We start from the raw sequence: 144,179 nt of genomic DNA, 5'->3' as shown, positions 1-144,179 counted from the left end.
TAGCAGACAAGCGTCCGAGTTCCAAGGTGTCCCAGGACCATTTTAGTGGACCAGGCCCAAATCCGAAGAGCCTGCTGCCATTTTGAGAGTCCTGTGGCAGCCGCCTATCGCTGCACCGCAAGAGTGGGCGCAACTCAGCTGAATGGCGGATTTTGGCACAGTGTACCAAAAGCGGGCGGAATGGCAACTGAAACGGTAAAGGGGCGCCCCACTACAGCAGACGAGCCTCCACCTGGGGAGGCCCGTTCACGCCACCTCCCCCCCCCCCTCCCCGGGGCGCCCCACGCTGTTTTTCGGAGCAGCATTGTAGGATACCAAAACCAGTGCGGCAACTTACTGGACATCACCTGGATGCCATCCACATCTCAGCGCGTTCTGCTGCCTTGGGACTATTCGCACAACAGACCGCTACTGACGAGGCCGTCCCCCCCCCCCCCCCCCCCCCCCCTCCCGGGGCGCCCCACGCCGTTTTTTGAGAGCAGCATTGTAGGATACCAAAAACCAGTGCGGCACCCAGGTGACATCACCTGGGTGCCGTCCAGAACTCAGCACGTTGTGCTGCCTTGGGACTATTCACACAAAAGACAGCTACTGACCATTGTTGCTTTTTTTTCAATTTTTTTTTAAATGTGCTTACTGTTTTTGTTGCGTTGTATATATTTATAAGTTATTAAAGTTTTATAATCCCACTACTTTGTTGGAGTGCTATATATTTTTAATGTGACACATAATTGTAAAAACTTTGATGTACAAAGAGGCATCCCTGGAATCTTCCGCTTCAGGCTCGGTCTCACACACCCTCACAGTGAGAATCCCCTCCCCAATCACAATACAGGATGGTTATCAGATAGTAAAAACGCGTGTGCTGTGACGGATCTCATGATGTGGGGGCCTTGATCTACTGTAACTCCTTTGAAGAGGGGTGATTCTTTAAAGTTGGGGCCATAAACTACATCCGCACGGCTAGGTGATAGCCTAGGACTGGCCTGGACAATTAGACACAGAGGAAGAGGAGTGTCAGAGGGTGCGGTAGTGAATAGGGTGAAAGGGAGGTGTCGGGCGGGCACAGGGTGTGATTCTCAGGGAAGAACAGCGCAGATGGGGGAGGTTTATGGCCCATGCATGAGAGAGAGAGCGGGGGTGACCAGTGCGTGGGGGAGATGCTTGCGAGGGTGGGGAGCCATGCTGAGGATCGGCGACGTGCAGAGAGTGGGTCTGGTCAAGGCATCTAAAATGGCTGCCGTGCACGACAAAATTGTGGCATTGGAAAAAAGGCAAGATGGCGCAGACAATGTTTATCAATACGGATTAATTTATAACAATTATTTTTAACAAAATATTTACTCGCAGTGACAAAATGGCGGTCAACACTTCCTGATTTCCTTCGAATCGAACGTTAACAGACGTCACGCAGCAAAAAAAAAAAAACGCTCACGCGCAGCCGCTGGAAGACATGTATCAACATATATGAGTCTCCTCAGCCACCCTCAGAAAACATAAAGAGTCAGGATACGTCTCCTGTACCCCCTTATACCCTGTAATTTAATTAAATCGAAATACAAAATGGCGAATTCCCGTTTCGCTACCTGTTCGCGAACCGGGAAGCGTTTCTACCGTGAAAAATCAATTTTTTTTTTCCCACGGGACCCTTTATTAATCCCAACATCATTCCTAGTGGGTCAAGAGAGGTCTACCTCTTTTCTCTCGATCCTACCGAGAGACAAGATGGCGGCCGCTCCGGACTGTTTAGAATGTTGACAGACACGGAGAGCCAATCAGCTTCACTTCGCAAAGCTCCGTAACGCGACAAGTACGCGAACCGGAGCGCGACCCGGGACGCTGTCACAGATATATAAGTTTTTTTAAAACGTTAATTTCTCAAAATCCACTGGAGCACATATATTGAGACCCAGCAAAGGGATATATATATATATATATATTCCGCTCCACTGTCAAAAAGACCGGACCAGCACTTAGGTTGGATTTGAACCATCCTCAGGTTTATTTGCGCAAAAAACAAGACGCATTTCAGCCTTAGCCTTCGTCAGTGTCTATATATATATTGGGACGGGTATTGGCGAAGGAGTGCCAGTACCTACAGATAATTGACAAACGCCCCATGCAAGCCCTTCTGTATGCAGATGACGCAGTCCAGATGGCACGTACTCCGCTGGGTCTCCAATTGGAAGCGTCAAGCTTTGCCTCGTTTATGCTTGATCTGGGTCCCACTGCTAATACTTCAAAAACTATCATAATTAAATGTGGAGTACGCAGCAATAAGAGCAGAGACTTCTATATTGACGCCAAAAGTATTGAATGCTCAAAAATGTTCTCTTATTTAGGTATTCTGTTTGACTGACTGGGGACTTGGACCCAAGCAGTCAAAGCCAGGAGATTACTGTTTATGAAGGGAATGGCAGCCCTATCCAACTTAATTTTTTTTATTTTTTTATTGGGAAAGGACATATTAACAGCATTACATACAGAAAATAACCAATCCACAATGTCCATGTCCTTACCCACTTTTTAATTACATTCCACCACCCCCCTCCAATTCCCTCCCCCCACACCACTACCGGAGGAAGGAAAACACAATATAGAAAGAAAATACACAGAAAAAAGAAAACTGCACAAACTTAGTCAAAAAGAGAGCATCTTCAGTTTCATCTCAGAATGTATCATTATTACTTCCTCTTGTAAATCTATAAATTCAGCCAATTCATTAAGGGCTCCCACATCAATTCCCCTTCTCTGCGAGTCCTAGGACCTTTCCTCTTAAATATCAGTAGTTCCCACTTTCCTACGTTTAGAAATTTACTAAACCATTCAAAAAAATTCGGGGGGGTAGGATCTAACCATATCGTTGCTATACACAATCTCAATATGGACATAGCAATATATAATAGCTTCTTCTCTGATTCAGACAGATCCATATCGCCTATTCCCAACATTATAACCTGTGGTGACAATTGTATCCTATGGCCAATAATCAGTTCTAGGCGTAGTCCAATTTTATTTAGCAGTAGAGTCAGGCTAGGGCAGGATGCAAACATGTGAATACTATTCACAGCAAACTCCCCACATCTAGGGCAGTTTACTCCATCAACCCCGCCCCATTGTTGAATACGATGTTGAGTAATATACAGATTTAGCCATGTCTTAAAACATTGGACCTGCAGGTTTGCCAATATAGTGGCTGAATAGCGATAGCCCAATTACTTTTTGCACACATCCTGCCCAGCCTGTACTCCAATTTGCCAGAGGTTAAAGTGCTTGTCTAGGTCATCACTTCTAGTTTCGTTTACCAGTTTATACATGATAGAAATGTTTGATTGGCCTCCCTGAATAGCTTTCACTAACGGAATACGAACCCACCTGACACTCTTCCTACAAAAAAAATCCCTGATCTGCATAAATTTGAAAAAAGGCTGATTACTTATACCAAATTTTCGTCCTATACAATCGAAAGTCATAATCCCCGTTTCCGTAACAATATCACCTATTGTCAGGACTCCTTGTGCATTCCATTCTCTAAAATAGCCATCCCTGAAAATGTCCGGTAACAGAGTATTTCCAATAAAAGGAGTGTAAATATGTAACCTCCCCACTTTAAATAATTTCCGGACGGGGGTCCACACCTTAAAAGCCGCCAGCAAAATCTTAACCCTTACCCGCTTAATATAAGCAAAATCAATATGCCTAAAAAGCAAAACCTTAGCCTCTTACTCCTAAATTAAACAATAAATTGACACATCAGAGCCGGTAGGATCCTCCCCATCTACTAGTTCACCTATATGTCTCAGCATTATTGACCAATAATAACACTGAAAATTAGGTAGAGACCAACCCCCCCTCTCTCTCGGTAGCGTCATATATTTCATAGCCCTTCTGGGTCTTTTTCCTGCCCATACAAACCAGGAAATAATGCGTTCCATTTTGTTAAACCAAATCTGATCCACTAATAAAGGAATGGCTCCCAGAATATACAAAATTTTAGGAAAAAAATCATTTTTACAACGTTGCATCTTCCCATCAATGTTAGCTGCAAATTATTAATCCGTTGCGCCTCAGTTTCTATTTTATCTAACAAGGGACTTAAATTAATCTCCACAATCTCCTCAGGTTTGGCACTAATCTCAATTCCTAAATATTTAGCATGGGCAACAACCCGTGCATCCACCAGATTAATTTTATTGTTGCAAGTTATTTGGATTTTGGCCTCGTTTAAAAGAAATCCTGATATCCTGCCGAACTGTAATGTCATACATTGAATTTCTGGTAGTGCACTATGCGGGGAGTCTGTCAATATGGCAAGGTCATCTGCATAGCCCAAAATTTTAGTATCACCACCTTGGGCTCTAACAGGCTGAATCAAAATATTGGAAAGAAATTTTTTAATTAGGGGATCAATGTAAATTGCAAATAATAAAGGGGAGCAGGACCATCCCTGCCGAGTACCTCTGAAAATGTTAATTGAGTCAGTCTGTCTTCCCAAAACCGATACCTTAGCCATTGGATTTTTATACATGCTCTGAATGGCACAAATATAGCGCTCGCCAAGACCATAATGCCTCAGTACGGCCCATAAAAAAGGCCAGGAGACCCTATCAAAGGCTTTCTCCGCATCCAGCAGAATTAAAGCCATAGGGTCTCCTGAAACCTTAGTAAAATCAAATAGAGCAATTGATCGGCGTATATGGTCGGTCGTTTCTCTTCCAGGGACAAAGCCATGTTGATAAGAGGACACAAGTTTCCTAATCACCCCAGAGAGCCGATTCGCTAAAATCTTAGCATAAATTTTGATATCACTATTGATAAGCGTGATTGGTCGGTAAGACCCCATATCAGTGGGGTTCTTACCTTTCTTTAAGAAAGTAACAATTATAGCTCTCTGCCATGATCCAGGCGGTGCCTCCCCCTTTTGCACTCTACGGAACAACTCCAACATAACTGGAGTGAGCTGAGATCGGAAGGTCTTATAAAATTTTCCTGGAATAAAATCTGGGCCAACAGCCTTACCTACAGGCAGAGAATCTATAGCTCTCCAAAGCTCGTGAGCTCTGATTTCAGCCTCCAATATGGCTAATTCACCAGGGGAAAGGGCCTCGACCTGAACCTCTTTTAAATATTCCTGAATTTCCCATTGTAGTACCTCGTTATCGTTAATATCCTCATGATACAATTTTTGATAACATTTTTGAAAAGCTAAATCTATAGCCCCCTCCTCAGATACTAAGCCAACATTCGGATCGCAAATACTCTTAATCTGTGACAAAGTCTCTCTTTCCCTAGTTCTCGCAGCTAACAATTGTCCCGCTCTCTCACTGTTTTCAAACATTTTTGATTGCCACGCTACAAATTTACTAGCAGCTTTAGCCTGCGACAATTCAGTTATAGCTGACTTAGCAATGATGGTCTGTGTTTGAGCCATATCACTATCCTCACCCTGTATAATCACCTGAATCAAGTTTACCTCAGCCTCCTCTAGATCTTTGTACAGTGTCTGTATTTTTACCTTCTCTTTCCTCTGACTCTCCCAACCATATTGGGTTGTTTCCCCCCTTATCCCAGCCTTAAGCGTATCCCAGACATTTTGAATATCTGTGCTATCCAAATTGTCCTCTAAAAAAACAGTAATCCATGGGGATATTTCCTCAATATACTTGCTATCCGTGAACAAACCTCGGTTAAATGTCCAAGCGTCGGGTTTGATCCGACTTGGTTGTACATTAACCTCGAGCACAAGCGGGTTATGGTCTGACATAACTCTTGGGATAAAGCCCTATCCAACTTCAGTAGAAAACTGGGCAGACGCCCACTGGTAGAATTGTACCAAATTTACAAGGCAAAGTGTGTGTCAATCGTCATCTATGGTGCTGGCATTTGGGGTCATGTTGACAATAATTCTCTACAGATTGTTGAGAACACCATTTTTTGATTCTTACTGGCCATTCAAGATAGTATTTCCACTCACATCTGCCATGCAGAATTAGGCATGCCATATATAGCGGACATCATAAAAATTCAGCCAGTTTTACTGTGGCATAGGATTTGGATCACTGAGAAAACACTACTTAATCGCCAAATCTTGAATGACAGCCACAGATTACATGGGCCATGCATTTTGGGTGGCGAAAATCTATAATTAAATTACAATTAATGTTGGTCACCCAGAATATTATAATGACCCCAACACCATGAGCGCAGTTGCCAGGAAAGACCTTAAAAGTAATTGCCTGTTCTTATTGGAAACAAACAGAACTACTGCAGAAATGGTAAAATCAACTGTACAAGCACACCAACTCACGCTGAATACACACAGTATCCAGCCTTACTTAAGGAATATCGTAGGTGGCTATGACAGGTTCTTGTTAACTCGTTTCAGATTAGGCATCATACACAGAACAATTTGTTTTCCTGATTTGAATGATTGGTCTAGACCGATGTCTAAATGTTCCTGTGATGACTTATCTCAACAGTCGACACTGCACGTATTTTTTGGGAAATGTTATTCCGTGCAGAGGAGGTGGATCCTCCTGATTTAAAATCACTTGGCCTTAGAAAATGTCACCCTGCACTATAGGTCTTACAACTTTTACAGAATTAAGTTTCATTACTCCTATAATTGTGTTTTCAAAAAAATATTTTTAAATGTAGGAAAGCTATTTTGATGTGAGTCCGCTTTGATCGTGATTACAAGATTATTTAAAAAATGTATGACCTGATAATCATGTTGTAATTTTTATCTACTTTTATGATCTTCTTAATTAGGAAATCGAATAAAGCTTTATTGACTTGACTATGTACATATGAAAAGAAAGAGAGTTTCCCCCAGGTGAGATGCAGACACAGGTATGTTTGTTTGAGCTCAGAGAACAGCTTCAGCAACCACAATTACATAGGTTATTTGCCGACGTATTTCAGGCCTAACACCCTTCCTCAAAGGCAAACTGTGAATTTGAAGACAAACATCACTTCCAGTATTTTCACAATTTAACTGTTGTCATGCTGAGGTGAGCACGTAAGCTGAAAACACTACATTCTGGGACTGGAAGTCCAAATCCTAACACACATTTTTTCCATCAATGCATTTACGGATGAGGTTGTTCCCCAGTGCTGTGAACCGCCTCCTGTTCTGCATACAGCTGTACCAATAAATCAGCTGCTGACCCGTTCTATCACACGATGGTACAATCTCACGGCCAGGCGGGCTGTAATAATAAAAAGAAAGAGAGTTGCCCCCTGGCAAGATGCACACACAGGTACAGCTTCAGCAAACACAAATCCATCAGTTCTTTGCCGACACGTTTCGGGCCTTACACCCTTCCTCAAAGACGAACTGTGGAGCAGCTAGTGAGTAGCGACATGGGCTTATGTTTGACCAATGTGTACGAGTCCACCAGAATTTAGTATCAGAGCCTTATTTTTAAGTATAATTTAGAAAGTTCTACTCCAACACAAATTGTCTCCTCCCTCCATCCACCGTCCCCCAAATCACCCCCTCCCCCACAGTGGAAAGAATCAAATTCCTCCTTAAGCAAGCAGTTTGCAGGACAGTGGCTATGTGGAACGCCATTTATTCATTCCAGACCAACAGTCACTAAATAAACAGCAGGGGACTCAGGAGATATATCTAGTAAACATGAATACACATCAGCACACACACCCTTATCAGCCCACATAGATTACTTATGTAGAAGAAGCCTGCGTCCATCTTGCCCTCTCGTAGAGCTCTTGAGGTCCCACAATGCCGCGCGGGCAGTAGAAGGAAGCCCCCAGATCAACAGCAGGCGGGGCAGAGGAGACAAATGGACCTAGAAAGGGGACTGAAAGTAGGCTCCCAAAAAGGAAGATGAGTTATCCATTAAAAATAATGTATTGCAGCACTGAGTGCCGGTAAACTCTGCCACATGGCGTAGGCAGAGTTTTTGCCAAACTACCCGCTCCTAGCAGAGCGCAGAGTTGGCAAAACTCTGTGAACTCCACCCACGGAGCAGAGTTTACCACCCAGTGTTAACCATAATCTGAAAATCAATTGGGTACACAGCACTGTAACCTTGGACTTACCATTCTGCACTACTACCTGATAACAAGAGGTTCCAGAGGTGGGGATACCTCTGCACTGCGCCTTGGTCCAAGGAACAGAAAACCTTAAACTCCCCAAAGAATACCAGAAGTTTTTGACCGGAGGAAAGGCGCCTAACTGCCCCCACACAGAGCCTTTGATTGCAGCATAGAGCTCCTCCTAGGAACAACACTGCCCTGCAGTAAAGTTTACACAGTGACATCTACGCAAATAACTGGATGAACTGCTAAAGATAGGTTTTATATGCCACTCCACATCGTATGTGTCTTCCCAACTCTTGTTTATACCCAAAAAGAAATGGGAGTTGAGGGCTTGTGTGGATTACAGGGGGGTCAATAACGTGGCTATTAAGAACAACTATCCTCTCCTGTTAATTCCGATACAACTTGTTCAGATCAGAAATTCCACCATTTAACCCAAAAAAAAGATTTACGGAGAGCATATCACTTAATCCATGTACAAAGACTAAGAGTTCAGGCTATTTGAGGATACTGTTATGCTCTTTGGGCTATGTAATGCTCCGGCAGCTTTTCAATATTTCATTAATGAGGTCTTGAGGGAGTTTTTGGATGTTTGTGCAATTTTCTACATAAACGACATTATTGTTATTTCATCCCACACTTTTCAGAGATAGTGGCGCCCATAACACAGCTGCTAAAAAATGGGCAATCATTTGCATAGTCTCTTGAAGCAATATGCGGGAGGATATACAAGAATATGTATCTGGTTGCCCAACTTGTGCATAAAACTCACACTACGCCTGCAGGCTTATTATAGCCTCTGCCTATACCTCAAGTTCCTTGGCACACCATGGGTCTGGATTTTATTACCAACTTTCCGGCAAGCAATACTTTCACTACAATTTTAGGAGTTGTTGACATGTTATCAAAAATGCCACATTTTATCCCCCTCAAAAAGATACCCACTGCCACAGACTTAGTAAAATATTAATTGATCATATCGTAAGACTGCATGGTCTACTGACTGAATTCATCTTAGATTGCGGTGTTCAGTTCACATCTAAATTTTGGACAAGTTAGAAATAGAGATGTCCTTGTCATCTGCCTTCCAGCCACACACCAACGGGAAAACTGCATGGGTCAAACGATCCCTAGAAACTACACTAAGATGCTTACATTCCACGTACACAGGACAATGGGATCAGGCCTTACTCGTAGCTGAATTCACTTATAATACCAGCACCCACTCAGCCACAAACTACATACCCTACTTCTTCATGTCAGGACAACATCCCCAGGCCTCTCCTATTGATATATCAGGAGTTTTTACTACGCAACTTCAGTCACAGAAAGATTAGAATAACTGCATACGATTCAAAAACACGCTAGGGCATGTTTAGCAAAAGCCAAATTGGTCATAAAGGCATACACTAACAAGCTTTGAACCCCAGCACCTATATACAAGGAAGGAAACAGGGTATGGTTATCAACATGACACCTACAACTAGAAGGCCAAAGGAAACTACGACCACAGTGGCTAGGTCCTCATGACATTATCAAGATCATTTATCCAGTCACCGTCAAGCTACATCTTCCCCCTGAATACACTATCCACCCAGAGCTTCACATTTCACTGACCAGTACATGCCATCTTGCCACACGAAAAGATACTCCACCCCACCCCACCCGTTCTGATTAATTGCCATTAAGAGTATGAGGTTCACTGTATCTTGGATACTAAACAATCCCAGGGAAACCTATATTACCTTATAGATTGGAAGGGTTATGACACTTCAGGGCGTTCATGGGAACCGGCCTCCTCCGTTTATGCCCCCATCTAGTGAGACAATTTCATGCCCTCTATCCCACCAAACCATGACCTGTAAGACTGCCTTTGGGAGGGGCGAGTGTCCTGCCACATCTCACCGATCTTGACTATTACAATATACAGGCATGACTCATATTATTCCTCCCAAAACTTCTGAATGAAAAAACATCTTGTACACTGACTTTTGACCATATTACATGCTGTTGGTATTAATTAGTGTTCCCCAGTTTGTTTGAACAGGCGTAATAGCTTTGACAAATGTTTACAGGTGCCACAGAAACATCCAGAAAATCCACCAGAATAACCATCAAGCAACCTCAACATGAACCTTCCAGAAGACAACCCTCATCAAATTAATCACCTTCACCTGTTCCTTGCTATAAGCAATTAGAATGCAACCTTTGTGAACATTCTAAAACATTTTCTAGAAGACATCCTCATCAAGCTAATCATCTGTACCTGTTCCTTATTATAAACATATAGAATGCGACCTTTGTGAACATTCTAAAGCACCTTCTAGAAGACAGCCTCATCAAATTAATCACCTGCACCTGTTCCTTGCTATAAACAATTAGAGCACTACCTTTGTGAACATTCTAAAGCACCTTCTAGAAGGCAGCCTCATCATGTTAATAATCTGCTCATTTTCCTTGTTACAAACAATTAGAATGTAACCTTTATGAACTTTCTAAAACGGTCCTATTTAAAGACTGTCCACGCTCTTCCCCTTCACTTAGCATCTTCACCTGCCACTTACCTGTTTCCCGGCTTCCAGGACTCTGTCTTGACAGCTCCTTTGTTCCTTCCACTTCAACCTCACTGCAAAGGATGTCCTGCATCAGTCTCGCACCTGGATGGAAAAACAAGAAGAAAAGGAGAGACACATTAACAGACTTGATTTTGCCACACGCTGAACTCAGTCGCAGCATCATGCTTGCAGACAAGGTAACCAGTATTTTTGTTCAACTTGTACTTTCCTGTGGCAGGGCTCTGCTAGAGAGGACTTGGGTGAAGCTAACCCAGTCCAAATTTGCTTGTGGATTTGATGCTGAAATCATAGCCACTACAGTTTTTAAACTTTGATGAAGGGGCCTCTACAGACTGTCTAAAAAACAAACAGCAACAAAACTAAAGGTTGGTTGAGATTTGAAAAGCTTTCAGGTGGTGATACCATAAGAGATATAGTTAATACTAGACTTAAACCTTATTTTTTGTTGGACCATAGGTACCATATCTGCTAGCACCATTCATCAAACTGGTGTGACTGCCTGCTGCAGTGTTGCTGTTCAATAGATGAGCCACAGCATCTCTTGACTCCACATGAGCTCTCCATCCCACCCTCTTTCCCCTGGGATTTGCCACCAGTGCAGTGTCTCTTCCTGTGAACCGAGGGCAAGTCTTGGGAGGATTTGGGAACTAGCGTCACCGCCCCATTGGAATCACCTGAGATTGAGGTAGGCAGCTTATAACTAGAAATTCCTGCTCCTGCAGGAGGTGGAGAGATATCGGGGACTGCAGGGGCCCTGAGGCTCCCCTCATGGTCCCTTTTGTACACACTGGGTACCCTGGCTGTGACCACCCAGAGACACATGGTCATGCCCTGGGGGATGACGTCCCTGTGGCAAAAATCGGTCTGGGGAGGACCCCTCCCCTATTTGTTTTTTGCTGGGTCCTTGGGATGGGGGCCCTGGGGCCCAAATTGGCTTGGGTAGGGGGTCTGCAGGGTCCCCCTCCCCCACAAAATATATATAATTTAAGGGTGTGCCCTGCCTAATGGGGTCCCAGGGCCTAAATCAGCCCATTGAGTGAGGCTCATAGACCCCCTCCCTTATTGAATTATGGCCAGGCCCTGGGGGATGGGGACCCAGGGGCTAAAATAAGCCTGGAGAGGGGGCAGCACAGCCCCCTCCCACATTCAGTTACGGCCAGGCCAAGGGGATGGACTCCCCTGTGGCCAAAATTGGCCTAGGAAGGGGGCGTATGGATGCCCTACCCCATTCAATTATGGTTAACCCCAATGGATGGGGTTCCTGGGGCCCAAATCAGCCCGGGAATGGGGCTGTGCAGCCCCAACGAATATGACCTGGCCATGCACATACCACTCACAGACCCACTAACTGACTCACAGACCCACAGTCACTCACACACCCACTCACAGACCCATTCAGACACTCACACACCCTCTTAGAACCACTCACACACTCAGGCACCCACTCACACACCCATTAAGAGACTCATACACCCACTCACAGACCCACTCAGATACTCATGCAGTCACTCACAGACCCACTTAGACACTCAAACATCCACTCACACCCCCACTTAGTGACTCATGTACTTCTTCATAGACCCACTGTGAAACTCATGCACTCAGTCACAGACCCACTCAGAGACCCATCCACATTCTTACAGACTGACTCACACACTCATGGGAGCACTCACAAAATGACTTAGGCACTCTCATACCTACTCACAGACCCACTGGAACACTCACTCAGACACTCATGCACCCACTCAGACACCCAATCAGATACTCATACACCCACTCACAGAGCCAATCAGACACTCATGCACTCACTCACAGACTGGCAAACACACATTAAGGCACTCGCAAACCCACTCAGACACTCTCACATCCACTAACAGACCAACTCAGACACTCATGCATCCACTCTGACACTTACACACCCACTCACAGACCCACTCAAACACTTACACATCCATTCACACACCAAGTGAGACATGTATGCAGCCATTGCCAGGGCCACTCAGATACTCACACGCCCACTCATACACCCATTGAGACACTCATGCACTCACTCACGCACCCACTGAGACACTCCTGCACTCACTCACACACTTACACTCAAAGGTTACAGTTAAGAATTACATTTAAAAAAAATGAAAATTCATTGAAAATACAAAGATGCCTTAGAAATTTCTTGAAAAAAAAAACAAAGGTTGCAGGGACGGTTGTAGTTAGGATCAGGTTTCACCCATACAAAACCAGTGAAATTCAGCAGTTATAGTTACCTGAGCTAACTATAACTTATGCCCCACAATGCACTGCTTATGACCTCACATATTACATCACTCATTAAATGGTCAGTGGCATCAGTAATTTCATCACTGACGACATCTCAAATGAGATCACTGATTACATCATTGACAGAACCACCCAAACACACCCACTCACACCCCCATAGAACCTCTCAAACACCTACTCCAACTCTCACACAACCCCTCACCAATGTTCCCTCTCATTTTTTTCCTCTGTGTGCGGCAGTGTAAGGTCTATGTGCGCTGCTTCCAAGGCTGTGTGTGCCAGTAACCAGGTGCGCGTGTCGGTGCAGCACTCAATATCACTCCAAACATTTGCTTAAAAAAGTGAAATACAGTGCATTTCCTCACATACAGATCTACGTGAACGGTGTTAAGGCAGGTTTGAAACTGTCCCACATAGCAATTTGAAACCTTAGCAGCAATGTTGCTGCATTTCTTTTCTTAATAGAGCTGGGCTGCGGGGTGATTGTGTGCATTTGTTCAAGTTTTCATGTTGATTTCAGCTCATTGTGGGCGCTGCAATTAACATGAAAACTTTAACAAATGCTCTCTTTTAGCAGGAAAAATAAAATTATAATAACGTTATTATAATTTTACTTTTCGCAGTTTCAGGGCTGGATTACGGTAGGGCCGCATCAGGCTTTTGACTAACACATTTTTAATGCTGGTGTCCGCATCTCCGCATTAAAATGCATTAGTCACGTATTCTAGCGCCCCTCTAACAATACTGCAATTGAGGCTCACTGCCAATGAGGCAGCACCAGCATGCTAAAATTGTCTGAAATATGAGAGCATGCAACTGTGACTTCAGATTTAAAATGCTATGCGTCAGAGATATAATATTCACGAACAGCGCTGAGCAGGCAGGCCAGAATTTAACACATCAATTAGCCGTGCCCCAACCAGCCTTCCTGTGAGTCTACTTCTTTAATTTGATAGCTTCCATTCCTCTGCTTTTTTATTTTAAACAGGTGTCCCAGGATGGCCGAAATAGCCACAGCCCACAGATAAGGCTCAGCGTTCGTGGCAGTTTGGGGCAGAGCGGATAGAGAAGGAAAAGGACTTGGTCTCTTCCTCCTTGCCCAGAGAAGACAAGGACCGTGTCCACTTCTGCTCTGCCGCTGGCAAAAGCACTCATTGATCTCTAAATAATTAATGTAAAAGCGAAAAGGTAACCATGTTGTTCCTGCTTACATTTCACATGCTTTACGTAAACTTGCATTCCCTACGAGTGTTTGGTTTCTCCATGATTTTGTACATTTTTTTTAGGCAGCATATTACTCTTGTCTAATGCGTAATTTGAATTGTGTCGCATCCAGTTTATAGCGGGCCACAATTGGGTTGTAGCTGAAGGCAGTGCAAGTTTCTATCAACGGAGCAGTATGGTGTTCAGTGGAGGAGAGGATGTGGCACTATGGTCAGAGCTGGCGAGTTTGGAACTGGGGAACCAGGTTCAGCCTTCATGACCAGTCCACCAGACCACTCTCCTGAGGGAGCACATTCCCTTGCTATACTTTAGACGCCCTGGTGTCTTTGCACCATCATGCGTTCACTAACAGTGGCAACTTTGGGTTAATGGTAAAGGCCTGTCAACCACAATCCATACCGAAGTTCACCTCCAGTCTTGCAGGCAGGCCTATGAAGCAGCACACCCTAGCGCGACAGTCACTGAGGTCACAGGTCCCTGGAGCAAGGTGGCTCTAGGGCAGTGCGATCGCACCGGGCGCTGACTATTATTAAACAAAACTGTCAACTATGCTGGTTCTTTTTTTATCGCCTCAGAGTTTGTGCTTCTCCACACCAAGCACTCCTAAACTATATGGCCTACCAGTATGGATGACATATCTGACTCCTACACTTTTAGTTCTTTGGCTTATGTAGCATTTCCTATACGCTGATTTACACACGTATGTTTGATTGTCTATGTGTAATGTGTGTGTGAAGCAAAGTGCCTCTGACATCCTTTAATGGTATGAGTGGCGCTATACAACTAATTCAATGTATCTGAGAGAGAGTGGTTAAAAGGACTTGGTCACTGTTAAAGGGTGCTCCTGAGAGAATCCATGGTGGAGGTGGTCATGGGAGGGGGGCACCAACTAACATTCTCGCACTGGGAGCCATCAGCGCTAAAGCCGGCCCTGGTCTTGCTGTATTGTTTTATTAGTAAAGCGAGGCTGCGGGGGAGATTGTGCACTTTTTTAAAGTATTTTTGTTAAGCGCAGCTCGTGAAGGGGCTGCAATTAACATGAATACTTAAATAAAAGCACACAATCTCCCCCGCAGCCTCGCTTTACTAACAAAACAATACAGCACATTTAAAAATACCATGTATTTGTAGATTAATCTGCCTTGTTTGCCGATTTGCTGTATTGCTTTGGTAGTAAAGCAAGGCTTCGGGGGTGATTGTGTGCTTTTATTTAAGTATCCATGTTAATTGCAGCCCCTTCACGAGCGGCGATTAACATGGATAACACATGGGTGTATAAAAGGAGATAGGACAATGGGGGTTGAGGTTAGAGGAAGCTTCACAAATCATTGCTCTGCCAAAGAGTGCTTCCCTTTTTAGGCATACATGGTGCAGTGTGCACAGATGTAAATATGGTGCATTGATCCATTTTATTCAATTGAGGTTGGCAGCCTATTGGCGTCCTATTCCTTGCAATTTGCATGAAGTGCCACCCATTGCCTCCCAATCCTTTCACCAGCCCTTTGCTACACCCACGCCCTGATATGAGCTGCCACAGCAGGCTAACAAATGAAGCCCTTGCCAGCAGGTAGATTGGACTTTAGATACCCCTATGTCTGTGAAAAGGTTCCCTCAGACTACCAAGCTTTATTATCAGTGGGCCAGACGCACCAGTAAGAAATGCTAGTACACTTCAGAGTCAGCTCCTGCTTGTCATATGCAAGCGGCCTGCCTAATCTAATTCTTTTGGGGACCCGCAACCCTCAATCATGCCAGGCGTCAGCCTTGCAGAGGGCGGGGTCTGAGTTGGTTTGTGGAGGCCGGTCAGCACCAGTCTGGCTCTCGACACAGAAAGTGCCCAATGTAGCCCCTGAGGTACCTTTATTTTAATATCCCAATGACTTGATGTGCTTCCACGCACAGCCTGTGCGGTTATACATTCCTCTTTAATTATGGCCACGTTTCACAGCTGTAGTAAACATGATCAGTATTGTCAAACATAGGCTATTAGTTTGTAATATATCGTATGGGGAACAAATATAAACTGTGTCTGATGGGATGCAGAGCCCGTTTTAGTAATGTTAAGATGGCCGCCACGGTTTCAGAGGCGAGAAAGCGACCTGCCGTTTAAACCACAGGTGAAACCAATAGAACGTCAATTGAGTAATTAAGAGGTATATAAAAGTCCTAAACGGAGTTCAGTATGGTCACTACAGCCCGGAAGGACGGTCCAGGAAAACGCCCGTACGACACTGAGAAGACACCCTACAAGTAAGTACAAATTCGGCTCCAGCCAAAACCGGAACTCTAGAAATCTTAATTACTCGAAGTACTGCTTAACAGCGGTATAGAGGGTAACAATATGTACCATTTCCCCTTTTTCCTAGACTAAATAGGAATCACTGCCTTTAAAGAAAAATCACTGCCAAATAATAAAGAGCGGCACCTAAAAGGCATTGTCTCAGGTAAGAGCGGCATAGATTCAGTTATGGTGCATAACAGAGAGAGTAATGAACCAGTAACTTTAATGAAACCCTTTCTCTCCCCCAATAGAAGTAAAAACTCGAAATTAAAAGTGGGCAAAGAAAGGACAGACCGCCCTTCACAGGATTCATTCATAATGGAATCCAGGTAATTAATAGCCATAATTATCAGCAAAAACTAGACAAACACCCTGAGTGATAGAGGAATAAGAAACCAGCCAGCAAATTTTTTTTTTTCGAATAGGATGGAAGGGGAAGATGCTAATAAATGACTGCATTTTCCTCGTAGGAATATTTATATCTAACCCAGAGGGCTTGGTAATGGATGGAAATTACAAAAACTCACTCCTATTAAGAGGAACATCCGTAGAACAAAGGTAAAATTTGAGAAATATAACATGACCAGGAAATGTAAATACACAGCGCGAGGTGATCTGATGACGCCCCCTTTTGTAAATTTTAGAAATCAAGATACTTATCGTACCAGTTGAGAATCGCCTATTGATTAAAGCGACCAGCCTACAGCTCACTTTAGGTATGTATAATGCCCTGTATAATCTGTAGTGAAACAGAAGTTTAATTGGTCCAACAATGGGGTAAAATAACAAGAAAACCCAATATGATCTATCGCTAAGCGATGAGACAACAAAAGAGAGGGAGGTGTAAAATAAACAACTCAACCCCCATCAGTATAAAAATGGTTCACGGGGATGCAATGATTGGGTGTGACCACAATAAGGTTGCGGGATTTACAAATACAGTATAGGCCTGTTTTTTTAAAAAAAGAACCTTTTTAATTCTTCTGACTTTTTTAGTTTGATTAATTGTATATAAACGCTGAAAACCGAAAAATCAATGAGGATGTACTGATTTGAAAATATGATGTCAAATACAGACAAAAATGTGGAGACTAAAGTGCAAGTAGATGGCTACTGTCAAGTTCTGTTCTGTATACATCTACCATGACAATGTTGAAGTAATTGCAATATTTTGTTTTTGTTTTTAAATTCAGAGTGATTTTAAACCAAATATTGTCCTGAAGAAGGTGACGACTCAAATCACCGAAACGCCGCGTCGACATATTTTGTGTGATAATTTGTTGTATCAAGAATTTTTAATGTAGACATATTTTGTGTGATAAATTGTTGTATCAAGAATTTTTTAATGTATTTTATGAATAAATGTAAAAAAAATGTAACACTCAAAGTTGGTATGAACAGATAATAATAATAAAAATAAAAACATTTTTGCAAGAAGAATCCCATTTGGTGTATACATCCTCATCCTTTACTAATGTATCGGTATTTAAGATCATAGTAACTAAGGCAAGTTGTAATTAATTGTAAATTTGTCAATCTTTATGCAACCTTAGATACTACGTTTGGCTCACCTTGTGTTCTTTATTTGAACCCCTAGAGACTTAAGTCTCTTTTATTTAAATACATGAAAAGGGAATCCTTATTTTTGTTTTCACGTTTCACAGCTGACCATTATATAGGCACACATGGCGCACCTGCTTGTTTGCAAAGAATGCAGTTGATTAAGAGTACAGTAAATTGCAGTTTCTTGTGTCCATTTTGCACTTCTGTGTTTTGCTGTTGTGTGTTTTGTTAATGTGACGCTTTGGAGAAGGCACAGTCAGGCACTGCTGCCGTGACTCACAGAAAGGGCCAGGTACCACACTGCGTTGAAGTTAGCCGACTGTACTATGTAGGCCGGAAGCGTGCCGCTCTTGTTCGGAGCCCAGCTAACTCCGCATCTGCAGCCTGGCTCTAAAAAGAATGGGCGGTGCCGAGGATAGTTAGGACCAAGCAGGGGCTGGCAGCAGCTCGCCAGCCCAACTGGAACACATTTAACCTGCATTGCCTAGTTTCTAGAGGGCAGGCTGTTGGACCCTTCTAGCAGCTTTGAGGCAGCCTGGACTGTAAACAAATACAGGAGGCAGGGTGCCAGCTTCTGCCTAATGGGCCTCTCTCTCTTCACATTGCCTGATAGGAGTCTGGGTAAAAGGTCTACAGGCCTCATTCAAGGGCTCTAAGCTGGAAAAGCGTTGTATTTTAGGCAAAACATGGGGTTTCTAACACCCTGGATTTATTTCTTTGACAAAGAGAAACGTACAAACTATAGCCTTTCACAGTATCGGTCAACTGACATGACCCACGCATGTTCGAAAAACTGCATTTATTTCATGAGGATTAGCTGTATCTGTTTTTAATAGTTTAGTGCCCTTACATTTCTGTTGCTTTACAACAGTTTAAAAATATTAGAGTTTCTCATTCCTCAAACAAGTTTCTGATTTTTAAATGTTTCCTTCATCTTCATTCTTTGATATTGTTGGTATAAAAATGCCACTCATATTTGTTGAAATGTCACGACTCATTGGATTGAGAGGCAAGATGGCCGCTACAGTGCAGTAGAGGGAAGTCGCACACTACTCCCTCTCCGGACCAAGGAATTACAGATGGCTCCATGAGGCAGTATGTGGTTGATCTATCGCTGGTCAAGGAGCAACAAGGTTCAAATATCAGCGGAAGCAGTAAGATACAGCTGCAGCTCCAGCGGGGTGTTTGCACTGTGTTAAGGAACCTGAGAAAGTTTGCGAGGGACCTGTATGTCATTTTGACACCCAAAGTAATGGCGCAGCGAGGGAGACAAGAGAAGGAAAAACTTCAGCCGGCACCAATCAGCACGACTAAGGAGCGGACGTGCTCGGCGCTGGAGCCATTCCGAAGGTGTCGAAGATGCCATCATCGACCAAGCGTTCCACTCCGGCAGTCCCCGCGCCTTCAAAAGCTCAGCAGCGCAAGATGGAGAAGGAGAAAAAGTTGACCATGTATGCGGCAGCCCTTAGTGAGTCGATTCAAGACATGCACGGGGGAAATAAAGACATTTCGGCATCTATGCGAAACACACAGATAGCGAAAAAGGATGGCAAAGATCCTAACTTCAGGCAGCCCACTCTGACAGAGGTATTCGTTACAAAGGTAGTAACTGGTGCAGCAGGAAGATCCCCGGCGAGCCACCCTCCTCAGCAGGACGCTGCGATAGGAAACGCCGTCCTCGAGGACGCAAGCGGCGAAGTTGCCAAGCAGTTTAAGAACACACGCTTCCCGCGGAAGCGCTGGTAGCGGCTGTTGCGGAGCAGGAGAGACTGGAAGGAAGCTCTGAACAATTGGTGAGAGAGGGGGCCAGTGAGGGGGCCGCGGGGGAGACAGAAAGCCACAATAATGCCCAAATGTTGAATGCACTGTCACAGCTGGAAGCTGAAATGAGCTCTGAGAATGCACAGTTACAGGGAGCAAAGTGGGGGAGCCTGGCAAGCCTTGAGTCACAAAAGGAGCACACGGAGCCCGAGGGAGACAGCTTTTTTTCTGTTAATGAAGGCTCTGAATCCACCACGGCAAGTAGTGGAGACGATAAAGATACTACGGATTTAAGCTCTGAATCAGAGGGTAGTAGTGGCTCTAAGGGGAAAAGTACACAGAAAAGGTGCAAGTCAGCAGCAAGACCAGGAGGGGGAGGATCCCCTTCTAGTACTCACAAGAAGCTACTATGGGACTACTCCGCCACTTCTAGTATGTATCGGGACGACGCGCAAAGGGCAGGAGCAGTAGGGGGTCATGATAAGAGCTCTCCCCAGCAAACAACATTGGATTTGATGTTTACCACTTTAAAACAAATGCAGGTGGAAGCCAGAGCTGAAAGTCGGAGAGCTAGGCATGATACCAAAAAAATACAAGCCACAATCAGGAACGTTAATAAGAAATACGAAGAGGTTGAGGAGAGAGTGGTAGTGGTGGAAGAAAGAACAGGCAGGCTGGAGGATGAAGTTACGGACTGGCAAGCATTCAAAATGGAGCAAACAAAGGTTGTGGAGGATTTGCGATGGAAAATCGAAGATTTTGAAAATCGCCAGAGGCGCAACAATGTGAAACTTCTTGGACTAGATGAAGGGCTGGAAGGGCAGGATCCATGAGGATATGTTATCAAACTATTAAAAGGGGCCTTTCCGGAAGCACAATGGCAATTGGAGCTGGAAGATCAGAGGGCGCACAGGTTTCCATTAACAATGAGGGGGGAAGCGTGAGGGTGTTGGTGATGGGTGTACGGGACATACAGCACAGAAACTCAAAATACATAGAGTGGAGGAATGTTGGCTAGACATACACATAGAAGGAAGTAGAAAGAGAGTTAAGTGGGTGACTAGTAGGGAAAATTCCAGCAAGTACATATGGTGGTAAGGATAGCTTCACTGAATTTCTGCGGTCTCAATAATGGTGAGAAGAGGCAGAAGGTAGCCGCCATGCTATGATTGTGGAGACTGGATGTAATATGCCTACAGGAAACGCATGTTGTGGGAAAGGATAAGTTCATGCTAGATCAGATGGGGTTTGAGGTGCTTGCCTATACAGGACAAGAAACCAGAACTAAAGGGGTTTCTATACTAGCTAAAAGAGACACTGTTAAACTCAAAAAGAAGAAGGAGGATCAAGATGGGAGGTGGATATTGATGGAAGTGGAAACAGCTGCTGGGAGATTTACGTTTGTTTCTTTGTATGGATCTACAGATGATGAACCTGAATTGCTGGGATTTCTTGATTTAGAACTATCACTCTGGCCGGAGCCTGTAATATGCTGTGGGGATTTCAATATTAACGGGCTGGATGGATTGGGTGCAAGGGTTGGGGCTGGGGGAGGATATGGTGGTCGGAAGAGGAAGACATATAAAGCATTACAGAACCTAATTCGGCATAACGCTCTGGTGGATGTGTGGGCTGCGAATAATCCAATAGGGACAGGGAGCACTTATTATTCAGCACCCCATAGGATGGTTGCCAGGCTGGATTACTTCTTCATTTCTAGTTCTTTGGTAGGCGGGGCCCAAATAGAGCGACTTCCGTGGATAGTATCGGACCATAATCCGCTGGTGTTAAGTATCCCACTGGTTAACAGAAGGGAAAGGGAAACTAGTACATGGACATTTGAGCGAGGGCTGTTGAAGGAAGAGAGATACGTCACTCAGATGCAGGAATGGATAACGCAGTTCTGGGACATTAACAGGGATTCAGCCCCAGCGGACATGGTGTGGGATGCGTTCAAGGCCGGAGTTAGGGGGGAGACTTTGAGCTATACGCTACAGAGGAGTAAGAAGGAAAGATCGGGATGGAGGAGAGGGTGAGAAAGTTGGAGATGCTGGAAGAAGGTTTAGCTGTGGCCATAAGTAGGCAAGATCATATAGAGCAGATTTTGCTGGAAATAGAGTTAAATAAAGCAGAGGCAGGCGAAAGCCTGGCACGGAAGGCAGCAGGGAATTTTCTAGCAAAAAAAGAAAAGTATTATGAATACAACGAAAGGGTGGGTCACCTACTGGCAATTCGGACTAGGTAAACCTTAGCAGCAGGGGAAATAAAAGAGATTAAAAATGGTACAGGGAATATAGTAAACAAGGTGGAAGAGGTGCACTCAATAAAAATGCACCACAAGATGATTGTGGACAGCAAACCATGTAAATATTGCTGTTTCAATATCCATATGGGTATTTAAATAGAGGAGTTTATTCACGCAAACGAAACCTTACCAAGCATTGTGTGCGTATGTATGTTTGTATGTATTATTTACATTTTGCTATTAAAAAAAGAGAAAAAATCCCTTACATCCTTCCCATCCCTCCTCCCTCTGTCTCAACCTAAACCTTTTTTACTTCAATGAACTCCAAAACATCCTTCTGAAACTTTCACCCCTCCTTTATTTTCTATGCCAACCAACTAACAAGCACACATGACCACTACTCCCACAAAAGTACTACTTCCCCTTTTCAATGCCATTCCTTTAATGTTATCCCTACTCCAAATTCTCCCTTTTGAAATCCATTCCTAGCATTCTATCTCTACTCCAAAATCTATTAAACATGCATTAAATGAAAAGCAGAATCCTAACACAACTAATGTGAAAAAAAAACAAAAAAACAACAAAAAAAAACTTTTTTTACTAACCTACTAACTAGAGTAGCATGCTACTCACCAATAAAGGGCTTTAATGTTTGTGAGGTGTTGTTAATACTATATAAATACATTTACAATTACAAATAGGACCGACAAGTGATGGTACTCAAGAGCACTTACCCAGCAGAAGATAGCCCTTCCACTGCAACCTTCAAATTAAACAACAAAGATGTTCAGCACTCACATAAGCATTTACTATACTAGCACCACTGAGTACATTTCTTTACAGTCCAACCTACAAGGCATTTGACGCCCTACCACCATGACTCGGTGAAATCCAGATTTTTTTTTTTACAATTTTCCTTTGTATATAAAGTGCTACAACACCATACCAATGGTGCGATTCTCCTCACAAATGCTGAATACATAGCATAACTTAACAAAAATTCAATGGCACATTGCTGGCGCTACTCACATTCCCGAACTAAAAGAATATTGGGACAAGATAAGTGAATTTCTGGAAAATGTTCTTTCTATGCCCATCACAATCCTTACCCCCACTATACTATCAGGGCTTATTTCGGGTTATAAAGTGAACGATCTCCCCACTAAATGTGTTTTTTATGTTATCTTACTTGCAAGGCGTTAGATCTGTAGATCCTGGAAGGACCCATTTCCACCCACCTTCTCAAGCTGTTTACGGCAAATCATGTTAACTAGTAAGTCAGACATGGCTTGTGATCCTGCGAGTCAGGTTAATGTTTGGGCGGCCCTGGAGGCATGGCAACTTCGATGATTGGTTTTCCCATGATTTATCTGGAGCCCTGCTGGTTCCCTGGACTCCAAAGTAGCATGGGCGCCCACAGGTTGGTGAAAAGGAGTTTGGATGGGAAGGTAGTGGCTACTTGAGGGTGCAGGCTTACCACCTTGCTTTTGGCCGATTACAACAAGGGCCGGATCAGGACGACCAAAGTGCATTGAGGCGCCAGTTTCCCATCAAGAGTTCCAATCATGGTATATGAGGATTACACACAAAAAAAACAACAAAAAAAACATTTTTTTACTAACCTACTAACTAGAGTAGCATGCTACTCACCAATAAAGGGCTTTAATGCTTTGTGAGGTGTTGTTAATACTGTATACATACATTTGCAATTACAAATACGACCGACAAGTGATGGCGCTCCAGAGCACTTGCCCAGCAGAAGATAGCCCTTCCACTGCAACCTTCAAATTAAACAACAAAGAAGTTCAGCACTCACACAAGCATTTACTATACTAGCACCACTGAGTACATTTCTTTACAGTCCAACCTACAAGGCATTTGACGCCCTACCGCCATGACTCGGTGAAATCCAGATTATTTTTTTACATTTTTCCTTTGCATATAAAGTGCTACAACACCATACAAATGGTGCGATTCTCCTCACAAATGCTGAATACATAGCATAACATAACAAAAATTCAATGGCACATTGCTGGCACTACTCACATTCCTTTCCACTTGCTATAAGGTCCAGGTCCTACACCCCTGCTTACTATGGGAAGAACACATCCAGGACCTCCCACTATATAAGCCTCCTGTGTGTGCCAGCAAGTCTTGTTTCGAGGATAAGAGTTATGTTGTGCATGGCGCTGTTTTGGAGTTCGCCCCTGCACCGGAATTGTATTTAATTGCTTGTTGTATAGCCCGTTTTTTAAGGGTATACCTGGAACATACCTTTATTCTTTAGTATTTACATAGCAGGAAAGCCGAATACTCTTCAAGTAATTGGTATTTTGAGAAAGGTAGGTTACATTTTTTATGCATACCTACCGAGTTGTGTCAATTCCAAACCTTTTTGCTGCCCAAACTGACACAGGATCAGACTGATTGGCATATGGCCATGTCTGAACTGGGGTGGCAGAGTGGGCTAGAGAACGGTGATGGATTAAACCCAGATCTGTTGACTGGGTGTGAGTGTTTGATTGGTTCAGATGCTCCGTCCATCACCACCCCCTTTTGTACCGCTTTGTTCGCCATAAATTGGCAGGGTATGCTCAGACGTGATTCCCTTGCTCACTTTGCCACTGGATTCATGCAAGCTGGGCTGAAGACGGCTGTAATGCCAGAAACTGGTTCTAGGAGGCTTGAATCCGGTCCAGGGAAGGCATGGCTTGGCAGTTCGGGCTGGACTGTTCCCATGAGTCACAGGGTCAGACTGATTTGCATATGGCCATGTCTGAACTGGGGTGGCAGAGTGGGCTAAAGAACAGTGATGGATTAAACCAAGATCTGTTGACTGGGTGTGAGTGTTTGATTGGTTCAAATGCTCCGTCCTTCACCACCCCCTTTTGTGCCGCCCAAACTGACACTGCATAACCTTTGACCCTTGAATTAGGCTTCTCTAACGAGTAGCTCATGAGCTACTATTGCTCGCAGGTTACCTGTAAGTATCTCCCATGTTTACAGCCCTGCATAATAAATCAGAATCTTTTTCTTGGTTGAATATTTTATGTATTCCAAAATTGAAGTGTGTATTTGAGATGAAAATGGGTATATTTTCATAACTCATGAGCTGGTGTTTGGGGAGACTTATCGCTAATAACTTGGAGGCAGGGGCATTGCAGCTAAGGCTGTTATGGATTACCCATGTAGAGGCATTCCAAACTGGCAAGGCATTTTTACATTACTGCTGGGAGCCGTGCCTCAAGCACTGTGGTGAATTTTACAAATGGTGGGCACTAATGTCATTTTCTCTGATGTGGTCAGTATTAAGAGTCTAAAAATAATATTAGCTCTTGGTGACTTTCACCGATCATGACTAGTAGCTCTTACTTTAAAAAAGGTCGGAGAAACCTGCTTTAAATCCACAAGAAATGTATTTGCAAGCAATTCAGAAAATATAAAATAAACGTTGACTCTACACGGATAGGCACCTTAAAGAAGATACACAAAACCTAAAATTCCATAGAATCAAATGATTTAACGTCAGATATCCCCGATATAATTATTGTTATACCAAGCACCCAGAGGCGGTTAAATGGGCACGCTGCGCTTTAAAGGCGTGCTTGCATTCTTTATTCTTATAGAAATTGTTCCTATTAAGGGGGTCCCATTAAAAGCGCCTGCTGGAAGCGTAAAGCAGAAGGCATACTGAGACTAGATAAGGATAGCAGGGTCCCATGTGGGGAATTAGGCAATATAAATGCGTAACCCGATAGGTTACTGAACCAGAAGTCAGGCAGGTTACGAGATTAACTGTGACAGCAGGAAAGCAGGTGGAAAAGATGGAAATATACATAGTTGTGTGAAAAATATGTGCCGGCTGAACAGGTTATTTGTGGAAAATGCAAGTTCATAACTAGATTATTTGAGGAAAGTGTATGCAGGTGCTCATGTTGAATGAGAAAACTATGTGCAGGTAACAGGAGTTATTGTCACAGCTAGATGAGCGCGTGAATTGTGGAAATTGTATGCAGAATCGACCATAACATTTGCAGAAAGCCTATGCAGGTGAGAAGATTCATAACGAGAGACGTATGCGGGTGAACAGGTGTTTTGTTTAAAAGAGATGTAAGTGATCTTATTAGCAACTATGATAACATGTGCGTCCCCGTGAGATGTTTGAACCTCCCAACATACTGGTGTTTATCGTGACGGAACTGGAAAAATATTGACGCAAGACAGTTTAAACTGTAACAAAGACTGCCCTGCTTGTATGGAGGACCTGACAGTGGCGGTAAAGGCTGAAAATTGAGTACAACGATTTGTGGCCCACAGGGCTTTAGGTGGGGTGAAAAAAGTGAGTGGTCTCTAAAAAGTGCGTGGCCTAAGTAATTAGGGGCGTGGCTTAAAGAGTAAGCTACATTTCTGTGCGTTTGATAGTGTGCCACCCGACCCATGCTTTATCTAAGAGGGGGGTTATACCCAATGTATCCACATGGGACCTGGGTGCTATATGGTGTATGAAAGAAGGGTCCCTGTGGAACTATGTAAGTTTGCTTGAATTTAATATAGAAAAATCACAGCATCACGCTATCCCACTCCCATTTCCTTTCTTGGGGCACTTTTATTTACCAAGTGATATGGTTCATTCATTGTGATTAAATGACATTGTTTGTGCTTATATACCACTTTGATTTTTCTATATTAAATTCAAGCAAACTTACATAGTTCCACAGGGACCCTTCTTTCATACACCACCCGACCCATGCTGGCATGAATCTAAAGCCAACCAGGACTATTGGCTTTGTCAGTGGTTGATGGCTTGCCAGGGTTAAGTTGGCAAGCAAGGAAGATCTTATTCCAGACCATCTCCCGGTGAGATTTCTCAACGCTGGCGGTCGTGGGTGACCAATAACGCTCGCGTTGAGAAACCTTCTGTTCGTAATGAAGAAGCTACATCTCACGGAGAACATCTACTCGAGCGTCAGAAAGAAGCAGTGCCCTCTTGTGCTGCGCATGGTGGCGTTTGTGCTGATTTTCCAGCACAGGACAAACATCCGGCGTTAAAAATCAGCTTGAACGGCATGACCTAATGCACTCCGCCGCTTGCAGAACTCCACGTAGCACAGCAGATGTTTTTGGTCTCTTCGCTGTGAACTCTGCCCAGGCCTATTTAAGATACATGAGTAACAACAATGAGTAGTTGTGATTAATTAATATTGAAAATTATTTGATTCTGAAATTGGGAGAAATTGAATTAAACATCACTTAGGTCTGTGGAAGGGGTACTTTTTAAATAGTGTCTCCTCTTATGTTCACTCTGTATTAGACATATGTGCCCCTTTTCTCACCACATCTCATCTATCTGCATGTTTTACACCTCATCTTTTTCCTCTTCAGCACCCTCCTCACTTTTCCCTGAATGTACTTGCTCGCATCTCGTTCACTTCACCACCCTCCAAACATGGAACATATTCATTCACCTCTAAGCACTGAATTTTCTTTTATTTTCCCTTGTCAATATGTTGACAGCTGTATACCTCCTTCGCATGCATTTTCAAGAAATCACAATTGCAACTGGATAACGTGACCGTTCCTCTGAGCCCGCTGCAGAAAGGTCCATTATTGGTGAGCATGTATTCTGAACACTTTTCTGACTCCATGACAGGCACTGAGAAGAACTCGCACTGCCTTCAGTCCCAGTACCGGAGCTCTCAATCATGGCCTACTATAAACACATGGAGGCGACTCAGTTGAAAGTATGCACTATAACAGTGGGAGGGACGCCCTACTGGAGCTCCCAGACGCCGAGATGACCTCTTATGAACATATGAAAGCCGCCCTCCTTACTCGCTATGGACTCACCCCCGAGATGTACCGGCAGCGATTCCGAGACTGTAAGAAAATCCCCGGTATTACCTGGGTGGAGTATGTGAACTTCTATAGTAGAGCCCTAGAGGGGTGGATCAAAGGCAGCCAAGTCACCACCTATGAGCAGCTGTTCAACCTCATTGTATGGGAGCACCTTTTCAACAACTGTTTTGTCGAACTCAGGCAGCATCTCCTTGACAGCAAGCTGACCGAGCCACGTAAACTCGCCGTCGAGGCCGATCGGTGGGAGAGCACCCGGGTCCCCGGAACTCGATGGGAGACCACGGCCGAACTCCCCAGGGGCCCCACCGTCTGCGAGGCGGCGGAGGAGGCCAGAACAGGAACCGAGACTCCCCCGTGGTACCTCCCCGACCAACACTTTGCCCTCCCTGGCCAGAAGAGGGGCCCCCCCAGCACGGCCGGGGCCCCGCTCAAACATTATCTGCCACAAATGCCAGCGACCCAGTCACTATGCCAATGACCCCAACTGCCCAATGAACCAGCGATCCGGCGCCTCCGGTCCGCCAAACCGCTAGATCGCCGCCGCCTCCCTGGGAGAGGAAAGGGGTGAAGAAGAGAACTATGACCAAGACCAGACCGAGTGGGATCCCCCCGCCATGTCCCTGGTATGTCTGGGCGAAAGAGACATGGTCCCCTGGGCCCCGATACCGGGCAACACTCAAAAGTACCGCCAGTGGGTCACCATTAATGGGCACCGGGCAGAAGCCCTCCGCGACACCGGAGCCAGCGTGACGGCCGTCCGCTGCCACTTGGTGACCCCTGACCAGATCCTGCCCAATGTGCTGTGCCCAGTACGGTCGGCGGACAATTCAGAGAGCATGTGCCAGATGGCCCGCATCCCCTTCGAGTGGGGGGGAGTGTCGGGCATGCTGAAAGTGACCATCTGGGACGATGCCCCCGTAGACTGCCTCCTCGGGAACGACCTGGAAAGTTCCCCCTGGGCCGACGTCGAGCGGAGAGAGCATCTGGGGATGCTAGGCCTTCCCGAGTGAGTCTGTGCGACCACCCGATCCATGACCGCCCGGGCCACCACCCCAACCAAAGAACCGGAGTGGCCCGAGCCGCCGCCGCCCGCCGTCTCCGAAGACTCCAACCCTGAGCCCGGTCCACTGGGGCCTAACCATGAAGAAATTGCCCCGCTCAGCGACCTCCCGGAACTAGCCCAATGGCGCCAAGAAGGTGGCCCCACACGAGAACAGTTCCGTCAAGAACAGAAAACGTGTCCCTCCCTTGAGGGGATCCGACAGCAAGCCGCCGCTCAAAACGCTGGAGACCCCTCGGGGTCCCACTGGGTCTATTGGGACAACGATCTCCTCTACAGCGAACAAAAGATGGCAGAGCTGGGGGCCAGCCGGGTGCTGGTGGTCCCCCTCCGGTTCAGAGACTTCCTCCTGAATCTGGCACACGATGTGCCCCTCGCCGGGCACCTGGGGCAGGACAAGACATACAGCCCGCCTGTGCGACACCGGGCCTACCGAGTTCCCGATCGAGTTCGGACCTGCATTCAATCGGAAGTCTCCAAGATGCTGGCTCTGGGGGTGGTCGAACCCTCAGCCCTGTCGTCCTTGTCCCCAAAGCCGCCACCCCTGGCGCTTCTCCCGAACTAAGGTTTTGTGTAGACTACCGGGGATTGAACGCCGTCACCCGGACCGATGCCCACCCCATTCCCCGGGCTGATGAACTGATCGACCACCTGGGGGCGGCCCGCTACCTGAGCACATTCGACCTAACCTCCGGCTACTGACAGAATGGACTCACACTAGGCGCCCAAGAGCGCGCCGCTTTCTCAACCCCCGATGGCCACTACCACTTCAGGGTGATGCCCTTCAGGATGAAAAACGCCCCCGCAACGTTCCAGAGACTGGTAAATAAGGTGCTGGCGGGGCTAGAAGAGTTCAGCCTCGCCTATCTGGACGATATCGCGGTATACAGCCTCCACTGGGCCGAACACCTCCAGCACGTCCGAGAGGTCTTGGCGGCCCTTCGCCGGGCCGGATTGACCATAAAAGCAAGCAAATGCCAGATCGGCAAAGGGTCCGTGACCTATCTGGGACACCAAGTGGGGAGCCGCCAGGTGGCCCCCCTCCAACCCAAGATCGACGCCATCTTGGCTTGGGGGCCCCGGTCACCCAGACAGCGGTCCGGGCCTTCCGGGGCTCACTGGGTATTACCAGCGCTTTGTGAAGAATTATGGCTGCATTGTGGGCCCCCTCACTGAACTCACTTCCAAGAAGCAGCCACAGAAAGTACACTGGACACCGGAGTGTCAGGCCGCCTTTGAGACCCTAAAGACAGCGATGTGTACCGCCCCCGTGATCCAAGCCCCCGACTACAGCCGGGAATTCGAGTCCAAACAGATGCCTCCGAGCACGGTGTTGGGCGGTCCTGTCCCAAATCAACACCGAAGTAGTTGATCAGCCGGTGGCCTTCATCAGCCGACGTCTGCCGGCCCGAGAGCAACGCTGGAGCACCATTGAACGAGAGGCCTTCGCTGTGGTGTGGGCCCTCAAGAAACTCCGACCCTATCTCTTTGGCACCCACTTCCGGGTGCAAACTGACCACCGACCCCTACGGTGGTTGATGCAGATGCGAGGGGAGAACCCAAAGTTGCTATGTTGGTCCATCTTCCTACAAGGGATGGACTTCACTGTGGAGCATTGCCCCGGCAGCGACCACGCCAACTCTGACGGCCTGTCCCGCTTCTTCCGCCTCGGCGAGGAGAATCCCCAAGAAGATGGGTGACTCTCCCTGCCTTCAGCTGGGGGGGACGTGTGTTGGACCCGGCCTCGTGGCGTGGTCCCACTCCTCCCGCATGGCGGACCCTGGATGACATCGACCCATGTCCTCCGGCCTGAAGCTACCCCATCCAACCTTCACGAGGGCCGCCCCTCATGGCGACCCCTACTCGCCCCACGCTGCTGATCCGACCCCTATCCCGGGCCACCCTCTCAGGCTCGACTCCATCTTGGGCCTTCCACGTCCGGGCCCCGTGGCCTCGGCCCGACCTTGGCTGCGGCCCCAGCGAAGCCCCGACATCAAGGCACCAAGATCCGACCAGGTGGTAAAATGGTCACTTGACAGATCAAGGAGGAGGAGAGTTTCGATGGCCCTCCAGCCGTCCCCGGACGCCTGGTTTCGATCGCTCTCCGGCCTCCCTGGGCTCTGGCTCCACCCCCCTGCTGGGTGTCTGGACACTCTCATCCCGGCCCTTCTGACCCCTAGGTGCAAGGGTCCGGACATCAAAGGACTCCAGACCTATATATATGGGGCAGCTCTGAAATGGGTCGGGAGTTGTATCCTGGAGTCGAGAGCCCTGCAGGTTGAACCGCGGCTGACCCTGAGACGAACTCACTACAGAACCCTAAACCATCTTCGGAGCCCTGCTGGTCCTGCCGCGGCCCAACCTCGCTGAACCATCTTCGGAGCCCTGCTGGCCCTGCCGCGGCCCGACCTCGCTGAACCATCTTCGGAGCCCTGCTGGCACTGCCGCGGCCCGACCTCGCTGAACCATCTTCGGAGCCCTGCTCGCTCTGCCGCGGCCCGACCTCGCTGAACCATCTTCGGAGCCCTGCTGGCACTGCCGCGGCCCGACCTCGCTGAACCATCTTCGGAGCCCTACTGGCACTGCCGCGGCCCGACCTCGCTGAACCATCTTCGGAGCCCTGCTGGCGCTGCAGCGGCCCGACCCCGAGGAACCCCCAGCTCGAGGATTGAGAGCTGAGTGCAGGGTATCCCTGTACCAGGCTGGTACCAAGACTGCCCCGCTACCCCCTTCCCACAGTTACCGAAGCCTTAAGGATCCCTCGATCCAGTTGTACATATATTGCTGAGATAACCTGCCTTGATTGCTGATAAAGACGTTAAGATTCTATCCTTGTGTGGTGTCCCTTTGTAGTGGTGTGATTGCTCACCTGTATGATTCTAGGAGAGGAACCTCGCCAGGAGGCCTCTCGACGGCGCTCGGCCAACTCCAGAAGGAAAGGTGGGTCTCGGGGTGGTCGGCCAGACAACCTCGGCCTCCCCCCCATGATCGCCTTTCTAACAGGTGGGTATCTGTTTTCGGGTAGATGGGAATAGTAATCATTACCCCTACACTATCCAACACTTTCCGTACTGTTGAACTCATTGGATTGGGAATAGTAATTTTTAGCCTGACACTATACAACACTTACCCTACTGTTGCACTCACTGGAGTGGGAATAGTATTTCTTACCCCTACACTATCCAACACCTACCCTACTGTTGCCCTAAAAGTATTATGTATTTTAATGGTATGCGTTGTAATGGTATGCGTTGTAATGGTAGTTTTTATAAATGCATTGTAATGGCATGCATTTTAAAATCATGCGATGTAATGGTAGTTGCAATCTAAAAACCACATTGTAAAAGCATGCGTTGTCATTGTTTTCGTAGTAAAGTCATTTATTCACGGACGAACATCTTTGAATGGCAGTGCCAGCTATCCCATCACAACTATCTTCCCTTTATCCCTGAGGTTCTTTTTGTATTTGTCCCGACTGGATTTTGGTAATGCCCTATACCTAGGTTCTCCCGAATCCACCTTGAAAAAACTGCAGGTTATCCAAAACTGTGCTGCCCGCACTCTCCTGCGCATTCCCCGCCGGCAATCAGTGAAAAATGAATTAAGAACACTTCACTGGCTGCCAGTAAAAGATAGAGTCAACTTTAAAAGCCTGTGCATCGCTCACCGTGCCTACTGGAGGAAAGGAGCAATCCTCAACCACACACTGATCACCCCCTACCTTCCCAATAGGCAGCTAAGGTCGACCCTTGCCTTCCAAGTCGTTATGCCCAGATACAAAAAAGAAAGAAGTGGAGGCAGAATGTTCTCTACTAACGCGGCAAGGCTGTGGAACTCTCTCCCACTTTCGATCCGTTCAGAACCAAACATCCTGCCCTTCCGAAGAAAATTAAAGACCTTTTTCTTCAGCAGATAATCCCGACCTGCCCCACACACCTGTATTCGGTTACTTAGCGCTAGGACGCCTGCGGGTAGCTATCGCGCTCTACAAAAACCTACTCCATTCCATTTGTTCTTTAAAGCATCCGTTTGAGAGACCCATTTTCCAGGGGATCTACCAAACAGCAAATCTAGTGCTCCTTGGGGAAACCCTTTCAAAACTGTATGGCAGAAGAGGCCGTAAACCAATTTCCTTACCCTGTAGTTACCAAGTCCTGGCTGGTGGCAGCATATTTGTACTTTTTTTAGGTGCAACATTTACACCCAGAGTGAATCCTACTGGCTTCCCCTAAACATTAGGTCCATTGACCACAGCTTGTTTTCAATAATTGCCACTTAGCATCTGAGCGATTATAAAGGGAATACAGATCCTGAATACCTTTGGCACCCTTGCTGTTAGGGTTAGGTTTAGGTGACTGTGAACTTCTTTAGGTATGACAGAAAAAAAGAGGGAGAGTGGTTGTTTCAGAAAATTAACAGTGTTAACTATCACCCCTTCTTCTCGCTTGCTCCTTTTTTAATGGAACCATTTGAAGACAATACACAAGCTTTCCTGCCACAGCTGATCCCGGGAAACGCCTGGTAAAAAACAGCTTTCTCAATGCATTCTCGGAGCAGTACAATCCTGCTTTACCCAGCACCCTCTCTGCAGAGGCAAAGTATCCTATTTCCTGATGGGTTGGATTTTCAAATTGTAAGCATGTACTTGAACTGACTGGCAGTGGTCTTTTGCCAAACTGCCATACACTGAGAATAAATACTGGATCCCCACTTAAGCAATTGGAAGAGCTCCATCACACAGCTCTCCTTCCACTCTGCTGTGGTGCTTCCTGAACATGATGCTCCTAATTCCGCAAGACTAGAACTAAGCCAGATGTCTTGTTGAAACTATTCTGTCCTGCTCTACTGATAAGTTTGACTTTACTAAGCTTGAGGGCTGAGAGATGCATACAAAGAGGACCAAAAAGCCTTCTCTAACCCTCATGAGAGCCCAGACAAGCATCACCTACAAACAATTGCAGTTGAACTCAGTGGTGATTCTGCTTAGTGAAAACACCCTACTTGTACTGAAATCTGGATTGCTTTCCCTTCTAAAATCCCTGCTCCTAGCTTGTCCTATGCCACAAATTTGACCACAGATTTGCCATTCCAACTTGATCTGAACAAAACGTCCGTTTGTTAAAATCACAGTTACAGCATACAATAAAAACATTTATGAAAAATACCAAACTAATATCTGTGGAACGAGACAGAAACATATATACCTACTCCTCCGTAAGTGGTTTGATGAAGGTATATTTGGCAAAGAGGAATATAGATACTTATATTTCAAGATCCCGGTTATTCGTTGTGTTTACTTTTTGCCTATGATTCACCAAGGAAGTAGAAATTTGCCTGCAGACCCATTATATCAGGAATTGTATCCTGCACAGAAAGAGTATCAGAATACATTAACATATTTTCTCACCTTTTGTGAGTAGTCTGTCATCTTATGTCAAAGACTCCAATGATTTTTCTTTTACACTTGTGTGACAATCCTTAGATGAAATACTTTTGACTAGTGCCTATGGATGTCAAGAGCCATTAAATTATTATCATACATGAGGATTGTTTTGAGTTATTTGGATTCTTTTGTGACTTTTAATCTGACAGTTTGTCAGCCATATTAACATGATTTTTTTGCAAAGTTTATCCAAGGTTACACTTGTCTTGACATCCAGTGCGAGAACACCACTCGGCTCTTCGATACTCGCACTGGATGTCAAGACAAGTGTAACCTTGGATGTATCAAGATTCAAGAGAATACACGTATAATAGAATGGATCTGAACACTTACTCTGAGTGGTGACATTGGAAGAGGATAGGCTCGAATGCTGTAGGGGCAACAACTACCATCTTTCGCTATTATCTGTTGGGGGATTATAGCCTTACATCTGAGAAGGGTGAATAAATAGCCTTGAAAAAGCCCTGCGGGCGAAACGCGCGTCGGCTGCTGTTTTTCCTCATATGAACTTTGGATATTAAATACCAGATCTCAACCTAAGAAGATTTGTTTGGATACTCTTTTGAGAAGTTTTGGGTTTTAGAAACTTACTGGATGCTGAGACTTCATGGACTGTGCTAGAAAAATATTTACATCACTTGATTTGTTATAACAGTATGGTGTGCTCGGGTGTTGTGCATATATATGTTTGACCTAGGTTCATTTGAATACTAGGACGGATTGACACTTTGGTGGGTAGGTGTTATACACCTTAGGAGCACCCTAGCCACAGTTGCTTTTTTCAATCTACTTTTGCCCATATTACAATTGGCTTAACTCTGTGATGTGCGGTTTAAAATAGCAAACCCATTTGCCATTTTTTTGTCATATATCGCACCATCTAGACACGGTACACTGGCTCCCCTTGGCAAAACGAATTAGATTTAAATCACTGTGTTTAACATATAAGGCGCTCCAAGGTTCGGGATCTCTGTTCCTTAGAACCCACCTCAAGCAATACGTCCCCACAAGAGACCTACGGTCCAGCCAGGCAAAACTGATACAAGTTCCTAGGTTCAAACAAACTAGATGGGGGCAGAAGCTTCCTACTACATGCTGCCAAAGACAGGAATCGACTCCCCCTCGCGATTAAAAACAGTACCTCTCTAATGTCATTTAGGAAAGCGGTTAAAACATGGCTGTTCAAGTCCCGATAAACCAACTCTCACCAAGTTTCAGGACACCATGTCTTTTCTACAGCGCCAAGACGCCCAAGGGCATATGAGCGCTTTACAAAACCACAAATCAAATCAAAATCAAATTCACTGTATTATGGCTTTGGGCACCCTAAGAAACTAAAGAATAATATTCCCTATATGGGGGTATGAATGCCTATAAGAAACTGTAGTGAAGGACAAGAAAAAGTAAGAGAAACATTGGAAACCATCATCAGATTGTCATAAAGAAGATATCTGTCAAACATTTTAGCAAAATCTGCTAAAGAATATGCAAAGTAGCTAGCAGCATTATGTTTATCTTGAAGTTTTGTGTGAAAAATTAAAAGAACTGTGACATTTTGGGAAAACAATGACCTATTCTGAAAACAGATATGGATCTAACAACAATTCTAACACAGCACTTGTTGGTCACATTTAGGAAAGCAGGAACTCTTAGTGAACACTGTGTACTTTAGTTTGGAGTTTACTTGGCCTGCAAACACTGTAAAAATGACCTAATTTCTTGCACTTATTGGATAGTTTACCTACTGTTGGGCATTGCATAGAATTGCCTAAATGGGATTTAGATCCACACATGAAATAAAAGTGTTAGTACAATGCTGAACATTCTTAATGACTTTGCATCTAATTTGTACAGCATCAACATGTTCAGAATTCCCCACAGCATCAATAGTTGAAAAAGGTGTCTGAGTAGATTCCTAAGCCATCTTGTGACTGGGTTTATTGAACACTCAGGGGTCTATTACAATCTTGGTTGTTAAGTCTCCGACCTTAGGTCGGAGGCTTTATGACTGGCATCGCTTGTTTCAATTATGACCGGCTGATTACAATACAGCGGGTCGGAATTGAAACCGGCCGGTCATTCCGGCTAGGTTCCGATGTGCTCCAGGAGCCCGTCGGCTAGTCGGAAACCGGCCCGTAATCCCATAGGAAGGCGTTTCAACCTTCAGGAATACGATGCTGGGTTTTCCACAAGCTGTCCATGCCAGGTTTTCTGACATGGAAAGCCTGTCAGTAAGCGAGTTTGGGGGCCCCTAGTAGGGCCCCCTTTTCCTTGTGGCCTCTGGTTGGTGGCCGTTAATCCCTGCACCTTACGCAGGCACCTAGAGGTGCCTGCTACGGGGTGCAGGGATTAACTCAATCTCCTATTTCTCCATGGAAGCTTGTGATATGGCCAACGTACGGCCGTAACTCAAGCTCACATTGAGAAATGGGAGAATAAGACTGCACCATGTGCGGTTGCATCGTAATTGCGGTGTCGGGACCGCTGACCGGAGGTTTGTCAGTCCCGAGACCATAACGGTGTCCGGTTGACATTGTAATTTAGGCCCTCTATGTTTTTGGCCAGAACAAAAACCTCTGACAATGGAGGGTCTCTGCAACTGAGTAGCTTTTCTTGGATCTTTTCTTAAAAGCAGCTAAAACAAACTGGTTTTAAATGTATATGTCAATGGATGCTTCAAATGTCAAGTAGCAGCCTAGGCCTTAATGCTGATCTGAATTCTTCAACAGTTTCATCATTTGTTTGTTTCTTCTTGAAAAAATGTAGTCTCTCCAATAGACCGCTAGGTTGTTCTGAGAATTTGATTCTAATTTTTTTATTTTATTTTATATCATTTATAAAGCGCCTGAATCACCACAAATGGGGTATCTCCACGCTGAAGACAACTGTTAGTATGAGGAGCAGAGTTAGAAAAGTAAAGTTTGAGTTTTTTTCTAAAGCCTAAGTAGTTGGTAGTGAGTCTTGTCTTCGCTTCTGAATACTCAGGATCTCCGGATTGTCCAGATGTTGCAGCAGCTGAGGTCAAATTATCCAAAACGAGCAGCACTTAATTTCCCTAATGACTAAACAAAATAGCAGCCTTTTGTTTAGGTTTGAAAGCCACCTGTTCCCACTGCGATTAAATATTTCTCAAAAGATCTTAATCGAGCATTCCACTGGGGAAAGGCAGGGCACGAGAGGAGAATCTAATCCAGGAGTTGCTGCTACATTCAAATTAACCTATGGGGGATGAAATATGGCAAATAAAGTGTCTGCCAAGAGCTGAAGAGGGCAGTTGTCTCACCTCAATGACCAAAGCACCATCAGTTGAGGGTGTCTGTTAAAGGCACCTAGGAGCCTTTAACAACAAGGACAGTCTGCCTTCAACGAGTCCAATGGTGAGACTGCAAGAAGGACCAAAATATTCTGGTCACTCCTTATCTTGGGATTCAGCATCCTAAGGTAAGGAGTGACCAGAATATTTTTGGGGTACCACAAGGTAATTGTAGCCCAGGCACTGTGGAGCAGACTGTTGGTTAGTTTACTTAGGAGCAAGGTAAGCCTGAACACAGTAATCAGACAGCCCTCCCTGTCATAAAGATGAAGACTGAGAATGAGTGACTACTCTAAGAAGCTTGCTTTGGTTGGTGGTGTTTGAAATGTTACACACACTATGGCCTTCATAACCCAAAAACTGTTTCAGTGGATTACATTACTTTATGAAGAGGAATGAGGGGTTTTAGTGCAAGAGTTAACACAATATCTCTGATTACAAGTCGGGGGTAATTCTCTCCCCTATGTAAATCCTTGTTTACTCATCGTACGTAATTAAGAGGTTTATTTTAATAAATATTCGATGCAATAAATAATCCAACATTCATTACATTTCAGCAGGTTTGTTAAGAGGGGAAATATATATATGTACAATATTTACCGTACCATGTAGATTTTGGTCTGTTAAAAAACAAAATCCTCATGGTATTCCCCAATAACTCATAAAAGGTGATATTTATCGCACCTGACATTTAACGAACCCCAGGGTACCGTGATTTTACCAGACGTGATAAATAGCACATTTACTTGTAATCAGGCCCATTGTGTTCATGTGTGGGCCCCCTCACTTTGCTTTCACTTTTCTGCTGGCTCCAAAGCAGGTCCAGGCCACAGAAAGGAGACCGCCATCCAAAGAAATCTTGACTTTCATTCATGTTGAGCTCATCCTTAAAAGCTTGTGAGTTAGGAGTCATTGAGCTTTCAGTCAAAGCACAACGTTTACTCAGTCTTTCAATCTGTTATTTGTTAATCCCAACTCATGTTTGCTTTCCAGGTAGGATGGAAAACAAACAAAATGGAAACTGAAGACTTTAATGTTTTGACACGTGGTTGATGAGGTAAACCTCAAGAACGAAAGTTCAAATCGCTTCAGTTAAATACAAAACTGTTTGCTTGTTTAGGAATTAAGCAACTCCTTGCTGTTGCCTCACAAATCTTGTGCTCAGTTGGGAAACGCTTTACAGCTTCAGTGGAGTTGCCCGCTTTAGATAACTTTTAAAGTGGTTAATTCTCTTGCTTGCAATATGGCCCGTGCTGAGCTTGCTGTGCCACTGTCTAAAAGCCAATGTACCAAGTTGACCGCCAGAAAGAGCCTCACACACAAAAGGCAAGAAATATACAGAAACTAAGGGACGAATTAAACATACTCAAACTAACTTATTGTATCTTCATGAGTTTATAACTATAGAACAGTAGAATATGAGTAGTGACACAAAGCCATTATGCCTACGTAACCCAACCTGTGACATGGATGACACCTCTCAGAACTGAGCATCATGTTGGTTAATGCCTATGCACTCCATCCCATCTTCACTTCAGTATGGATTACTAAGGTCTCCTTCTGGACTGAAGCATCATGTACACTGGGGAGATGGGTGAGGGCTCCGACCGGATTCTTGGAAGATAAGTCCAGAACTTAAAGGAGTCAAGTGGGTGAGAGGTGCAGCCATCGAAAAAAGAGAAACACAGACACTGGACCAGATAAGGTTCTCTAAGATAGGCTGCTGAAATACTTGAGGTGAGCAGAAATCACAGAGATGATGGCAATCATGCAAATAAGTTATAAGACACCCATCACTATGCCAAGGTCACCTCCTATGAAGAGGATGGAGCTGAAAAAGAAAAGTAGTACATTAAGCACAGACGAGAAGCCACACTGTCAATCTCATCTGCACCATAATTATCACCAGAGGAAGGAGTCATGTGCCACCACCTTCCCACCTTACCCCACCCAGTTCAATCACATCTGCAGTTTTGCAATAGCACTGCACTCTACTTCTGTGAGAAAGGGATGTGATATGGGAAAACATGAAACTATTGTGGGACCATAATAATGTACCCGAAAACCAAGACCCGCAATTTGCCTCAAACAGTGCTCCGACATATAAGTGGATTGGAGATGGTGTTAAATCTCGATTTCATGAGGCAATGTGTCCCAATGCTATGGCACCTCCCAGAACATCAAATTCAGGAGAAATAAAAGTAATTAATTGATTCCAGTTTAAAATCAATTTGGGTAAATTGAGTGAGCCCAATCAACAACTGAGTTCTAGATCAATGAATAGTTAAATGCCATTAGTACCCAATTAAAAAAAATAAAGTTGTAGGGAGTCAATGCCATAAAGTTTCTAAAATGCAGAGTTATACAGAGTATAAAAAAATCAAATGGACAGCAAAATCAATAGAAAATTGGACAGCATTCCTAACAGCATCTAAGTCTCCCGCAAATCTTCTGGCCCATCTCCAAAATCAAGTTTTTTTATACATTATTCTTGCATACTACATCCGAATTTCTGCAGATTAATCTTGGTATGAACAAATGTATAATTTCTTTAGCAAATCAGAGCATATAAATATAACAGTCACAATGCCTTAATACATGAATAGTTATTCAGCACCCTCTATGCTAATGTCTTCCTGAGATGCTGTAATAGAATATGATTCACCAACAATAAAGTCTTATATGAATGAATAGGACTGGGTGAACCACCGGAAAGAAAATGAAACATTTAACAAGTTACAGCTTAACGGAGACAGATTCATCTGGAACAAATCTATAACAACTGTTGAAAATAACTAAATCTATTACAGCTTGACTGTTCTCTTTAGAGCTTGTGGGGAGAGGATTTGCGCCGAAGATAAACTCTGAATGAGTGACAGAAATGCTTTCCATCTTGGACAAGGTGGCATTTTACACAGAAATGTGGAATAGTTAACAATTATTAGAAAAACACACCATTTCATAGGAGAATAGTTTCAAAACTTGTCACTTTATATCAGTTTGCGCATGTGAATTTGTGTGCTTAAATGAATACTTCACACAGTTAATGTTGCACAAAAAAGCAAACCATACAAATCTCTAACAAATCCCCCTCTGATTATTCTATATTCACTAAGGACACACAATAATTAAAAAAAGACTTAAGAAGTCATAACACAGTTTGCATCACTTTCTGCTTCTTTCTCGTGTTTTCCTCCATCAACTAGTTGTAGAAAAAATCTTTGGCATTCTCCAGTTAATTTTTTTCCTTTCTATTTTAATGACTCTCTTTTACTCCTAAAGCCACAATTTAGAAATGAACACCAAAGGAGTTTAAACAGAAGAAACAAGACAATTGCACAGTTACATATGATTATAAGAAGCATCAGGATTAATCTTACAATTCCCCCCTAATTGTCAATCCATTAACCAACCTTACTAAAACCTTTCCCTATCTCACTAACCCAGAAATCTACACCCTTCCATACTCCATATTCTTCTAATGTTTGGACTTCATGAGAATCGTTAGTATCTTTGGTTATATATGCATTAAGAACCCTGCTGTTATTAGGTATGAAGGTACAACTTGCCTTGAACTTCAATACCTTGCCAACACTGCAATCCTTCACAAGAAGGATATCTACTGCTAAACAGTTTGCAGTGGATGCATAACAATTAGCTCAGAGTTGATTTGAGTAAGAGCGGAATTAGAAGTAAGCCTATTCATAAGCATAGACAAAAGTTTAATGTTCACATCATTCTTTATCACACTTATTAGAAGAATAATAGAATCAAATATATCTAATACTACCTGCCCAAAACCAAGTTTCACTCTCATCAAACCAACTGCATAATCCACCCACTGTTATGAAAGGGTCAGGGAAGCACTAAAGCAAGATATTAAGATCCAACCGAATTACGTGGCAAATTGAAATAAGCAGTTTTACCACACACATATTAGATTCCTCTCAGGATCGCCCCTTCGCCAATTAGGAAATCACCATTTATAACATAAATTCTTTCACACTCACTTTCTCCCACATATTCAACTTTTTCAATTTTTGAAGTTTCATGGCTCACCATAAGCATGTTGTCCTTTTTTTCATGTTCCATTCTCAATCTTCATGTAGACTTGAGAGTCTGAACTCTTCTTCAGATTTAATCTCTTATCTTTCTTTAATTTCACCAATCTTTCACACTCATCACTCTCCTTTAATTGTGCTATTTAACAAATTCATGTCCCTCTTTACTTAAACTACAGACATACTCCCAAGCTGTAGTTTCAGATTCATGCTTAATTTGTGCAATTATTTTTAGACATTTACCATATTAAGACCCCTGTTAATCCCTTGATCTTCAGATATCGGAAAATGATTCCATGAAACAATAAAATCCAACAAATAAGGAGACAAAAACCAATTCTTGTTAAATATACTAACAAACCCTTTGCAAGAGAGGCTATACGAAAATGCAAGTTGTAGATAGGTAGCGCCATCACATGCTGAAGTAGGAAGAAAGTGAAGACGTAGCAGTTTTGAACATTAAGTAAGTAAGTGAGTAGTATTTTATAAAGCGCGCATCTGCAGAGGCGTTCCTAAAAAATTATGAAACCTATTTATTAAGAATGAAGAGTAAAGAGCAAGGTTTTAAACAGTTTTCTAAAAAAGGCCCTATTAGATTAAGATCACAGAACGATAGGCAGGGAGGTCCACAATTTACAGGTCTTAAAAGAAAAGCTTCTCCCTCCCCATCTGGCTATCTTAATCGTAGAAACTGCCACAAATTTAGCAGAACCAGATATAAGATGGTAATTGGGTCTTAACCAGGTAAATGTCTTCTGAAAATATGTGGGACCTCCCCTATTTAGGGCCTTATGATCAATATGGAGGTCCTTGAATTTGACCTGTTCTGTCACAAGTAGCCAATGCAGGTCCCGAGTGCCGTTGGATATGGCATAACATTTTTGAATCTTCAGAAGCAGAGGAGCACCTGCATTCTTGGGTGACTAAAGCTTCAATTGCAACTTTTTCTGAGTGCCTAAATATAAACAATTGGAGTAATAATATACATTAACAATAGCAACATATTCTCCCAATATTTTAGCATACATTTTATCTTGAAACCCACTAACTAAACTCTCCCGAAGTGTAACTGTGCTATCCTTCACTTTATTATGTGCTCTAGTTAAATCAATCTTTGTGGAGACATATTCTACCAGAGAAAGAAGGCACAACCACAAGCCAACTAAAATTATTAATATCACTAATAGGACAATTAAATAATAATTTTACAGCATTTTCTGTATGCCATTTTCAATTGAGACAAAAAGAAAAGGCTATTTTAATGGCACAAAAAGTGACAAAAAAGTTCTAAAAACAATTAATTTTCGTTTTAAGTTTTTAAAGAAAAATCAAAACAAACAAAATATTCTTCCAAAGATTTTTTTTTTTTAAAGTTTGCTTAGGTGCATTGCTTTCATAGATCATTTTCATCGTTTAGATTTGGCAAACGTTTTCACAATTTAAGTTTTGTCAGCAGCAGGTTGGACTATGGAAAGGCCCTCTACTCCAGAAACGATTACAACGTATTCAGAACGCCTCTGCACGACTGATCGTCGACGTCCCTCGCCGCAGCCACATCACACCCCACCTGAGAGACCTGCACTGGTTCCCCCTCAACAAGAGGATCACCTTCAAGCTCCTCACCCACGCACACAAGGCACTCCACAACACCGGAACAGCATAACTCAACAGACGCCTTACCTTCTACACCTCCAACCTCCAGCTCTGCTCCTCTGACCTCGCCCTCGCCACCGTCCCCAGCATCCGTAGAGCAACCTTCGAGGCAGATCGTTCTCCCACCTCGCCGCCAAGACCTGAAACACCCTCCCCATCCTCCACCAACACACCCAGGACCTGTTAGCCTTCAGAAGACTATTCAAGACCTGGCTATTCGAGCAGTAGCTTCTCCCCCCCCAGTGCCTTGAGACCCTCACAGGTGAGTAGCGCACTTTACAAATATTCTGATTGATGTCTAAGGGAGGCTGTTGAATCACTAAGTGTGTGGGGGGTTCTTCAGTTATGTCACCCCAGTGTTTGTTCAATGCTGTTATGATTGCATGGTGTAATAGGAACTGTCCTGGCTGGAGCCCATCTCCTTCTATCAGTGAGGCAAATGGTATCAGGACACCTTCATGTAATAAGTCTCCGATGTCGTGAATCCTCCCTACCCCAAGTGCCATTGCTCCTGTGCTGTGATGGTCGTAGAACCTCTGGGGGTACCAAGCAGCGGCAGCGTAGGGGCATATGGTTGCTTTGTTGGGTAGCTGACGCTCGGCGAACTACCAGGTCACCCACTGCAGTTGCGCAGCAAGATAATATTGCTCTAGGTTGGGCTATGCGAGTCCTCCTTGATTCGTCAGCAGGTAAAGGCTACTCTGCTATGGGAGGCTCCCCAAATTAAACCCTTGAAGGATTTGGAAAAATACTGGTTGTATATACAAGGGCAGGCTGGTGAAGTAGTACAGAAGTCGCAGTAAAACCACATTTTTTACTAAGGCCACACAAATGCTCAATCTCGAGCGTGTATTTTAACAAAACAAATAGATTTAGTTTGCAAAGCCTCGATAGAACCTTAAAACTTCCTTGCATATGATGAAAACTCTGTAAAAACTACTGTAGTAGTTCTCTTATTGAATCGCATAATACAACACGCATGCACGATCTCGCGAGTTTCTGCTGAAAACGCGCTAACCGGAAATGGTTAAATTCCATCAAAAACACAAGAACTGTGTATCCACAAAACGGACGAACAGGAGTGAAAAAGGAGCAGGGAGGCCGAATACCAGACAGAAGGTAAGCGAGGCAACACCCATAGAAACGGGGTATTTTCGATCCATTGCGCACGAGTTAAATTGAGGGTTAGCGCTAGGTGTTAACCGTAGACACTGGTTCCGAGCGGCTCCAGTTTTTTAATACTATAGAACAGCCGAATTGAATGGCCCGGTCTCGATTACGCTATTCAAAAGACGAGCCGAGATAAAAAGGGTAATCTTGACATCCCCCTGTGAACAACACTATCTAAACCTATCATAAAACGGAAACTAAGCACGTGGAGGTAGCGTTTTAGAATACGTGTTTGGCTTCAAAAGAACCCCCGTATAGAATGTAATTTGTGTGAAAGGCTCATAATACTCTAAAACACACGGCTAGAACTCCGCACGTGTCAATTTTAACTGTAACCGACCGTGTCGGACCAATGAACCGGCAAGCATAACATAAAGCTCTGTTACATGATGCAATATGCCCTATCCACGCAAGGATGAGACTATACGTGAAAATGAACTCGGAATTGATTAAACCACTATTTATATATATATATGTTTTCCCTAAGGTGGTAATTAACTAAAACCCCCCGAGTGGAGTCAACAAACTAATCTGCAACTTGGTTTTATATATAAAAAGAACCAGAAGGCATCCAGTCACGTGTTACACTTCGGACTGATCCCCTGTATCCCAGGGTAAATGGTAGACAAATGCAAATGTTAACTATAAACGTTTACTCCTTCGATTGGAATATAAATTGATATACTCCTTAATCTATATTTTTTAAGGAACTCCAAACAAAGGTCCCTCATATCGGTGGCTCCTTTTTCCTCATTAGAAAAGAAAATCCAGTATATAGTGAAGGTAATTAATAGACCCTTTAGCACGAGTATTCTCATAGATCTTATACTAACTAAAATATGAATTTAAAGGATGGTGTTTATGATTTCAGACACTAAAAGATATTTTGATCGTCCACTACCATTTGTGTATATGATGTCCTGTGATGAACTAAGGACTGCTACCTCGAATTGATTAAAGAGGAAGACGTCTCTAAATTCATAAGAGTACGTTTTGTTAAAGTAAGTATAAAATTTCCATCTCTAGAAATAATGTAAACTGGAATAGTTTTAGACTACTCCTATAGGTGTATTGCGATTTTAGATACAATTCACCTAGAAGCTCATAACGCTTGAACTCTCCTTAGCTCAAGAGATCCCGCTGCCACTGTCCTATGTGCCCCAGCATTCCATGCAAAAAAATCTCCTTTGATTAAAATGTGTCTTTTTGAGTACTATGCTGTAGTAAAATATATCGATGAGAATTACTGCTCAACTATGAAATGTATGTGACAAAATTTGATAAATATAGAAAAGAGCAATAGGTAGAATGCAAAAAGAGTGAAGATACATCTGTGCCTTTAAGAAAATTTGTGTTAATACTGTGTTTCTTTACTGTATAGAACCCTGTCCTGATGAAGGTGTCATCATAGAAACCGAAACGCTGCATCGACAACTTGTTTTTAATAGCTATCTGCTTTTTTTAACTCTGATTTTGTGTATTAACCATGTGTGCACCATTGAACTATCGGTAGGGTGCTGACAAAAACCATAAAAAATTTTTTAATATTTTGCACTGTGGCATTGTATTTGTTACTTGTATTTGTATATTTTAAAATAAATTGTGTACAACTTTGACTTTTATTGTTTGCCTATTATGTACAACTGTTCTGAGTGGATGTAAATGCAAAGATCTCTTGAGCTATGGTGGTATAGTTGGGATAATAGTATTCCCTTTTTCCTAGTTAATGACAGGGACTGCTCTGATTTCTTGTTTCTCCTTACAGCCTTACGTTTGCCACCATCCTCCTCTGCCTGGTTGCAAACAAGTGCTGCTGTACTCTGCTATGCTAGCAAGAAGCCTTCTCTTCGATTTCCTGAGAGTAACGAAATATGTCTGTTAGCAGGTCCTGCTCACACAGGTACAGTTCTATGCACTCCACAGAGCCTAAGTGGACACTGTGCAGCCGCACAACGCCCATTGGGCTCACAGGGCTTCAGCCCCCCCCTCGTGTGTGGCAGCCCGGGCTAAAACAGCTTCCCGGGCACACCCTCAGGAAGAATGAATTAAAAACTGTAGATCTGTCATTCACCAGCTAGACAGAGCGCGAGTGGCGTAACTAGAGCTTCTGGCACCTGGGGCTATCTCCCAGATTGCCGCCCATGGCAGGTAGGGGGGGGCAAGTGAAAGCAAAGGTCGGAGCAGAGGTGCTGCATGCCTGACACTAACCTCGAATCCCAATGCAGGATGTCAGAGAGATTTGGCACCAGCAAATCTCTCTGACACCGGAAAATACTGCCCATTCTTGCATGGTCAGCGACTGGCTGCTGCCCCCTCCCATATGACCACACCAACCCCCGGACACATGAACATGAAACATGGTTATCTTTGGAAGGCGGGGGGTCGCAAGACCCCCTGGCTGTATTTATTAAGATATAAAATTAATAAATTTTAATTGCATGGTAAACAATTTATACAAAAATCAGCGGGACATTAGATACAATATTGTCAACAAGTTTGAGAGACTAACCTTAACAGAAACTCTAATACAGATTGTTTCCTAACCGAATCTAACATCCTCATCTAGATTTTTGTATACTACATTTCTGGCCATATGGCAAGGTCGCTAACCGGTGTCAGGTCCTACTAGCTGCGCCTCACCTAGAGATGTGCGCATGCGCAGCCGGGCCTGGTAATTACCCGGTCCACGCCGTGAACTCCATTTACCCACTAAAGGAGGGCCCTTACTCTGCGCCATCCGGTGACGTCATGAGTATGCGCACGCGGGGTGGCTACCAGCCTAAGGAAAGCGTGACTACTCCAACCCGCGCTCCTTTGAAGCACCAGTTACCTTGCCCCTGAAGTTCTAGGAGGGGCCAATGGCCTCCTGCCCCTGGGCGGGAACCTCCATAGGATGATGCCCGCCCCCTCAGACCTTAAAATAGCTGCTCACCGGTCATGACCTTACCGCATGCCCCATACCTAATAAATACAACGACCTATGGGGAAAAATTCTAAAGGACAACTACACTGGCTAAATCACAACACGCATCCACAAAAAGCTACAAAGGGAGAAAAGGCCTAAACACAATTGCAACATCAAAACACATTTCAGCCCAGTTCACTAAAAGGGGAAAAATTCCTAAAGAAAGCATCATCAGCGAAATATACAAACCAGATAAAGTTCCTTGCGCATGGAAAATTATGGTCACAAAATCCTAGCAAATTACACCTAAACCAGACTAGTAAAGCATCAACCATTTAGTTCCAGGGATGGTGGGTGGGCAAACAAGAAGCCCCGAGCGCGGGGCACGACACGATGTGGGGGGGGCGTCCAGGGATCAAGAGGGTCTCCCGGGCGCTCCCCGCTTCTTTATCCATGAGGGGCCCGATGGGGGGTGCTACGCCCCCCACCCAGCCCCTCCTGCGGCCCGCCCCCCTGACCCGAATGTCCTACAATGCCATCCGGATCAGGGAGGGTGCCAACCAATCGGTGGTGGGGCGCGCCCAGGTGGGCACGCCCCACCACCGAGAAGCACGGAGAAGGAGGCGGTCGCCGCGCCTCCATGCGGGCGGGGGGGCCAAGAGCCCCCCCTTTTCAGTTGGGATTCTGACTGCAGCAAATCACCCAGCAGTCCCGAGATATCACTCACAAGAGCACGTGGTGGTGGCGTTCATCACAGCGCAGGGGGTGGCCAAAAATGATGCCCAGCCTAGACAGAGGTCAAATGTCACGCTATGTTTTTGGGAACATTGGGTTTTATCTTTCAGCATGGAGGCTGGTGTCTACTTTCCTTTCACTTACTGAGAAAAGCCTGGTGGTTCTGTTAAGTGACCTAGTGACAGTCTTGCTGAGAAAGGAAAGGCTGTAGGGTGTTGTTTCCTTCTAACATACAACAACATTATAAATCCTATAATATATAAAAATACAAACGGACAGGATAGCACCAATACCGCACGTTTTTAAGAATCTTAAGTGTGACGGAAACAGATGACAAATAATCGATGAAACCTTATTTGCACACATTATCGTTTGTGCGTTGTATCTTGAAAACTGTATGTATGTGCAAAATGGGCAGTAAATTCAATCGATGATTTAGAGTCTGTAAACGAGTGTGCTCCCACACCATGCTTCAGTAGTGTATATGTGACAGCGTGCTCCTAAATACAATTCTCACTACAGAACCGGGTTAGAGTCTCGGCGGGGAAGTTTATTATCCTGTGATTCTGGTGAACCAGTGCTCCTGCAAATCGCGCTGATACCTTTGGTCAAGTTCGAGCTATATAAAACTCGAGGCCATATGAGCAAGAACCTCGCTAAAATTATCGCTGTCTTAGCAGCAGGAAACTGCAGCTAAAACAGCGATAATGGGCTTGCTATTATGCGTTATAGAATCCCAATAGAAGCCCAGGTTAGATGTGCAGGACTTCTAACCTGGGCTTCTATTCGAATTCTATAACGCATATTAGCAAGCCCATTGTCGCCGTTTTAGCGGCAGTTTCCTGCTGCTAAAAAGGCGATAATTTTAACGAGGATCTTGCTAATATGCCCCTAAGACAGAAAACCCCCCACCTTTTTAGGACTCTTCTTCTGAATGAGCATGGCTCATTTGGGACACCTGTTAATTTTGAAACAATTTCAGAATCCGTATGAGTTCAGTGAGTACAGCACCACCACTCTGAACATTATTCCAGCATCAAGTAGAAAATATATATATACATACTAAGTGTTCAACACTTCTCATGACATCTGGAAAGATCTTTAACAGACATGGCTTATCTTAAATGCAAATCCTTGCGGGCTCCCACGATTCTGATTAAAACTGTGTACACGTAAAGTTTCCAATTTTAACACCTAAGAAACATTTCCTCTCGCATTTTTAGTGAATAGGAGATGCATTCGCAATAACCTACTTTGAAGTTATGCAGATATTGCATATTACTGAAGGGCCGTCATTGGTAGTGCATTCGTGAATTCTGCATAGAGGTGCGCTTGCACATCATGCACGTGTGCAGTTCTGCCATGGACCACCAGTGCAGCACAGCCGCCGCCGCCCCAAAAATAGTGCCGCCTGGGGAGGACCGCCCCCACCGCCCTCCCTAGCTATGCCTATCCCTGGTGAATCAGAGCCTGGCGGGGCCCCACCTCACCCACATCCCTCTCTCCCTCTCTCTCCACCTGCTAATCCTTGCCCTCAGTCCCCTCACCACTTCCGTCCTCAGCCTGAGGACTGGCTCACTGTGACAGCAGCTCAACGGGTTTAACACCCGCTGCTCATGTGTACACAGCCTTCAGTGCCTGGTGACCTGTCCTGTTGTTTACAGTGCAATGAAACAAGTCAGCGGCGGTAGGTGCTAAGGTATTTCATTGCGACCCTTCCCCAGGCTTCATCCCATTACTTCACCCACCAAATAAAGGCAGGCTCAGAAAGTGCGAGTTTCCAAACCCTTGCGCGAGCAGATCGCTCAGTCCAGTGATTTTCTTTCCAATTTTTAGGTTGTTTGGGTCCCGGTTTTATAATTGTTTAAAACAGAAATACAAAGACCATCGTACAATGGAAAACTGGTGTGTATGAGCCGCTTCTCCCACCCCTCCCACACACACACACAGCCGCACCTGAGTACTTCACAGGTCTTTAAAAGACCATTTGCATGTTAATGAGCCTTTGTCGTTTTTTCACCCATTCCTATAGCCTCTGCATCTCTACACATCATACTGCTGGAAGAATTAGACCCCTTCCCCCCCCGAAATGTGTCTCTAGTTGCGCCTCTGACACTGTCAGTAATCACAGTGTGAGTCGGCCCCCTTTCAAACCTCCTGCTAGCTCTGAATGAATGCCGTCTGAAGGCTGCAAGATTAGCACATTGTAAGGCGAGATAAGCACTTGATCAGAGGGTTTCACGTAAAAGGATCCACTTGTCAACTGTGTTGACCTTCTTTTTGAAAATGCCAATTTCACTGAGATTTCCATGAGTACTGGTACTCTCTTAGGATAAAGAGATGTTCAAATACTTAAGAGCCGATAATTTAGAAGTGCCGGTACTCAGTACCGGTGAGTACCGGCCAGGTGCGCAACGCCCATTGGACTCAAAGGGCTTCAGCCCCCCCCCCATCGTGTGTGGCAGCCCAGGATGAGAGAGCTTCCCGGGCTCACACACAACCGCACCTGAGTACTTCAGCGGTCTTTAAGAGACCTTTTGCTTGTTAATGAGGCGTTCGTTGTTTTACATCCCTTCTTAGAGCCTCTGCAGCTCCACCCCTGAAATTTTTTCTTAGCCCCCCCCCGAAATTTGACTCTAGTTGCGCCTCTGGTACCTGCCTATTTAAAGAACTGCCTATAGTCAGTTGTTTACGCATATTCCACCTATCCCATACTGTGTCCCCTGATGACTACCTTAAATGTCTTCCATTCAAGTGGTTTGTTATTTATGGTGCCCACATTAATGTTGAAGTATTCCGCCATTGCTGTCCCTAGGGAGGCCCAAAATACTGGGTCTTACAGCGCCACCAGTTTGAGGCGCCAGGTGGGGACAGTGGGTGGGCCTATGACCCAGCTAAGTTGCATGTGTTTAGGATTATTATCCGAATGCATGAGTTTCAAGTAACCTATTTGTTTAATAAGGGGTAACAGCGAAGACAAACTCACTATGAAGTCCAACCTTACATGTAGGTCGTGTGTATGGGAATAGAAAGAATATATGTGTGTATCGGGGTTGTGTGCGCACCATATATCCATCAGGGACCAGTGTGTAAGCCAGGTGCTCAACTCATGGGTGTTTGAAGAGCCAGCAGTGCATGTCAGGGGGGAAATGAATGGTCCAGGGTGACGTCTAATGCAGAATTAAAGTCCCCTTCCTGTAGCCAGGGAATCCTGTTCCAGGGAGCAAGTACATTTGTGAGTTGGCAAAGAAATGCTGTTTGCTCAGTGTTGGGAGCATATATGGATCTTATTAGGATGGTTTGGACATTTAACCGGCCTTTTATGAATACGTATCTACCGTCCAGGTCTGTCTTTACCTCCACTATCTCAAAGGGTGTCCCTGCTTTCATCCATTGCCGGTGAGGAGAAATTAGTGTTGAACACCTGTCCTCGCCAGTGTCGGCAAAGGCAGGTTGCTTCCAGCTGTGTTAGGTGCGTTTCCTGGAGTAACAATATGTTGGTGGCCCTACGTTGTAGGTATGAGTATGTGGAGCAGCACCTTGCTGGTTTGTGGATGCACCTTACGTTCCAGGTAATAATATTAGCGTGTGCTATGTTAGAGGTTTATGAGTGCATGTGCTGTTCATGAGTGGCATGTAGACTGGGTCTACTGCTTCCGGTGAAATCAGCTGCATAGGCAGGGTTTGGACAGTGCTTACTCTTTTAATGGGTACAAAAAATGTCCAGCTGGTACCCATATAATGTTGTCAGAGGTGTGTGGCATCACCACTGGCGAGTCAGGTTCCTCGGGCAATAAGTGGGCAGATTCCTCTTAATTTGTTGACCTGATTGACTCTGCTTCCTGGTCTGAACTGGGCATCCGGTCACCGATTGAAGCTGCCACTTGCAGAGCTTCTCATTGCTCTAGCATTATTTGCTTCAGGCCGGGAGCAGCTTTCGGTGTGATTGACTGGGCAGCCCCTTTGTTCTTGACTCATCTGCGGTTGACTCTGTCTCTATGTGATTTCGCCTGAGTATCTAGCAACGTGCATCCAGCTGCCAATCGCAGATCCTCCAGCCAGTCCCATGCATCCGTCGGGGTATCGAAGAATTGGGTGGTACCTTTTGCCACTACTCGAGCTGGGAACAACAGGGAGTAGGGTATATCCAGCTCACGTAAGCACTGCTTAAATGTAAATGTAATTTGCACTTGTATAGCGCCTATCACCCAGGGGTCTCTAAGCGCTGTACGAATACCACTGTGGAACCCTTCCTGGCCTGTTCCTGTGAGGTGTCCAATGGGCACCCCCAAGGTGAAGCAAGGCATCCTAGCATTGTTAGGACCGGTGTGGAGATTATGCAAGCTATTGCCCAGAGTTGCAGAGTGGAACCCATGATTAGAGTAGGCACTGAGGCGAGAATTATCGGGGCCGAGGACATTGAGCCCAAGATCCTGTCGCGACGGGGATTGAACCCTGGTCCCGGGCCAGACCTCTGCCTCAGGGTCTGCCGCTCTAATTGGTGAGCCACACATCTCACACTTAACTGATTGGAAGGAGCCTCTGTGTCTTTAAACCTGTGCCAAGTCAGGGAACAGCATAACATGTGTATTTTGTACTGTTATATCTGACAAGTTGCGAGTTTCCCTTAGAATACTATCTCTGTCTCTGTAATTCAGCAGTCGAATCAGGAGCGGTCTGGGGTTCACTGGAAAAGGCGGTCTGCGAGACAGCACTCTGTGAGCACGTTCTACTACAAACTAATGCGACAATGCATTCTCAGGTAGTAGCTCCTTCAGCCAGCTCTCAGCATAGGATACTGACTTATATGACTTCATTATCTTCACCGGTTTCACTTTCAAATTTTGCATCCTCATTTTCTTAACCAGTTTCACCAATTGAAATTGGAACTTTTCAACCCCTTCCGGACCCACACTGCAAACTTGAGCTTGACTCTTGAATCAGTGGTTGTTTTCACCACTTTGCCATCCACTGCCTTCACTCTTATCGGGTGAGCAGTGTGGATCCATTTTGGGAGTCTTTCACACTTTGTATCAGTGTGATTACCAGAATTATTTGCTAAGTGCCTTTCCATCGTTCCTCAAGGCAGTTTTTCCTCATGTGTGTTCTGACTACTAGCCAGTATCCAGGACACATATTGTGGCACTGAGTTTCTCTGGTTGCTTGTGTTGCCAAATTCACCCGGTGAGAAACAGATTTCACCATATCAGCCTGACGTTTGTGGTAATTTAGAACAATTTAATCAGTAAATGAACAAGAGTAGCTGAAGGAATATAAGCCAATCTCATTCCTCTATCCATGAGCAACTCATGGGGTGGAAAATCTGTCTTTTTGTCAGGCGTACATCTAATGCTCATCAAGAGAGACAAAAGGAAGAGCATCCAGCCACTTCAAACCAATAGAAAAACACACCTTGATCAACTTGTTCATTATGGTCTCAGGTGTCTTTTCCACCACCCTGGAAGATTGAAAATGATAACTACAATGACATTTCTGATCAATTTAGAGAGCTGTGCAAACCAATTGTGAAATCTATATCTTAAAATTGGAGCTACAACCTATCTCAATAGAGGTTGGCAAGCCAAATCTAGGTATTAATTGCCTTAAAAAGAACTTAGCAACTGTCTTGCTGTGTGATCTCCAGGTGGGGTATCCCATTGAAAAATCATGCAGACAACCAGCAAAATGTATTTAAGGCCATTGTAACTAGCATTTTGATTAAATGTGCCTACAGCCTTGTTAAAAGACCCTCTGATTTGCTAATATGATTCATTAACACACGCGGTTTTCATCTTGATTATTTCTGTAACACACCAAACAGTATGCACACAAATACTCTGTAACATTTCTAATATGTGTGTTTTCCCAGTATTTCTTGAAAACTGTGATCCTGCATCCCTCCCTGAGCGTAACTGTCCATGAGGTAGTGCCCCATTGAGTACACCATGGCAAAATGTATGTTCTCTGCTGACATGGAATACGAGTGAGTGTGGTGTGATGATTTGATAGTCCTGAGGCGGAAGCCGGGACTTTAGTTTAAAACCTTGCTGCTTGACTGAAAAGCTTACAATCGTTTTAAAACCTGCACAGAAAAGTCTTAAATGCATATTTTAAAAAAACCAAAACAATCGGCACTTACGATTGAATTTGCTGCTGAGTCAGAGCGGATCTTGCTCCCCCCCCCTTGAGGACTCGATAGAGCTTCCTGCTCACTTGCCGCATTTGCACTTCCGGACCCGCCATCTTGGGTGAGGAGCAGGAACAAGCAGACTAGTGCTTGGCCCCTCACGCCCTCGCCACTACAAAAGTTGCCCAACTCCATACCCCCACTGAATACGAGTGAGTGTGTTGTGATGATTTGATAGTCCTGAGGAAGAAGCCGGGACTTTAGTTTAAAACCTTGCTGCTTGACTGAAAAGCTTACAATCGTTTTTAAAAACTGCACAGAAAAGTCATAATTGCTGTTAAACTGCACATTTAAAAAAAAAAAACAATCAGCACTTACGATTGAATTTGCCACTGAGTCAGAGCGGATCTTGATCCCCCCCCTTGAGGACTCGATAGAGCTTCCGGCTCACTTGCCGCATTTGCACTTCCGGAACCGCCATCTTGGGTGAGGAGCAGGAGCAAGCAGACTAGTGCTAGGCCCCTCCTGCTCTCGCCACTACAAAAGGAGCCCAACTCCATACCCCCACTGAATACGAGTGAGTGTGGTGTGATGATTTGATAGTCCTGAGGCGGAAGCCGGGACTTTAGTTTAAAACCTTGCTGCTTGACTGAAAAGCTTACAATCGTTTTTAAAACCTGCACAGAAAAGTCTTAATTGCTGTTAAACTGCACATTTAAAAAAAAAACAATCGGCACTTACGATTGAATTTATCGCTGAGTCAGAGCGGATCTTGCTCCCCCCCCCTTTGAGGACTCGATAGAGCTTCCAGCTCACTTGCCGCATTTGCACTTCCGGACCCGCCATCTTGGGTGAGGAGCAGGAGCAAGCAGACTAGTGCTTGGCCCCTCCCTCCCTCAAACCCTCACCACTACATAATGGTTCCCTTTCCCAGGAGGCGCAGAGGACGGGCGCAGCGGCGGCGCCGGCGGGGCACCGAAGGCAAGCCCGTCTGCGCCCTTCCGCGATGGGCCGGGACCAGGGGCCACGACCGCTGGCCAAATAAATACCATCTCCTACTGCCCCAGCACCTTACTTCAACTGCGAGGCCCCACCAACGACCACTGCCTCGCATCCTGGGAACCCACCACAAAACTTTTTAACTGCCAACACTGTACATATCAAAGCTGCCCATCAAAACCTCCCCCCTCATATCATATGTTCCTTGTGAACTGCAGATCTCTCCCTAATCATGCCTCAGAGATTTCTTTGTTGCTCTCTGATAAAGAACCCGACACCATATTTCTTACGGAAACATGGTTACATACAGACTCCAATCCCGATATCATTCAAGCACTCCCTACAGGATACCAAATACTTCGTGCCGATCGTCCTTCAGGAAAAGGCGGCGGCATACCTGTCATTTACAAAAACCGTTATACATGCCGCAGCTCTCCTATTAACCTACCCAGCTGCGAATACCTCACATTTTTGCTTGACTTCTCCCCACATGTACCTTTTCAGGGACTCTTGTATACAGGCCGCCCGGTACCCCTACCAACTTTATCAACCACCTTGCACCCGCTATAGCTAGTGGAGTCTGTAACCTACCGAACTACACCCTGCTGGGTGACCTCAATGTCCACTTAGATGATCCCCAGGACTCGGCAGCTGCCGAATTATTCCACAATCTTGAGGCACTAGAACTCTCCCAGCGAGTGCTGGAACCCACCCACTACAAGGGACACCTACTGGATCCAATCTTCAGCAACTGCATCCACCTCACAGTTAGCTCACCCATCCCTCTCCCATGGACTGACCACTCTCTGATCCCATTTACCTGGTCACCGCCAGGCTCACGCCCCACACCACCCCCCGCTCCCAGGAGAGACCGCAAATGGTCACAACTTAACCCCAACCAGTGGGAAACCACTTTGGAAGCCTCCGTCCCAGAAAACAACTCCGACCCGGCTGTCAGTAATGACAACTTCAATAAATGGATCACCACTTCTTTAGGCTGCATTATTCCAATCAAAGACATTAAACTTAAACAGAGACCAAGAAATGCACCATGGTATTCCCAGGACCTACGTAGTCTTAAGAAGGAATGCAAAAAACTAGAAAGAAAATAGCGCATTGACTACTCACAAGCTAGCAAAGATGAATATCGGGCTGCCATAAAACTCTATAAAAACGGCATAAAAAATGCCCAAGCCATCTTCTTCGAAAACAAAATAAACGAATCAACATTTACCGATTCGGAATTTACTGAATCTGTAAATAAGCCGCCTACATAGGAAAAGGCTTTTACCGACCGGTAAAAGCCTACCTACATCTGGCCCATAGTGTTTTAATGGTTTTGATAAATACAGGCACCAGACAATTTTTGTCCATTACTGCCCACAGATATGGCCAGGAGACCCTACTGAATGCTTTCTCAGCATCCAAGAGTATTAAAGCCATAGGGTCTCCTGATATCTTAGCCACATAAAATAGCGCAATTACCCGGCGGATATGATCCATTGTACCCTTTCCTGGGATAAATCTGTGTTAAACCGGGGACACAATTTTCTTTATTACACCAGACAATCGTGTGGCTAAACTCTTGGCATAAAATGTAATATCGCAATTGATTAAAGTAATTGGTCAATAAGGCCCTAGTTCCAGCATGGATTTACCATTTTTAGAGAAGACAACAACCTTTGCAGAGGCCCATGAATTTGGAGGGGTGGCCCATCTTTGAATTTGCAAGAATACCTCTAGGATATATATTTTAAGACTAGTAGCAAAGGTCTTGTAGAATTCTCCCGGAATAAGTTAGATATGGCAGATGTGACTTTCTCTATTGAAATAGGCTGCTCTAAAAACTTGCAATCCTCTTCACTTAGAAATTCCCAAGTACCTTGGACCAGATACCCCCATATATCTCCAGCTTTTACCTCCTTCTCAGCATATAACCGCTGATAGAACTTTTGAAAGGCTGCCGGATTCCGTCTGGGTAAGCGGTGATTCCCAAACCTGGGTCACAGATCTCCCCAGTCTCACTGCGAGCCGTCTGCTATCTCGTGCTGATCGCTAATAAGTGCCCCAACTTTCGATATATTTATATGCTTTATTTTCCAAACTGTGCATTTATCCACTGCTTTTTTAACTGATATATCTACCTTTGCAGCTTTAGCGATTTCTGCATTCAACTGGGCCTCTTCAATTCCTAGTCCCCTTGATACTGCATGTACCAACCTTACCTCTGCTACTGATAAAGTTTGATAAAGTTTTTGCAAATGCTGCTTCTCCCTTTTCTGTCGGGATCAGCTAAATCTTGAAGTTTCCCCCAAAACCCCAGCTTTAATGACATCCCAAATTATACCCATAGAGGCACTCCCTAAGTTTACAGCCATAAAAATTGGAATCCAATTTTTCATGTGATTAACATAGTCCTCATCCAAAAGCAGGGCCCTCTCAAAGACCACCCCCAGTAGGGCATGGTAGGGATTATATATTCTGTTCTAGGTCTAGTGGGTTGTGGTCAGACATTAGTCTTGGGTATTTATATATCCACAAGCTCGAAATAAGACGCTGGAAATAGAAATGTTGACTAGCTGATTGTGGACCTGATGGGGTGCCGTATAAAAAATATATCCAGGGTCCACTGAAACTGTGTCAGTCCAAACATCATATAACCCATGAGTCATTCCCAACTGAGTCAAACACCAAAATACCCTGGGTGTACTGCCCTGTTAAGCTTTGACGCCTGCCTTTAATTTAAGCCTGCCCCCTTAATATTTATATTAAAGTTTCCACAGATCACCAATAGAAGTGGCCTACCAGCCAATTCAATTTTGAGCCAGTCGAACTATGTAGAGTTATCTGCCACAGACCCATATAAGAGCAGAGTATAAAAGACCCTTTTGCATGAAAACATTCTGTAATGGCCCATCTGCCATACTTCTCTGCCCTGGCTTTAGAGAACTGATACTTGCCTTTTCGATCAAGAACTGCATGTGGGAGTTCCTTCTGAGGTGCTACAGATAGTTTGATAGCCAAAAAACTCCAAGATATGCTGTCTGGCCCCTTCAATATGGTTCTCCTGCATGAACACTATGTCTGAATTTAGATATTGTAGATCTAAATTCACCCTTTGCTTCTTCATTGGATTTTTTAAGCTACAAAATTAACTGTAGCTATGTGCTGATTGCTATTCTATAAACTGAGTAAAACATGACCTGCCAGCTACCTTACTACATGTCAAAGCCCTTCAGTCTGCTTGGATATCACCTCCCCCTTGGCCCCCAGATCCCTACTACCCCTACCCAAAGCCCCTCCATCCCCCCACACCACCCCTCCCACCTACCTATTACGCGCAAGCAGGTCAGCAATGACCCTGGTGATACCACCTTCTAACATACCACCCCTCCACCCCATCTCCAACCCAACCATCATATCCCTCCATTAGCCCATGAAAAAACAAAAAAGAGGAACACCTTTCAAGGTGCATATACCATAACCTCAAAGACAAACATAGACCCAAATGGTTGAAATACCCATATCCATCAACCTGACCCTGCCCCATCAGAGATCTCTTTTAAAAACTTCTGAACTTCTATCTCTGACATGAATGCCGGTGTCTTTCCCTTAAATATAACCTTGAGGTGGACTGGATTCATCAGGAACAATTTGCAACCTAGTTGCTGAAAGGGTGCAAACATTTGCCATAGGTGCCACCTTCTCTCAACTGTCGCATGGCAGAAGTCCAGCTGGACAAAAAACGTGTGGCCAGCGAATGACCACTTCGCCTCTGGTTTTACTTTAACAAAAATAGCTTGGCATAAAAGAAAGTTGTCAAAATAGACCAGAATTTCTCTAGGCTTCTCCATTTGTTAGGATTGCTGATTTTTCCTTAGAATTAAAAGGAAGCAGTGAACCCGTTGCACATCTGCTTCCCAGTCCCACTGAGCAAGGTCTGAAAACGCCCCCTTCGACCGACTCAACATAAATGACCATATCTCGTTTCCCTCCACGTTTTCTTCAAGGTCGACGAACCGTACATTATTTCTTAGCTGCCGATTTTCAAAATTCTCCAGTTTATCCCAGCCGCTAATTTCTCAGTCCATTCGTCCACAGCTGAACTCCACTCCATCATTTCTGAACAAACTTTATTAACTTTGCGGAATGCTCCCTGTAATTTCTTGTTGGCCAAGTGAGCTCTTTTATTCTCAATTCTTGTATCCCCTTGCATCTGCTTCAGTGTTGAGTAGTTCAAATCAACTGTGGGAGTATCTGCTACCCCAGCATCTGCTGTTATCCCCTTTGCAGGGCATCCATTTTCTCTGTGTTGTCCTCATTTTAAATCGGACGTGTGGCAGAATAATCCCATATTAGCTGCCGTGTAATATTTGAGTCTGATCCCGGTCCCTTTTCACTTGCCCTCAATTTCTCACTTCAACTTTTCAGTGAGAGCATACGCTTTTGAGTAGAAGGTTTAGCCAGGCTGCTAGTAATACTCTCCCCTGAAGTATCTGGGGCAGAGTATTCCCCTGTCAAATTCTCACTTACTCCAGAGAGATCTAACTCATCTGTGAGTAAGAAAAAAAATTCAGCTCCTTCGGGAGGCCCTCCTTCCTGCGACAGAGCCACTTGCTCCTGGCTTCTTTTTGTGCAAACAACAGAATTTCCCAGGGTCCTTGAGGCCTGAGGTGCTGCATCTAACATCCGTACTACAGGAGTCTCCAGCCCCACCAGCCTGGCCTTCTCACATCCCTCCTTCACTGTTCCTCTCTCCCCAATGTTACTCTTCCTTTGTGGAAGCGATGATGGCAGTATATCAGTACTTACAATTTTCAGGGGAGAGCTGCCAATCTTCTTAACGTGCGTATCAGGTACAGATGAAAGCATACTGAATTGACCAGGATTCTTTCAACTCTGTCCTGGAGCCTTCCTCGCAATAATTTCAGGAATCAAGGGCTGCCTCTTCTTCGGCATTTCAAAACTAGGTCACACACCCTTGGTTGCCTGTGGCACCAGCATCTGATCATCGCCGCTGACTCCGGCGTCGGGTTTCTCTGCAGATGGTGGGGTGACTTCCTTTGTATTCCGCCTAAGTACTGTTCTGAATCGCCGTATGCGCTGGAGCAAACGCTGAGGATTCGGCATGCTCTTCGTAGGTGTGTTCCCTTTCAGTGGCATTTTCAAACCTCCCAATTGCCAACTGACAGTAACGAGCAAACCACCAACCAGTCATGCTAACTGCCAAACAGCTTCACCCGTCCTGCAGGGAACCAGTATCAATCTATCGTTCAGGTAACGCTGGTCGGTTTCTCTCATACTATTTATAAGTTCCAGCATTTAGCCCTAAAGCACAACCAAAATGTCTTACACCCTCTTCTCCATTTCTCCCAAAACCTCCGGAGCCGGGAAAGGTAGCTAGCGCGGCACACTACACAGCCGCCATCATGCTCCGCCCAGTCAGAATATCGCACTTAGGGGCATATTATCAAGGAGGGCGATAAGCACTTTTCGCCGGTTTAGCGGCCGTTTTCGGCCGCTAAGTGGCGAAAATTCTATCACCCTATTATCAAGCTGTCGCTAACAGCTGTTAGCGACAGCTTGAAGGCGATAGCGAGTGGTTTTGGGGCCCGCTTTACATGTCAGCTATATTTATCGCTAATGACATGCAAAGTGGGCGTACCCAACCCGTTAGCGACTGAAAGCAGTCGATAACGTCGCTGTCTCCTATTCACAAGGCTGGCGTAGCGATGGAAATGTTCCCGCTATCTGACCAGTTTTTAGCCATGTTATCCAATGGGAGGTGGATAACATGGCTAAGAGCATTTCGTCGCTAATGCGAGAATATCGCTGTATTCTCAGCGATATTCTCGCATTACGCCGCTATCGCTGAATATTTTAGCGCTATGGAGAAAAACGTTGCTAATAGCATGTTTTCTCCGCTAAAATATCCAGCGATAGGCAGCGGTAAAAAAAAGTTGCTAAGCGCATTTAGCGATAAATATCGCTAGTTGTTGGTAATATGCCCCTTAATTTCCTATATCTACCTCTCTAAAGTGGAACTTTGACATTTTTCCTATTTCCGATTCACTTACAGACCCCATTGCCTTCTTTTCTGCATGTGTAACTTCCTTTTTACTTCTCATTCCTCTCTTTCATCTTTCTCTGTATTTGCTTAGGCCACTCCATTCTCTCTTTTTTTTAATTAAATCTTTAATGTGAGCCCTTACTGTCATTAAACACAATTATTTTATTTAATCTTTTTTCTAATGCATTTTATAATTTCTTTTCACATTCTACATTTTGCTGAGGTCAACCTCACACTCATCAGCAATATCCTCAGGTTTGTCATATGCTGCATTTTCACATCTTGCAGCTTCTTTAATCAAATATCTAATTTAATCAATATTATAAATCAACAAACTGTTCAGGTCAACTGCTCCCTGTAACATTTTTCCAAACTACAGTTTCAAAAGCCCAACATTATTAACTATCTCCTTCGGAGGATCCTTAATAATAGCAGTAGTAACCGGCAATTCAACTGGGGCAAGAGAAACAACTGTACTACCTACTGATACTCAGCATTGCTGTCATTGCATTTTCAGATCAGGCACTTGCTATGGTACTTACAACCACACATGTAGTTGTTCCTTGTCCTGGTACACTCATACTGTCTCCTGTTGCACTTGTATCTGGCTCTATACCCGGACTAGATCCTCTTCTCTGCATCCCATCGGTATACAGAGGAGGTCTTGGATTCAAAACATCCTTTAAAAAGTTATCCTCCTCATCTGAATCTTGATTTTGCTTTTCTTTATTTCCCTCTTCAGGTTTCTTTTTCTCTGTTGTTTCTTTAACTATTGCAGGGAAAATTCTCACTCCTTCCATCATGTCCTCCTGCAACTTTCTTGTTGATCTCCCTTATTGTTAAGTCATTGTCTGAATCTGACTTTCACTTGCTTTGTAATTTTCTTCCTCTCCTTTTTAATAGCCACGCAATTTCATTTATTCAGCGCCTCAAACTGTCTAGGTCTGGGCAATGGCTAACTATCATTCATGATTTGTCACAGGAGATCTAGATTTCTAATGTTAAAAACACCATCTAAAGGAAATTACAAGTCCTTATCAGAAGTGGCATATTCATTAAGCCTGGGCAGGGAACTCCGCTCTGCTCAAGGAGTTTGCAGAGTTTTCCGCACTCTGCATTACACGGAACTCATAGGGTTTCAAAAAACTCCGCTCTGCATAGTAGAACAGGGTTTTTTTCCTGGCTCGCGACTGTCAACATCAAGTTGGCGAGTGCGAGTGAGGAAAATACATCTTCTGGCGAGATATTTCCTCATTCACACTCATCAATGTCCAGTTGGCGTGCGCAAGCGAAGGAAATCAACCTCCCTGCGAAATCTCTCAACGCGGGCAGACGGATTTCTGCTTGCGAATGGCCATGTTTGCTCAAGACTACTTGCGTTGAGAAGCCATCTGTTCACGTTGAGAAAGCTGCCACTCAAGGAGAAAATCTACTTGAGCGGCAGAAAGGAAGCAGCCCCCATTTGCACCCACTTGCGCTGTGCAACCATTATCTTTGGTCCTAATAGCTCAAAAACTCAGAACAATCTAGCAAATTACAACCAATCTCAGTGTGAAAGGTCAAAGGTCAGTCTATCACAGCATGGCTCTGTCTGCGACCAAACAATGGTAGCACATCTTTGTGGTGATGTCTCACCAATCTCAGTGCTACCCCCTGACTGACTAACCAATTACAGCACAACCTCTCTATCAATGAGGAAAAGAATGTCATAGTCCTATCAATTAACTTACACTAAATAAAACAAAATATACCTTGTCTGCTCAAGTAAAATAGGAAGGCAACAATAGAAACTAGAGCACCATGCACTAAGGAGTAGAAACACTAAACAAGATTAGACACACAATCCAGGAAGGAAAAATCATTCATTCAGAAAACCTTATCTGTGTGCCTGCTGCACCTCACATACTACCTTATGCAGACTAGTAAAACCACAATATCTCGAGATCTTGGATTTCGATTAAAACAATACCCTAATACAACCAGTAATAAAGCAAAATTCTCTTCAAATAAATCACTAAAAAGAATAATACATCAAAACAACAGTAATCAAACCACCTGGGCCCAGAATCAGCATCACATAAGCAAACATTTCACATACAGTATAACAATCCATTTCTCAGCACAAACTTCAGAATTTAAACTGCACATTGAAAACACACTCGTAAAGCCAGCATCATTCCACCCTATACATTTACAGTCCAAATAGTTCAGAAATAGCACTGCAGGTTCTCGGCAAAGTCCCGATCTGTGACGATCCAAGGTGGATTTTCCATTATCTTAAGGGACTGGCGAGAAAGAGAATTTAGAAGCACAAAATGAGGTGCTCTTTTTAAAGTGCCCCCATTCTCTGCTACCAAGAGAACTGTGGGAGCAAAACACTGTATGCCAAAATCAAGACACCCTAAAATTTACCTGAAACCGTATTCCCATCGAAGGTGGTGTTAAACCTAAATTTTATGAGGTAATGTGTCAACGCGCAAAGGTAATTTCTGAAACATAAAAATCAGGAGAATACAAGACATTAAATAGTTCAAGTTTAACATTAATGTTGGTAAATTGAGTAATCCCAATTAATAACTGAATGTTAGATCAATGAAATGTTAAAGAGTGGTTTTAATACAACATTCTGAAATAAAGCGATACAGTGTTAATGCCATGATGACTTTTAAACTTTTAAATGAGAGTTATGCAAAGTATGTAAAAATGAGAAAATATTTTCAGTCCAAATGGGCGTCACAATCAATAGAAAAATGGACAGCATCCCCAGCAGCATCTACGTCTCCAGGAAATCTTCTGACATACCCCCAAAATCGAGCAATTTGTTTTTACATTATTCTAAGCATGGGCTAATTTTGCAAATTTGCGGTTCGCGAATTTGCGTATTTGCGAATTCGCAATCCGCAAAATCCGCGAACTCTCGCGAATTTGCGGATTTTTTATTTTTTTGTGTTCGCAAGGGTTTCTGCCAGTTCGCAAGGGTTTTGTACCAGTTTGCAATTGCGAACTTACTTGTCGGCTCGCAACGGCCGCGACTATGTTGTTTCTACGTCTGGTTCATCATCACAGGTTCACAGCACCCTCTGTTTCACCACTGCCACCCTCTGATTCACCCATGCCACCCTCTGGTACATCACTGCCACCCTCTGGTTCATCACTGTAGATTATGGGGGTGAAAAGCAAGCACACCTGCCCTGCTTCAACTGACATGAATTAATTTGGGGTTGAATAATGTGTCACTGAATTTAAACTTCCAGTCTGGCACCTGATTCCTTATCTGTAATTTCCTTTCTGTTACAGTGCAATTTTTTTTCACAGGACCTTTGTGGCCTACTTGTAGCTATTCTATGAGCCTGCTGTGAGGGTCAGAGCAGGGTCATAGAATAGTTGCAAGTAGGCAACTGAACTCTGGAGGGGCCCCTCAGGAAGCACTACAGGGAATGGTTACTAATGATGAGTTTGAACTTTTGCACCTGCTGAGTGCTTTCAGTTTTGCAAAACTCTTTTTTCTGCAATTTCGCGGGATTCAGAGGGCGCGAATTTGCACAAGATCGAATTCGGAAGCCGCGAATTTGTGCGAATATGCGATTTGTTTTTTTGCAGCGTGTTAGTTCGCAAGGTTTTGTGCGTTTTAGCGAGCCGCTTGTAGCGCAATGGCGCGAAGTTACCCTCACAGTCGTTCACGGGCGCGGCCATCTTGTTTGCATGACGTATTTCCGTTTCCTGGTGCAATGTGTAATCTTGCAAAGTGTGCGGCTTGCTAGTACAAGTTCGCGTGTGATCGCGAGGAAAATCTCGCGCAAACTTACCCATGCGGCCGTGAACGGGTGCGGCCATCTTGTTTCTCATTCATTGCTATGGTTCTGGGCATGCTTTCTGTATCCTCTCTGAATCTCTGCCATCCTTTGCTTGTTTGAAGTTTTTTTGATCTATTTTACTTATTATCTATCCCTCTATTTTTCTAGCTCTATATTTATGTGTTTTCTGCTACTTTTGGTTAATTTTAAACTACTTTTTTAAACTCTTCTCTTTTCTTCTTCCCTATTCTATTTCTTCTTTATTATTTACCTTTCTTTCTGCCCAGACCATGGTAAAGGGAGCCGGGAAGCATCCTGAGAAGGAGAAGAGTCCCGCACCCCATGCCCGGCTCCCGTGCGGGCGTTTGAGGGGGGAGCAGGTCACAGCCCGGGAGATCTTCAGCGCGGAGGAGGTGGCCGCACTAGTTTTTTATGTTCAGCGCCCCCTCCCCAGGACCATCATGGCAGACGGCAAGATCGCTAGCGGGTACGGGATCCGGGAGCGCCAGAAGCAGTGGGAGAAGGTGTGCCGGGCCATGTACCAACACTCTCGGGTCCGGCGCACCTACAACCAGGCCACCCACCGTTGGAGGGATCTCCTGGACCGGGAACGCGACTTGATCGACCTGCTCGGCCTTGAGATCCTCGGGCTTGGTGAGTAGTAGTAGCTATTTCTTCACTACTCTGTTTTCTCCTGCTATGTGTGTTATTATATTGCAAATTTTTGTTTTTTTACCAAAAGCAATAATGCTGCTGATTACATTGTAGGTAAATTATATTTCAAAATCTTCTGTGCATTTCAGGTGCACTGCTCTCCTTCTCAGTAGCGTTGCTACTATGCTTATTTGTTTTCTGTTTTGTGTTCATTTCATTGGCCTGAGAAATTATGTATGAGTGTAGTTTAAAGAACTGCGTAATGCTAGACACTAGGGGTCAGATTTTTAATTACCGGCGCATCCCTGCAAAGTAGCAGGGATGCGCCAGTAATTGTGCGCCACGCCACCACCACCCATGGTGCGCCGTATTTACAATGCAACGCACCATGGGCCCAAAACGTCACCGAAGCGTTACGCATTTGTGCCGTAAAGGCGGCGCATTGCTGGAGTTGCGTCGCAATGATGGCGCAGCTCCAGCAATGCTCTGGGGTGCCCTATCTCCCCAATGCTGCATCAAGCCGTATGTCTGCTTCAAGCAGGCGCAGGGTTTGAGTCACGCATCATTGTCCTAAAAGTGACTGATTAAAATCTTGTAGATTTACCTCAGCCACTTTTAGGATGCGTTCCTGCGCAGGAACGCCCTCCCTTCCGCCGGAACGCCCCCTGATGACGCAGGGCTTTACACCGTGATGCATCTCCAATATGCGCCACGTTGTTAATATGCGCCGCACCATGGCGCCTCTTTTGTTCTGCCGCTGCGTCACGAAAGTCACGCAACAATGGAGCAAAAGAGCTTCAAGGGGCTTGTAAATCTGCCCCTACAGACTCAAGTCCAGTCCTTCCTTTGTACACCTGGCAATAAGAAGAAATAGTGGTGGTGGATTGATAGTTTGAGTATTTTAATGACTGGTTAATGTAGTAGGAAACTTTTTAGTGTTGTCGCTGATCTGCAATCACGATGGACTCTGTCTGTCACTTCGCGTGCTGCAGACTGCTGCCTGCCAGTCCTAGGCGAACCTTTTTAGTAGTTTGTTTAGTGAGTTACATAACTTTCCAAGTCGACGGTCCGCAAATCAAGCAATACTAATATCGTAGTAGACCACATGAGATAGGTCAATATATCACGTGGAATAGTTGTCTATTTGCTATTTCGCCAAAATATTTTGTTATTGTTCTTTTGAAATGTTTGATTTGGTTGACAAATATCATCCATGTTTTCTGGTCTTTCTTTCTTTCATGTTGTACATCAGCTCCCCCCAGGGGCAGGAGGGCATTGGAGGAGGCTGCTGCTGCTACTGAACAAGGCCAGGATCGGTCAGGCGAGGGCTCCTTTGCTGGCCCCGGTAAGTTAATTTTAAATAGAGTACCTATTTTTTCCTAGCATTCACTTTTTTCTAAATCGTCTTTGATCTTCTTGTAGACTGTATCTAAATTCTTATCCTGCCTCGACTATGACTCTGTGGTATTACTAGATTATTCCTATTAGTCTGTCTGTGTAGCTAACTAAGATTGCACTTTTGGCAAAAGGTGTAAAACGAAACTCCCATTCTAGTCAGCAATAGCTCTATGCACTGAGTGCAGTCCTCTGGGATTGTCCATAATGTCTTTTCAAGTCTTCTAAATGTTTATGCTTTGACAATTATCAACAATAAAAAGGTGAATGACCACCAAGAAAGAATAAGATACTACTTTACTTTTGGTTTGGATAGGAGGACAATCCATACTACTACTGTTGCAGGGACAAATCTGCACAAACAGAACTATGGACACCAAATAGTGCATTGTTTATCAATTAAAATAGGAGCAGGTAGACTTTCCACATACCTCAGTGATATCAGACTTTGAAGAACCCCCAATCTCCTGACTGACTAGATAGTGTGGCAGAGTCATTTAGCTCCTGAATTCATCAATGATTGATCCCCAATGATGATTATCCAACGCAGGACAAGAGTACGGAGTCAGAGTCCAGAAGTGTCAGAGGTACGGACTCATGCTTGCAAATTGCTAAACCTTTTGCTCATTCACTCATGACCAAAAACCACAGAGTCTATTTAAGTTTTAAAGCTTTATTAAAAGTAAAAATATTTATTAAAATCAAGCTTGTCATAAAACATAAACGGTTGATTAAAAATGGAAAAGTGCTTATAGTGATTTTTTATTTCACACATTTATTGTGGGCGAGCCGAGCCCTCACCTGGTTTGAACTTTCATTTTTCTTTTTGGTGCTGAATCATTGGTCCCTTCGTCCTAGTTATGATGATTTGTTCTTAGAAATGAAGCTTCTGTCTGTTATGAGAAAAATGGTGCGTGTTAAAAAGCAAGCATTCATCAGTTGTGCCAAAAAGTACATAAAGACAAAACCCTTTCCTGGAAAAAAGGACATTTTTACTTTAGAGTAGACAGTCACAAATTATTAGATTGGTTTCTGTATTCACATTTCTTCATTTCTAGACAAAATACTAGTGAGTGGTGTATGTCTATGACATCTAACATTCTTAAATGTACTTTGTAGGTGAAACATCTGGTGCTGGGCCCAGCGCGGAGGTGGAGGAGGAAAGCTCTGGGGAGGAGGCGGTGCAAGTGGAGGACCAAACTGCTGTGCGGGTTGCAATGGTAGTGGTGGGCAGTGGTAAGCTCTTATATTCCTTACTTATTGAGATTGCAGACTGCATAGTGTGCTGCTCCCCGTGAGAAAACGTAAGGTTTGTCCATATGAGAGACATGAAGAAGAATGATTGACATTTAGGGGCCTATTATGATGGCGGACGGACCTGAGTCCGTCCGCCACCATAGAGTAGGAGGGACCGTCCGCAGGGGCAGCGGCAGTCCCTCCGTGGTAATTAGGATGTGACCGCCACCCTGGCGGTCACATCCTGTATTTTTATCATTGCGGCTGGTGCTGCTTGAAGCAGCACCCGCTGCAATGATAAAAATGTAAGTTGTGCATTTGCATGCACAAAGCGGCAGGCACCGCGCAGTGCCTGTCGCTTTGTGCAGGCAAATGCAGGGGGGTACCATAGGTACCCCACATGTGCACCCCCTACCCCCCCTTCACCTCTGGTGGCCTGCAACGGGCCCTCAAACAAAAATCTGTATGCCTTTGCACGGCGGAAATGCCGCAGTGTAAAGGCATGTTCCTCCAGACATCCTAATATGGCTGGCGGTGTCTGTTAGACACCGCCAGCCATGTTAGTGCTTTTCCGCCGCGGACGGGAGGCGACCGCGGCGGAAAAGCTGCGGACTGAAAAACGATCCCCCAGCCATCCTAATCTGGCTTGCAGAATGTAACGTACCAATTTTGCTAAACAAGAGAGAAGAAGAAGAATAAGACTGGCGTACTGTCATAGTCGACTCTAATGGAGTGAGTCCATAGTGCTCGTAGAATTGATTCCTTAAACTCCCACTAATGTTAGAGCAAGGGTGAAGAAGTGGGAGGTTAGATAGATACTGGCCACAATAGTTATGTACTGAACTTGCAAGTTGCTAGTTCTACTGTGACTCAACTTTCTGCTGAATCATTTTGTGTTAATCTTAAAGAGCATTGGTTACAGACTATGTCTTTCTTTCTTCATATAGATGCTCCTTCCAAACCAACCCGGAAGGAGCTGGCTAGACGGGCCCGGCAATGGAGGCTGGAGGCCACTGTCGCTGAATAGCGGCGGCTGGTGGCCCAGGAGGAGGGGGACACACAGTCTACAACAACATCTACCAGCACAGCTGCATCCTCCTCCGCGCTCCCTGGGTCACCCAGTCAGCGCAGCAGGTCTCCAGCGGTACGGAGCCGGGGTACCGCAGCCACCCGCCATCGCCGAGCAGCAAAGAAATCAGCTGCCCCCCACAGAAGTTGCAAAAAACGGATGCAACGCCTTTCCCTGAGGGGTTCCTACCTCGAGCAGGAGCTGCTCAACACGAAAACCCTGCTCGAGACCCTCCGCAAGGAGCATTCCGACCTGGCCCGGAAAGTCAACAGCAGCAGCCAGCAGTAAGAGGAGACTGTCCCTTGCCCCTTTTTTAAAGACTTCTGGGGGGTGGGAATTGGGAGTTGGGTTTTTTGGACTTTTCACGGACATTCGTTGGGGTTAGGGAGTGGGGGTGGGTTGGGTCTTGCGGGAGATTATTTTTGTCAGGGATATAAATATACTTTGAACTTTATCTTAGCATACGTGTTTTTTTTACTGCTTTTGAGTCTGGTGGGTGGGGGTTTAACAGTAACTTTGTTTTCCTGAAACTTAAGTGGCATCTTGATTCAAGTTGTGTAATTAATTGCCCAAATGTTTTCAAAACTAGGTGCCTCTCAAAGAGTAAGTGAATTCAATAGTCCTAGAACTTTACTAGTACTAGCATCAGTCTCTCGTCTCTCCTAATACTCCCTTATACTTCCTCCCCCCAAACGCTTATCTTACCTGTAATTTGTGTTTGGAAATAGGGCTAGGCACAGGGCTGGCTGCACGGCAAATGGCGATTAAGGTTGGCAATCCTGGGCGGATGAAATGTCATCATTGCGTTGGTACTAGTGGTGTTACACAGTGGCAGTTGCAGCATCTGAAAATAAAGAAAATGAAACCTTGTTTGTCCTTACCGTAGCATTAGAACGGTACGATAGAGAATATAGCAGGTGACAGTACACTAGAACAGTGCCACAATGTAGCCTAACAAATGGTAAAGTATTGAAAGTATAACTAGTACTTGCGTTGAATTTCTTTGACATTGGCTACTACTACAAGAAATAGTACCGAAGGTGAAGGACACAGCAACGTAATAATTTGCCCCGTCTAGGAGGAGGATGTTCTTGATGACCAATCAAGTTGATGGCTCACATGAAAATCTGCTTTCATTTGCCAATAGTGACTGAGTGTCAAGCTGAGTAAGAATAGAATATATCCTCGGATTCCTTCACCAGCCTGTTGCCATGACCTTATCCTCCCCAGCAAGTGTGTGGAATTATTGCTGTCATTTAGTCACACATCAATCAAAACTACAGAGCCCGGGGGAAGAGGGTTAGGGTTTGGAAAATGGATGGGAATGGGGGATTTTGGGAAAGTTTTGTTGAGAAAAGAAAAAAAAAGCACAGCATGGACAAACAATAATTGGGTACAAAGCTAACCATAAATTTTTTACGTGACATAAAGGAAGTGCATGCACTACTGCATGCATGGTTACTGAAAAGTAAGTAGTACTTTCGACAACCGTGAATGAAAGAATGCGACAGTACAGGGCTGCAGCATTTTCACTTGCCTATCTCTGCACTCAGAGAAACACTTCTTACATTAAATTAGGTTTAAAAAATAGCAGAAGTAAAACCTATAGAATGGCTGTAGGGATGAATTTAAAAGCAGAGATCAAAGAAATGCAGAGTCACACTCATAGAAGTTCACAGCAATAACATTACTTAAAAGATAATTAGAAAAGAATGGATACTGTATCTGTATGTTGTTGTAGTTGTCCTGTTGAATTTGGTAAGTTGCATGCATCAAACCATTCCTCTTATTAGTGGGACTCCTCCATTCCAGCTGACGCTCCGTCCATCAATGTTGGTGACCAGAAGACACCCTGTCCACTGCCTGCCTGGCGGATGCTGAATTGCGGTTCGCTAATGTGAAGCCTGACTTCATCCTTTTTTTCCCATTGCACAGACTGAAACCCGGCCTGTAATTATTGATGGAAAAACAGGAAGTGATATTAGAACACCACTGACAAATAAATATAAGGTATGTACGCTGTGTAGTGCAAAAAGTCACGCTTTGAGTTTCCTAATAGACAGTACAATATTTTTGAAAGTACGTACTCTGTCTGAGTCTCCTTTTGAAAGATAAATAAGTATGGGCAAATTAATTTAGCGGATCTTTCCCCTCAAGCTAGGTGTACTGTAAACTGTGTTTTAGAACAAAATTAGACCTTCCCAGCAGTGCCCCCAGACCCTTACTAAAGTCAGTCGCAAAAATGTAGAAGACCCCCAATCAGATCTCAAAAAACGAGGCCTAGTAGAAAACTGGTGACAAAACGTACTTTGAAAGTAAAAGTAGTCCCAAATCCCCCCTTACCCACCGTGGATTGTATTCAAACCACTTGCAAGCAAGCAAAAGTATCCATACCACGCATCGCTCCAAGAATCGCAAACCCCCCCACAAACAGCCCCCCGCCCAAACACATGCAATACAAATACTGCTAACCCTAACGAGCCCTAATTTAAGAATAGTGGCAAATGCTTTCTTTAACTATGCCAAATCCCCCCTTTCCCACCATGGATTCTCTTCAAATCACTTGCAACCAAAATTACACATTCCCACAAGTGCTCTAAGACCCCAGAACTCAGTTGCAAAAATCTAGAACACCCCGAAACACATGCAATCCTGCTGCTAGTGCTAATCCTAACCCCTAAGTTACAAAAAGTGCCAAAAGGCTTTTCCGCATGGATTTTCTCCAAACCACTTTTATCCGGTATTAGACCTTCCCAGCAATGCCCAAAGACCCGCCAACCCACCCGCAAAAAAGCACAACACCCCCAAACAGCCAAAAAGCAAAAATGGAAAATCTCATACTTTCAATATTTTTCGGCCTTCTTTCAATTCTGTCCAAACGCGCTGTGCAGCTAGGCCATAACTCCCGTTTTCCACCATGGATTTCCTGAAAAGCAAATGCATTCAAAATTAGACTGTGCCAGCAGTGCTCCCAGACCCTAAAACCCACCCACAAACACCCGGAACCCCCCCAAAGAGCACCTCAAAGACAAGCAAGTCAGCAAAAAGGCAAAAAAAAATTTGCCTTCGATTTGGTCCAAACCCCTTTTATCCGGTATTAGACCTTCCCAGCAATGGCCTCAGAGCCGTCAACCCAGGCGAAAACAAGTAGAAAACCCTCAAACAGCCAAAAAGCAAAACTTCAAAAATGGGGACTTAGTCATTTTCAGGGCAATTTCCAAAATCACTCCGCGCGCACTCTGCAGCTAGGCCCTAACTCCCCTCTGCCACCATGGATTTGCTTCAAACCTCTTGCAATCAAAAGTATCCATACCCAGCAGTGCTCCCAGACCCCGAAACCCACCCACAAACACCAGGAACCCCCCAAACAGGCCCCCGAAAACATGATAGTGAGCAAAAAGGCAAAAACATTTTCAAGTCTGATTTTGTCCAAACCAGTTTTATCCGGTATTAGATCTTCCCAGCAATGCCCCAAGACCCGCCAACCCACCCGCAAAAAAGCACAACACCCCCAAACAGACAAAAAGCAAAAATGGAAAATCGCGCTGTGCAGCTAGGTCATGACTCCACTTTTCCACCTAGGATGTCCTAGAAAACAAATGCAATCAACATTAGACTGTGCCAGCAGTGCTCCCAGACCCCGAAACCCACCCACAAACACCAGGAAGCCCCCCAAAACGGACCCAGAAAACATGATGGTGAGCAAAAAGGCAAAAATGTTTTCAAGTCTGATTTTGTCCAAACCACTCTTATCCGGTATTAGACCTTCCCAGCAATGCCCCAAGACCCGCCAACTCACCCTCAAAGAAGTAGAACACCCCCAAAAGTGCAGAGTCTTTCTTCATTGGGCGTAAGCCAGCCCTCTGCTTTGAGGGAAATAGGAGTCTGGAGGAGGAGGATAGAGGAGCATGTTCTTGTGAACTTGTGACCCTGAGGAATGCAGACTGCGGCACCTTAAAATCAATAAGCAAATAAGTGAAGACAGTTCTGCTGATGGGCTTGTTTTTGTGATTAGGTGATTAAAGTTTTTATTTATATTGACTGTGCAAAAAAAAGAAAGACAGACACACAGGAATAAAAGTGAATCGGGACGAAAAAGAAAGTTATTGATTCATTGGCTCATTTTCAGGGCTCGGTGTCAGGGAATAAGAGTTCGTCCTCATACTCTTCGAATTCAGGCGGGAGTAGGTCACCTAACAGAGAAGAAATTCCCTCATCTAAGTTGCTGTCCTCCTCGTCTTCTTCCGGCGTGTATTCTCGTACTTTGTAATCTGGTGGTATGAGGTGCTGATTCCTCTTGATCATTGTTAACCTTTCCACATTTTTGGGCGAGAGGCGGGTCCTTTTGCAAGTTACAATGCCACCAGCAGCACTGAAAACACGTTCAGAAGACACGCTTGCGAGTGGGCAAGACAAGTAGTTTATAGCCAGGTTGGAGATCTCTGGCCACAATTCTTTTTTCCCATGCCAATACGCCAATGGGTCATCATGAACATAGACCTCTGTTGAGTCATTCAGATAGTCCTGCACCATCGACTCAAGGTTCTCCACGGTTCCTCCACTTTGCTTACTTTTTGCTGGGACCTTTTGAGAAGCAAAACCAAGCTGAGTTAGCCAATCCTCTTCTTCATCCAATGTTAATGTTGTGTCTGGTGCAGATGATCCGGTTGCCAGTGTCTTTAATGGCTGAGAGGTCACTTCTGCCACAGCCACAGGTGCAGAAGTGGATACTTTTGACTGGGGATGGCCTGCTGATGCTCATGTACTGCCTTTTACTTCAATTTTCTGCCGTTCTCTTTCAAACCTCATGGCTGACACAGCTAGCCAATATTTGTACATTAAAACTTGTGCGTCACCAAAAGCAAAGAATGCTCTGCCTGCCAGGGCCTTTTTGTAGCGTGGATCCAGAATAGTAGCACAAATGTAATGCTGTTCTGAGTGGATCATTTGAAGACGTTCGTCGCCAAGTAGGCGCTGTAATATTTTCTCCGCCAAAACAAAAGCTTCTTGCTTTTCTTCATCTTTTTCAAACATAGAAGACACCGCCTTCAGTTGGTGCTCTAGCATGCGCAACAATGGGATAGCTTTTCCCAAATTACAGTCGTCCCTGCTGACTGCACGCGTGAAGACCTCAAAAGAACGAAGCATGTCTGTCAGGCTTTTAACTAGCTCCCATTGCGGCGCATCTAGCCTCAGGTCCTTCATAGCTGTACCCAGTGTTAAGAAATACTGATCGAGTACCGTAAACTGCTCATACAGACGCGCAAGCATGCAGAAGGTTTAGTTCCAATGTGTTGGCACCTCCTGGATGAGTGCTTTCACTGGCATTCGACGTTCAAGTAGCAGGCCCGTCAGATGCTTCCGGACCTTAAAAAAATGGCTGAAATGGTTCCACATTCTTCGGCAGGTGGTCACTAACTCGCACACTGGACTTTCTTCACTCAAGAATTTTTTAACAACCAGGTTTATACAGTGCGCCAAACACGGCACTCTGAAATATTTACCCAGCTCCATGGCCTTAACTACATTGGCGCCATTATCCGTGGAAACATAACCAATCTTGCATTTTTTTGTGGACAGCCATTGAAAGACCTTTGTGTTAAACTCCTTCAAAATGTTTTCTCCTGTATGACTTGTCTCCATGCCAAACATGGCTAGTGTTGCATGTTTCTGAGCAGCTTTAAAAACGTTGTCTGGATCAACACCTGCCCTTAGCTTTGCTGTAACTCCTGAAAAAGAGACCCAGTGTGCAGTGATGCACATGTAATCAGTGCCTGCGCCACTGGTCCACATGTCTGTTGTCAGATGTATAGTGTGAACAGCACTCTTCTGCAAAGCTGCCCCAATCACCTCCAGCACATCTTCATGTAGTGCTGGAACCGCAACTCTGGCAAAATAGAACCGGCTAGGAACCTTCCATTTAGGGCTTAGCATTGCCACTAATTCTAAAAAACCAACCCCTTCCACAAAAGAAAAAGGGAGAAGGTCCAGAGCTAGCATTTTAGCCAGCTTAGTGTTATACAGATGCGTCAGTGGGTAGTTGCGATCAAATGGCGCTTCTGAAAACAACATGCTTCTAATGGTGGGCTGGACCATGATTTTACGGGATGATGATGATGACTTCTTCGACCCAGTTACGCTCGGTGATGATGAACTTTTTCGCATTGGTGTCTCACTCTCTCCCACACTCTTAGTGTGGCTCACAGGGGGTGTGCTGCTGACAGGGGTACTGGGTGTAAGTGAAGTGTTTGACGCTTCTTCCTCCTCGTCATCATCAGATGAAACATCAACGTATACAGTTTGTTGACTTCCAATTCGGGCTTCCTTGATCTCCTTTAGGTGCGCATGCCATTGGACAGTGTGCTGTCTATCAAGATGACCTCTCTGGCCTCCGGTACCATAGTTGGTACCAAACTTACCACGACTAACTGCAAGCTTACAAATACTACAAATGGCTATGTTTTCCTTTTTTGGGCAAACACTAAAGAAGTCCCAAACTGCGGACTTAAAATGTCTGTGAGGGCGGAGGAGGCGATGCTGGTGGTCATGCTGCTAATGCCAAATGAAGTGGAGGATGTGTGTTGCCGAACTTTGCTACGTTGTGCACTTGCACCACCACTAATTGAGGTCGAGGTGGATGGAGGTCCCTTCTGGCGAGAAAGAAATATGGAAGCGGTAGGTGGTGGTGTACTAGTTAACTCCAATGATGGTGTTCCCATTGCCTCCTCGTGGACAACATCACGCTCAGCAGCTTTTCGGGCTAGGGTCAAAATGTCTGTTTGCTGCATGCCCGCTGAGGCTGGAGTGGCATGTATGATGATTGCGTCGTCGTCGTGAGAGTCTTCATCAGCAGGAGTAGTAGACGCCACTTCTTCTTCAGCACCACACTCCATAAGTACGAGAGTTTCGGGGACCTTCCTTTTACGCTTAGCTACCTTTGGCAGATCATGGTGTGCCTCACTCTCAGACGGCAGTGGTGGTTCCCAAGTTTGATCCATATCATCAGAAGGAGGTGGGCTTGAAGAAGATGTAGACACCATGCTTGATCTTTTCCTTGCTAGGGAAATGGAAGACAATGAATGATCAGGAGGAGTGGCTTCCTCAAATGATAACTCTCGGCTTGAATGTCGATTTCCTGATGTGCCCCTACTTTGGGAGGAACAACTATTGTGGGCACTTGTGCCCCTCCATGCACCTCTGCTTGCGCATCTCCTTGTGCTGCCTCTCCTTCCACATGTACTTGGGCTTGTACTTGCACATGTGGTTGATGTTGCGGCTGTGGTTGTTGAACACTCGTCAGATGATTTACAACAGCCTGTGTTGATTGAGGGACATTGCTGCTACTTTCTTGCGATGAGCCAACATCACTGGTCGATGGTGATTGAACAACTAGACTGGGACTCTTCCAAGCAGAGGATTTGCCGGACTGACCTGTTTGTGGGACACTGCTTCTGCTGAACTTTCCTGTTGGTGTTTGTTTCTGGACCTGCCACAGCACCTCGCCGCTTCGTGGTGCAGAGTGAGGGAGCCGCCTTTAAAGGACCCTGTGTGCTTGAGGGGAATTCCATCTGCTATAGGGGTGGAGCGCTGCAGGGACTTGCTTGCCCGTGTCACAGTAGAACTAGCAACTTGCAAGTTCAGTACATAACTATTGTGGCCAGTATCTATCTAACCTCCCACTTCTTCACCCTTGCTCTAACATTAGTGGGAGTTTAAGGAATCAATTCTACGAGCACTATGGACTCACTCCATTAGAGTCGACTATGACAGTACGCCAGTCTTATTCTTCTTCTTCTCTCTTGTTTAGCAAAATTGGTACGTTACCTTCTGCAAGCCAGATTAGGATGGCTGGGGGATCGTTTTTCAGTCCGCAGCTTTTCCGCCGCGGTCGCCTCCCGTCCGCGGCAGAAAAGCACTAACATGGCTGGCGGTGTCTATCAGACACCGCCAGCCATATTAGGATGTCTGGAGGAACATGCCTTTACACGGCGGCATTTCCGCCGTGCAAAGGCATACAGATTTTTGTTTGAGGGCCCGTTGCAGGCCCCCAGAGGTGAAGGGGGGGTAGGGGGTGCACATGGGGGGTACCTATGGTACCCCCCTGCATTTGCCTGCACAAAGCGACAAGCACTGCGCGGTGCCTGCCGCTTTGTGCCTGCAAATGCACAACTTACATTTTTATCATTGCAGCAGGTGCTGCTTCAAGCAGCACCAGCCGCAATGATAAAAATACAGGATGTGACCGCCAGGGTGGCGGTCACATCCTAATTACCACGGAGGGACTGCCGCTGCCCCTGCGGACGGTCCCTCCTACTCTATGGTGGCGGACGGACTCAGGTCCGTCCGCCATCATAATAGGCCCCTAAATGTCAATCATTCTTCTTCATGTCTCTCATCTGGACAAACCTTACGTTTTCTCATGGGGAGCAGCACACTATGCAGTCTGCAATCTCAATAAGTAAGGAATATAAGAGCTTACCACTGCCCACCACTACCATTGCAACCCGCACAGCAGTTTGGTCCTGCACTTGCACCGCCTCCTCCCCAGAGCTTTCCTCCTCCACCTCCGCGCTGGGCCCAGCACCAGATGTTTCACCTACAAAGTACATTTAAGAATGTTAGATGTCATAGACATACACCACTCACTAGTATTTTGTCTAGGAATGAAGAAATGTGAATACAGAAACCAATCTAATAATTTGTGACTGTCTACTCTAAAGTAAAAATGTCCTTTTTTCCAGGAAAGGGTGTTGTCTTTATGTACTTTTTGGCACAACTGATGAATGCTTGCTTTTTAACACGCACCATTTTTCTCATAACAGACAGAAGCTTCATTTCTAAGAACAAATCATCATAACTAGGACGAAGGGACCAATGATTCAGCACCAAAAAGAAAAATGAAAGTTCAAACCAGGTGAGGGCTCGGCTCGCCCACAATAAATGTGTGAAATAAAAAATCACTATAAGCACTTTTCCATTTTTAATCAACCGTTTATGTTTTATGACAAGCTTGATTTTAATAAATATTTTTACTTTTAATAAAGCTTTAAAACTTAAATAGACTCTGTGGTTTTTGGTCATGAGTGAATGAGCAAAAGGTTTAGCAATTTGCAAGCATGAGTCCGTGCCTCTGACACTTCTGGACTCTGACTCCGTACTCTTGTCCTGCGTTGGATAATCATCATTGGGGATCAATCATTGATGAATTCAGGAGCTAAATGACTCTGCCACACTATCTAGTCAGTAAGGAGATTGGGGGTTCTTCAAAGTCTGATATCACTGAGGTATGTGGAAAGTCTACCTGCTCCTATTTTAATTGATAAACAATGCACTATTTGGTGTCCATAGTTCTGTTTGTGCAGATTTGTCCCTGCAACAGTAGTAGTATGGATTGTCCTCCTATCCAAACCAAAAGTAAAGTAGTATCTTATTCTTTCTTGGTGGTCATTCACCTTTTTATTGTTGATAATTGTCAAAGCATAAACATTTAGAAGACTTGAAAAGACATTATGGACAATCCCAGAGGACTGCACTCAGTGCATAGAGCTATTGCTGACTAGAATGGGAGTTTCATTTTACACCTTTTGCCAAAAGTGCAATCTTAGTTAGCTACACAGACAGACTAATAAGAATAATCTAGTAATACCACGGAGTCATAGTCGAGGCAGGATAAGAATTTAGATACAGTCTACAAGAAGATCAAAGACGATTTAGAAAAAAGTGAATGAGGAACGCTAGGAAAAAATAGGTACTCTATTTAAAATTAACTTACCGGGGCCAGCAAAGGAGCCCTCGCCTGACCGATCCTGGCCTTGTTCAGTAGCAGCAGCAGCCTCCTCCAATGCCCTCCTGACCCTTGGGGGAGCTGATGTACAACATGAAAGAAAGAAAGACCAGAAAACATGGATGATATTTGTCAACCAAATCAAACATTTCAAAAGAACAATAACAAAATATTTTGGCGAAATAGCAAATAGACAACTATTCCACGGGATATATTGACCTATCTCATGTGGTCTACTACGATATTAGTATTGCTTGATTTGCGGACCGTCGACTTGGAAAGTTATGTAACTCACTAAACAAACTACTAAAAAGGTTCGCCTAGGACTGGCAGGCAGCAGTCTGCAGCACGCGAAGTGACAGACAGAGTCCATCGTGATTGCAGATCAGCGACAACACTAAAAAGTTTCCTACTACATTAACCAGTCATTAAAATACTCAAACTATCAATCCACCACCACTATTTCTTCTTATTGCCAGGTGTACAAAGGAAGGACTGGACTTGAGTCTGTAGGGGCAGATTTACAAGCCCCTTGCAGCTCTTTTGTTCCATTGTTGCGTGACTTTTGTGACGCAGCGGCAGAACAAAAGAGGCGCCATGGTGCGGCGCATATTAACAACGTGACGCATATTGGAGATGCATCACGGTGTAAAGCCCTGCGTCATCGAGGGGCGTTCCGGCGGAAGGGAGGGTGTTCCTGCGCAGGAACGCATCCTAAAAGTGGCTGAGGGAAATCTACAAGATTTTAATCAGTCACTTTTAGGACAATGATGCGTGGCTCAAACCCTGCGCCTGCTTGAAGCAGACGTACGGCTTGACGCAGCATTGGGGAGATAGGGCACCCCAGAGCATTGCTGGAGCTGCGCCATCATTGCGACGCAACTCCAGCAATGCGCCGCCTTTACGGCACAAATGCGTAACGCTTCGGTGACGTTTTGGGCCCATGGTGCGTTGCATTGTAAATACGGCGCACCATGGGTGGTGGTGGCGTGGTGCACAATTACTGGCGCATCCCTGCTACTTTGCAGGGATGCGCCGGTAATTAAAAGTCTGACCCCTAGTGTCTAGCATTACGCAGTTCTTTAAACTACACTCATACATAATTTCTCAGGCCAATGAAATGAACACAAAACAGAAAACAAATAAGCATAGTAGCAACGCTACTGAGAAGGAGAGCAGTGCACCTGAAATGCACAGAAGATTTTGAAATATAATTTACCTACAATGTAATCAGCAGCATTATTGCTTTTGGTAAAAAAACAAAAATTTGCAATATAATAACACACAGAGCAGGAGAAAACAGAGTAGTGAAGAAATAGCTACTACTACTCACCAAGCCCGGGGATCTCAAGGCCGAGCAGGTCGATCAAGTCGCGTTCCCGGTCCAGGAGATCCCTCCAACGGTGGGTGGCCTGGTTGTAGGTGCGCCGGACCCGAGAGTGTTGGTACATGGCCCGGCACACCTTCTCCCACTGCTTCCGGCGCTCCCGGATCCCGTACCCGCTAGCGATCTTGCCGTCTGCCATGATGGTCCTGGGGAGGGGGCGCTGAACATAAAAAACTAGTGCGGCCACCTCTTCCGCGCTGAAGATCTCCCGGGCTGTGATCTGCTCCCCCCTCAAACGCCCGCACGGGAGCCGGGCACGGGGTGCGGGACTCTTCTCCTTCTCAGGATGCTTCCCGGCTCCCTTTACCATGGTCTGGGCAGAAAGAAAGGTAAATAATAAAGAAGAAATAGAATAGGGAAGAAGAAAAGAGAAGAGTTTAAAAAAGTAGTTTAAAATTAACCAAAAGTAGCAGAAAACACATAAATATAGAGCTAGAAAAATAGAGGGATAGATAATAAGTAAAATAGATCAAAAAAAACTTCAAACAAGCAAAGGATGGCAGAGATTCAGAGAGGATACAGAAAGCATGCCCAGAACCATAGCAATGAATGAGAAACAAGATGGCCGCACCCGTTCACGACCGCGTGGGTAAGTTTGCGCGAGATTTTCCTCGCGATCACACGCGAACTTGTACTAGCAAGCCGCACACTTTGCAAGATTACACATTGCGCCAGGAAACAGAAATACGTCATGCAAACAAGATGGCCGCGCCCGTGAACGACTGTGAGGGTAACTTCGCGCCATTGCGCTACAAGCGGCTCGCTAAAACACACAAAACCTTGCGAACTAACACGCTGCAAAAAAACAAATCGCATATTCGCACAAATTTGCGGCTTCCGAATTCGATCTCGTGCAAATTCGCGCCCTCTGAATCCCGCGAAATTGCAGAAAAAAGAGTTTTGCAAAACTGAAAGCACTCAGCAGGTGCAAAAGTTCAAACTCATCATTAGTAACCATTCCTTGTAGTGCTTCCTGAGGGGCCCCTCCAGAGTTCAGTTGCCTACTTGCAACTATTCTATGACCCTGCTCTGACCCTCACAGCAGGCTCATAGAATAGCTACAAGTAGGCCACAAAGGTCCTGTGAAAAAAAATTGCACTGTAACAGAAAGGAAATTACAGATAAGGAATCAGGTGCCAGACTGGAAGTTTAAATTCAGTGACACATTATTCAACCCCAAATTAATTCATGTCAGTTGAAGCAGGGCAGGTGTGCTTGCTTTTCACCCCCATAATCTACAGTGATGAACCAGAGGGTGGCAGTGATGTACCAGAGGGTGGCATGGGTGAATCAGAGGGTGGCAGTGGTGAAACAGAGGGTGCTGTGAACCTGTGATGATGAACCAGACGTAGAAACAACATAGTCGCGGCCGTTGCGAGCCGACAAGTAAGTTCGCAATTGCAAACTGGTACAAAACCCTTGCGAACTGGCAGAAACCCTTGCGAACACAAAAAAAATAAAAAATCCGCAAATTTGCGAGAGTTCGCGGATTTTGCGGATTGCAAATTCGCAAATACACAAATTCGCGAACCGCAAATTTGCAAAATTCGCCCATGCTTAGAATAATGTAAAAACAAATTGCTCGATTTTGGGGGTATGTCAGAAGATTTCCTGGAGACGTAGATGCTGCTGGGGATGCTGTCCATTTTTCTATTGATTGTGACGCCCATTTGGACTGAAAATATTTTCTCATTTTTACATACTTTGCATAACTCTCATTTAAAAGTTTAAAAGTCATCATGGCATTAACACTGTATCGCTTTATTTCAGAATGTTGTATTAAAACCACTCTTTAACATTTCATTGATCTAACATTCAGTTATTAATTGGGATTACTCAATTTACCAACATTAATGTTAAACTTGAACTATTTAATATCTTGTATTCTCCTGATTTTTATGTTTCAGAAATTACCTTTGCGTGTTGACACATTACCTCATAAAATTTAGGTTTAACACCACCTTCGATGGGAATACGGTTTCAGGTAAATTTTAGGGTGTCTTGATTTTGGCATACAGTGTTTTGCTCCCACAGTTCTCTTGGTAGCAGAGAATGGGGGCACTTTAAAAAGAGCACCTCATTTTGTGCTTCTAAATTCTCTTTCTCGCCAGTCCCTTAAGATAATGGAAAATCCACCTTGGATCGTCACAGATCGGGACTTTGCCGAGAACCTGCAGTGCTATTTCTGAACTATTTGGACTGTAAATGTATAGGGTGGAATGATGTTGGCTTTATGAGTGTGTTTTCAATGTGCAGTTTAAATTCTGAAGTTTGTGCTGAGAAATGGATTGTTATACTGTATGTGAAATGTTTGCTAATGTGATGTTGATTCTGGGCCCAGGTGGTTTGATTACTGTTGTTTTGATGTATTATTCTTTTTAGTGATTTATTTGAAGAGAATCTTGCTTTATTACTGGTTGTATTAGGGTATTGTTTTAATCGAAATCCAAGATCTCGAGATATTGTGGTTTTACCAGTCTGCATAAGGTAGTATGTGAGGTGCAGCAGGCACACAGATAAGGTTTGCTGAATGAATGATTTTTCCTTCCTGGATTGTGTGTCTAATCTTGTTTAGTGTTTCTACTCCTTAGTGCATGGTGCTCTAGTTTCTATTGTTGCCTTCCTATTTTACTTGAGCAGACAAGGTATATTTTGTTTTATTTAGTGTAAGTTAATTGATAGGACTATGACATTCTTTTCCTCATTGATAGAGAGGTTGTGCTGTAATTGGTTAGTCAGTCAGGGGGTAGCACTGAGATTGGTGAGACATCACCACAAAGATGTGCTACCATTGTTTGGTCGCAGACAGAGCCATGCTGTGATAGACTGACCTTTGACCTTTCACACTGAGATTGGTTGTAATTTGCTAGATTGTTCTGAGTTTTTGAGCTATTAGGACCAAAGATAATGGTTGCACAGCGCAAGTGGGTGCAAATGGTGGCTGCTTCCTTTCTGCCGCTCAAGTAGATTTTCTCCTTGAGTGGCAGCTTTCTCAACGTGAACAGATGGCTTCTCAACGCAAGTAGTCTTGAGCAAACATGGCCATTCGCAAGCAAAAATCCGCCTGCCCGCGTTGAGAGATTTCGCAGGGAGGTTGATTTCCTTCGCTTGCGCACGCCAACTGGACATTGATGAGTGTGAATGAGGAAATATCTCGACAGAAGATGTATTTTCCTCACTCGCACTCGCCAACTTGATGTTGACAGTCGCGAGCCAGGAAAAAAACCCTGTTCTACTATGCAGAGCGGAGTTTTTTGAAACCCTATGAGTTCCGTGTATTGCAGAGTGCGGAAAACTCTGCAAACTCCGTGAGCAGAGCGGAGTTCCCTGTCCAGGCTTAATGAATATGCCACTTCTGATAAGGACTTGTAATTTCCTTTAGATGGTGTTTTTAACATTAGAAATCTAGATCTCCTGTGACAAATCATGAATGATAGTTAGCCATTGCCCAGACCTACACAGTTTGAGGCGCTGAATAAATGAAATTGCGTGGCTACTAAAAAGGAGAGGAAGAAAATTACAAAGCAAGTGAAAGTCAGATTCAGACAATGACTTAAAAATAAGGGAGATCAACAAGAAAGTTGCAGGAGGACATGATGGAAGGAGTGAGAATTTTCCCTGCAATAGTTAAAGAAACAACAGAGAAAAAGAAACCTGAAGAGGGAAATAAAGAAAAGCAAAATCAAGATTCAGATGAGGAGGATAACTTTTTAAAGGATGTTTTTAATCCAAGACCTCCTCTGTATACAGATGGGATGCAGAGAAGAGGATCTAGTCCGGGTATAGAGCCAGATACAAGTGCAACAGGAGACAGTATGAGTGTACCAGGACAAGGAACAACTACATGTGTGGTTGTAAGTACCATAGCAAGTGCCTGATCTGAAAATGCAATGACAGCAATGCTGAGTATCAGTAGGTAGTACAGTTGTTTCTTTTGCCCCAGTTGAATTGCCGGTTACTACTGCTATTATTAAGGATCCTCCGAAGGAGATAGTTAATAATGTTGAGCTTTTAAAACGGTAGTTTGGAAAAATGTTACAGGGAGCAGTTGACCTGAACAGTTTGTTGATTTATAATATTGATTAAATTAGATATTTGATTAAAGAAGCTGCAAGATGTGAAAATGCAGCATATGACAAACCTGAGGATATTGCTGATGAGTGTGAGGTTGACCTCAGCAAAATGTAGAATGTGAAAAGAAATTATAAAATGCATTTGAAAAAAGATTAAATAAAATAATTGTGTTTAATTACAGTAAGGGCTCACATTAAAGATTTAATTGAAAAAAAGAGAGAATGGAGTGGCCTAAGCAAATACAGAGAAAGATGAAAGAGAGGAATGACAAGTAAAAAGGAAGTTACACATGCAGAAAAGAAGGCAATGGGGTCTGCAAGTGAATCGGAAATAGGAAAAATGTCAAAGTTCCACTTTAGAGAGGTAGATATAGGAAATTAAGGGGCATATTACCAACAACTAGCGATATTTATCGCTAAATGCGCTTAGCAACTTTTTTTTCATCGCTGCCTATCGCTGGATATTTTAGCGGAGAAAACATGCTATTAGCAACGTTTTTCTCCATAGCGCTAAAATATCCAGCGATAGCGGCGTAATGCGAGAACATCGCTGAGAATACAGCGATATTCTCGCATTAGCGACGAAATACTCTTAGCCATGTTATCCACCTCCCATTGGATAACATGGCTAAAAACTGGTCAGATAGCGGGAACATTTCCATCGCTACGCCAGCCTTGTGAATAGGCAACAGCGACGTTATCGACTGCTTTCAGTCGCTAACGGGTTGGGTACGCCCACTTTGCATGTCATTAGCGATAAATATAGCTGACATGCAAATCGGGCCCCAAAACCGCTCGCTATCGCCTTCAAGCTGTCGCTAACAGCTGTTAGCGACAGCTTGATAATAGGGTGATGGAATTTTCGCCACTTAGTGGCCGAAAACGGCCGCTAAACCGGCGAAAAGTGCTTATCGCCCTCCTTGATAATATGCCCCTAATTGCGATATTCTGACTGGGCGGAGCATGATGGCGGCTGTGTAGTGTGCCACGCTAGCTACCTTTCCCGGCTCCGGAGCTTTTGGGAAAAATGGAGAAGAGGGTGTAAGACATTTTGGTTATTCTTTAGGGCTAAAAGTGCCAAAACGCTTTTCCGCATGTATTTTCTCCAAACCACTTTTATCCGGTATTAGACCTTCCCAGCAATGCCCAAAGACCCGCCAACCCACCCTCAAAAAAAGCACAACACCCCCAAACAGCCAAAAAGCAAAAATGGAAAATCTCATACTTTCAATATTTTTCGGCCTTCTTTCAATTCTGTCCAAACGCGCTGTGCAGCTAGGCCATAACTCCCATTTTCCACCATGGATTTCCTGAAAAGCAAATGCATTCAAAATAGACTGTGCCAGCAGTGCTCCCAGACCCTAAAACCCACCCACAAACACCCGGAACCCCCCCAAAGAGCACCTCAAAGACAAGCAAGTCAGCAAAAAGGCAAAAAAAAATTCGCCTTCGATTTGGTCCAAACCCCTTTTATCCGGTATTAGACCTTCCCAGCAATGGCCTCAGAGCCGTCAACCCAGGCGAAAACAAGTAGAAGACCCTCAAACAGCCAAAAAGCAAAACTTCAAAAATGGGGACTTAGTCATTTTCAGGGCAATTTCCAAAATCACTCCGCGCGCACTCTGCAGCTAGGCCCTAACTCCCCTCTGCCACCATGGATTTGCTTCAAACCTCTTTCAATCAAAAGTATCCATACCCAGCAGTGCTCCCAGACCCCGAAACCCACCCACAAACACCAGGAACCCCCCAAACAGGCCCCCGAAAACATGATAGTGAGCAAAAAGGCAAAAACATTTTCAAGTCCGATTTTGTCCAAACCAGTTTTATCCGGTATTAGATCTTCCCAGCAATGCCCCAAGACCCACCAACCCACCCGCAAAAAAGCACAACACCCCCAAACAGACAAAAAGCAAAAATGGAAAATCGCGCTGTGCAGCTAGGTCATGACTCCACTTTTCCACCTAGGATGTCCTAGAAAACAAATGCAATCAACATTAGACTGTGCCAGCAGTGCTCCCAGACCCCGAAACCCACCCACAAACACCAGGAAGCCCCCCAAAACGGCCCCAGAAAACATGATGGTGAGCAAAAAGGCAAAAACGTTTTCAAGTCTGATTTTGTCCAAACCACTCTTATCCGGTATTAGACCTTCCCAGCAATGCCCCAAGACCCGCCAACTCACCCTCAAAGAAGTAGAACACCCCCAAAAGTGCAGAGTCTTTCTTCATTGGGCGTAATCCAGCCCTCTGCTTTGAGGGAAATAGGAGTCTGGAGGAGGAGGATAGAGGAGCATGTTCTTGTGAACTTGTGACCCTGAGGAATGCAGACTGCGGCACCTTAAAATCAATAAGCAAATAAGTGAAGACAGTTCTGCTGATGGGCTTGTTTTTGTGATTAGGTGATTAAAGTTTTTATTTATATTGACTGTGCAAAAAAAAAGAAAGACAGACACACAGGAATAAAAGTGAATAAGGACGAAAAAGAAAGTTATTGATTCATTGGCACATTTTCAGGGCTCGGTGTCAGGGAATAAGAGTTCGTCCTCATACTCTTCGAATTCAGGCGGGAGTAGGTCACCTAACAGAGAAGAAATTCCCTCATCTAAGTTGCTGTCCTCCTCGTCTTCTTCCGGCGTGTATTCTCGTACTTTGTAATCTGGCGGTATGAGGTGCTGATTCCTCTTGATCATTGTTAACCTTTCCACATTTTTGGGCGAGAGGCGGGTCCTTTTGCAAGTTACAATGCCACCAGCAGCACTGAAAACACGTTCAGAAGACACGCTTGCGAGTGGGCAAGACAAGTAGTTTATAGCCAGGTTGGAGATCTCTGGCCACAATTCTTTTTTCCCATGCCAATACGCCAATGGGTCATCATGAACATAGACCTCTGTTGAGTCATTCAGATAGTCCTGCACCATCGACTCAAGGTTCTCCACGGTTCCTCCACTATGCTTACTTTTTGCTGGGACCTTTTGAGAAGCAAAACCAAGCTGAGTTAGCCAATCCTCTTCTTCATCCAATGTTAATGTTGTGTCTGGTGCAGATGATCCGGTTGCCAGTGTCTTTAATGGCTGAGAGGTCACTTCTGCCACAGCCACAGGTGCAGAAGTGGATACTTTTGACTGGGGATGGCCTGCTGATGCTCATGTACTGCCTTTTACTTCAATTTTCTGCCGTTCTCTTTCAAACCTCATGGCTGACACAGCTAGCCAATATTTGTACATTAAAACTTGTGCGTCACCAAAAGCAAAGAATGCTCTGCCTGCCAGGGCCTTTTTGTAGCGTGGATCCAGAATAGTAGCACAAATTTAATGCTGTTCTGAGTGGATCATTTGAAGACGTTCGTCGCCAAGTAGGCGCTGTAATATTTTCTCCGCCAAAACAAAAGCTTCTTGCTTTTCTTCATCTTTTTCAAACATAGAAGACACCGCCTTCAGTTGGTGCTCTAGCATGCGCAACAATGGGATAGCTTTTCCCAAATTACAGTCGTCCCTGCTGACTGCACGCGCGAAGACCTCAAAAGAACGAAGCATGTCTGTCAGGCTTTTAACTAGCTCCCATTGCGGCGCATCTAGCCTCAGGTCCTTCATAGCTGTACCCAGTGTTAAGAAATACTGATCGAGTACCATAAACTGCTCATACAGACGCTCAAGCATGTAGAAGGTTTAGTTCCAATGTGTTGGCACCTCCTGGATGAGTGCTTTCACTGGCATTCGACGTTCATGTAGCAGGCCCGTCAGATGCTTCCGGGCCTTAAAAAAATGGCTGAAATGGTTCCACATTCTTCGGCAGGTGGTCACTAACTCGCACACTGGACTTTCTTCACTCAAGAATTTTTTAACAACCAGGTTTATACAGTGCGCCAAACACGGCACTCTGAAATATTTACCCAGCTCCATGGCCTTAACTACATTGGCGCCATTATCCGTGGAAACATAACCAATCTTGCATTTTTTTGGGGACAGCCATTGAAAGACCTTTGTGTTAAACTCCTTCAAAATGTTTTCTCCTGTATGACTTGTCTCCATGCCAAACATGGCTAGTGTTGCATGTTTCTGAGCAGCTTTAAAAACGTTGTCTGGGTCAACACCTGCCCTTAGCTTTGCTGTAACTCCTGAAAAAGAGACCCAGTGTGCAGTGATGCACATGTAATCAGTGCCTGCGCCACTGGTCCACATGTCTGTTGTCAGATGTATAGTGTGAACAGCACTCTTCTGCAAAGCTGCCCCAATCACCTCCAGCACATCTTCATGTAGTGCTGGAACTGCAACTCTGGCAAAATAGAACCGGCTAGGAACCTTCCATTTAGGGCTTAGCATTGCCACTAATTCTAAAAAACCAACCCCTTCCACAAAAGAAAAAGGGAGAAGGACCAGAGTTAGCATTTTAGCCAGCTTAGTGTTATACAGACGCGTCAGTGGGTAGTTGCGATAAAATGGCGCTTCTGAAAACAACATGCTTCTAATGGTGGGCTGGACCATGATTTTACGGGATGATGATGATGACTTCTTCGACCCAGTTACTCTCGGTGATGATGAACTTTTTCGCATTGGTGTCTCACTCTCTCCCACACTCTTAGTGTGGCTCACAGGGGGTGTGCTGCTGACAGGGGTACTGGGTGTAAGTGAAGTGTTTGACGCTTCTTCCTCCTCGTCATCATCAGATGAAACATCAACGTATACAGTTTGTTGACTTCCAATTCGGGCTTCCTTGATCTCCTTTAGGTGCGCATGCCATTGGACAGTGTGCTGTCTCTCAAGATGACCTCTCTGGCCTCCGGTACCATAGTTGGTACCATACTTACCACGACTAACTGCAAGCTTACAAATACTACAAATGGCTATGTTTTCCTTTTTTGGGCAAACACTAAAGAAGTCCCAAACTGCGGACTTAAAATGTCTGTGGGGGCGGAGGAGGCGATACTGGTGGTCATGCTGCTAATGCCAGATGAAGTGGAGGATGTGTGTTGCCGAACTTTGCTACGTTGTGCACTTGCACCACCACTAATTGAGGTCGAGGTGGATGGAGGTCCCTTCTGGCGAGAAAGAAATATGGAAGCGGTAGGTGGTGGTGTACTAGTTAACTCCAATGATGGTGTTCCCATTGCCTCCTCGTGGACAACATCACGCTCAGCAGCTTTTCGGGCTAGGGTCAAAATGTCTGTTTGCTGCATGCCCGCTGAGGCTGGAGTGGCATGTATGATGATTGCGTCGTCGTCGTGAGAGTCTTCATCAGCAGGAGTAGTAGACGCCACTTCTTCTTCAGCACCACACTCCATAAGTACGAGAGTTTCGGGGACCTTCCTTTTACGCTTAGCTACCTTTGGCAGATCATGGTGTGCCTCACTCTCAGACGGCAGTGGTGGTTCCCAAGTTTGATCCATATCATCAGAAGGAGGTGGGCTTGAAGAAGATGTAGACACCATCCTTGATCTTTTCCTTGCTAGGGAATTGGAAGACAATGAATGATCAGGAGGAGTGGCTTCCTCAAATGATAACTCTCGGCTTGAATGTCGATTTCCTGATGTGCCCCTACTTTGGGAGGAACAACTATTGTGGGCACTTGTGCCCCTCCATGCACCTCTGCTTGCGCATCTCCTTGTGCTGCCTCTCCTTCTACATGTACTTGGGCTTGTACTTGCACATGTGGTTGATGTTGCAGCTGTGGTTGTTGAACACTCGTCAGATGATTTACAACAACCTGTGTTGATTGAGGGACATTGCTGCTACTTTCTTGCGATGAGCCAACATCACTGGTCGATGGTGATTGAACAACTAGACTGGGACTCTTCCAAGCAGAGGATTTGCCGGACTGACCTGTTTGTGGGACACTGCTTCTGCTGAACTTTCCTGTTGGTGTTTGTTTCGGGACCTGCCACAGCACCTCGCCGCTTTGTGGTGCAGAGTGAGGGAGCCGCCTTTAAAAGACCCTGTGTGCTTGAGGGGAATTCCATCTGCTGTAGGGGTGGAGCGCTGCAGGGACTCGCTTGCCCAGGAGTCCCTGCGTGGCCTCTGACACCTGGTCTGCACCCCCTGATAGCCCCGCCCCCTGGCTGGTAATCTGATTAAAAGTGCAGCCTTCCCCTGTCACCTGTGGGACTCTTCCAAGCAGAGGATTTGCCGGACTGACCTGTTTGTGGGACACTACTTCTGCTGAACTTTCCTGTTGGTGTTTGTTTCGGGACCTGCTAACCCTCCGGTTGACACACCAAGCTCCCTGGCACTCTCTCGGAGGCAGGCAGCATTTACACGTTTCTTTAAAAAATAGTCTGTGTTTTAAAATTGAAGATTTTAAGCTCGATCTGATTTTATTCTATTTCATTTTCTGGCATAACATTTGCACTGTTGCACTTTTTAGGATTGGCACATACTTGTTCTTAGCGCCGACTTACATCCTAAGGGCAGATTTAGAGACCCAGTCGACTCACGCTGTCCTCCCTGGCACGAGCTTTTTAGGCGCCATCTTGGGGGTAGTCGGAGGCTCAGCGCTCTAGTGCTCGGGCTATTCTCCGCACCAGCACTATAAATCTCCTTCTCTGCTAACCCTCTGGTTGACTCACCAAGCTCCCTGGCACTCTCTCGGAGCAGGCAGCATTTACACGTTTCTTTAAAAAATAGTCTGTGTTTTAAAATTGAAGATTTTAAGCTCGATCTGATTTTATTCTATTTCATTTTCTGGCATAACATTTGCACTGTTGCACTTTTTAGGATTGGCACATACTTGTTCTTAGCGCCGACTTACATCCTAAGGGCAGATTTAGAGACCCAGTCGACTCACGCTGTCCTCCCTGGCACGAGCTTTTTAGGCGCCATCTTGGGGGTAGTCGGAGGCTCAGCGCTCTAGTGCTCGGGCTATTCTCCGCACCAGCACTATAAATCTCCTTCTCTGCTAACCCTCCGGTTGACACACCAAGCTCCCTGGCACTCTCTCGGAGGCAGGCAGCATTTACACGTTTCTTTAAAAAATAGTCTGTGTTTTAAAATTGAAGATTTTAAGCTCGATCTGATTTTATTCTATTTCATTTTCTGGCATAACATTTGCACTGTTGCACTTTTTAGGATTGGCACATACTTGTTCTTAGCGCCGACTTACATCCTAAGGGCAGATTTAGAGACCCAGTCGACTCACGCTGTCCTCCCTGGCACGAGCTTTTTAGGCGCCATCTTGGGGGTAGTCGGAGGCTCAGCGCTCTAGTGCTCGGGCTATTCTCCGCACCAGCACTATAAATCTCCTTCTCTGCTAACCCTCCGGTTGACTCACCAAGCTCCCTGGCACTCTGTCGGTGGCAGGCAGCATTTACACGTTTCTTTAAAAAATAGTCTGTGTTTTAAAATTGAAGTTTTTAAGCTCGATATGATTTTATTCTATTTCATTTTCTGGCATAACATTTGCACTGTAGCACTTTTTAGGATTGGCACATACTTGTTCTTAGCGCCAACTTACATCCTAAGGGCAGATTTAGAGACCCAGTCGACTCACGCTGTCCTCCCTGGCACGAGCTTTTTAGGCGCCATCTTGGGGGTAGTCGGAGGCTCAGCGCTCTAGTGCTCGGGCTATTCTCCGTTCCGACACTTCACTTATGGCAGCCCCTTCCCGTCCGCGCAGCGGGCGGGCGCAGCGGGCGCGCCAGAGGCAAGCCCGTCTGGGCCCGTCCGGGCCAGAACGGACCTAGGGCCAAAACCCCTGCTCGATCGTACCCTACTAGCCACAGATAAATTGAGCCCCCGTCTCTACTCTAGGGACGAGTTGTTAGCACTCCGTCCGATTACTATACAACACTGTAGATACCCAGTCATACCGGACGTACCATATAGCCACCATATAGACGGTGCGCATACTGCCCTAAGTTTGGTAATGTCGCCAAAAAGAAAGAGCCTACGTCCTCTTCCCTGACCTTTGCCCTATTAAATTGCCGGTCCTTGGTCAAGCATTCGGTTGAAGTCAATCTACTGATTCAGGATAATAAAACTGATGTTCTGTTTCTTACAGAGACGTGGCTCTCTGACAGCTCTAAGTTCGATATAGTCAATTCTCTGCCCAAAGGCTACGCGATACAGTGCCTTCATAGGCCTAATGGCATAGGTGGAGGGCTAGCTATAATTTATAAGGAGACTCTAGCTTGCAGGATTGAAAATGGCATGATCTCTGACGCAGAGAGCATGAGGTTTTCCATTCAACTCTCTCCTAACTACTCGCTGTCAGGGCTGCTGATTTATCGTCCTCCGGGTGGGGTCAAGCAGTTCATTAGCTCCCTGCTGGAGACAGCACTGACACTGACAGCCTCAGTCCCCAATTTCCTTCTTCTAGGAGATCTTAATCTCCATTTGGAGGACTTGGGAGACAAGGTGGCTACTGCTCTGCTAGCTGATCTTGAAGCATGTAATTTGTCCTTACACAATAATTAACCCACGCACCTGAAGGGCCACTTACTGGACCCTCTAATTTCTAACATTCCTTTTCTGAAGGCCTCACCGCCTTGCCCCCTCCCCTGGTCAGACCACTTTCTTATTCCTTTTAATTTGACAATCTTGACTGAATGTAGGTCTGACTGTAACAGCTCTATTCGATCCTCACATAGACCCTGGCCTAAATTGTCCCTTGATGATTTAACCATTGCCCTTGAGCAATCTACTCCTGCCCCCCTCTCAAACCCCCTTGAAGCAGATTGTAGTTTCCACAACTGGCTACTAGGAGCACTGGACCTGGTGCTTCCCAAGAGGTGTAGTACCAAAAAAAGTAATGGGTTTAAAAACCCTTGGTACACAGCTGAACTTCGCGACCTTAGAAAAGTCTGCAAACGCCTGGAACGCGCCTGGCGTAAAGACTGGTCTACTAATAGTAAAGTCCCGTATCAGGAAGCCATGAGGGCATACAAGCTAGCATGTAACCGCACGAAAGCGACCTTTTATGAAGAGAGAATTAGGACTGCCTCTAATTCTTCAAGAGAAACATTTACCATAGTCAAGGAACTCTTGAACACCCCCTCTCCTTCATTGCCTCAATCTTCGAGTAGAGCACGGTGCAATGAACTTGCACATTTCTTTGACAATAAGGTCAGAAAAATCCTACAAAGTATCCCCCTCAGTGCTCCTCCCTCTGAGTCCTCAACGCAGGTCGTGAGTGGTGTGAGCCCTCTGTGGGAAGTTATCACTCCCATGACTGAGGAATACTTCCGCAAAGAATTAGCCAATCTCAAAAGTGGCTCCCCCTCTGACCCTATGCCCATCCATATTCTTAAACGGATTGCTCATACCGTCTCCCCGCGGGCTACGGACCTTCTGAACGCCTCCTTCGGCGGCGGAGAAGTACCCCCCAGCTGGAAAAAGGCGATGGTTAAGGCTCTACCTAAGAAGGCGGGACTTGACCTGGACGACCTGGCGAATTTTCGCCCAATTTCTTTGTTGCCAGGCCTGAGCAAAATTGTCAATCGCCAGCTGTCCTCCTTCCTAGAAGGTCATAACCTGCTCAAGAACTCGCAAACAGGCTTTCGCCCTGGGCAGGGCACTGACTCTGCCCTGATTGTAGTAGTAGAGGAAGCCAGACGCATTCTGGATGCAGGAGGTTCCACAGCTGTGGTCCTTCTTGACCTCAGCGCGGCATTTGATACCGTCAACCATGGTATCCTCATTCAACGCCTTACTAGGATGGGAATATCCGGCCAGGCCTTAAGCTGGATAACTTCCTTTCTGAATGGTCGGTCCTACCAGGTCTGCGATGATACGCACCTCTCCGAGTCGATCCCCCTCCAGTGCGGAGTCCCACAGGGCTCTTCGTTGAGCCCGACTCTTTTTAATATCTATATGGCCCCACTGGAGGATGTGGTTTCACCCTTCGGGGTGAAAATAGTGACCTACGCGGACGACACCCAGCTTGTCGTCTCGCTATCCCACCATGAAAACGCGGCAGAAAGATTTGGGTGTTGTCTGACAAGTATCATGGCGTGGATGACAGAATCACGGCTGAAACTCAACGGGTCCAAAACGGAACTTATGATGTTGGGTAATCTTTCCACCTCCCTTCCCAAAACCATGTGGCCCCCCTGTCTGGGGGAGGCGCCCCAACCTAAGAATGAAATTAAGAGCCTGGGGGTATGGCTGGAACCCGATCTAACGTTCAGAGTACAAACTAAGAAAGTGGCAGGGATCTGCTATGGTCTGTTACGCTCTGTCCGGAAGGTGTTGCCTCTTCTGCCCTTTAGCTCTAGGAAACTTTTGATCCAGGGGCTAATACTGTCTAGGCTGGATTATAGCAACGCCTTGCTGCTCGGTGCCCCTGAATCAGCCATTAACTCCCTTCAGCGAGTACAAAATGCGGCGGCCAGAGTACTGACCGGCACGGTGAAAAGAACCTCAGCCAAACCAGCTCTTAGAGCTCTCCATTGGCTCCCCATCCGTGAGAGAATTAAATTCAAGGCCCTTTCCATCGCCTTCAAGTCTCTCCGGGGAATGGGTCCCCCTATTCTCAGAGACCTTATATGTCCCTACAAATCCATCCGTGCCCTCCGCTCCGATGGGAGCAATCTATTGACCATCCCCAGAGTGAGGAGAGCACGCTCAGGAGGGCGGAGGTTCTCTGTGAATGTTGCCAAGACCTGGAATGGTCTTCCTGCTGCCCTCCGCCTGGAACCCTGCCTCCAGAAGTTTCGGAAATCTCTAAAGACATTCCTTTTTCCAAGAGGAGGTTGAGTCCGCTGTTTGAGGTCATGAAAGCTTATGGTGTGTACTAGCGCTGGGACGCTCTTGGGCAGCCATGCGCTTAAGAAATCTATTTTCATTTCACCTGCCACAGCACCTCGCCGCTTCGTGGTGCAGAGTGAGGGAGCCGCCTTTAAAGGACCCTGTGTGCTTGAGGGGAATTCCATCTGCTATAGGGGTGGAGCACTGTAGGGACTCGCTTGCCCAGCAGTACCTGCGTGGCCTCTGACACCTGGTCTGCGCCCCCTGATAGCCCCGCCCCCTGGCTGGTAATCTGATTAAAAGTGCCGCCTTCCCCTGTCACCTGTGAGACTCTTCCTAGCAGAGGATTTGCCGGATTGACCTGTTTGTGGGACACTGCTTCTGCTGAACTTTCCTATTGGTGTTTGTTTCGGGACCTGCCACAGCACCTCAACGCTTCGTGGTGCAGAGTGAGGGAGCCACCTTTAAAGGACCCTGTGTGCTTGAGGGGAATTCCATCTGCTATAGGGGTGGAGTGCTGCAGGGACTCGCTTGCCCAGGAGTCCCTGCGTGGCCTCTGACACCGGGTCTGCGCCCCCTGATAGCCCCGCCCCCTGGCTGGTAATCTGATTAAAAGTGCTGCCTTCCCCTGTCACCTGTGGGACTCTTCCAAGCAGAGGATTTGCCGGACTGACCTGTTTGTGGGACACTGCTTCTGCTGAACTTTCCTGTTGGTGTTTGTTTCGGGACCTGCCACAGCACCTCGCCACTTCGTGGTGCAGAGTGAGGGAGCCGCCTTTAAAGGACCCTGTGTGCTTGAGGGGAATTCCATCTGCTATAGGGGTCGAGCGCTGCAGGGACTCGCTTGCCCAGGAGTCCCTGCGTGGCCTCTGACACCTGGTCTGTGCCCCCTGAATGCCCCGCCCCCTGCCTGGTAATCTGATTAAAAGTGCCGCATTCCCCTGTCGCCTGTGGGACTCTTCCAAGCAGAGGATTTGCCGGACTGACCTGTTTGTGGGACACTGCTTCTGCTGAACTTTCCTGTTGGTGTTTGTTTCGGGACCTGCCACAGCACCTCGCCACTTCGTGGTGCAGAGTGAGGGAGCCGCCTTTAAAGGACCCTGTGTGCTTCAGGTGAATTCCATCTGCTATAGGAGTGGAGCACTGCAGGGACTCGCTTGCCCAGGAGTCCCTGCGTGGCCTCTGACACCTGGTCTGCGCCCCCTGATAGCCCCGTCACCTGGCTGGTAATCTGATTAAAAGTGCCGCCTTCCCCTGTCACCTGTGGGACTCTTCCAAGCAGAGGATTTGCCGGACTGACATGTTTGTGGGACACTGCTTCTGCTGAACTTTCCTGTTGGTGTTTGTTTCGGGACCTGCCACAGCACCTCGCCGCTTCGTGGTGCAGAGTGAGGGAGCCGCCTTTAAAGGACCCTGTGTGCTTGAGGGGAATTCCATCTGCTATAGGGGTGGAGCGCTGCAGGGACTCGCTTGCCCAGGAGTCCCTGCGTGGCCTCTGACACCTGGTCTGCGCCCCCTGATAGCCCCGCCCCCTGACCGCCGCACACTCTATTAAATCGGCCCATCGTTCCGCTGCGCGGGACGCCGGGCAAAGCCCAGGCAAAGGGCGGGCCCGTTTAAGCCTGTTAAAGACCGGATAAGACTGGACTGGGCCCCCCCTCTTATAATTGAACTTTGGACACTAGTTATATTTCCATATATACCACGCTAACTCCTAACTGATTTCTTGTAGTTCTTGGTAAAATATACTAATGTCATGACGACTAGGGGCAGCAGGAGTAAAACTGCACAGGGGGCAGCACATGCTATTGGCCCAATCGATCAGTATATAACTAGGGCTAATGAGGCGTTAAACCAAGGCATGTCATTCCTGGAGCGTAGGGTTTCTCAGGATTTGGCTTTAGCCAAGCGATCATCAATGGGCTCTCTAGTGCTAGCCAAGTCACCCACTAACCCACGGGAGAACAGGCCCCTAATTGAAGTACGGGTAGAAACACATAGTGTGCCAAATACGATTGATCTTTCAGCATCTTTGGTGCTCTCGGATACGCAACTAAGTGAGGCGCTTGAGAAGACGCCCGATTTTTTTGCGAGCCCGATGTAGGAGATTCCCAACACAGAACATTCATGGGGAAAGAGGGAGGGTGCTATACCAAAATGAAAGAAGCCCAAGGAAGTGAAAAATTGTAAACCTAATAAAGAACTTCCCATCACGCATACACTAGGAAAAGATGCACCTACACAGAGCGGTCCAACTAATATAGTAACGGATATGACAACCCTCTCTTTAAACCCAACAAATCTTAATGACCCTGGTAGTCTGGGTGAGGGTTGCAGAGTTTGTGAGTTAAACAACCAACTATTACTTAGATTGTGAGAACTTATCAAAATCTACATGCAGCCCAATGAACTATCTCTCTCAAATATTGAAAAGCAGATAGCTTCCATGAATGCAACTTCTAATATTCAGACTGGTGCCGGGTTGGTTAAATCAGGGGGGTCAAAAACAAATAGCAAAAATACAACGGTGGAGTTGCCAGCCACAAAAGTAGCCATTGATGGGTCCAACATACAAACGAAGCCAACTCCAGCCATACTGAAGAAGGTCATAGAGGCATCTAAAACCCCAGTCCCTTCTGACAATACGAAAGCTATGCCAGCCAAACCATCAGGGTCACAGCATACTAACGATAGGAACAGGGGTGGGAGTGGGCACCCAACACATCTACCACCAGAAGCAAGCCCATATGTTGTAATCATGACCGGAGTTCCCGAGCTAAGTCAAAATGCGGAGGAACCGACATGGTCTTTAAAAAATAAGGTACAACATTGGCTTACCATTAATAGACCGCTGCCACCTCATTGTAGTAGCAGGATCTCAATGGTGAGCAGGGTGCCCTGGATAGGAAACGAGAGGAAAATGACCCAGAGGGATTGCATCATAGTCAACTTTGATGACCCCCGTACGGCCGATCACATTTGCTGTTGGGGTATGCGGGCAAAGAATGACGGAATAGAGACAAGAAGGCTTTCTTTTTTCTACCCCCCCACTAATCGATATAATGATGCCCCTGATTGGAGGTGGTCAGAAGTAGGAAACTGGGATAGAAGAAGGGAGTGGGTTGATTGGTCAGGTCACGGAGGTAGAGACATAGCTCCTTTTGTAGGCTGGAGAGGCATACCAGTCGCAAATAGGTTCAGCTGCCTAGAAGCGGTGGATTGACCACTATCGCGTACTGGTAATGGCCCTGCGGGCATTGAATATCCTAGTCCCAAACCTTCACGACCTCTGGTTAGCTCTACGACCAATATAAACATAGATACTAGCTATATGACTCCAGTGATGCAGATAACCGACCAACCAATCTTACAGGTCCCAGCTTTATGTCCCCACCCTATCTCTGCATCAGGGCCTAGCATTGTTCAGTCCACGCCTTCCATTGAATTCATGCCTTCTATTGTACTCATGCCTTCTATTGAATGCCTGGGTCCTCAAAATAGCGATGGTCATGATCCCAGGGGTACATTAAAGATTCTTAGTTGGAACCTAGCAGGTTTCCACAGGAAATTGGGCTCACCAGAGTGGAATGCTTTAGTGGAGGCGCATAAGATCTGTCTGTTCCAGGAGACCTGGAGTTTAGAACCACTCCATCAAGCTGGGTACGTCACATACTCTGTGCCTGCAGTACTCCCTAGAAATGGGAATGGTCGCCCCTCAGGGGGCCTTCTCATCTGGGCAAGTATCTCCCTTAACTGCCGCACAATACTTAAGCAAATTAATAGCCCAGATATTCTAGGAATCTCCTTGAGAGGTCCCCGTAGGGGGCTAACCCTGGATTTGTTTAATATATATGTTAGAGGTACCAAACATGGGTCTATGTCCTCGATAGTGACCATTCTTGAAACAGAGCTCAGAGAAAATACTGCTGGTGCCCAAGTCCTGGTTGCGGGAGACTTTAACTGCACCTATGAGCCTCTCACAACAGATGACATTTTGGACCTGGGCGAAGATGAAGCTAGAAGGGGTATTCCAGCCCTAACTATTCCTCCGATCAAAAGATGGTCCCAAAGTGCTATCCAGTTAAATGCTCTAACGTTGGAGTTTGGCCTAAGAGCCACAAATGGTCGTACAAACTCAGACCCCATGGGTTCTGCTACAATTAATAGAGCCAACCACACCTCGAGGATCGATTACATTCTGCTAGATTTTCCACTTTGGGGACTAGTACAGGATATGGTAGTTTTACCTACTGTAGAAAGCGATCATAATTCGCTTTCTCTGACTCTTAAAAACCCTTGGCCTAGCAAAACACTTGGAATGTCCCCTAACCAAGCTCATAAAATTTCTGTCTCCTCTTGTGGGAGACGCTTGAAGTGGAATAAAGTTTCAGCTGATGAAATTAAACTTAACACTATCGATGAAATGCTTACAGCTTCACAAACGGAGTTGGATACTATTGATCCAGCCCTGTTAACAACTGGAAGGGTCACATCTATCTTTGAGAGTGCACTTAAGTCTATTGGGGACATATTTTTGAAGAAGGTGCGTGTGGGTAGGAATACGGCAACTCGGAATCCAAGGGGCAAGCATGATTGGTACACATCTGCATGCAGGCACGCAAAATCTCTTTTGATTGAGGCTATTAAAGGCAAATCACAAGCCCTGATACAGGGAGCTAGGAAAGAGCACAAGCAAATACTGGCAAGTGCAAAAAAGGAGTGGGAAGAAGAGTACTGGCGTACTTTAAAAGAGGCAAGCTCTGGGAAAGATTCAAGGTGTTTCTGGGATACAATCAGAGCCAGAAACAGACCAGATAGCGATCTCATAACATGTAACATTACTAGCCAAGTGTGGGATAACCACTTTTCTAAATTGTATACTCGCCAATCTGGAAATAACACCACAGTTACACCCAAGGATAAACAGGGCTGGGAGGTGGCTCTAGTAAACCCCGACTTCCCAACAAAAAGTGTAGAGTATGCTAAAGCCCTCCTGTGTAACTTGGGTCTAAGTGAAGCCTGGGCAAATAGGTCTTCCCCCCCAAAGGCAACACTCAAGAATTTGTATTGGAACTGGATTGCGACCTAACGGAGTACTAACTGTACATTGGGTAGACTCACAGAGGACTTTTTGAAATTTAAGGATTTGCCGATCCGGGAACTTTACTTAGACATTATTGAGAGACCATTTGTCAGGACCCTTTATTTTAAATTTAGGACCGGGACTTTTCCACTGCACGCTTTTACATCTCGGTGGAAACCCCCAGCACAGACCACAGAATTTGGCCCTATTAGCATATCCGGTCAAGAGTCAGTGGCACACTTTTTGTTTGAATGCCAGGAGTATGCTCAACTAAGAGGAAGATGGCTTAAGCAATTGTGCCGTTTGTTAGGAACCAGGCATCACATTGAGGCACTACGTATTTTAATGTCGGACTCTCGCCCACTGTATGTCTGTGCCCTCTCCAAATTTTTATCATGGGCCTGGTGCATTAGAAGCAAAAGGCTTAAAGGAAATATTTAATTTTCTTTTAAATAACTATTCATGATGTGCTTCTTTTATCTGAAAATCAAGATTTTAAGGTTAAATGTAATCAAATTCTTATATTTTCTTCTTTTCTTTTTTTTTCTTTTTCTTCTAAAAATGAAATTGTGTGTTTTTAATGTGAAGCTTTTATGATAAGTTTTTATCGAAATAAAGCCTTTGACTTGACTTGACTTGAAACAAGACTGACTGCCTCTGCAGCACTCAAGGGCTTGGACTTAAGTTGGTGGGTGGTGGTGGCACTGAGCCCAATGGAGCGGGGGTGCTGCTCCCAGCTTGGTCCCCAGCAGATCCCGCTGCTGCTGCAGGCGTACTTTTTTTTAATTCCCAAAAATGTGGCGGGCAGCACACCAGTCTCCTTGGTAACTTGCTTCTTCTGCTCCTTACTGGCAACTTTCTTGCTAGAGGAGCTATGGGGAACATTTTTTGGGCCCATCTTCTTCAGAGGTCAGAACAGCAGGCCGCAGTTGCACGAGTTGCAGAGTTGTCTGTGGCCAGACGTGACGTCGTGTGACGTTATGCTGCACACACACCGCTGCAGGACTTCTTCCTGGCACTGGTGGTTCTCTTGAGTCTTGTGCACCTAAAAGCAATGGAAGACAGAGGGACATCAGTTATACACCCCAAAAAGTAAAAAAACACATAAAATTCAGCACAATCCCATGCCATCCATGCCCTCAATGATGTTTAAATTCAAGACACCGCACAGAAAGACTAGGCCCATGCTCCTCTCACTACCCCTGGGCATAAAGTATGAAAGCTAGGCAAAATGGGTGCAGGCCTGAGAACACTGCCTGCCTTCAAAATGGCCCCTTGCCCACAGCACATGGCCAGGGCCTGTCTGTACCAGCACTCAAAATGGCCCCCACCCACATGGCCAGTCCCCATCAACTCCCCAAAAAATCGAAAAACACACAAAAATCACCACAATCCCATGCCATCCATGCCCTCCATGATGTTTACGTTAAAGAGACCCCACAGAAAGACTCAGTCCATGCACCACTCACTACCCTTGGGCAAAAGGCCCCAACAGCAGCCAAAATAATCGAAAAACACACAAAAATCAGCACAATCCCATGCCATCCATGCCCTCAATGATGTTTAAATTCAAGACACCCAACAGAAAGACTAGGCGCATAAAGGATGAAAGCTAGGCAAAATGGGTGCAGGCCTGCCTTCAAAATGGCCCCTTGCCCCCAGCACATGGCCAGGGCCTGTCTGTACCAGCACTCAAAATGGCCCCCACCCACATGGCCAGTCCCCAACAGCAGCCAAAAAAATCGAAAAACACACAAAAATCAGCACAATCCCATGCCATCCATGCCCTCAATGATGTTTACATTAAAGAGACCCCACAGAAAGACTCAGTCCATGCACCAGTCACTACCCCTGGACAAAAGGGCCCAACAATAGTCCAAAAATCGAAAATTCCAAAATTGTAGTTGCAGCAACTGTAATGCGCCAAACAAACTTACTTGTGAAATTTGTAATCCAAAAGTGATCCAAAGAAAGTCAAAAAGGCCTCAAATCCAAATATCCAGCAGCATCCACAAAAAGTAATCCTTCCAGGACAAGATCCAAATGAAAGTGACCAGCACATGAAGAAAGCACTTGGAGGAGCCTGCTGGACAGGAACAGGAAGTTGGAGACTGTGGGGCACTTCCTTCCTCCCACCCCCCCCTCCCAAAAATGGACTCCTTGCAAAAAAAAGTGCAGGCAAATGTCAACCTGAGGAGTTACTCTGATAAAAATCATCATTTTCAGAAGGTTTATGCTGCTTGCTGGTGGATTTCTTGTGCCAAATTTCAAATTTTGTAATTTCGCGAGTGCGAGATTGTGGCAGCCCGCCGCATCTACGTGTTCGCAATTGTGAACTCCCGCGATACGTGATCACGGCGTACTCGCGTTGACAAACTCTCGCTGTGCAAGGTGGCAAGCCGCGATGACGTATTCGCGGTCGCCAAACTCCCGCGGGATCCCGCAGCAAGATCCAAAATGGCGCAGCACTCGCAAAATATCGAGAAAAACAACTCGGCAAATGCTGAATGGCGGTAAGTGAACGCCACTCGCCGCAATATTGTATCACCAAGCAAAAAAATCCGCTGCGTGCGAATTTGCGGATTTTCGGCAAATTCGCGAGAGTTCGCGGATTGCGAATTTACCGAAAATCCGCAAATTCCGCGAGCGGAACGGATTTTACGCCCATGCTTACATTATTCTTGCATAATAAATCAACATTTCTGCTGATTCATCATGGTGTGAAAACATGTATCATTTCTTCAGCAAACGAAGAACGTGAAAAAATAAACATCACAATGCCTTAACATCTAAGTACTAGCTAAAAACATGAATAATCATTCAGCATCCTCTATGCTAATGGTATCCGGAGAAGTTCTAATAGAATATGGTACATCAGAAATAAAGTCATATGTAAATGAATAGGTCTTAGTGAACCAGTGGAAAGAGAAGAAAAAAGTTACAGCGGAACTGGGGATGGCTCCCCAGGATCAAAACAGTAACAACGGTTGATCATATCTAAATACATTACAATTTGACTATGCTCTCTGAAGCTTGTGGGAAAGGATGTGCGCAGGGGGAAATACTGAATGTGTGACAAAAATGACTTCCATCATCGACAAGATGGCATTTTACACAGAAATGTGGCCTAGTTAACAATTATTAGAAAAACACACTTCTACTCACCATATGAAATTCATTTTAAAACTAAGCACTTTGGGCCTGATTTCGATGTCGGCAGAATTCCTTCCATCCTACACTGTCTTGGTCCGGTGACTGACTGACACTCGTCTGCGGACCCGACTGCCTTATTAGGATGCGACCAATCACTGTTACATTTACATTTACATTTATTTCACTTGTAAAGCGCGTAATTCACCCGAAGGTCTCAGAGCGCTGGGAGCAGACAAGATCCTTGGATTTCAGCAGATTCAAGGGGTTAAGGGTTCGGAATACTAAGGATTAAAGAGACAGGTTTTGAGCAGTTTCCGGAATCTGGCGTGATCTGGCTCTTCTCTCAGAGATGTAGGGAGGGAATTCCATGCTTCTGGGGCGGTTTTACTGAAAGCTCTGTCCCCGTTTCTGACCGTTCGGACTCTGGGAATGGAGAGAAGGGCTTTACTGGAGGAGCGTAGAGTCCTGATTGAGATATGAGCTTTAAGTTTCCTTTCAAGGTAAGCTGGTCCATGTCCATTTACTGCCTTGTGAACCAGACAGCAGAGTTTGAATTTTATACGTTTTTTAACGGGGCGCCAGTGCAACGTTCTGAGACATGCTGTTGACGGGGTGCGAGGGGGTAGATCTAATACTAGCCTCGCGGCGGTATTTTGAAGAACCTGAAGTCGGTTTAGTAGTGACTGGTTGATGGCTGAAAAGAGGGCTTTCCCGTAGTCCATCCTGTTTATAACCAGTCCTTGGACTAGGGGCATGCGTGCTGAGAGCGGGATCCATTTAAAGATCTTCCTCAGGCTACGTATCTGGCCGTAGCTAATTCCGACTGTTTTTTTTATATGTTCAGACATAGTGAGCTTGTTGTCTAGGACTACACCCAAGTTCCTGACGTATGGTTTGGGGGCAGGGCAGGTACCAAGAGCGTCGGGCCACCAGTCCGGAGACCAGATTTGGTCAGCTTTGCCAAAGAGCATAACTTCGGTCTTCCCTGCGTTCATCATTAGGTAGTTTCTGGTCATCCACTCTTGTATATTGGTCATACAATTTTTGAACCTGTGTTTGACATCTTCATGGTTTTGGCTGATGGTGACGAGGATCTGTGTGTCGTCAGCATAAGATATTGTCCCAAAACCGCTTTCTCTTATGATTTTGGCCAGAGGGGAAACATAAATATTGAAAAGGGTCGGGCTTAAAATAGATCCCTGTGGGACACCTTTATCATTTTTATAGGAGATAGAGGTATGGTCGCCGATTTGGACCCTTGATCGTCTGTTTTCAAGGTAACTTGATATCCATTTGAGAGCGTTTCCTTCGACACCAATCTCAGCAAGGCGCTCTAACAGTATGCGATGCGAGATGGTGTCGAAGGCCGCAGATAGATCCAGTAATATCAAGATGGCTGATTTTTTTGAGTCTAAAGATAGCCTTATATTGTCCACAACCTCCAGCAGGGCTGTTTCGGTGCTGTGGAATGCCCTGAAACCGGACTGGGATGGATCAAGGAGTTTATTTGATTCCAGGTGGGCAACAAGTTGTTTATTAATTAGGGTCTCCATAACTTTCCCAAAGAGTGGCAAAAGGGAGATAGGCCTATAATTTGTAAATTGATCTGGGTCAGCATTTGGTTTCTTCAGAATGGGCCTGATTATTGCTTCTTTCCAATGGTCAGGGACAACGCAATGTTGCATTGATTGGTTAAAAATATTAGTCAAGATAGGGATCAAAGCTGGAGAGATTTTGTGTATGACTTGTGGCGAAGCAGGGTCACCCGGTGCTCCAGATTTCATTTTCAACAGTGCGTGATATACATCCTGCTCGGTCAGGGGTGAGAACAGTTTCAGCGTGTTATCGTGGCTGCTGTGGGAGTTTTGCCTTTCAATGGGAGGAGTGCTGGTCTCAACCTCAGTTGTTGGCTGGGGAAATCGTTTATGAATTTCGGTAATTTTTTCATGAAAGTAGGAGGCTACGGATTCTACCCATTTTTTGGAGTCAGGGAGCGCCTGTTGTGTACCTGGGGGTGTGGTAAACTCCTTCACAATATTAAATAGTTCACGTTGTGAATTTGCTGCTAGGGCGATCCTGTTACCCAAGTAGACTGTTTTGGCCTCAGCAATGTCCTGCATATACTGTCTATGAGCCACTTTGTATAAGTGTCTGTCTTGGGCGCTTTTTGTCTGTCTCCATTTTCGCTCTGCCAGCCTAGTAGCGCATTTTCTTTGTTTAAGTTCCGGCGTAAACCATAGAGAGTTGTTTCTTGGAGTTTTAGAGGTGCGCATAGGTGCTATGTCATCAAGTGCAGTGGTAATGGCTGATTCAAATTCCACGGCGGTTTGGCTAAGATTGGTGCATTGGGCGACAGAGGGCGGGGAAAAGGATTTGCTAAAGGCTGGTATGGTGATTTTATTCCATGGTCTAGTTTTTTTGTTCAGTCGCATTCCTATATTTCACCATGTGAGCAATCATTACGGACACAAAAGCATGCTCCCGTAGCAAAATGGGAGGTGCAGGGATCAGCAGGGGGGCACCATAGGCTGGCATGAAAACCTTGTTGGAAACCGTGTATTGTAATCTTAAGGGCAGAAAAACCCGCCCCTGAGATTATTAGCCAGCTTCTAACTGGTAGACGGCTCTACGAGCCCGTCAGAAGCCAGCCGGAATGATCAGCCGGTTTCCTTTCCGACCGCCTCCATTATAATCAGGCGGTCAGAAAGGTAACCGAGCGGCCCATTATGATGCAGCCATCGGTCAGAACCTTTATGGGCCGCATCGTTATAAGACTTTTATATCTGTCTGTATTCTTCACACTGATAAAGTCGCACAAAAATAAAAACACAGACAAATCTTCAACACATGACCACCCAAGCAGCTACACCAGATTTGTTGTATTTCCCAGTACAGAGAACAAGCCATCTCTCCATTCAAGAAAGAACTGTGTCAATGTCCTGTTTGTTAGTTTTATGTTGAATTAACACCTAGGTCTTTGTGCCCTCATCCTACCCCAACGTTTTGATCTTCCTTAGGTCCTCCTGTGTGTAAGGCATACTTCCCCGGCCAAGTAGTTATGACTTCTTCCTATAAGACCTCCTGCAGTTCAGAGAGTGACAGCTCAAAAGTAATCACAAATTGAGTCTGGTGATCATTCAGAAATGCATACCTAGATGTGGACAAGAGAGGATATGGTCTTTTGGGGTCTTAGATTGTGTAACCTATTGACATTTACCAATTTGCATTTACCAATTTGCATCCTACCATTTAGTAAACATGGTGTTACAGGAGCATTAAAGTCCTCTACTCCCATCATGGCATGAGGAGGACTTGAAATTATATTATAGCCTGAAAACGTGTATTATATGTATATTTTGGTCCTCAGCTTTTTGTGGTAATTTTAGTAATCCCAATAAAAAGAAACAACTTAGGGTGTTACTGTGCCCACATTGGTTTAGTCTAGGGAGACTATGGCATTACCCCAAGGACTATAAGATGTATAAAACTGTAGTTTTAAACACAGAGGATAATGCTCGGTCAAGGCATTCTGCAACATTCTATATTTATATATATATATGTTGAAAAGCATGGGTGAGATAATGAAGCCACGAGGGACTCCTACTTTAATGTTGTATAGTTTAGAAGACAATGGGGGGTATCTATAAGATATGTTCTTTTGTGTAGGTAGGATGTGATCGAAGTGACAGCTGTGCCCTCTGTTTCGGCTTCCTTAAGTCTTTGGATGACTGTATTATGGCATACATATACATTACCTACTGACCGTCGCCAGTAGCTAGTTATAGTTAGGACCATGTTTCCATAGGAAAACATTTTTTGACTTGCCCATATATTTGGTGCCGGTTGATGAATCTTCACAAAAGTTGCCCAAAAATATGTCCTGCTAATTCTAGTTGTGCATGGAATGTTTTGGGTGTAATCTGTTAAACTGGCTGAGAAAAGGGGGTCATAAACAGTGCATTTCCCATGTTAATTTCCATTGGGAGCCGCCATTTTATATACCATGACGCAGCCCCAGGGGATGAAAATAAAGGTTATAAACTATAGAATAGGTCAGGGTAGCAGTAACCTGGCCCCATAGGTGTATTGTAGGGACCTCTGAGGGACCCCTTATGGGTATCAAAATGCCCCAAACCAGTTTTTCTTTCACTTGCATGGAGTTGCGGACCCATTGGGATGCTCAGTGCAGCCCCCATGTAGCATTGCGGCAGTCACAAAAATTGGTGAAAATATATGCATTCACATACTCAATTGTACACACACCCACTCTTGGACCCACTCAGACACTCCCACTCACATACCTATTCATACAGTGGTGTACCCACTCACAGTCCCACTCAGAGATTCATGTACCCACTCACATACCCACTCAAACACTCATGCACCCACTCACAGACCCATTCAGACACTTATGAACCCACTCAGACACTTATACACACACTCACAGACCCACTCAGACACTCATACACCTACTCACAGACCCACTAACAGACCCAGGCACCAACTCACAAATCTACTCACTCCCATGCACCCACTCACCAACTCATTCAGACAGTCCTGCATCACTCACAGACCCAGTCCGAGACTCATGCACCCACTCACAGACCCACTGTGATGCTTATGCACTCACTCAGACACTCATTTGCCCCCTTACAGATCCACTCAGACACTCATGCACCCAATCACATACCCACTCAGGTGCTCATGCACCCACTCACTGACCCACTCAGAGACTTATGCACCGACTGACAGGTACTCATGCACCCACTCAGACACTAACATACCCACTCACAGACCCACTCAGGCATTCATGCACCTACCCATAGACCAAATCAGACAGCCCTGCACCCACTCATAGACCCAAACAGGTACTCATGCACCCACTTAGGCAATTATGATCCTACTCAAACACTTACACACACCCTCACAGACCCACTCGGACACTCATGCACCTGCACACAGACCCCTCAGACTCACACACCCACTCACAGACTCATACATGTACTCACAGACCCATTCAGACACTCATGCATCCACTCACAGACCCACTCAGACTCATGCAACCATTTGAATACTCACTAAGATACTCACATACCCAATCACAGACCCACTCAGACACTGATGCACCCACTCACAGACCCACTAAGACACTCACGTACCCACTCACAGATCTACTCAGACTCTCATATACCCAGTCAGAGACCCACTCAGAGATTGACATACACACTTATAAATCCACTCAAGCACTACTGCATTCACTCACAGACCCAGTCAGACACTAAAACATGCAGTGAAATACCCACTCAGACACTCACGCACCCACTCATAGATTCACTCAGAGGGTCATCCACCTACTCACAGGTCCCTCAGACACTCTCACACGCAGCCAAAGATCCAGTCCAGTCACAGACCCAGGCACCTACTCAGAGATGTACTCAGACACTTATATACCCACTTAAAGACCCAGTCAGATATTCATATACTCACTCACAGTCATGCACCCAGTCACAGACCCACTCAGACACTTACACACCCAAACACAGACCCATTCAGACACTGACACACCTAGTCAGAGATCTACTCAGACACTCATATACCCAATATCAAATCCATTCATACACTGACGCACCCAATCACAGACCCACTGAGACACTCATGTAGCCACTCAAAGAGCCGCCCAGATACTCACACACCCAATCACAGATCCACTCAGAGACTGACACACTCAATTACAGATTCACTCAAACACTAATGCATCCTCTTACAGACCCAGTCGGACACTAACGCATGCAGTGATAGACCCATTCAGACACTCACCCACCCACTCACAGATGCACTCCGTCTCACACCCACTCACAGACCTACTCAGAGAATCATACACCCACTCAGAGATGCACTTAAACACTAATGCATCCACTTACACACCATGTTAGACACTTACACAGCTGCTCACAGAGTTATTGCCACATGCACAGAGTACAACAGTGACTCATGAATCCTAAAGTTGCTGTTGAGCATTGAATGTGCACTATTGGTTTGCGAATCCACCACTGAATCACGACTCCCCCCCAAAAATGAAGCTAACATTATGATTTGCTAAGTACATCAGTTGACTGGAAAAAGAGTGGGAAAGATTTTCATTACTGGTTCTTTGCTACTGATAGAGGTACTTATCATTTTGTCTGATAAGAAATTTCAAGCAAAAGTGCATTACCAATTGGAGAATAACAATTGATAATGCATATATATGTATATATACATACATACATTATATATATATACATATATATGTATATATATATATATATATATATATATTCACTCAAAAAACCATAGGTTATAGACCATATATAGTTAGGAATTAGCATTTACAAAACCTTGAAAATTCACTGAAAAAACCATAGGTTTTAGACCATATATAGTTAGGGATTAGCATTTACAAAACCTTAATTTACTCGCACAAAACCATTGAAATTCGCATATATAGTTAGTTGCACTAACTATATATCGCGCACCCGCAATCCACTGCTGATGATGTCACATATTACATCATTCATGACATGGTCAGTGACATCACTGATGACATCACTGATGACATCTCAAATGAATCCTGCGGGAGTCGGGGGCCCCGATGACTTTTGTAGAATCTTCAAGGCTGATGGGACGCTTTCGAGAATGGGGCCCAAGCCCTAGCAGGCAAATGTCCGAGTTCAAATGTGTCCCAGGGCCATTTTAGTGGACCAGGCCCAAATCCAAAGAGCCGGCCGCCATTTTAAGAGTCCTGTGGCAGCCGCCTATCGCTGCACCGCAAGAGTGGGCGCAATTCAGCTGGATGGTGGGCGAGACGCTGTAGCCGCAAGAGCGGGCGCAACTCAACTGAATGGTGGGCGAGACGCTGTAGCCGCAAGAGCGGGGACAACTCAGCTGGATGGTGGGCGAGACGCTGTAACCGCAAGAGCGGGCGCAACTCAGCTGAATGGCGGATGAGGCACAGTGCAGCAAAAGCGGGCGGTAAACAGCAGAATGGCGACTGAAACGGTAAAGGGGCGCCCCACTGCAGCAGAGGAGCCTCCAGCTGGGGAGGCGGGGGAGGCCCGTTCGTTCCGCCTCCCCCCCCCCCGGGGCGCCCCACGCCGTTTTTTGGCGCAGCATTGTAGGATGCCATGACCAGTGCGACAACTTACTGGACATCACCTGGGTGCCGTCCGAATCTCGGCGCGTTGTGCTGCCTTTGGCCTATTCGCACAAAGGACCGCTACTGACGCCACCTCACAGCAGCCCATTGTTGCTTTGTTTAAAATGTTTTTTTTAACGTGTTTACTTTGTTGGAGCGTTGTATATATTTATAAGTTATTAAAGTGTTATAATCATACTACTTTGTTGGAGTGCTATATATTTTTAATGTGACACATAATTGTGAAGACTTTAATGTACAAAAAGACATCCCTGGAATCTTCCGCTTCAGGCTCGATCCCACACACCCTCACAGTGAGAATCCCCTCCCCAATCACAATACAGGATCGTTATCAGATAGTAGGAACGTGTGTGGTGTGATGGATCTCATGGGGTGGGGGCCTTGATCTACTGTAACTCCTTTGAAGAGGGGTGATTCTTTACAGTTGGGGCCATAAACTACATCCGCAGGGCTAAGTGATAGCCTGGGACCGGCCTGGACAATCAGACACAGAGGAAGAGGAGTGTCAGAGGGTACGGTAGTGAATAGGGTGAAAGGGAGGTGTCGGGCGGGCACAGGGTGTGATTCTCAGGGAATAGCAGCGCAGATGGGGGGAGGTGTATGGCCCATGCATGAGAGAGAGAGCGGGGGTGACCAGTGCGTGGGGGAGATGCTTGCGAGGGTGGGGAGCCATGCTGAGGATCGGCGGCGTGCAGAGAGTGGGTCTGGTCAAGGCATCTAAAATGGCTGCCGTGCACGACAAAAGTGTGGCATTGGAAAAAAGGCAAGATGGCGCAGACAATGTTTATCAATACGGATTAATTTATAACAATTATTTTTAACAATATATTTACTCTCAGTGACAAAATGGCGGTCAACACTTCCTGATTTCCTTTGAATCGAACGTTAACAGACGTCACGCAGCAAAAAATAAAAATCCGCTCACGCGCAGCCGCTGGAAGACATGTATCAACATATATGAGCATCCTCAGCCACCCTCAGAAAACATAGGGGGTCAGGATACATCTCCCGTACCCCCAGAGGGTGCGGTAGTGAATAGGGTGAAAGGGAGGTGTCGGGCGGGCACAGGGTGTGATTCTCAGGGAAGAGCTGCGCAGATGGGGGGAGGTTTATGGCCCATGCATGAGAGAGAGAGCGGGGGTGACCAGTGCGTGGGGGAGATGCTTGCGAGGGAGGGGAGCCATGCTGAGGATCGGCGGCGTGCAGAGAGTGGGTCTGGTCAAGGCATCTAAAATGGCTGCCGTGCACGACAAAAGTGTGGCATTGGAAAAAAGGCAAGATGGCGCAGACAATGTTTATCAATACGGATTAATTTATAACAATTTTTAACAATATATTTACTCGCAGTGACAAAATGGCGGTCAACACTTTCTGATTTCCTTCGAATCGAACGTTAACAGACGTCACGCAGCAAAAAAATAAAAATCCGCTCACGCGCAGCCGCTGGAAGACATGTATCAACATATATGAGCATCCTCAGCCACCCTCAGAAAACATAGGGGGGTCAGGATACGTCTCCCGTACCCCCTTATACCCATTTCTCACATTGTTTTTCCTCCATCTTGTAATTTAATTCAAACGAAACACAAAATGGCGAATTCCCATTTCGCTACCGGTTCGCGAACCGGAAAGCGCTTCTACCGCGAAAAATCAATTTTTTTTTATTTGCCCCACGGGACCCTTTAATAACTCCAACATCATTCCTAGGGGGTCAAGAGGGGTCTACCTTGCCCCCTTTCATTAAATTCCCCCTTCGTTTTTCTCCTCCTCTTGTCTCTCGAACCTACAGAGAGACAAGATGGCGGCTGTTCCAGACTGTTTAGAATGTTGACAGACACCGGAGAGCCAATCAGCTTCGCTTCGGAAAGTTCCGTAACACGAAAAGTACGCGAACCGGATCGCTACCCGGGACGCTGTCACAGATATATCTGTTTTTTAAAACGTTAATTTCTCAAAATCCACTGGAGCACATATATTGAGACCCAGCAAAGGCACATCGGGCTAACAGTCCCTACAATTTTGCCAAGTTTCGTTCAAATCCATTCAGCCGTTCGAGCTAAAAGTGAGGCCAAACGCCCTATGGAAAAATGAATGGGAAAAACACGTTTTGGGACCCCCCTTTTTTCTCGGCCCCCCCTTGATGAAACCCCCCCCAAATTTTTGGGGGCTGCTCAGAAACAAAATGTGCCATCTTTTTGAAAATTTCAGCCGATTCCGTCCACAAACGCCAAAGTTATTAGACATAGAATTTTCAAAAGTCCCATAGAGAAAAAATCCTAACTATATATACCTACTGGCGACCGCCAGTAGGTAATATATATATATATATATATATATATATATATATATATATATATATATATATATATATATATATATATATATATATATATATATATATATATATATATATATATATATATATATATTCACTGAAAAAACATAGGTTTCTCACCAGTTATAGTTAACTGGACATTTTACTCATACAAAACCATTGAGATTTCCCCGTTTTAGTTAGTTGTACTCACTATAACTTGCGCGCCCGCAACCCACTGCTGATGATGTTACATATTACATCATTCATGACATGGTCAGTGACATCACTGATGACATCACTGATGACACCTGAAATGACATCACTGATGCAGTTTGTGCTGGTATTCATGCTGTTCGGGTAGAAATTCTACCCGAGCAGCAGCTCGCGCTCGCCAACTTACTGCTCGCGATCGCGAGCTATAACGCAAGCGGGGAAAAACTCCGCTCCACATCGCGATGCAGAGTTTTCTGCACTCCTCGAGCTTGCGGAGTGCATGGAAGCAGAAAACTCTGCAAACTCCGCAAATGGAGCGAAGTTCACTGCCCAGCCCTAAACCCTGCCCACAGCATTTCACCACCTAAAAATGCAACATGGTTGAATTTGGCACTGAAATGTAGGCAATGAAATGTGAATCTGCTTCCGTGATTAAACACAAAATGAGGGGAGAGGGTCAACCATATCTACAACTCTACCATCCGAACCCCCTGAGTTACAATAATACACACGTAGAGGGGTGGAGAGACTCAAAATAAACCCCAAAGCAACCCGCACAACAAAACAAATCTGATTGTTTTGAAAATACTGCCCTCACTCACACACCGAAGTGTGTGACATGCTTCATCATTGGGTCTGCTTACAATATGCCCAGGAGTAGCCACACTCTAGATGGAGCATAGGGTAGGGGTTTGAACATAAACGACCACTGGACACAATACAAAACCAAACAACATATATACATAAACAAAAATGTGATCAGTGAATGTCACCCAGTGACTGGAACTGAAGTGCAACACGTGCAGTTAATAAGGAAGTGTTAAAACTGGTCTGAGGATACCAAGCAAGACTTTATTAACAGGTTCCACAACCAGGATTATGACCACGTACAATAAGGCAGTAATGGCACCCCAAAAGGACACAACTCAGATAGATGTAGAAAAATATTATCATTATCTAACAGTTTAACTCAAAACTCTCAAAGCGTTTCAACAACTACAATTCATGTCAACCCGTAGGGACTCAAAGAGACAACAACGTATTCACCAAAAGCGTGACACTGACTGAGTTCAGGGCTGGGACCTACGCGGCCCGTTGTGCACCAGATACCTATCGTTGGAAGGGAGTACAGCACCCAGCTTCTGAAAGAAGCGGAGACGGTGACAGACAGATGTCCGGTGACCACAAGTCTCAGGGGTTGAGGTCTGCAGCGTACACTCACAGTGGTTTTGGCACTCGGAGAGAGGAGGACGCTCATCACCAACAGCGCGCAGCTGCAGCGGCCCGGGCATGTGGTGATGGCTCTTGTCGTGCAGCTCCGTGGTGGGCTCACAGCAGCAGCAGCTCTCTCTTAGCTGCAGCAGCCCACAGGGTAAATCCCAAGGATGCAAAGTTGTCGAGGGTGCGGGTGCTCAGCTGCCACAGCTCTCTTAGCGTTGTCAGTTTCTCACCGCCGGTTGCCTGATCCACAGCTCCCGATCCATCGTCAAAAACTTTTCGAACCACCGCGGCGGCTGCCGCCCGTGCCCAGTTTGGAATTCAACTCCTACATATAAAGGCGCATTCATTGATTCCGGGAATTGGGCATTCTGGACAGGTGCATGCACAATTAACACCAAGGTAGCATCCTGATATCTTCCAACATAAGTGACAACGACCCTCCCAATCCTTGTCCTGAGGAGAACCCATTAATTACTGAACGGGTTCGAAACGCGTCGGCGTCCTGCTCCACCCAGATACTGAATCATCAGGGCATAATAGGAATAAAATCAACACACAATTCTACACTGTTGCATAGTTTTGTGATTTCCTATTTCTGCACCATTTGACAAACCAATTTATGTGTATCTAGTGGTGGTAAAAACAAGTAGGCTAGTTTGTCATCGTAGCTGTCCACTTGTTTATTTTGCATTTAGGATTGGTGCCTCAACAAAGAGAATTTCTTGAGGCATTACATAGTTGTCTCTACTCATCATAATTGTTATATGTATATGTTTTGATGTAAAGTATTGTTTATGGTTTTTTCAATGTATTTGTGAACCTCTGTAAATGCGGTGTGAATTCTTTGATGCCAAATTATTTCTTCATAATCTTTTTTCATAAAAATACAAGTGACTAAACACAAATGGTTTGTCAGCCTAGCAATTCATTATACTAGGTGTGTATTTGTTTTTCCCAATTGGTACTGTCCGGCACTTGTTTTGTTTGTTCAATAAGAGTGGTCCAGCCGGTCAGGGACAGGACCCAGCCTTTCCCCTTTTTCCACAGCTCTCTTAGCTGCAGCGGCCTGCGGGGCAAATTATGAGGATGAAAAGTTGTCAGTGGGGCGGGTGCTCAGCGGCCACAGCTCTCTCTTAGCTGCAGCGGCTCATGGGGCAATTTACAAGGATGAAAAATAGCACAGGGTGTGGGCGCTTAGCGGCTACAGCTCTCTCTTAACTGCGGCGGCCCACACGACAAATCACGATGATGCACAGGAGCAAAGGGTTTGGGCACTCAGCGCCTACATCTCTCTCTTGACTGCGCAGCCCACGGGACAAATCACGATAATGTACAGCAGTAAAGAGTGTGGGCACTCAGCGGCAGCAACCCTCTCTTGGCTGCGGCGGCCCACGGGACAAATCACGATGTTGCACAGGGGCAAAGGGTATGGGCACTCAGTGGCTACAGCTCTCTCTTGGCTGCGGCGGCACATGGGACAAAGGAGGGTCTCAACCAGGCGGGCACCACGGTGGACGCTCAGCGGCCACAACTCTCTCTCTCAACTGCAGCTGTCCACGCAGATTCAGAGGAAGGTCCGAAGGTGCAGATTCAGGTGGACGCTTGGCGGCGGCAGCTCTCTCTCTCAGCTGCAGCGGCCCACATGGATCCAGCGAAAACAGTTGAAGGTACAGATTTAGGCGGGCTCTCAGCGGCGGCAGTTCTCTCCTTAGCTGCAGCGGCTCACACAGGCTTAGCAAAAAGGTTCCAAACTTTAGAGTCAGGCGCGTGCTCAGCGGCAGCAGCTCTCTCGTAGCTGCAGTGGGCCGCACAGGTTCAGCAAAAGTTTAGAAAGTCTCAATTTCGATTCAGGCAGGCTCTCAGGGGTGGCAGCTCTCTCTTAGCTGCAGCGGCTTGTACAGGTTTAGCAAAAGTTCAGAAGTGCCCAGACCGCGTCCCTGGCAGTAGAACTAGAGGCTGCAGATTAATCGACGGAGGTCACACCTGCAAGCAGAACTCCTTGCACAGGAATTCTGACAGCTGACGAGGTGAAGTCTAATGTCCCTGAGACTCCTGCGGGAGGCACCTTCGATTTTAGGCCCTCAGGTAGCTTCTTCGGCAAGTTAGATGAAAGTTGCAAAGTCCTTTCCTCTGTTCACTCTGACAGAGTTTCGTCTTGACATCCAGGAGGAACACCCTTGGCCAAAGTTCCAGCACAGCTTTTTATACCTACAAAGTCTTTGTTCTCTAAGGTTGCAAATCACTTACTCCGGACAGAACCAGTTTGGTGGGGTCGGGAAGCATTTGGTTTACGAGGCAACATCCTACCCTTTCAGAATGAGGGGGTCTGCTATCAGACACCCAGTGAGAGGTGGAGCGATCATTCAACTTGCCAGGCACGGCCCTGCTCGGATCAAAGAGTCACCCCTCCCCATGCTCTGAATGACGATCTCTCTCTCCAGTGAACAACAGGGAGGGACATAAAAAGGACAATATTTAGAGGGGTCCAGTGTGCGTGTCCTATCAATCTATAACCAAAAGATGCACAAGGTTCCCCAAGGGAGTAGTGTTAGTATGATGGGGTGGTCTCTCTTCCTCTCTCTAAATACAGGTATATACAAGGGTCAGGGAAAGGTATCCCTTACCGGAACTAGGGATGCCTCACACAACTTGCTGGCTTAACGGCTGTTGTCATGTCGCCAGCTAGTTGTCTCGTGTCATCATCGGCTTCCTGCTCCAACGTCAAGCCGGCGCTGCAATGCCTGACGGGTAGCACACAGTGCTACACTTTTGTGGAGTTCTTTTGTTCCTGGCCGTTGATCGAGTGCTTGTGAGGGGCCCAAGTTGTGAAGTAGTGAGCGTGAGGGGATGTGTGTTAAAAAAGGTCAGTATAGTCTACTCCGATCAATTTATTCATGTAGCTAACCACCTTGTTAAAATAGGTGAAGGGAGGGGTACCAGGACTAAAACAAGCTATGGGGATTGGCCCCGTTCAACCCTCGTCTGTGATCAGGTCAACATGTTTCATGCCCTATCGGCAATTCTTCAGGACCTGGGTTGTGCTCATAAACTTATGGTGAGCCCAATGTGGGCTGACGAGTGTGGAATATACAACCTGGGGGGTCGGAGACTGGAACAGGAGGAGTTCCTGCGTAGGAATCCACCCCTCAGTACCTGGTGCTGGTCCCCACGGACTGTTCTCGTGGGACCTGTGCTGTAAGGTAAGTATCTTAGTAGCGCAAGGACGTTACTTCTCTACACCTAATCCCACACACCGACGTGGCCAGCTGTTCTACGTGCCGAGCCACACAGTGCTACACTTTTGTGGAGTTCTTTTGTTCCTGGCCGTTGATCGAGTGTGTGTGAGTGGCCCAAGTTGTGAAGTAGTGAGCGTGAGGGGATGTGTGTTAAAAAAGGTCAGTATAGTCTACTCCGATCAATTTATTCATGTAGCTAACCACCTTGTTAAAATAGGTGAAGGGAGGGGTACCAGGACTCAAACAAGCTATGGGGATTGGTCCCGTTCAACCCTCGTCTGCGATCAGGTCAACATGTTTCATGCCCTATCGGCAATTCTTCAGGACCTGGGTTGTGCTCATAAACTTATGGTGAGCCCAATGTGGGCTGAGGAGTGTGGAATATACAACCTGGGGGGTCGGAGACTGGAACAGGAGGAGTTCCTGCGTAGGAATCCACCCCTCAGTACCTGGTGCTGGTCCCCACAGACTGTTCTCGTGGGACCTGCGCTGTAAGGTAAGTATCTTAGTAGCGCGAGGACGTTACCTCTCTACACCTAATCCCACACACCGACGTGGCCAGCGAGCCAGCGAGCCACGTCGGTGTGTGGGATTAGGTGTAGAGAGGTAACGTCCTCGCGCTACTAAGATACTTACCTTACAGCGCAGGTCCCACGAGAACAGTCTGTGGGGACCAGCACCAGGTACTGAGGGGTGGATTCCTACGCAGGAACTCCTCCTTTTCCAGTCTCCTACCCCCCAGGTTGTATATTCCACACTCCTCAGCCCACATTGGGCTCACCATAAGTTTATGAGCACAACCTAGGTCCTGAAGAATTGCCGATAGGGCATGAAACATGTTGACCTGATCACAGACAAGGGTTGAACGGGACCAATCCCCATAGCTTGTTTGAGTCCCGGTACCCCTCCCTTCACCTATTTTAACAAGGTGGTTAGCTACATGAATAAATTGATCGGAGTAAACTATACTGACCTTTTTTAACACACATCCCCTCACGCTCACTACTTCACAACTTGGGCCCCTCACACGCACTCGATCAACGGCCAGGAACAAAAGAACTTCACAAAAGTGTAGCACTGTGTGCTACCCATCAGGCATTGCAGCGCCGGCTTGACGTTGGAGCAGGAAGCAGATTATGACACGAGACAACTAGCTGGCGACATGACAACAGCCGTTAAGCCAGCAAGTTGTGTGAGGCATCCCTAGTTCCGATAAGGGATACCTTTCCCTGACCCTTGTATATACCTGTATTTAGAGAGAGGAAGAGAGACCACCCCATCATACTAACACTACTCCCTTGGGGAACCTTGTGCATCTTTTGGTTATAGATCTCTCTCTCCAGCCAGGTCTGACCCAGCTGGCCCTGCTGCTCCAAAACCAGGCAGCCAATACTCATACTCGCAACACCCTACAGAAAAGCTTAGGCAAGAAACTACCACGTTTTCAGGAAAGGCTGTTCTAAACATGTAATATATAAACGGTCCTTACTAAAAGGTGCCCCTCAATGTCCTGAGCATATACCCATCAAACTCGAGGTACCTATCAGGTTCCTAGGGCCCGATAGGATGATAGAAAGCAATCTTTAACCGGCCCATCCTGGCCTATGAAAATGGATCGTTTCGCAGTAGCGACAGCAAAATGGAGGGTAACTCACTGTTGAAACAGGCTACACCAATGTAGGTATTATAGTTATCCTTATTTATACAGTCATTTATATACAGGGAGCATTTGCTCTGTGGCACTGAGTTGCAATGGCACGGCACCCAGTACATCTAAATCCAGCCAATATAAAGGATAGGGATAGTAGAGAGGAAGGGAGACCCACACCAATGAGGCCAGGTCTAACAACTCCCATCATTTTAATAGGAGTCACAATTAGTTACTACTCACAAAGTTACTGGCTGGTAGTTCAGTTACACTACATGAGTAAACATACACCAAAGGTGTAACTGTAGTTTACCTTTGTGAATCAAGCCATAGTGTATACTAGTACTACCTAGGACAGACATTGTTCTAAGTAAGACTCTGCACTATGATGATGATTTGCCTTTCATGCCTGGGTGGGTTTAATAGGGCTGGTGTGGGCTATTATTCAGAATATCAGTCGATGAGTGGCACACCATCTCAGCTGTTGTGGAAGGAATGCCACAGTTCAGTTACCAAATGCACTGTAAACAGCCCTTCAGCACCAGAATCCCAAATTATCTTATGTTACCTAGAGTTGAAAAACAATTCAAAATAGGGAGGACCCACACACTTCTATAAAATGCTACTGTTAATAAAAGAAAAATGATACTGTATTTATCTGCATTCTTCTTCTTAAAATGTACATCTTGGCTGCAGAGATGAACCGGTCCAGTAATCAGTTGTTATGTTGCTTTCGTGCAGAAGAACAGAAGGCCTGTGGAATGCAAACACAGTCATGTGCAATTAACACTGAATTGAGAACAATCTTTGACCCTCAATCCCAGACAAGTAGCTGCATTTACCTGGTTGATCAATCGCACAAATGCCTATTGTGCTTTTCCATCATGTGGCATGTGTCCAGTCCCAGTCTCTCCAGGCCACAACCACTTAGAGTTTGATTGACAATTGAGCAAGCACACTACTCAGCATTTTCTAAATCTACACACCTCTCTCCAATCCACAGGAGTCTGCCTCTTTGAGTCTGTTGCTTGTTTCCCATAGGCATTGTTCTTAACTGTCTTCTTCTGGCTGTTGAGGTAGTCCCATGACCGCCCCAACTCTGAATTCCCTCCAGTCCCGGCCTGAATGCGATAGACCTGTAGTTGATGAACAAGTGAAAAAACATTTGACCATTTTGTGTAATTTTGTGAAATAAATTGATTGGTCTCTGAAGACCATGAAAAAAAGGAAGTACAGTAAAGGAGTGAACCATGTAAATAATGATGGTGAAATGTGGAAGAAAGGCAATCATTCAAGCAGATTCATCCATCGGATCCCAAACATTACAAATCAAGAGGCATATTTATCAAGGATTTGTGTCACCCTTGCACCAAGCATGGGGACGCAAGGGCACTGCAAAATGTAAATTAGATTTATCAAGACATTCAGGGCCACCTTGCTTGGCCCTGCATTGCTTAAACTGAGGAGATTTGCCCAGAAATTCATCTGCTAACACACTTGTCTGACCACTCACTCTCATGCTCCACCTGTGCTGTTTCAGGAACAGTGCAATCTTGTGGTATGAAATGTTGGTTTGTTTTTATCATGGTCAATCTTACCAGATATTGGTCCTCCTTTGACTGTGACAGCTGCACCGGCTGGAATGAACATATGCTCAGAAGTCATACATCTCACTGGACAAGCCAGATACTTGATAGCCAACCTGCTGAGCTCTGCCATTGTCTCATTTCCCATATGTATGTATGTATGTATTGCGTACTTGTATCGTGCAGACTGTCACCCAAAGGGTATCCTGGCGCTTTGACTTATACAGACCAACACAGAACACATGACTACCCTGCGCTGGGGAATAGGTGGGACTTCAGCCCTTTTTTAAATGAAGAGAATTCCCCCATGCTCTTTAGGGTAATTGGCAGAGAGTTCCAGAGTTTGGCCGCAGTATATCCAAAGGAGCGACCTCCAATCTGTATGCTCTGAATCTTAGGGATTGTAACCAAATGTGCGGATGAGGAGCGCAAGGTTCTGGAGGTAGAGTACCAGGAGAAAAGCTCTTGTAGCGGGACAGGACCCTGATCATGTAGCGCCCTAAACGCTATGCATAACGCTATAAAACAGATGCGCTGATGGACCGGTAACCGATGTAGGTCCTTAAGCGCCTGGGATGAAGAGGCTGAACGTGGTCGAGAGAGGGCCAGTTTAGCGGCCATATTCTGGATGAGCTGCAGTTTTCCGATCAGAGTGCCAGGGGCACCCAGAAGTAGTGCGTTACAGTAGTCAAGCCTACTGATGATAATACTACGCACTACCTCTGGTCTGGCTTGAGCCGAAAGCATAGAGAGAATTGTGCGCAAAGTGCGGAGCAGCCCCATGCAAGTGGCAACAGTTTTATTTACAAAAACATTCAGTTGCAGATCAGGTCCAAATGTAACACCCAGGTTACGGGCGGAGTCTGCTGCCGCAACTTTGCCCTGGAAAGCAGTAGGCCAAAAATCCGCTGGCAGAGGCCGTGGAATACGATCCAAGGAGCAGTGCAACACCTCAGTTTTTGAGCCGTTAAACTGAAGGGAGTTGGTACACAGCCAATTTGCAGTGGCTGTCATGCAACGATGAAAAGTCTCCTGAGACACAGCCTCTTTACTCTCCAATGAAAAGATAAGCTGAGTGTCATCAGCATAGTTAATAACCGAGATACCAAATGACTTAATCAGCTCAACTAAGGGGCGGAGGTAGAGATTGAATAAAATGGGACTGATGGCCGACCCCTGAGGTACCCCTTGCCCCACTCTTTTAATGCCAGATCGGAAAGGCGGTAGAGCCACTACTTAGTGTCGATCCCGAAGATAGGAGACCAGCCAGTCTCTGGCCTGGCCCACCACCCTGGCTTCCTCCAATCTGCTGATGAGAATATCGTGGCTGACCGTGTCGAACGCGGCCGACATATCAAGCAGCACTAAAAAAGCTGAATGACCTAAGTCGACCCGCGAGCGAAGATCGTCCAGGACAACCACTAGCGCAGATTCAGTGCCGTGGGCAGGCCTCAGCCGAACTGGGCCATGTCCAACCAGGAGTTAGTTTCCAGAAAGCTGGACAGACGTCTTGTGACCCATCTTTCCAGAATCTTAATAGGAAATGGGAGCAACAAGATTGGTCGATAATTCCCCAAGCAGGAGGGGTTTAGTGTTGCCTTCTTTAGGAGGGGGGAGACCACGGCAAGTTTCCAGCTATCCGGGACCGTAGCAGTGTTAAGAGATTGACAGCAGATGGAAAACAGAGGCGGAAACAATTCCTCTTGAAACACCTTCCACAATCTATTGGGCAATGGATCCAAAGGAGATCCAGAGGAGAGACCATTTGCCAATTGGCAGAACTCCTCATAGAGAGGGAGGGGGAAATTGTCAATTCAAACCTGTTCCTTCGTAGCCTCAAAGGTCCCAGAGATGGAAAAAGGGGCCATACCCATCTGAGACTGAGGACAAGACGGGACAGAACCAGAAAGTCCACTCAAAATGGTGGCAATCTTGTCCTCAAAGGCCGCTGCCAAGGAGTCACATAGGGACTGAGAGGCCGGGATGCGGTTAGCCACACTGGCCGGATGAGACAAGTCCTTGAAGATTTTAAACAGAGTTTGTGACTTATTTACGGCCTGCGTCAGCGTCTCCTCAAGGAACTTAGCTTTGGCACATTTTATCTGCACTTTATAGCACAGAAGAGTCTGTTTACAGCAAACTTTGTCAGGATCTAAATAGTGCTTCCACCAGGCTCTCTCCGCTTGCTTGCACCGCAGCTTCTGATGCAGAAGATCTTCAGAGTACCACGGCATGGCAAGTTTGGACCTATTGAAGTATTACGGGGTTCCCAAGGCCTACACGCTCCAGAGATTACCCACTTACACGCAAGAACTGTTGGCACGGAAACTGTAAAAGGCAAAGAACAAGTTTATTAAAACCCCATGGGGTGGTGGTACACTCAAACAGCACCCTTCGGTAATGCAAGAGGTATCACACCGAACACCGGTGTGACCCCGTTTATATACAATTTTGGGGCAATAAAAGATAGGCGGCACAAGTAAAGACACAGTTTTAGAGACATATATGGTCATCTTTTGGAATACTGCCAGCTCATTGGAGGGTTTCAAACCCACTGGTCAGTTAGCGGCACATTCCTGAAGGTTTACGGGTCAGTGGGAACTGCGCATGTGTGGCTTGACCAGTGCTAAAAATAGCCTGTTGCTAGGCAGACAAGAGTGGTCAGTGGAACGGACAAAGGACTAAAGGGCACGTCGGCCACGAGGCCGCTCATGGTCTAAGATGGCCGCTGCAACATTCAAAATGGCGTTATCGTACATAGCCAAGCTAAGGAGGACAACGTGTAGGTTCAGCTAATCGCTAATCCGAACGGGCCAATTACGACAGACGACCCTTTTAGCGTGTAGCTGAATCTACCTCATAATGAACATAGTCTGGATGTTCGTCCTCGATGTCTATTAACATAATTTGTGTCACCTCTTTGTGTAGCATTATTTTGTCATGGGCAAGAGCCCGCCTCGATGGCAAGCAAGCTGATAGACACATTGAACATAAGGCAGGGCCACATTGAATACACAAGCATATAAAGAACATTGCTCCCACAAGTATACAGAGAATTGTCAACAGTTTCCAGCCCCAAGTTGCAATCATGGACCAGAACCATCCAGAAAGTGTCCAAGTTCCATTGTCCGGGTGTATTTCGGCAGCTATTTTATGCAGCTTGGAAATAGCATCATACACAGATGGAGAATTGTCCGGGACATAAACACAACAGCTGCTTCCGATAATTCTGCATGCCCCCCCACGATCAGCCAAAACAACGTCCAAAACCATCCGATTTTGGAGGGTAACAATTCTGGAAATCTGTAGTTCCTCGGTGATATTCCCCAGGGCAACGGCAGTGTCATTCGCAACAGCCTCAACAACGCGTGTCAGTCGTCTTATTTTCCGGCTGTTCAATGCAGCCCCCACAAAGGAAAATAGTCCCAGATTAAAATCCACATACTGTTGTAATGCAGTGTCCGTTTGATCAATATCCTCTAGGGCAACAGTTCGCTTAACCCTGTTCAGAACAAAATCGTGGTACAATGTGTAATCATTGTGGTACATTGGAGGGGCAATGAATACCGGAGGTAGCACAAACGATACGTAGCACGTGCCCAACCACCCCACTGGAAGCTGATGGTACCCCTTCGTTCCACAGATAAAGTAGGTGTTTCGAGATGCAACAAATGAAATGCCATTCGGGCTATCAAACGTGAGAGTAATATTACATTCGCTTTTCCCCACCGCAATCGTGCCCTTGTTTCTAATGCATAAATCGGCTTTTGTGGCAATGACATTTATGACATGAGCACTGGATACATTCACATTTCGCTGATTGCTATATATACGTGGAGCAGATACATTGTCAGGCCTGTACTCTTCCCATTCGAAACGTGTGCCCTCAGCCCGGGGAAACCCATCCTTGCCATGGTAACATACTTTATTCAAACGAAAAAGCACCCCCCCTTTAGTTGGCCATCTCAGAGTAAAGAGGAGGGTGTACCAGGCATTGCATGACCTATTGTGCGAAAACGGGAGTGGAATAAGTGGGGTGCCCCCTCTCTTCTGGTGCCCAGGCAACATTCCACACACCCAGCAATTAAAAGTATTGGTCATATTATGCGTGTGGTGAAGAATCTGAATGAAGCTGTTATTTAAATACGTTTGGCGATGGCGCTCTTCATGGAATGGCAATGTAAAATGAAAATGTTCAGACGGTGCCGGGGTAGTCGGCAGCAAATGTTCACGTACAGGCACCACAAGTTCGACTACCCAGGCCATAACAGCTATCACCACAATAGTTAGAACAAAGAGAAAGGCACCCAATATTTTCTTATCACGAGATGCCGTTGATGCCATAGTTCAAGAAAGTTTGTGCAAAGTCTCAAGTGGCACAAATTGTTCACAAATTGCTCACAGATTGTCTCAGATACACGTGCGTGTATACCTAAAAAAAAAAGAAAAAATGCGGTGCTGAACTCCGAGGTAGCCGTTGTTTTCTTCTCCGGGCCAAGACGGGTGTCGCTACTCTGGCAGAACTGATCCCCCCCCCTTGGAATTCCCGGTTTCCGTTTCACAAACCTGGAGCGGTAACCAACCAGTCATAAAAAGGGACAAACAATCTTCTTATCGTGGACGTAGATCGTAACGCTCTCTTCCGGCGACAGATTGGTCCGGGAAGGCTCCCTCCACTTCGGCCGACGTCACAGCTGGGCTCTTTTCTTTCTCCAAAATCTCCTTATAATCAGTCAACACAGCAGGAGTCACCAGATCCGGAGAAACACGGCGACAATGTGTCGAATGCACCCACCGCTTCCTGTTCGTCACTCGTACTGCGGTGCGGGTTGCCAGGAGGACCTGCTCTGGGCCCCTCCACCTGGGCTCCAAACTGCTTGCTCTTTCAAACGAACGGACCATTACATGGTCCCCAGGACGAAGATCCTGGCCCTCTCCAGTGGAGTTATCAGGGAGCGCTTCTCGAACCTGTTGATGAATAGAGAGCAAATCATTTGTTAATCGTGCCAAATAATCATTCATCATAACACAAGGCACATCATGTATTAATCGCGGCTTGGGCACCCCCCAGATATTCATAGGGCGGCCAAACACCACCTCATAGGGCGTAAGGCCGGTTCGTGAGTGGGGTACTGATCTGAGAGATAGTAGTGCTAGCGGCAACGCATCTGGCCACTTCAACGATGTAGACGCCACAATTTTGGCCAGCTTAAGCTTCAACGTGGCATTGTACCGCTCGACCAAACCTGCTGACTGAGGGTGGAATACAGCGTGGAACTTTTGCTGAATCCCTAACCCCTTCAGTACATATTCCACAATCTTTCCAACAAAATGGGGCCCATTATCGCTCCACAAAAACTTGCAAACTCCAAAGCGAGGAAAAAATTCCTTAAGCAACACCTTAGCTGTTGTCAAAGCCGTATTGTCTTTCGTGGGGTAGGCCTCAACCCATTTGCTAAAAGCACACACCACCACTAGGACGTACTTCAGGTTATTGCAGCGCTCGAGTTGGATATAATCCATTTGAAGCACTTCAAACGGTGCAGAAGGTGGAACGAACCCTCCTTTCGGAGTATGGGTCCCCTTCCCAGGATTGTGTTGCAAACACACCAGGCAGGTCTGCACTACTCTCTTTGCAGTATTTGCAATCTCAGGATGTTCCCAAACTCGTGTTAAAAGACGAGTGATTGCAAGAGCTCCAACATGGGCCAGTCCATGAGTCATCTGGACCATCGCCTGTAAGTAAGCCGCAGGCAATTTCCACTTCTCCATGTCTTTGCTTCTCCAACAACCTTCGTCATCTAGTACCCCATCTGCTGCCCAAGCCGCAAGTTCAGATTCTGTAGCTGATTTCTGAATATCCCGTATCTCTGCTCTAGCGTCACTCCATCTCTCAGCCTGTGATTGTACCACGTACATAGGGGAGCTAGTTCGGGACATAGCCGTCTGCCTTGCTATGCTGTCTGCAAAGGCATTTCCTTGACCCACTTTATCCGTAATCTTCTTATGGGCACTGCACTTCACTATCGCTACTTTTTTAGGACTGAGCAACGCATTCAGGAGATCACGCACTAGCTCTCCGTGCATAATGTGCTCCCCATGTGATGTCAGGAACCCGCGTTCCCTCCAGAGAAGCCCGAAGTCATGGGCCACTCCAAAGGCATACCGGCTGTCCGTGTATATGTTCACACATAGGCCAGCACTCAATTCGCAAGCTCTTGTTAAAGCTATCAGCTCTGCTGCCTGAGCCGATTTTTGTGGTATTCTAGCTGTTTCGACCACCGTCTTAAGAGTCGTGATCGCATATGCTGCGGAAGTCGTACCATCTGGCAGCCTCAAACACGATCCATCAACCCACAGTTCCCCATCCACATCAGGAAGTGGCACATCCTGTAAGTCAACACGACCCTTTGTCTGTTCCTCAGTCAGGAAAACACAATCATGATGTTTTTCTTCCTGACCCTCCTCGGCCGGATAGGGCAATAAAGTCGCAGGGTTCAAAGTAGCGCATCTTTTCAATGTTATGTGTGGCGCTAAGAGTGTCAACTCGTATCCTGTAAGTCGTGCACTCGTGAGGTATTGGGTCTTTGTTTGGTTTAACAGGGCATCTACTGCATGAGGAACTAACACCAACAATTTGTGTGATAACACTATGCCCTCACTCTGTCGTATGGCTACTGCTGTTGCTGCTACCGCTCGAAAACACCCAGGCAGCCCTCGTGCTACAGGATCCAGAATGGCAGAGAAGTATGCACATGGTCTCTGCTTATCCCCGTGTGACTGCACTAACACTGACAACGCACACCCATCGTTCTCGTGCACGTATAATGTGAAAAGTTTCGTGTAGTCTGGTGTTCCTAACACGGGTGCGGAACAAAGGGCCTGTCTCAACTGTTCAAAAGCTTTCTGACATTCGTCTGTCCACTCAAGCGGCATCGGTGTAGCTTTGGACAGTAATGCTAGCAAAGGTTTTATGATATGTGAAAAACCCATGATCCATTGTCTACAAAAGGATGTCAACCCTATAAAGGCACGCACATCTCTCTGCGTGCGGGGGACTGGTGTATCTAAAATTGCTTGAATTCGATCAGATGTTAATGCCCGCCCCTCCTTAGACAACAGATGACCGAGGTAGGTCACCTGGGGTCTACAGTATTGAAGCTTTTTCTTGGAAACCTTGTGATTATGTTGTGCCAAAAAGAAAAGTAATGCAAGTGTACTCTGTTCACATTGTGCATAGGAGTCGGCGGCAAGCAAAAGGTCATCCACGTACTGGATGAGCGCAACGCCAGACTGCAATTTAAAAGAATCTAGTTGTCGTTTCAAAGCCTGGCTGTAGATGCTAGGGCTTTCAGTATATCCTTGGGGAACACGACAAAATCTATACGATTTATTATTGAGCGTAAAACCAAACAGATATCTACTATCTGGGTGAACAGGGATAGAAAAGAACGCATTCTTTAAGTCAATAACGCTAAAGGTGGTGGCCGTCGGTGGAACCAAGGTAAGTAAAGTCGTAATATCGGACACCACTGGATATTGGGGAATGACAATTTTGTTTATTTCACGCAAATCAATAATAAATCGGTAGATCTTGCCATCTGAGTCTCTTTTAAGAATCGGTAGAATAGGGCTGTTACAAACATTATAAGGGACCTCCTCCACTACCCCTGCAGAAATCAAATCCTGAACAATATGTGTCAGTGCAATTTCACCTTCCTTCGAGATCTTATACTGTGGCACTCGTGGTAGAGGGGCCCCCTCCTTAACAGTAATGTGTATTGGTGGAATGCGCATCTCTCCCACATCCGTATCTGATGTCGCCCACAACGTGTGCGGCAGAGAGGCCAAAGCAGGAATATCTAAAATGGCATAAAATCTGTCAGGGTCAGGGCAATCATCAGGGTCAGGGTAGTTGTCGTTCAGGATAACCCGCACTCCCTCTGGAGCGCAGCGTATCATCGCTCGGAAATATTTAAGCAAATCAATGCCCAGGATATTGTCTGGGGTATGAGGTGATAACAAAAATTGCCCAAAACTAAAGTATTTGACAATGCATAGTGCAAGGGGCTTGGACAATGGGCTGGGGGACGGTGTGCCATCAAACCCTACACACGTAATCATTTCGCCAGACAGGGGAGCCCTCGGAACCAAGTTTTTCGACAGAGCGCTACGAGTAGCTCCTGTGTCGACTAGAAATTGATCAGTAGAACCCAAAATACCCGCTGTTACATATGGACCTTGCTGATCTACCGGCACTTCAACTGATTCCTTACCCCATCCTACGCAATCCTATGCATGCACATAATCCTGATGTTCCACATTCTCTCCTTCCGAAATCTGATATTGATTCCGTCTATCAAACGTATTTCGTTCGTCCTGGCCACGGCCCCTCTCCTCAACCTGTCTACGATCACCTCCGCCACCTCTCGTTCCAGTATAACCTCCTCTTGACCTTCCACTGCCTCGACCACGCTGACTACGCTGTTCACGAAGTACCGGACAATCTTCGGCCCAATGCCCAAACTCCTTACAATAAGCACACTGATCCTCCGCAATGTCCGTACGACCATACGATGCGTTTCCTCCACCTCGTCTACCTCTATCATTCCCTCTACCCTGTGTTCCCCGAACCTGCGCCAACATCACCTTCGTTTTCAATTCCTTCGTCTTTTTCTCTACACTTTCTTTAGCCTCCACTTCCTGCCGCTCATAATACTGAGCCATAGTTAACAAGGACGCAGGGGTCGCCGTGGCCCAGGAACTTTCACTCGACTTCAATCGCTTTGCAATCTCTGGTAGGAGATTAGCCACATACTTATCTACAAACAAATGCCGACCCGTATCATCTGTTAAAGATTGACCACTGTAATCATGAAAGGCCTCCTCGAAGCGCGTAAAGAAATCTGAAACCGTTTCATCAGGTTTCTGTTTGCACGACGTTAACATGGTCCAATCAATCTTTTTGGAGGGAACAAGCGTTTTTAATTTATGCAAGATAGCTGCTGGGAGATCTAGTATTAGCTGACAAGGCTTACATGCTGGTTCCCTAACTAAGTCTGCAGCATTTATTTCTTTCCATGTCCCCCCCAAAATCGTTTCATCATTAGTTTTACGAATTTGCCTCCACATATCGGGTGGTAGAATTAGCCCAAAAAACAAATCTATATCTACAAGAGTCATCACACAAGACGATATAGCCCCCTCCACCCCTTCATAAAATGCCGCTGGATTCTTCCGAAGATCAGGTAAAGAATTTTTCAATGCCATGACATCTGCTCTATTCCATGGCGTATATACCCAATTATACACAAAATACCCTTTCGCATCCTTCGACAACTTATCATCATCCGTACCTTCCCCCCTCGGCGGAACATACAAAGGCGCAGCTTCACGCATAGGCATAACATGCAACGCAGAACTCTTATCTGAACCACGGAGAGAACACCCTCTGGCCTGCCCATCATGCTCCAATTCAGACTCCTTTTGTTTCCTTTTCCGCTCCTCCCGCAATCGAGTTGTCTCATCCCGCAGCTTGATCAATTGCGCAAACAGGTCATCAACATCTGAAAGATCAAAATCACCTTTAGTCAAATTTTCACGGTACACTGACAACACTTTGGGCTCTAACGTATCAGAAAGGTCACGATATGCGCTCACAACCTCATCAGCCAAAGAAGACAGAAAATACATCAATTCAAGATCCGTCCACCCTGTTTTTTCTGATATCAATTGATCCTGAGTAACACTACGCTTATTCACTTTGCGAGCCCAACTACGTAGATGAGAGGACCTCTCCGCAGTAAACCTAAGAGCAGATACCCCCTTCTTGCCCGACTTATCCTGTCCGCCATCATCGGAATCCACAGCTGGAGCCGTCGGCGTAACGTACGGAGGTGGTGACCGATCTAACAAAGAAAAATCATCAATTTCATTATTAAGGACAGGATAAAGCGGTCGGCGAATAGGAAATTGACCAGTCGTTTGCAAATTACGTTCCCGTTCCTCCCTGTCTTTCTTCCCCTGAGCCTCCTTTTCCTCAAGCTGTAAAGCCTTATCCCGAGCAGCCTTGCGCTGCTCTTTGTCCGCCAAGGCAACCTCACGCTTCATTCGCTCACGCGCCGCTTTCTCCCACATTCGCACGCAATCAAACATGTTTTGTCTAGACCTGCGTTGAAACATACATTGCTCTACAAATTGGATTTTACTCAAATCATACGACCCGTGTAGGGGCCATTGCAATTCAGGATCGGCCTTGGTGTACTTATGCCATAATTTACTGTACATAATAGGTGGAAGGCCGAATTTGATATACATGTCCCTATTTGGTGTTCCCTCTGGGGGAGCCGGCTGTGATTCCGCTAACCTAATTGAGGTACCTTCTCCAAAACAACACATTCCCCGGAGTGTGCTGAAAACAGGCATGTTCAAAAAGTATCACGAAAACGTGACACCGGACAAAATGGCACTTACAGTTCTCCACACGATTGTGCCGCTCAAAGGGAAAAAAACGAAGTTAGAGAAACATCTCTACATGCCTGCCTATGTGAAGTGCACTACACATATAAGTTCAAAGATCACAAATTCACAATGTCAGCTAACTCAAATCAAAGTTCCTAGAACTCGGCAAGCGTCCAAAGACTACCTCACCGATCACAAATCACAAAATTTCAGTAAGCGTCCGAAGACTACCTTACCGAACACAAATCGCAGAACTTCAGTAAGCGTCCGAAGACTACCTTACCGAACACAAAGCTTACCAAATTCTCAAATGTCCAGGTTCCAACTGCCAAGGTCTTATAAGCCAAATCAGCCAAACGGCACTTTCGCAGCGATGCAGACACTTCAAAGACTCAGTCGGAGACCGGCGCCACCTGGAAGGTCAGATCGGAAGGAAAGGAAAAAACACCGTGGCAGCCAAGACTCGGGTCACTCGTGGCAGCGCGCGCCCATGGCGGATTTCCAAGCCTTCGTCACGACCTCTCCTTCGGGCATCCGAGTCGCCGATGAGTCCCTTCGTGGTCGCCAATTGAAGTATTACGGGGTTCCCAAGGCCTACACGCTCCAGAGATTACCCACTTACACGCAAGAACTGTTGGCACGGAAACTGTAAAAGGCAAAGAACAAGTTTATTAAAACCCCATGGGGTGGTGGTACACTCAAACAGCACCCTTCGGTAATGCAAGAGGTATCACACCGAACACCGGTGTGACCCCGTTTATATACAATTTTGGGGCAATAAAAGATAGGCGGCACAAGTAAAGACACAGTTTTAGAGACATATATGGTCATCTTTTGGAATACTGCCAGCTCATTGGAGGGTTTCAAACCCACTGGTCAGTTAGCGGCACATTCCTGAAGGTTTACGGGTCAGTGGGAACTGCGCATGTGTGGCTTGACCAGTGCTAAAAATAGCCTGTTGCTAGGCAGACAAGAGTGGTCAGTGGAACGGACAAAGGACTAAAGGGCACGTCGGCCACGAGGCCGCTCATGGTCTAAGATGGCCGCTGCAACATTCAAAATGGCGTTATCGTATATAGCCAAGCTAAGGAGGACAACGTGTAGGTTCAGCTAATCGCTAATCCGAACGGGCCAATTACGACACTATCTCTTGCTTTCCGTAGAGGTACCGCTTTATCCAGGGTGTCAGTGATTTGCTGGGAAAGGCACGAATAGCTCATATCCACGCTTCCTCCTAAAACAAAGCCGCCGGATAGCAAAGAGGAAAGACTAGACTGTTTCAGTATTCTGGACCATTGCCTAGTAAGATTAGTCACTCCCGTCTTATCACGCCTGCACCTACTGGCAGGAAGGGATAGGGAGAAATGAACCAAGATATGATCAGTCCAGCATTGGAGAATAATATTCCTGATTCTCTTCCGCAAAGACTAAATCAAGAACATGACCCTTAAGATGTGTCTGGGAGAGCACCAGCTGTTGTAAATGTATATTGTCACAGGCCTGACACAGATCTCTAAACGCAGAATCCGAAGGCCCATTGGGCCAGAGATTGAAGTCTCCCAGGATTAGAAGTCTCGCGTGGGCATTAGACAGATCATAAATGAGGTCTACCAGCTCAGGTAGAGCTGACAAGGCATTTCCAGGGGGCTATAGCACAACAACCCAGAGTGCAATGCACCCCCTTAGCCTTTCAAAGAGAAGCCCATGAGTTCAAAACCCAACACTGCCTTGATCTCCAACAGCAAAAGATCCAGAGTGTCCCTAAAAATAAAACCCACTCCTCCCCCTCGGCTCCCTACTCGAGGGTTGTGTCTAATTTTATAGCCTGGTGGACATGCAAACCCCAATTCCACCTCGCTGTCAACTCTGGTCCACGTCTCCGTCATAAAGAGAAAATCTAACTCATATATCTCTATAAGGAGTGATATTTCCACGTGGTGTTTGTTGAGAGATCTCACATTGATCAAGCCACATGACAGCGAGCTGCCATTCGAACTGGGCCTTTGATCATAACGCATGAGCTCCTCCCTAGTGTATACTAGACGGGAAGAGTAAAGAGGGGCAGAATGGCCGGCGCTGGTCGCGACCTGTGCACGAACGGGCGCAAACGGGCTTACCTCTGGCGAACCTCTGGGGCGCCGGCGCTGCGCGCTTGGCTATTAGGCATCTTATATAGCCGTATACGCGGGAGTCCTGCGGTGGAAGCACTAGCCCCCCAACAAAGATAAAGTTTTAGGTAGGGTGAGCGACCCAATAAACCCTTGCGGGCTTAGGCAATTGAAATGTTTAGAGAATGGGCCAGCAAGGGATTTATTTATGAAACAATTTTATGACACAGGTGAGAGAAACTGTACTGAGTCAAGTGTCCACACTTTGATAAATTAGTGACTAAGACAATTTTTGAAGAAACACATCAATAATGTTACCACACTAACATATTGAAACAATGAAAAAATGCGAAAAACAGGTATTATTGTATCAAAAAGATTATTATTATCTTTATAAGAAAGAAAAATGCATAGGGTACAGAAAAAATGCAGATGTGATATGAGAAGGAGTGCGTTTTGAATATTCCTATAATATATCACAAAATAAGTCTATGCTGCTTACTAATGAAAACACAATGATTCCAAAACAATAATTGAAAATCAAAAGTGGTTACAAAATAACAAGCAGAATTAGACTCAACAGTCGACGTTTCGATCTTTTGGGGATAACTTCATAAGACCATCATCAGGACTTGAATTTTGAGCATTTGAAGATTGTTGACCCTGAAAAAAACTGTGACACAATGATATTGTATTACAACCTGGTTACATGTTACAAAACAAAAAGACATCTCTTTTTACTTTTTTCTTGTTTACATTTTTTCTTTTTTCAAACTATCAAAGAAAACGTAACATTTTGAGTATTGCGGAAGAATATTCAGATCGGTGTGGCGACTGAATAAACAATCTAGTATAGTTAATACATTGTTCATTATTTTGGGAATGGGGTGGGCTTACTTTAAAATTCTGAGACGAATGATTCCCAGAAGAGGGTGAGAATGTTGTTAAAAATGAATCAACGATGTTGGATATACAGCATAAGAATGAATCAACTGGATCCAGCACAAAGAGAGCTGAAAAAATGGAAGTGAAAGATTCACAATTTTATCAAAGAGTTTACATTGGAGGTTTAAAGCTCAACAGCATCTTCCCTTACATTTAGAATTTCACTTCTCGGTAGGGAAAAAGTGATATTGATCGAATCAAGGGTTGTCCTGGGCGGATGTAGCTGAAAAGACAACAGTGACAGATTCACTATCTTGTGACTGAGATGTCATAGTTGGCCAACAGTGAGCCACTCTGTCATATCAAAGTTGGAATCAAAGTTACCTTCGTGCATCAAGTTTATACACACGGCTTGGAGTGTCCAAAATATATAACTTGTGGATAACGCCTTGGTGTTGATTAATTAATAATCAGTTCTGAAAATAAGAAGGATAATTCTTATTGTAGTTATTTCATTTCAGTGTTTAAAACATGTTAAAAAATCAAAATTTAACAGATATCTGTGGCTGCATGCCTGCTCGTTGTGTGATTTTATTGAGTCATGCAACGAAGCGCTGTTACAGATGTACACTGTTTTAATGGAAAATACTTGACCATGCGAGGTCATCATAGTAGTGAGACATTGTATGCCACCGCGATTTTTACGTTTGTATTGGTTTGGAAAACCACAAACAATTAGGCAAGCGTGAAAGGCTACGAACTGTTTGCATTTTTACGTTTGTATAGGTTTAGAAAACCACAAACAAATTAGATAGACGTGAAAGGCTACGAAATATTTGCATTCAACAAGGAATGCCCTGAGGAGCTACGTTGCGAACCAAGATGGCCACATAAGCTCCCGGCTTCGTCGACCTCCGCCGGCGGTTCGTCTATCCTGTTGGCTATCCTCTACCCACGCCCTATGCCTGGGTGCATGAAGGTTGCCTGATGCCAACGGTGCCGCCCCGGACTTCCTACCTTATTCGGTGACAGAGTTATGTCGTGCCCCATCTTCGCAGGCTCAGTGGCGCACAACTTTAGTATTTTCTAATGATCAAACCTATTTTGAACGTTTAAACACTTTATTTAATTCATATATATTTTTTCATATATTTTCTCATCAATCTAACATGTTTCAACATTACATACTGTGTTTAAGCATAAACACATAACTTTCCATTTGTTAAACCAAAATCAAATGCATATATACATGGTGAATACGTGAAATATTCTTGTGTGCATCACAATCCGCCCAATGCATTTCGGGACAAATGTCGAGTCCCTTCGTCAGGGGCAATGCTGTAAAAATAACATATACAGGCACATCAGTCTCTCATACGAAGTTTAACACATGGTTAAATTCACTTTAATAATGCCATCACCAAGAGAAACCAAAAGTGAAAAAACACCCATAGTGCAATGGCCCACTGTGCAACTCATAAGTCACATAAAACAATAACAAAACTACTCACGTTTGCACACTAGTGAGTGTACTTCTAATGAACTTCGTTATTCAACAATCCAAACAAACTGAGGGAAAATCAAAATTCAAAAGGATATAAGACTGCCGTCTCTAAACGTGTACACGAAAGCTGTAACCACAATACACTTCACTCTTATGTGGAAGCCTACCTGCTAATGTAGCGGAAACTTGCGTACTGTAAACCCTTGTTCCATTCAAAATATATCCAACAGTTGTCACACCTGTCTGCAACGACAAGATAGAATGCCTAATGTACTAAACGTCTTAGAAATTCCCCTGCCAAAGGCTGTATCTCTACGTTCTAATACGAGTCCTTACCGTTCTCAACAGCAAACGCAGCTTCTTCAATAATCAACACGGACACCTAATCGGCATACAGAGTATCCCGCGTTCACGCTCGAAAACATGTTCATGAAACACCTGTTATAACCCTCCTCTCAATAGGTTGCATTAAAAATGTACTAGCCAATCAGGTGTGCGCTAACAATCTGATAATTTACGTAGTGCGTTGCTACGGAAACCGTACTTCAACAGTACCCAAAACTCGCTATCTAACACTGTCTACCTACTAACAAACACAGATGACAGACTACAAAACATATCGCAATCTATCAGGCACAAGAACGCGAGTGTTCATTACGATGTACCACATCACAACAACTCTATTATCCGCCAGCAGTACACTTCGCGATAACAATCCATCAGGACACGGAAACACGGGTGCTCATGGCAATATACCGTATCACAAAACCCTATTAATGCCACAAATAGTTCATGGGAGTCAATGTCCTCGTTAAAAACAAATAGTCAAAAAGAAACGCACAGAGCATAAAGTAACACCCAACAAGTGAGAAAGGTAAAGCGTTAGAAAAGGAAAAGTTAAATGAATAAAACGACGTATGAACAATGTATTAAATGTGTTAAACTAACCATAGATCAGTAATATACATACATAGTCGAAACTGAGTCAGAGATTTGTCAAACAGTTTGAGACAATAGTGACATAAATACATTATGCTGATAAAATCAAAAAACGGGGTAACGTGAGAAATAATGATATACAATCCTTACAGTTGAATCAATGAATTACCTAAACAACATTTTTTAACAGTAATCACAGGAAACTGCTTAACTCAATCCGATCATTTAATCCCCCAGGGGTCAATGTCCCCAACATTTTTATCCAAAAAGACTCTCTTTGTAGTAATTTCTTGTTCCTGTCACAACCCTCTGTCATTGATACTGTCTCTAGAATGGTAAATTTGAGCTGGGCTATAGTGTGTTTTTTTTCTAGCCAATGTGTTGCTAAGGAAGATGTCATAGATTTGTTTCGTATTCTGCTTTTGTGTTCTGAGATGCGGATTTTCAGTTTACGCTCAGTTTTTCCAACATATAAAAGTCCGCAAGGACATTTTATGGTATATATAACCTGATTGCTGTTACAGTCTCCTTCAAATTTCAAATTGATGGTTCTTCCAGATTGAGGATGCATAATTACATTGCCAACCATAACATTGTTGCAGTGCACACAGTTTGTGCATCTCCTCATCCCTTTGTATTCCATCTTTTTGGTAGACTCTGAATGTTTCAACAGTTCTTTTAAGTTTTTTGACCGGGTGTAAGCAAACACAGGTTTATCACAAAAGCTATTGTGAAAATCATTTTCTTGTAGAAGGAGTTCCCATCTTCGTTGTATGATGTTTTTAAGTTTGTGTGAATTAACTGAGTATTTTGAAACAAACACATTCCGTTTCTGTTTCTCCTTGTGTTTTTGTACTAATAAATCAGTACGATTTTTCCCAATTGCTTTGTTTTGCGCAATCTCTAGTATATCCATTGGATAGCCTCTTTTTTTGTAGTTGTCCTTATATTCCTTTATAGATTCCAGACACTCATTGTCTTCCGTGACTATTCTCCTAATCCTTAAAAATTGGGAGTATGGAAGATTCTTCAATAGATTCGGGGGATGGAAACTTTGATAAAGCAACGTGCTATTCTTATCCGTAGGTTTACGATATAGGGAAGTGTTAATCCTTTCTCCATCCAGTTCTACCATAACATCCAAGTATGCTATCTTTGATCTATTGATAGTATGTGTTACCTGGATACGTGGATTCCTTGAATTCAATAAGATGATGTTGTGATCTAGTTGTGCCTCAGTTCCAGACCATATCAAGAAGATGTCGTCTATGAAACGACAGAAAAATTCAAGATGTTCCGTCCATTCTTTATGACCAAAAACAAATTCTTGCTCAAATTTTGCCATGTAGGTATTGGCAAATACTGGAGCCCCAGTAAAGCCCATAGATGTTCCGTTCAACTGCATATAAAATCTTTCTGCCCATTGAAAATAACTATTCTTTAAACAGAATTGTGTCAACTCCAACAGGAATACCGGATTGATTTCCAATTCTGGGTGTTGCAGTAACATCCATTCTTCAGCCTCCAGTCCGTCCATGTGTCCAATTGATGTGTACAGCGACACAACGTCTATGGTGCATAGAATGAATTCTTTGCCTGTTTGTAATTTGACAGATGCCAGTTTTACAAGAAAATCAGTTGTGTCCTGTATGTATGTATGCCATTTTTGAATAAACGGTTGCAAAAAATAATCAATTATTTGGCCAGCTGGTTCAAAAATTGAATTACAGCCAGCCACTATGGGTCGAAATGGTGGATTTTCTAGTGACTTGTGCACTTTAGGCAACATATAGATCTTAGGTTTGCTGGGGTTTTGTGGCATAAGAAATTTAGCCATGTTCGGTGTGATCCAATCTTCATCTATGGCTTTATTTATTAAAGATTGTAATATCTTTTGAATTTCGCTTGTCGGATCTTGTTGAAGCAATAAATAAGTATTGGTGTCATTGACGTGTTCTTCCACTTTTTGTTCGTAAAATTCAGTGTCCATGAGCACCAAGGCACCCCCCTTATCTGCCTTCTGAAATGTCAGTTCTGTCTTTTTAGATAATTGGACCAATATGCTTCTTTCCAGTCTGTTCAAGTTATTCAATGTTTTTTTGTGTTGTCTGTAATTCAGTTTCTTCATATCCTTCATCACCAATGTTTCAAAAAGATCAAGTGTCTTGTGCGAGGTAGGTGCCTCAAATGTACTCTTTGGTCGGAAGACTTCTATTTTCCTTTCCCCTTGTTTTTCATCAGTAGGAACTACATTGTCAAAAAAAATCCTCAATTTCAAAACTCTCATAAACTTGTAGAAAGCCACTTCATCCTCAAATTTAGAGCCCATGTAGGTGGGGACAAATGTTATGCCTTTATTTAGGACTCTCTCTTCATGTTTAGTCAAAGAATGTGTAGAGATATTTATTATGAGGGTTTCCCCTGGCTCCTCAGTCCCTTTTTTAATTGTGTCTCTCTCTCTTTTTCTTTGTCCTCTCCTCGTTTTTTTGTTGTTGGTTCCTGTTCTGGCGGACGGTCTATTTCCACGACCTCGGTTAAAAAAGAAACCTGTGGGCTTGAAGTACTTGCTTTCTCAGCTTGAATGGTGTTTGATGACTGTGTTGTTTTGATAGGTGCACGTGATGAATCTATATCACGATCTGTTGCTAAACTTTCTTCAGACGAGGTTGTCGTTGGTCGTCGAGTAAAGCGTCTCTGGGCATACACCTCTGCCCAGGTGTATGCCTCATTCAACTTATAGTCGATAGTATCCCTCTTGAACTTTCTTAGTTTAGTTTCCTGCAGCTCTTTTTCGTATTCTTCCAGTTTGATGTTTAAATCACTCAAAAATCTCCCAAGTTCATCTTCTGTCATTCGCTCAGATAGATCCGATTTAATCGTGAAAATTTCAGTTTTGAGTTCATCAATGGTTTTTGCTAATTCTTCAATGATGAGAAGGATCAAATCTAATGAACATTTATTCAATATCTGGTACCACTTCTCCATAAACTGTGGATTGTTCTTCAGTCGGTATAGCATTGGTTTAATTGATAACCTGAGACCCCTTGGAATTCGTTTTACCTTGTGGTATTGAACCAGCGTGGAAGCATGTAATCTCTGATTGAGTTCACGTCTTGTAACAAATTCTAATTGTTTCAATTGTTGACCTATGGATGTGCTGTGTGCCTGTAGATTAGTGACTTCACCAATTAAACCATATATTTCGGTTGCCTGTTCCGTTGTGTATCCTTTTGTTATTGCTCTATTCTCGGTTAAAGACGCAATTGCATCAAAAGACATTTTGAACTAGTTGCAGTAACTGTGGGTGCTCTGGAGCTAAAGTGGGTAACGTTAGAAAAAATAAACAATTGTGCACCGAGCACTCCAATTTGATATCTCTATTTATCTTGCTTGGATGTAGTATAATGATCTGTGTGCTGCGACTGATAGAGTGTACCCTAACACTCTGACTGTGACATGAAAATGTGGCTGGTTAACAGAAAGTTAACACAGGCTCAGTGGCGCACAACTTTAGTATTTTCTAATGATCAAACCTATTTTGAACGTTTAAACACTTTATTTAATTCATATATATTTTTTCATATATTTTCTCATCAATCTAACATGTTTCAACATTACATACTGTGTTTAAGCATAAACACATAACTTTCCATTTGTTAAACCAAAATCAAATGCATATATACATGGTGAATACGTGAAATATTCTTGTGTGCATCACAATCCGCCCAATGCATTTCGGGACAAATGTCGAGTCCCTTCGTCAGGGGCAATGCTGTAAAAATAACATATACAGGCACATCAGTCTCTCATACGAAGTTTAACACATGGTTAAATTCACTTTAATAATGCCATCACCAAGGAAACCAAAAGTGAAAAAACACCCATAGTGCAATGGCCCACTGTGCAACTCATAAGTCACATAAAACAATAACAAAACTACTCACGTTTGCACACTAGTGAGTGTACTTCTAATGAACTTCGTTATTCAACAATCCAAACAAACTGAGGGAAAATCAAAATTCAAAAGGATATAAGATTGCCGTCTCTAAACGTGTACACGAAAGCTGTAACCACAATACACTTCACTCTTATGTGGAAGCCTACCTGCTAATGTAGCGGAAACTTGCGTACTGTAAACCCTTGTTCCATTCAAAATATATCCAACAGTTGTCACACCTGTCTGCAACGACAAGATAGAATGCCTAATGTACTAAACGTCTTAGAAATTCCCCTGCCAAAGGCTGTATCTCTACGTTCTAATACGAGTCCTTACCGTTCTCAACAGCGAAGTGTACTGCTGGCGGATAATAGAGTTGTTGTGATGTGGTACATCGTAATGAACACTCGCGTTCTTGTGCCTGATAGATTGCGATATGTTTTGTAGTCTGTCATCTGTGTTTGTTAGTAGGTAGACAGTGTTAGATAGCGAGTTTTGGGTACTGTTGAAGTACGGTTTCGGTAGCAACGCACTACGTAAATTATCAGATTGTTAGCGCACACCTGATTGGCTAGTACATTTTTAATGCAACCTATTGAGAGGAGGTGTTTCATGAACATTTTTTCGAGCGTGAACGCGGGATACTCTGTATGCCGATTAGGTGTCCGTGTTGATTATTGAAGAAGCTGCGTTTGCTGTTGAGAACGGGTACACTCTATCAGTCGCAGCACACAGATCATTATACTACATCCAAGCAAGATAAATAGAGATATCAAATTGGAGTGCTCGGTGCACAATTGTTTATTTTTTTATTAATTGTTTATTTATTGTGTCCCATCTTCGGCCTACTCCAGGGCTGCTGCCGGGACCTCGATTCCTGAACTATCCGAGTGGGAACTGGTCAACATCGGCTGTGGGACCAAGATCGTGGCCGGTCTTCCGGATTCAAATAAATCTTTGCACTTTTGATTTGTGACCTCGTTGATGGAGAGTGCCGGAGATGAGACATCGTGACGTGCTGTGATCCTCCTGACCCGTGGCTCGGGGTTGTGTGCCTGACCCTCGTTTCCCGGTCTGGGGGCTGACGGGCTGCACCCGCGGCCGGTGACTGTGTTGAGCGTGCCAGTTCGGGGCGCCCCTGTTGTCGAGATTGCCTGATTGTGTGCCCGAAGCCCGGCGATGTGGTCTGGAGATTGTGTCCCCCTCCGTCCTCAGGGCCCCGGGATGGAGGGGACGGATAGCGCACATTCGTTGAGATCTGTAATGGCAGCGATTGGGGCGCTCCGCTCACAACTCACCGTCATGTATGTCTCTCTGGCGGCAAAGCTGGACGATGTTTGCTCGCGACCGGCCACTGACGCTGCGACACCTAAACAGCACTTTGTGGTCCCGTCGAGCGATTTGACCCGCCATTTTAAGGTGCCCGAGCGGCAGCCCGACTTCGCTCATTTGGGAGTTTTCTGCCCCACTTCTCCTTCACCCGTTACAGTGCCTGGTCTTCCCCTCACGTTTCCTATCCGATGGAGTATCGTCGCTGGAGGTTCTGATCGTCAACGCCGAGTCTCATGGTCCTGTCGTAGGGGACTGCCATTCTTCTTCGTCCTGGCCCGTCTGTATAGCGGAGGCCGCCATTTTGTGTTCGGACTTTGTTCCATCTTCAGTGCCTCGGACTGCCGTGGACGATTTATCTGCCTCAGGTCGGCTGTGGGTTAGTTGGCGCGTGCCACGGGAAGGATTCGCACTGGTCAGGGCTGATTTCGGCTGTGAGTTGTTCTTGCTCCTCGCCACTGCTTTGGACTACCTGAGACGCTTTTCCTGATCGCATTTGCTGTGACTCTGGCGATAGGTCTTCCCGTGATCCTTGCAGGGTTGACTTTTATATTTCTGGGAATGCTCAGTTCATTTTTTGCCGGGATTGCACCAAGTATCTCACCGGGCCTGGGGTGGGGTGTTTTTTTTATTATTGGTGACTGTCCTCCCCGTGTTACTGCCGAATGTTTGCTTTGATGGATGATGATTGTGCCTTGGGGAGGTCACTGCCGGCGGGGGGTACCAGGTGTCCGGGAGTGTGTCTGTTTTTGTCTCCTCCTCCACTTCTTTTACCTTTTCCCTTCTGTGGGGCAGTTCCGGGGCGACAGGCACGCTGTTAGTGGGTTAGGCCGTAGCCATTACAGGGGTGCAGGGTGGCGGATGTGGGGGGGGTTTGTTATTTTAGTTTGTTTTGTTCTATGGTCCCTATCGCTTTTTTCTGGCTTTGGGAGGGTCTTTTCCTCTTTAGTAGGGTTGGCTGTCTCTTGGTCTTACACCTTTTTTTCTTTTTCTGGCATCTGAACATGCCTCTGTTTCTCTGTTCTTGGGGGGTGGGCTTTCTGGGATGATACTTAGTAATGTTGCTTTCCGTAGTATTGCTTGCTGCCCAGTTCGGCCTACGCGGCTGCCTAGATTTCATAGTTGCTGTAGGCATAGCCTGTCTACGACTGTACATGGGGTACGTCCCCCCTCGTCTCCTTTGTGTATTTCTCCTGTAAGGTGTGATGTCCTTGTTGTTGCAGCCCCTACTCTTCTCTTAAATTTAAAATGAAAACCTCCTATCCTGTGTTGCGAACCTCACAGCCACGTCTGGAATAACTTGAAATATCCTGATTGTTGATTGACCTACGTTTCTCCTGTTCCTATTTACTGTCTTTGCGGCTGGCCATGGTGGTTGTGGGCCTGCACATGTATCTCCTTACGTTTTGAATAAAGGTTTTCGAAAAAAAAAAAAAAAAACAAGGAATGCCCTTTGAGCAGGTGTCTCGCACACGTTTAGAGCTACTTGGTCAAGATGGATCAAGAGTAAGGTGAAAAGTGCACGCAGCATCTTAGCAGCAAGCGGGGTTGGGGCGAAACACTTACTTCAGCTAATGTGACGGAAGACACGCGATCCCGACGTGAAGGACGGCAGCGGAATTTCCAAAACAGCTGATTCCAGTCACAGCTGTAGTTAGCCTTTTAAATGAGTTTTTCGCGGGGTACGAGACTTAAATTCTCGCGAGATTACGATTTAGTGTAGTTGACAGCGAGGAAGTCGTTCGCTGTCGATGTGTGCAAGTGTAGCGGCCATATTTAAACATCTACCTACTGGTTGCTACCATGATATATGAATGCGAATTGACCGATTTGGAATTAGAATACAAATCAATGCTTGATGATCTTGTAGATCTAGAGATCGAGACTAGTATGAGCATAAGGCACAAATGT

The sequence above is a fragment of the Lissotriton vulgaris genome, chromosome 4_1 (assembly GCF_964263255.1).
Source record: "Lissotriton vulgaris chromosome 4_1, aLisVul1.2, whole genome shotgun sequence".
NCBI lineage: Eukaryota > Metazoa > Chordata > Amphibia > Caudata > Salamandridae > Lissotriton > Lissotriton vulgaris.
The sequence above is the reverse complement of the archived record's forward strand: the minus strand, read 5'-3'. Positions refer to the sequence as shown.